At 42.2% G+C, this 143,756-nt stretch overlaps 7 protein-coding genes and 1 long non-coding RNA gene across 11 annotated transcripts in view; 5 read left to right on the top strand and 3 right to left on the bottom strand.

Moving 5' to 3' along the window:
- Positions 1-13,432, top strand: part of LOC125294626 (nascent polypeptide-associated complex subunit alpha, muscle-specific form-like) — an 85,105-nt gene extending 71,673 nt beyond the window's left edge. Inside the window, exons 35-44 of the mRNA XM_048243509.1 lie at positions 5,041-5,129; positions 5,612-5,758; positions 6,316-6,439; positions 6,883-6,927; positions 7,113-7,184; positions 7,427-7,574; positions 8,184-8,240; positions 8,443-8,532; positions 8,961-9,120; positions 12,596-13,432. Coding sequence (XP_048099466.1) covers positions 5,041-5,129; positions 5,612-5,758; positions 6,316-6,439; positions 6,883-6,927; positions 7,113-7,184; positions 7,427-7,574; positions 8,184-8,240; positions 8,443-8,532; positions 8,961-9,120; positions 12,596-12,881 — 1,218 coding nt within the window. The 3' untranslated portion in view covers positions 12,882-13,432. The remainder of the gene's footprint in view (positions 1-5,040; positions 5,130-5,611; positions 5,759-6,315; positions 6,440-6,882; positions 6,928-7,112; positions 7,185-7,426; positions 7,575-8,183; positions 8,241-8,442; positions 8,533-8,960; positions 9,121-12,595) is intronic.
- Positions 13,433-17,318: 3,886 nt separating this feature from the next.
- atp8b5a (ATPase phospholipid transporting 8B5a) lies at positions 17,319-42,705 on the top strand. 2 transcript variants are annotated; one of them, XM_048244163.1, is made up of 28 exons: positions 17,319-17,950; positions 24,640-24,714; positions 25,114-25,172; positions 26,369-26,482; positions 27,532-27,630; positions 29,007-29,068; positions 29,316-29,388; positions 29,581-29,651; positions 30,268-30,350; positions 30,655-30,813; positions 31,815-31,903; positions 32,039-32,232; positions 32,640-32,848; positions 33,120-33,163; positions 33,248-33,413; positions 33,589-33,777; positions 34,024-34,139; positions 34,427-34,591; positions 34,781-34,892; positions 35,801-35,906; positions 36,463-36,598; positions 37,415-37,598; positions 38,515-38,738; positions 38,961-39,044; positions 39,239-39,484; positions 39,764-39,902; positions 40,158-40,288; positions 40,696-42,705. In XM_048244163.1, exons 2-28 carry the CDS (start codon positions 24,672-24,674, stop codon positions 41,014-41,016), a joined length of 3,618 nt encoding a protein of 1,205 aa, XP_048100120.1. In that variant the 5' UTR covers positions 17,319-17,950; positions 24,640-24,671; the 3' UTR covers positions 41,017-42,705. The 2 variants fall into 2 exon arrangements, with proteins under 2 accessions (XP_048100120.1, XP_048100121.1); XM_048244164.1 differs by lacking the exon at positions 17,319-17,950 and adding an exon at positions 21,910-21,984.
- A 3,415-nt stretch (positions 42,706-46,120) lies between these two features.
- LOC125294625 (AP-4 complex accessory subunit RUSC2-like) lies at positions 46,121-74,978 on the top strand. The gene is given in 16 exon segments (XM_048243508.1): positions 46,121-46,261; positions 55,066-55,530; positions 55,572-56,123; positions 56,125-56,178; positions 56,180-57,055; positions 57,336-57,891; positions 59,493-60,023; positions 64,005-64,208; positions 64,633-64,782; positions 65,956-66,032; positions 67,053-67,227; positions 67,593-67,698; positions 69,307-69,353; positions 69,656-70,811; positions 70,990-71,166; positions 71,520-74,978. Coding segments are annotated over 15 exon segments (5,151 nt in total). The 5' UTR covers positions 46,121-46,261; positions 55,066-55,248; the 3' UTR covers positions 71,728-74,978.
- Positions 74,979-80,107: 5,129 nt separating this feature from the next.
- On the bottom strand, positions 80,108-82,809 carry LOC125294900 (C-C motif chemokine 19-like). The gene is made up of 4 exons (XM_048243953.1): positions 82,536-82,809; positions 81,238-81,361; positions 81,016-81,127; positions 80,108-80,617 (listed from the first exon to the last, which is right to left on the bottom strand). Exons 1-4 carry the CDS (start codon positions 82,600-82,602, stop codon positions 80,591-80,593), a joined length of 330 nt encoding a protein of 109 aa, XP_048099910.1. The 5' UTR covers positions 82,603-82,809; the 3' UTR covers positions 80,108-80,590.
- A 767-nt stretch (positions 82,810-83,576) lies between these two features.
- Positions 83,577-84,989, bottom strand: LOC125295336. The gene is made up of 4 exons (XR_007193652.1): positions 84,799-84,989; positions 84,296-84,407; positions 84,035-84,124; positions 83,577-83,825 (listed from the first exon to the last, which is right to left on the bottom strand). It is a non-coding gene; the product is annotated as an uncharacterized LOC125295336 (long non-coding RNA).
- A 14,164-nt stretch (positions 84,990-99,153) lies between these two features.
- Positions 99,154-102,933, top strand: ube2l3b (ubiquitin-conjugating enzyme E2L 3b). The gene is made up of 4 exons (XM_048244598.1): positions 99,154-99,260; positions 100,656-100,751; positions 100,930-101,116; positions 101,353-102,933. The coding sequence occupies exons 1-4, from the start codon at positions 99,234-99,236 to the stop codon at positions 101,505-101,507; spliced, it is 465 nt and encodes a 154-aa protein (XP_048100555.1). The 5' UTR covers positions 99,154-99,233; the 3' UTR covers positions 101,508-102,933.
- Positions 102,934-104,837: 1,904 nt separating this feature from the next.
- ydjc (YdjC chitooligosaccharide deacetylase homolog) lies at positions 104,838-116,353 on the bottom strand. 3 transcript variants are annotated; one of them, XM_048243943.1, is made up of 6 exons: positions 116,230-116,337; positions 115,326-115,504; positions 115,063-115,219; positions 106,071-106,170; positions 105,504-105,681; positions 104,838-105,403 (listed from the first exon to the last, which is right to left on the bottom strand). In XM_048243943.1, the coding sequence occupies exons 2-6, from the start codon at positions 115,487-115,489 to the stop codon at positions 105,043-105,045; spliced, it is 960 nt and encodes a 319-aa protein (XP_048099900.1). In that variant the 5' UTR covers positions 115,490-115,504; positions 116,230-116,337; the 3' UTR covers positions 104,838-105,042. The 3 variants fall into 3 exon arrangements, with proteins under 3 accessions (XP_048099900.1, XP_048099901.1, XP_048099902.1); XM_048243944.1 differs by having other exon boundaries at positions 115,326-115,519; positions 116,230-116,336; XM_048243945.1 differs by having other exon boundaries at positions 105,350-105,426; positions 116,230-116,353.
- Positions 116,354-117,815: 1,462 nt separating this feature from the next.
- Positions 117,816-120,229, top strand: sdf2l1 (stromal cell-derived factor 2-like 1). Its single transcript, XM_048243947.1, has 3 exons — positions 117,816-118,076; positions 118,765-118,961; positions 119,477-120,229. The coding sequence occupies exons 1-3, from the start codon at positions 117,899-117,901 to the stop codon at positions 119,753-119,755; spliced, it is 654 nt and encodes a 217-aa protein (XP_048099904.1). The 5' UTR covers positions 117,816-117,898; the 3' UTR covers positions 119,756-120,229.
- The last annotated feature ends 23,527 nt before the right edge of the window (positions 120,230-143,756 follow it).

The raw sequence follows: 143,756 nt of genomic DNA, 5'->3' as shown, positions 1-143,756 counted from the left end.
ACAACAAGGAGAAAGAGCAGAAGGTGTGTTCTTGTTAGGTGTGCTTAGAGAGACTCTGCCCCATGCTGGTGGCCCCATGTGCCTGATTCCCCTGTGTCTGCTGTTATGTGGTGTTATTCTGTGACTCACCTTTCCTCTTGTGTCGGTGTGTTGGTCGGTTTATGTAGAGAGAGTATATGGACATTAGTACTGGACTGTGTGATGTTGATCAGCTCGCACGCTGGAGCCTTGACCTGTACATGATTCAACCCTTCAGCTGTTTCCTCCCACATCTTCCTGTTCATGCAATTACTTTGTGATGATTCAAATTGCTTGCACATAGTGGGGAGTTGATTAGATTAAGATTTAAGGTCGAGGACGATTTTAGTCTAATCCTTTCTCCGTGCAGATGGGATTGAGGTGACCTTTGAACTTTCGTTCTCTCTGTTTCATTGTACTAGGAGGATGAGGAAGACAGTGAGGAGGAAGAGGTTTGGTTGCGTTTGAATCATTTCAAACTCCACCACCTCATGCAGTCATTAACATGTTGCCAAACACCTCCCCCACTCCTCATCATCCCTGTAAAATTGTGTGTGTGTGTGTGTGTGTCAATGTGTGGGATTGTTGTATTGACTAACCTTCCCTTTGTAGATCAAACTGGTTTGTTGAGGAATGTATCACATGCTAGTGTCTACACACAGAATGGCTAATTGATTGGATTTCGTTGTGTTTATTTCATTATTTCATCTTCTGTCTAGTGCCTAGTTGTAACTATGGTTACCAAATGTGGTGACTCAGTTATGTGTGTGTGTGTGTGTGTTTATATGTATATATAAGCAGCAGACAGGCTGCACCATCTTTCCAGCCTATTCATCTTTCCTCATAGTGTTTGTCCATGTTCCAGCTATTCTCTGTGTTAAGTGTTTCACATCACATCCCAGTCTTCTGTTTGATTCTCATGCCGTTTTCTCTCTTCCTTTACCCCTAAAAGCGAAAGGAAAAGGTGGGTGTGGTGTGCTTAGTCTGTCTTCTAGTTAGTAGCTTTGTCAGTGTCTATAGAGCACTTGTATAGAAGATGGTATGTTACATCGCTGCAGTTTCTTAAATACCATTCAACAACAACAACTATTTGGTCTAGCTGTCTACCTCTTACAACTAGACATCTAGTAGAGTAGACCTAGTATAGTAGGCCTTGAAAAGCAGATATATGTTGGTTAGTTTGATCTAATGTTGATTATTGTTGAATGTTGGTTAGTTTGATTAAATTTGTCTAATGTGGTTTACTGATGAATGGTGTGTTTCCTCCCATGTTCAGTCTGAAGCTAAGAAGGACAAGGTGTGTTTAAATCTATGTGTTAAATCTGTGTTTGTGTGTCTGTCCCTGTTTGTATGTCTGTCTGTGTGAATAGTCTCTCCATCAGTATCTGTGTACACAATACCATGTATTCTGTAGCAACTGCCATAGTTGTTTAGTAGAGACTTCTTTTGGGAAGAGAGCAAGAGACCTATCTCTAGATGAGCAGTGGTGCTCACCAATGATATGTTCCCCCTTCTCTGCTTCCTCATGCCGGCAGGCCGAAAAGAAAGACAAAGAGAAAGAGGTTGGTTTTTGTGGGCCCTCGGCGGCGTTGGGCAGCCCAAGCACTTTAGGGCAGACAGCCTCCCTTGGGTGTGGCGCCCCTGTAGAGTCCATCTGCATTCCTTTAGACTCACAGAGTCCCAGCGTGTACATCTCTCTCCTCTCTCCCCTCTTTTCCAGAGCCTGAACAGCTGTCTCTGTGTGTGTGTGTGTGTGTGTGTGTGTGTGTGTGTGTGTGTGAGTGAGTGAGTGAGTGAGTGTGTAAGTGAGTGAATGTGTAAGTGAGTGAGAGTGTGTACATGTCCTCAAGTGTGTGTACATGTCCTCAAGTGTTTCCTGATTGACTCGGTGCTCCTGTAGCGTAGCCTCCTTGTGCAGCATCCTGTTTACTTACCTACTCAACCCCTACACAATAAACCTGCAGATGAGGAACAGCTTGCTGCTCTGATTTCTGTGCTTGTGCATTGGCAAAAGAGGAGTGTGATTGAGTGTCTGTGTTTCTGTGTGTGTGTGTGTGTGTGTGTGTGTGTGTGTGTGTGTGTGTGTGTGTGTGTGTGTGTGTGTGTGTGTGTGTGTGTGTGTGTGTCTGATCCCCTCTGCGAGAGCCTGATGTGCTGAATAGCACAAGATGGAGTGTGCATGTAATGAGTATCTTGAGTATTTGAGAGTATCTGTCCCATGTGTTGATATCACTAAAAACTGTTTTGTGTGACTTTGTGTTTTGTGTGACTTTATAATTGCAAACATGTTTGTCCGCGTCTTCACACAAAAGGAGAAGGAAAAAACGGAGGTACGTAGGCGCGTGTGTGTGTGTGTGTGTGTGTGTATTTGCGCGTGTGTGTGTGTGTGTGTGTGTGTATTTGCGCGTGTGTGTGTGTGTGTGTGTGTGTGTGTATTTGCGCCGTGTGTGTGTGTGTGTGTGTGTATTTGCGCGTGTGTGTGTGTGTGTGTGTGTTTTTGCGCGCGCGTGTGTGTGTGTGTGTGTGTGTGTGTGTATTTGCGCGTGTGTGCGTGCGTGCGTGCTTATGTGTGTGTGCGTACTTATGTGTGTGTGTGTCTGCGAGGGTAAATAGGGGTATGTGTATTCGAGTGTATTTCTGTGTGTGCCAGTGTGTGTGTGTCAGTTTCTGGGTGTGTGTATTCAAAGAAATGTTGTCCACACTAATGAGCAGGAATACTATCTGACAAGCTTGACTGGACAGGGCAGAGAAATGACTGTCAAATTAGGCCACATTGTGTTTGCCAGTGTCTGCTGATGCTGTTATGCTTGGGCACCTCCATGCAGGAAGGCTTCTCTTTCATATGGCACTAAAGCCAACTCAGAAACATATATTACCATTAGGGCTGTCAAAATAACTGATTATTTTTCGATTAATTAATTTGAGAAAAAATAACTGATTAAAAAAAAATAACGCAGATTAATCGATTCTGTATGACCTTTGACCCCGAGCCATTGTAGTCAGTAACCATTAGACTGTAAAATGAAGGAGAGAGAAGAAAATGTGCTGCCTAGATCATTGATTGGAACATTTACTTTTCAAAAACGGCCTGATGGTGTTCATAAAAATAAAGTGTTGATTAAAATAAAGTCCTCTGCAATGTATGTGATAAAAAAAAAATTCTTCCCGAAGCACTTTTGAATTTATTTCCTCAGCATATTAGGTCATATCATAGATTATTATGGCCATTATTAAAATAATAATAAAAGAGTTTTTGAACTTTAATGTCACTAATGCTGATTATTCAATGATTCATTTGAATTTAAATATTTAAAATACTTTCACAGCAAAAATCATATATGCGATTCATTTAGATTAATTAATCACAGAGTATGTAATTAATTAGATACATTTTTTTAATCGATTGACAGCCCTAATTACCATACATTACACTGTCTAGCACTCCCAGCTTGACAGAGGTGCAACACTAAATATTAAATACTCCATTGACACTTTGGGGGATTTCTCTGCATGTTAGGCGTTTTTATTCCAGAACATTCTAATGTTATTTTCAACCCTGCGAAGGCAGTTATCATGTGTTTATTTTATTGCTTAGTGTAATACATGTTGTACCTTTTTTTGTCTTCATCCTCATCTGTTCATCCAAAGGATGACGAAAGCAAGGTGTGTTTCAGAATTCATTTGGTAGACAACACACAAGCAGTGCACCTGAGCAGCAGCTCACCAAGATGAAACCCAGTCTCCCATGTCTCAGTAGTGTCATTGTGTACACACTCCAAACACCATTAGCCCTTTCAGATCTAGTTTTAAATGTTGTATGTATACTCTTTATTATGTCTCATTTTTGTCCATCCCTTGTCTGTTTGCTTGTTTGTTTTTTCTTTCGGTGTGCATCCTCAGATGAAAGAGCCGGCGGCAGCAGCATCAGCGGTCACTAAGAAGGTGGGCTTGGCAATCCCAGGTCACATCGCTCACATCCATTCCCTACCCCTCAAGAGCTTGTCACTGTAACAATAGACTACGTGCACAAAACGTGCTCTTCCTGTATGCTTATTTATTTCCGGTGGAGCGTTAACTGTGTTGTAACGACATCTTCTTTTATATTCTGCTCCTTACATCTTCACTCCGACACTGAATATCATGTTTGCCCAATAATAAGAATTTTAACTCACGCATAAATCCTTCTTTATCGTAAAGTACTGACACCCAACAGGGTCCATGTAGACACTAATTACATTAACAATAGCGGCAGGTTCAAACACACCTGGCTCCACCGGAAACAAACCTATTACCAGCCTATTACCAGTGCTCTCTCCTCTCCTATCTGACTGGGTGGCAGGAGGCGTCACTGTGTAGAGATTTCCTGCATCCATGGAGTCCTGTGCTAGTCCCTCCTGCGTGTTGCTAGGCAGCTCTCTTCCCCTTTATTCTCTCATTGGCTTCTTTGAAGTCTTGTGAAAGACCAGGGAGGGTGTTCAAGAAAGTATGAATGTTTAAGCAAATGAACCCTTGTGTGCGTGAGCTTGTGTGTGTGTGTGTGTGTGTGTGTGTGTGTGTGTGTGTGTGTGTGTGTGTGTTGTGTGTGTGTGTGTGTGTGTTGTGTGTGTGTGTGTGTGTGTGTGTGTGTGTGTGTGTGTGTGTGTGTGTGTGTGTGTGTGTGTGTGTGTGTCCCAATGAAAGGCCTGCTCCTTGCTTTGAACATCCCTTTTGATTTACAGTCAAACGATTTGATATGGGTCTTCCCATATACAGTATAGAAGGAGCAAAGAGTGTGTATGTGTCCAATGTATCCAGACTGCAGCGTTTTCCTATACAGCAGTGACTGTAGTTCAGTATGACGTGGTTGAACTCTTCAGGAGAAAACTGTCTGACTATTTTCCTTCATTGTATTCAGTTGGTGCTCCAGTGAGCAATGGCAGGTGGATTTTTGTGAAAGATCCCTTGGTCACTGTTATGGATGAGCCTCTGACTCAGGTGTATCTCTGCCTGTGTTGTCTGTCTGTCTGACCTTGTCCACTGCAGATGGATCCTGAGGCAGCAGAAATCCTGAATGACCTGCAGGTGAAATTGAACACAGTGCTGGACAATTTGAGCGCCATGTTTGGAAAGAGGTGAGTGTGTGTGTGTGTGTGTGTGTGTGTGTGTGTGTGTGTGTGTTTGTTTGTTTGTTTGTTTGTTTGTTTGTTTGTCTGTGTGTGAGCCAGAGGCATGTTCTGCAGCGTTTTCGTGATCTTCACCCACCAGCTCTCCATCCTGTGTTAGTCATTCAGCCCATACAACATGGTAACAGTTGGCATGGTTACAATTAATCATCAAATCAGATTTGTGCAGATTATTTTGCTTAACAAACTTATTTATTTAGCTTTCGAATTTATTTTGGAAACATATGAGGCTATGACAGTATGTGCTGCTAATACCGAAAGGAGAATCCTGATGGAGAATTCGTATTCCGTTAGTACGTAACTGAGTGATTCACAGACAATAAATCTAAAGATTGAGTCACATGAGTGAACCCCTCAGTGTGCTTGCTCTCCTACTGTTCTCCTCCTCTCTACCCAATGATCATTCTCATCTTTCCTATCATGCACTGCAGCTTCCAGGCCAAGATAAGTGGCTGCATGCGGCAGGTGGGAGAGCTCCTGTACCAGATCAAAGGGCCTCTTAATGCCAACGCACGCAACAGCGCCGAGGCTGATGCCGACAACGTGCTGCGCCCACTCATGGAGTTCCTAGACGCCACGTACGCTCAGCGCATAACAGCACACTAGCACACTTTGCACTGCCATCACTTTTACTACAGCAATGACAATCATGACAACAACAGCTACTATGACTACTGCTACTGTTATGCTTCTCCAAACAATGCTATTGCTACCTCTGTCCTTACAGTTAACAATGCTACTAGTTCTGTATCAGAATTATTGCTGTATGACCACCACTGCTGTCATTACTGTAGTTTTGCTAACGATGTCCTACCATTGGCACTTGAATATGTATATCTTGGAACACTTTAGCATATGTTGGAGGATGTGTGCTCACTTAAATGGAATCCACTTTGTTTTGTTGAATGATGAGAAGCTAATTCAGGGTGTGGTGAAGGATGTGAGCTCACTTTACTGGAATCCATTTGGTTGAGTTATGAAAAGGTCATTTTTTGGGCTGTACATCCCATATTCATGCAATAATTGTGTGTGTGTGTGTGTGTGTGTGTGTGTGTGTTGTGTGTGTGTGTGTGTGTGTGTGTGCAATGTGTTGTGTGTGTGTGAATGTGTTTGTGTGTGTGTGTTTTCTCCTCAGCCTGAGTATGTTTGCGGACATGTGTGAGAAGACGGTCCTAAAGAGAGTGCTGAAGGACCTCTGGAAGATTGTGCTCACCAGCATGGAGAGGACCATTGTCCTGCCGCGGAGCAACGAAAGCCTGGTGCGTCCCCATTCTGTCTCCAGTTCCGAGGGTGTTTTGTCACTCACACTTTCACAATCTCCTCTCGGCTCCCTCGGTAAAATTTGTGAAACAGTAATGAATAAATAACCCATTGACTCATATCCATGTTGGAGAGCCCTCTAGTGGTCAGCCCTGATTGTCTGTCATGAGCCCAGTTAAATAACAGTAGACTTAATCAAGAGTCCATCTGGCACACTTTAAATCCAGCAGGTGGACAGATTTAGATTATTATAATTAAAATGATAATTTGACACTGGCTGTAGCTGCGTCAAGCTGTAACCTTTTACTGAATGACATTAATGCAGTCATTTCACTGTAAACGTGTGTAAGTAGAGCAGCCAGCCAGACACACAAACGACAAACATGACTAGGATGAGCAAGTGTATCTCTTTAATGTTGTCTATTCCCTTTTCTCTCCTCAGGGTGCACAGCTCCTTACTGCTGCCACAAAGCTGGGGAACCTCAAGGTATCCATTATTAAGACAGCCAGTCACTAAGTAACGCCAGTTATTAAGCAGCTTACCTGCCATTAGGCTACCTGTCTCTCCCCACCACGTGTGTGGGAGCGGAGCAGAGCGGCCCTTTGATGGAGGGTAATTGGTGCGGGCGTCTTGGCTCACGCTGGATGTTTACTTTTTTTTCTCTGCTGCAGGGAGGGGGAGAGGCTAAAAGCCTGTCTCCACGGCACTGTGCAATTATGGAGATGGCCCTGGACACCATAAAGGTAAGGACCGAGGGGGACCTTTTGGAGTTGGTCGCTTTCTTTTTCATCTCTTTTAATCTCTTTCGCTCTCACACACACACACACACACACAGACAAACACACACACACACACACACACACACACACACACACACAAGCTCTCTCGCCTACCATCTCTCTCTCTCTCTCTCTGTGTGTTATTGCCCACTGACACTTTCTAATGTTGTCGTCTCTCTCTCTCTCTCTCGCTCTCTGTCTGGCAGGCCTTCTTCCATGCAGGAGGAAACGGACTAAAGAAAGCCTACCTGGAGAAGAGCTCGGAGCTCTCTTCGCTCCGCTACGCCCTGTCACTCTACACACAGACCACCGACGCCCTCATCAAGACATTTGTATCGACTCAACATGCCCAGGGTAACAGACACTTATTACAAACAAACACACACACACACACACACACACACACACACACACACACACACACCATAAACACACGCACACACACATACAGTACAGCAGTGTTTCTTAACTGGTGGGTCGGGACCCAAAAGTGGGTAGCGGAACCATTCTGGGTGGGTCGTGGAGCTTGTGGGTAAAAAAAATAAATAAATAATCACCCATTTTAAGTGCTACTTTGTCAGATCTACAGTACTATCTTAATATCCTGAAGACTTCACAAATGTAATGCCAAACATCAGCATGTTCTAAACAAGTAGGCCTACTGGCACTTTGCGTGTCTTACCATGTAGCTCACCTTATCTGTTGGCTTGAACACTAAAAAAAAAATATGGGTCGCGACTAAATGAACATGGGAAATTGTGGGTCCCAAAGCCAGACCAGTTAAGAACCACTGCAGTACAGTACATACACATACACACCCACTCAAAAACACACACATATAGCCTATGATTATAGTGGTTTACTCAAAGAATCCATTCAAAATGTCAGTTGTCTGAGTTGAATGAGCAAAATGATGCCATAAAGCATAACCTCTTCTCTGTCGCTGTCTCTCTCCTCTGATAGTCCATAATGGTATGGGTATCAGGATCGTTCCCAACGAGAAGGTCCGACCTGACAGACGTAAGTTCCTGAAACACTCTGCACCGCTCAACCATGTTGACTTTTGTTTACCCTAAACAAATGGAAACACAAATTTACTGACATCAATGTGTTCTAAATGAAAATGTTCACTTCTCAGATTTAAAGAAAATATTGTAACAAGCAATACAGCCATGTACTGTAGATGAAGTGCCGGCTTTAACGTGATGTGGTGTTCCCACAGCCTCTGGGGTGGAGCGGCCGGTGGGAGAGGCCATCATCCAAGTGGATATGTCGCCCCCTGCTGGCGGAGAGCAGAAAATGAACGTGAGGGGTGAGTATCAAGCACAGACGACCACTTAAGATAAAATCTAATACATCAACATTCCAGTTGAGACCAGTCTCAAATATTCACTGGCCAATAAACTGTGACTGTGAGTGAGCTTTTTCAAATGATGTGATTATGTACATGTCCATGTAAAACTCACAGAAGGGATCTCCTACTGTACGCATAACTACAATAACATTTTATTGGTTCCAGTCTTAGCCCTTGGTCTTAACTGAGTCTTATATCAGGCTTAATTAGAAGTTAGTTTGGGATTTGCTACTCTACATGCAGTTGACTAAGGCCTGACCCACTGACCCACTGTGTCATAGACAATCATAATCATGTGCATTATGAATACACTCTCATCCATATGTAGGTGTCTTTACACATAGTTTCTCACTCTCCCTCATTCTGTATCGCTGTTCATCCCACAGTCATAGCCATAAATGACATGAAGTGGCAGACGTCTGGAATGTTCCGGCCCTTTGTGGAGGTCAACCTGGTGGGCCCTCTGCTCGCTGAAAAGAAGCGCAAGTTTCAGACCAAGTCCAAGAACAACAGCTGGTCTGCCAAATACAATGAGACTTTCCCATTGTGAGTAGGCATACCTTCTCACTATTTTTTTTGATCGAGCATTGAGCTGAATTTTGCCAAAAGTCAGGGATGTGTCATTGTGTCTTTAGCTGCTTTCAGACTTACGTGTAAGACCGGAGGTTCTGTGGATGTCCAACAGTTGGGCCGTATATCTGAACAACATAAACGGTCAACTTAGCCAGCTCTTACACTCCCCTCCTAGTATTTTCGACGGGCATTATGTAAATGAGCTACAAAAAATAAGTACTGTAACTACAATAAGACCATAAACACTTGAAAAAACGGTACAGAATCTCAGCCCTTCCACATGTGTCTTAGACACTCTGCCTACCAATTTCTTCAAAACTGTTTTTCACCTCATAGCGGATGTCCTTCAAATTGTAAATGTATCATTGCTGTCTGGCACTTTTCCTAAGTCACTGAAAACAGCTGTTGTAAAGCCACTTCTCAAGAAGAATAACCTGGATGCCTCCATGCTAAACAATTACAGGCCCATATCCATCTACCTTTTATTGGCAAAATTATTGAAAAAGTAGTCTTTAATCAATTAACCACCTTCCTAACATCAAATGGGTATTTTGATTACTTTCTGTCTGGTTTTCGGGCAAATCACAGCACTGAAACAGCTCTCATTAAAGTTTCCAATGACATAAGCCTCAACACAGATTCAGGTAAAACATCAGTCCTAGTGCTACTGGACCTTAGTGCAGCATTTGACACTGTTGATCACAATATTTTACTACACAGACTAGAACACTGGGTTGGATTTACAGGCATAGTTATCAGCTGGCTAAAATCATATCTACAAGAAAGGAGCTTCTTTGTTGCCATCGAAACTGTACCTCAACACCAACGTCCTTGACCTGTGTGTTCCCCAGGGTCGATCTTGGGGCCACTATTATTCAACCTCTATATGCTCCCCACTTGGACAAATCATTCAAAAATAATTTGATTTCATATCATAGCTATGCAGATGACACACAAATTTACTTAGCTCTATCACCAAACAACTATGGTCCTCTTGAATCTATGTGTCAGTGTATAGAACAAATCAACACCTGGATGTCTCAAAATTTTCTTCAGCTGAACAAAGAAAAACTGAAGTAATTATATTTGGTAAAAATGAGGAAAGACTTAGGGTTGCCACTCTCCTTGACACAAAAAGGTTGAAGGCAAAGGATACTGTTAAAAACCTTGGTGTATTAATTGACAGTGATCTAAATTTCAACAGCCACATGAAAGCGATAACTAAATCAGCTTTTTACCACCTCAAAATATTGTCAAACTCAGAGGGCTTTAGAAAAACTCATTCATGCATTTATCTCCAGCAGGGTTGATTACTGCAATGGACTGTTCACAGGCCTTCCTAAAAAAAAGACTATTAAACAGCTTCAGGTGATACAAAATGCAGCAGCTAGGACTCTAACAAAACTAAAAAGAACTGACCACATTACTCCAATTCTTAAGTCCTTGCACTGGCTTCCAGTAAGTCACAGAATTGACTTTAAAAGCACTATTGCTTGTTTATAAATCAGTAAATGGAGCAGGACCTAAATACTTGTCAGACATGCTTCAGCAGTACACACCTTCTCGTCCTCTCAGGTCCCAGGTGAAAAACCTGCTAGTAAAACCTACAGTTAGAACTAAACATGGTGAAGCAGCTTTTAGGCTGCTCAGCTGTGGAACCAACTTTCGGATGACATTAAAAAAAGGCCCCAACTGTAGCCAGTTTTAAATCTAGACTTAAGACCAAACTGTTCTCAGGCGGCTTTCTGCTAACTGTGCCGAGTTACAAATTCTGAATCTGCCTCGATAATTATTCTACTTTGTCTTTTTATTACTTTTTTTTACTACTTTGCCTTTGTTTTGCTTACTAATTATTCTTTATTTTTTAAATGATTTTACCTTGTGTTTTATGTTTTTCTTTTTATTATGATCTTTACCTTTTAACTATTCTTTGACTATATTGCCCTTCTATGCTTTTATTTGTTATTATCGTTTGGTTTTGTTTATGTAAAGCACATTGAATGACCTCTGTGTATGAAATGTGCTATATAAATAAACTTGACTTGACTTGACAATAAGACCATAAAAAAAAATGTGTAAACAGATTACGGTATAGTTACATTGTCGAAGATTACTTGATTACATTTTGTTTATGTGTTTCAATACATACAGGGATGGGCAAAAATACATCAGGGTGTAGCCTATTTTAAAATAAAATACCAAATACCCTCTTTTTAAATGTATCAAAATAAACTACAAAATACTGTAGCCATAATGTATCAAAACAAATACTGTATTTTTGTATTTTGAAAATACTCAAAATACTTTTTTCAAAGGGGCATAAAATCACTTTGTAAATTAGCTTTTGAATCTTTTGAAACTTGAATAAGGCTACATATGGAATATCACACACCAGAAATTCCAAAACGGTTCAATAGTTCTAAACAGGCAAACTTATGAGCAGGGATGGATTACTGAACATGCCTAACGGGCCCAGGGGCCCAAGTGTTTAGGGATCCCTGAAGCCCAAACCTCTGCATGAAGTCACTGCTATGTTCTCCTGATATCAGAATAGGGCCCCTCAGTCAAATAAGTTGAAATAACACAGGTCACGCTATACAGTATGTGATAATCATGCTTTATAATTGCCATCTTTTTCACAGCAAGATGCCTTAAATGTGTTAATGGTTATATTGTAAGTCTCAATCTGTCATTTATTTGCACAAAACATAATTTAAGGGGTTATTGCCTTTTAGCACAACCAACCATGACCCAGCTAGAGAATAAAATGGACGCCTATTTCTTCCACTTCATGTGGGTGGCTCTGTGCAGAAATACATGACCAGTTGATAGTCATAATTTGTGTTTAAAAGGGGAAGTAAAGGCTACATGTGTGCTATAATGTAGAATAACTAGGGTGACCACCAACCAGACTCTGAAAAGGAGGACAATTTGTCTATAAAGTTATATAGGTTATATCTGAAAGCAGCTATTGTGAAGTTTTGACTTTTTTCTGTAAGTGCACTCATGCTAGTGACCCTGAACATTTATGAATTCCTCTCTTTGCTTGGTATTTCCTTTTTTCATCGCACATTTCCTTTTCTCTCTCTTTATTTCCCTCTCTCTCTCTCTCTCTCTCTCTCACACACACACACACACACACACACACACACACACACACACACACACACACACACATACACACAAACACACAAACATACACACATCTTTCAATGTATCCTCTTTCTCTCTCATCTCTCTCTTTCTTTATCTCTCTGTACCTTGAATTATCTTTCCCTCCCTTCCTCCCTCCCTCTCCCTCTGCCTCTCTCCATCCCTCCCTCACTCTCTTTTCCTCTCTCCCTTCCTCTCTCTCTCCCTCCCTCCCTCCCTCCCTCCCTCCCTCCCTCTCCCTCCCTCCCTCCCTCCCTCCCTCCTTCTCCTCCCTCCCTCCCACTTCCTCCTCCAGCGTTCTGGGTAAGGGCACCAGTGCGGAGTTCTACGAGGTGCAGATCACGGTGAAGGACTACTGCTTCGGCCGTGCTGACCGCATGGTGGGCGTGGCCGTGCTGCAGCTGAGGGATGTGGCTGACCGCCGCAGCTGCGTGTGCTGGTGCCCGATGGGCCCACGCATCAGCACAGACGAGACGGGCATCACCGCCCTGCGCATCCTCTCCCAGCGGCCCAACGACGAGGTCGCCAAGGAGTTCGTCAAGCTCAAGTCCGAGATACGTCCGGCAGAGGAGGGCAGATGAGCTGCCCGTTTAGCTGGATGAGAACGAGGAGCCACGTGATTGGCTGGACTCGGACTGCCTGACTGAATAATTGATTTTTGATCGATTGGGTGTTTTGTTTGGTTGATTAGACAACTGATTGGTTATTGGTTTGAGAGTGCCATTCACCCAGTCACTGCATACATCTCTCTCTGTCTCACTGCATGATACTGCTACCCACCAGCAGTGCTACTGAGACCAGTCACTGGTATTCAGATTTGCAGTCGAGGCCTAAGAACTTCTTATCTATTGACTTTAAAACACATGGGACAGATGAATTGACCTCCTATCCCGTAGTGGACGGAGGAATGTCTGTCCTGTCTGGTGGTGTCTACACAAGCACCTTTCTCCATTTGCTCTGCAGTCCATCCATCCATCTCCCGTCACGAGAGTAGTGGGAGGCCGAGGCCTTGTGTCTTTGTGCTGCAGACAGTGATTGAGGCATTTGTGCCGTGCTGTCAGTTTCAGCATCTGTGTGTGTGTGTGTGTGTGTGTTTGTGTGTGTGTGTATGTGTGTGTGTGTGTTTTCAAGGTCATACGCCACATAACCTACCCTTTGGATTCTTGTAGGGGCTCGTCCAGACAGACAGTCCAGTCAGCCCTGTGATTGAAGCCTTAAGGTCAAAGCCACTGCCTCTGTTGTTAAAGTGTGTCGTTTACCTGCTGATCATCAGTTCCTGTTTTTACTCAAGTTACGCCACCTACAGACAACCCTTAGTTGTTAATAGATTTTTTTAAAACAAAAACTGTGGGTGTTATGTAATGTATGTGACTGTCCAGAGGCTTAGGAGATCTCCCTTTGCTCAGCGCTACCGGTAAACCACTTGGAAAAGAGCTTTTGTGAGTAGATGTTAGCCTTGTGATTTGTCTCAGACAGAAGCAGTGTTTGGTTCAGATGCTTTGAAGCTTTTGCTATATAAAGGGATGAGTGAGTGGAAGAGTTTCAACATTGTAGGTCCTCTGAACCTCAACCTCAGACTCTTCTCATGCCAGATGACTAGAGGGAGGGAAGGAGAAACCCCATTTGTCATTTCAGCCAGTTCTTACGTTGACCTCATATTTTTAAGTGTTGTAGCAGAGGAGGACTGATTATTGATGATGGCTACTCAATGATATTCAGTATGTGTGCACATATATAATTTTTCTGATCATCTCAAAGAACCAATTCATATTTCCAGGCCTCCTGAGCTTGGTCTGAGGGACTATGTTTCCATTTCTGATTAGTTCATGGGTATAACCCCAACTCCTTGATTGGTCCATGAGCCGGCATACCAGTTTCTGATAGGCTCATGAGCTGATCCTGGACTGTTTCACGGGCTGATCCCATCTTTGTAAGCTCTCCACTCCACCCTGTAGGGAGCAGGAAGAAACAGAGTCAGCCAGAAGTGCCACACAGAACAAAAATAAAATGATACTCTGTGTGTTCTGTGCCAAGTAGTAATAGCATTCACTTTTTTAAACTCCATGAAGTCATTCCTGTCAAATGTCTATCACATTTTTGTTTATGACACATTGAGCATTTATTTATTGACTGTCTGTAAAGAACCGTAACTACAGAATTAAGGATACAATTTTATTTATGTATTGTCAAATGCAAGAGAAATGTTAATTATCATGCAAATGTGAAATATACTTGTAACTATATTTGAATTTTGTATATAAAATATTTATGAATTATGTTTTTGACTCAGACTTTTTTAGTAGTAGATTAGTAGTAGCCTCATTCAGTTAGCCACAGAACCTGAAGTGACAGGACTGAACCTGCACTGTCTAGAAGATACTGAGGAAATCAATCCACAGATTGCTGCCAGGGTGAAAATGGTCTTCCTACAAAAAAAATGCATTGGCTGTTTAGCTGTCTGTGTGATGCTGCAAGTCTGCTAAACAATTAAACTATAGCAGTCAGTGATTTTGGTTGAAATCTAGCAAGCTAACTGCATAGCCTATAAACCTTTTGTCTTTACCTCAGAGGCAGGGATGTAGTGGAGGCTAAACACAGTTTATCCACCTCTGAAATTTCAGAAATAGAGTTTATCCACCTCTTATTAGAGTTGATCTACCTGTCAAAAGAGTTTACTCACCAATTGCAACTTTTAACATTCAAAAATCACACTGTATTATCCACATTCACAATATGTACAGTACACTCATCAACACTCTAGAAACCATTTAATACCACTGGTATTGTTATAAACATTGAACAATGACATCATCACAAAATTAACTCAGTCTTGTCCATTCCAGTCAGTGTCACAGTGAGGTAGACACTCGTCTGTTTGAACGACTGCCAGGAAACAGAATAATACTGTGAAAGGCCACATTAAAACTGTAAACCCGAATGACTGTTTTACGATGAACTTTAATAGTTCAACCATAAAGCTGTACTATGGTAGTTTATCGAAATTTGGTGGTTCTACTGTGAAAGTTCATAGTAGAAATGTCAACTTACTGTGAACGCCGCACAGTTCAACCATGAAGTATTTGAAATTCACTGTATAAGTTCATAGTAAAAACGTTTCACATTTAACAGGGGAATTTCACTGTTCTACTAAATTTAGTTCCCTGTGAAATTTTGTAGTAAAGATGTCAACTTGTCAACATTTCACAGTTCAACCATGAAGTATTACATAGTTCTACAGTGACATTTTCCCTGTGAAAGTTCATAGTCAACAATGTTAACTTATGAACATTTCACAGTTTTACAGTTTTACTGTTCATAGTAAAAATGTCAACTGTCAAATGTTTAATTCATTGTTCAAAGTTACAACTTTTTCTCTTCCTCTTACATAGATAGATAGATACTTTATTGATCCCCAGGGGAAATTCAAGTCTTGAAGCTTGAAGCTTGAAGACCCTTGGAAAGGGGCAACATTTCACAAACCTGTTGTAAATCTAAACACAAAAATAAACTCTTAAATAAAAGTCTTGTCTCCATTCCAGTCAGTGTCACAGTGAGCTGGACACTCTTGTCTGTTTGAACATCTCTCTGACTCCTGCCTTGGCTGACCTGGGCCTTGTCTCCCGTATGCTGTAGTAAAGAGCTCAGTGGTGTCGCTCTGCCTCCAGGGCATCTTAGGTGGATCTTGTCTAGTAAGTGGCAGAGTGGAGGTGTTCGTAACAGGAGACCTTACTGTACTCCCCTACTCCACAGACAGGGTTGGAGCTGGATCGCATTCCCCCTGTCCCGCTCCGCTCAGCTCACTGGCTCACTCGACACAGACATGTTTATACAGCGCGGCAATGAATGCAGTTTTAATGGTTGGCTGCCCGTGCGAGACACCAGCGGTGTGAGTGGGTAGACTTCCTAATTTGTCATTTTGTCTGGCCGTTTATCTTGCCCCACACAGGTTGTGATAAGCCCGGCTCACCCGTGATTCCCTTCCTGGGGTGCAGAGTGTGATTATTAACCAGCAAAACCCCCTGGCAGTTTAGCCATTCAACAACCTCTCTCTCTCTCTCTCTATCCCACATTACAGTCTCTCTCGGTAGGGACCTGATCAGCATTGCTAACAGGACTGGACACTACACTACAGGATCAGGTTGGGGTCACTGGAGCTTGATGAGAACCATTTAGGCCCAGACCCAGAGACAGGTATGCTATAGTTGGGTGGTGGAACCACACACAAAGGACCGCTGTATGTGTAGCAGATGTTCAGACCCACACAGCAGGATGTTTGTGGGTACACTGCTGTAGGTAATGGTTTACGGGCCAGTGTGCTGTGGTGAGTTAGTTGTGTTTTTTTTTTTTATTTCAGTACTATATTGGCGAACGTTAGAGGGCTGGGAGTTCAGAAAATCTAGTTTTCCTTAACTGTAAGAGCTTCAAACCTTTCTCTGTAAAAAAAGACAAGTTTAAAAGAATGTTACAAATAAACTTTTCTGCCCTGTGTATATGGGAAAATACGCCCACAGAACATATAAACAAAGTTTGCCAATTTTACTAACAGTGAGATCTTTTGGATTTAAGAGTAAAGATAACAGCTGTCACACTCTGGAACACTTCTCCTTGGATAAGATATAGAGAGTATGGCAACCTTTTGTAAACAGAGAAACATTCAACACATGTCTGCTCACAGAAGTCAACAGGGACCCGAGATTCAGATATCAGTGTGATATTTGTGAAGCTGACACACTATTTGAAGTGTCAGAATGCGCTTGTGTCTGAGTGAGTGTCTTCCGGGACAAAGGAATTTGTCTAAAATTCCTCTTGGGGCAGTGATTGTAGACCACTGTGATTTGTTGTTAATGACATAATACACATTGTGCATTGTGTGTGTGTGTGCGTGTATGTGTGTGTGTGCGTGTGTGTGTGTGTGTGCGTGTGCGTGTGCGTGTGTGTGTGTGTGCGTGTGCGTGTGCGCGTGTGTGTGCGTGTGTGTGTGTGTTTGTTGTTTTCAGTAATATAGGATAACGGACAGCAGGAGTGAGTGTGAGTTGTTTCAATTCAGACCCATGTTGGAGAAAAGCGTAGAGAGAAAAAAAAAGAAAAGAGCCTTGTTTCCTTTTTTGGTGAGCAGGAAATTGATACTTTAGAGCAGCGAGGGAGAGAGTGGGGGAGACGAGAGAGAGAGAATTTCTCCCTCCGACTGAACAAAGGACCAGTAAGTAGAAGCAGAAGAAAGGAGGAGAGTCCAACACCGTCCAGCGTAGAAAGAGTTTGAGTGGGTCAGAAAAGGAAGGAGAAAGAAAGAGAGGAGAGAGAGAAAGAGAGAGAGAAAAGAAAGAGAGTGTGTGAGTAGGGTCCCGCCCCATTCCGTTGTTTATCATGAGTGAGTGAGTGAGTGAGTTTGAGTGCATGCCAAGTCCACCTCTACAGCCCAGCATGAGAGAAGGACAGTAGTAGAGGGAGAGAGAAAGAGAGAGGGACATTGAAGAGAGTGTGTGAGAAGAGAAGAGAGAGAGAGAGAGAGAGAGAGAGAGAGAGGGAGAGAGAGAATGAGAGAGGAGGGCACGGAGCAGGAGAGGAGGAAGCGCTGGTGATTTGCCTCAGAGGACCGGCGGAAGATCAGCAGAGGGCACACCGTGCTGCCCAGGGGAGAGTGGACACGAGGGTAGGAGCCAATCATCAATCTCAGAGTGGATGGCAGAATGTTTATGTTGCGTGTGTGTGTGTGTGTGTGTGTGTGTGTGCATGTGCGTGTGTGTGTGTGTGCTTGTGCGCATGTGGGCACGCCCGTATATGTTACTGTACGTGTTTGTATGTGTATGTGTGTGTGTGTGTGTGTGTGTGTCAATCACCAATCTTAGATCTGATGGTAGAAAGGGGCCAAGGTCAAGTATGGGAGAGGGGCAGGGGAGACAGTTTGGACAGGGAGGAGTTTGGGGGTGGGCTACAAAAGTCAAGGGGAAGAGTAGTAGTGTAAAGTAGTAGTGTGTGTGTTTTTGTGTTGCATGTTTGAGTGTGTGTGTGTGTGTGTGTATACTGTGTATCTCTGTGTGTGTTTGTGTGTGTGTGTGTGTGTGTGTATATCTGTGTGTGTGTGTGTGTGTGTGTTCCGCGACCCCCACCCCCACCTCTTACCCCTCTCTTCTGGAGGCTGTTTAAAGGCCAGGGTGGAAAAAGTGAAAGTTTGGTCTGGAGGGTTTGCTGTAAGGGGATCATATTTCTAGGGGCATGCAAGCAAGATTTGGGGAAAAGTTAGAACCAACCCAATACATTACCAGACTTATTGACGGTGACAAACTCAAGAGTTACTGACTGTGTTCGCATTCTTCACTCTTTTCACTGCATTTTAGAGATGTTTTGTTAGTGTAGAATGTGCTTACGTTCACTTTTTAGCAATGAAAAACAGCATCCATTTACAGTACATTTAATGGAGTATTCAGTTGCTATGAAGCAATTGTGCGTCAAAGCTTGTGGAGAAGCATGGAATTTAAATAAAGTGTTACTTTCCAGTGTTTTGTCTTGACTTCTCTATAGCTAAGGTTTGAGCTCAGATGTTTATGTGTGATGAAGGATGACCTTCACATGTTCTGGTGTCTCTCAAATGACCCCAAACTCCATGACTGACTGCCACCCCACCACTAACATATAAATTATGTAACATCTGTACACAGGGTTGTGACCATGATGGATTCAGTTTTATAATTTACCAACCAACTATTGTTTATGAATGAATAATTCAGCGGCCAATCAAAACGACATGGGTTTCTGGGTAAAGTGAGAGGACTGCCATCCAGACTGGAGATATGCGGAGCTGACTTTCTAAAGATCACCTTAATTATTCAACAGTCAGTCCCTGGCGGGTACTTTCCGAGCATCTCTTTTCTGATTTCAGATGTTTTTTCTTTCGTGCCCCACTTTGAATACGGAAAAAGCTAAGTTTAAAAATAGACGGATAGGGTTGTCACGACTGGCCCTCAATTTCCTGCATTACTGTAGGTCCAGTCCAGGGATGTGCTTGTGTTAAACAGATTAACGTCAGTGGAGCCGAGTCCTCCGCTGCCTCTGCGCACTGCCTGCTGGGAGGGGTGGGCCATCACAGGGGGGACAGGCTGAGGGGGCCTGGACTGGACATGCTGCCCGTAAGCAGCGCTCGTAAAAAATCCAGATGCTGGGCACTGGGTGGCTGCCATCTTTCCCAACACTCAAACGGACTGCCACCACACCCTGTCTGATGAAACTGCGGAGCAAGCAGCAGCCGTGTGAGTGAGGCACTCGTTTTGGTTCTTCTTTAAGGTCAGTGAATGGAACAAGACCATGATGGAGACCAACGTGTGAGCTCCATTGAGAGGGATTACAGATGAACACATATTGAAAGACCTGTATCTGCATACAGACATGTGGAGATGTGTTGCACTTCACACTGACAGACCGCACCGTAAGGTCAGAGAGACTACTGACCGACTGAGGAGCCAGAATGGCAAGATTCATGATTTTATTAAAATCCCTATTAGCTGATAATGAACATCAACCTACTCTTCATGGGGTCCGTTAAGTGCTTCAGTTCCTCTTTTCCTCATGGGAATGCATGCTCTGTCCACTGAAGGCCTGCACAGAGGGTAGCCAGTTCCTCTTCCCCCTCACTCCCGTCTTTTCATTCGTCTGTTTGTCGTTTCGATGTTATTTACAAACAGACTTCTCAGGAAGAGCTATGGCACTAATGAACACCACATCCTGCTCATGGCCTCCCTCTCATGTTACAGTATGTCCACAATAACAATGGGCAGTATCGTCTCCACACCAGTCAGATTTAAGAATAGCCTAACTGTCTGACTAGGCAACTCATAATCTCGTCGATATTGAGTTGATCAGCCAAGTCATCTTCTGTCTGTGAAGGATGTGTTTGCGTGTCCAGGGGTAGTGTTTCTGGCCATGAGAACAATACTTTTGTCAATGAGCTGTCAACATGCATTCACTGATGGTTCAACAGCATTTCCCTTCGACATTTTTTTAAATTGAACCACCGCGATCAAGCGATGGAAGGTCCCAAATCCCTAAGTATTTGTGACTGACCAGATTATTTCCAAAATGAGGTATTCTTTTATGTTTCACCACTTCACGTGAATATTGAATATTGTTTTTAAATTTCTGTGCTTTTGCAGTTGGTCCCAACGTAATTGTTTTTCCTTTCCTCTGAATGGCAACCCCTCTCTCTCGACAACTTCCATGTATTGTTGCCAATCAGCAGTCCATCATCCTGTAATGGTCTTAGTCGTTTTCACAGAGTTTCTCCCCACTCTGGCTGTAGGGCGATAGCATCACATTTGTAAGGTTTAGCAAATGGCTGCATCAAAAGCATTTTAAAGCCTCGCGGATCACAAACCCATGATATGGCAGCTCCCACAACAATGAACTTTTGATCTTTCTTTGCCAGTTTGTAAGTTCAAATTCACGTCAGCTAAAAACCATATGCAGCGAAGCAACATTATGGGTACATGAACTATGGATTTTTTGCCTGCAGTCTTCTCTTTGGGAAAAATGTCCGAGGTAAATATTCCCTGTAAGTGTTGTATTTTGCTAAGCAACTCACTTCTGGGCTTTATGTGAGTCCTAATGACATTATGTTTTAAACAATGGGGAATTTTTCATTCATACATACCAATTGAGCCTGTATGTGGTCTTAATTGTGGTATTGTAATGTTGAAGCAATCACACACTAAGTGGGAAAAAATTACCATGTGTTCGTCTTGTGGCTTCAATATACTGTCTGTTTATGAAAAGCAGACTGTTTTGACCGGTCAGCCCTCATGACGCAGACATGCGTCTATGACAAACATTAAATCCTCCTCCACCTTATGTATGTGGTCTTCCTCCTCTGTGTGACAGTGGCCAGAGAGAGCATGGCTCTTGGCTCACAGAACTAATGTCATTACCTCCCCCAGGGTTGCTCAAGTGTGTGTGGCTACACACCATTGCTTAGGCCAGCCTCTGACAGACACCCTACATCAACCAGTCATTATGTCTCTGGCTTATGTCATTACCTAGCCTAGAAATCTAGACATTTGCTGCCAGGGCTAGTCATTACCCACAGCACTACTGAAAAACAGAAATCCCCAGTGGGCTTGCCAGAAATGTGGACTCACTCGTCCATGTAGTCCCCTTCCACACCAAACTCCACTTCACCATCGGTCTTAATTTTCCATCATTGCACAACATTTAGGTTAACACTTTTAGAAAAATAACGTTTATGTTTTTTATGGTTTTTAAAAATGCCGCAATAATCCCTTGGGCAGCATAGGCCTACACACCAGGCACCAAATAAACAGGCCATGCCAGTGGAGCCATGCAAAACACGGTGGGAAAAAACTACTGTGGATGTAAGACTGATTATTGCTGCAGATGTACTTCATGTTCCGAGTCATTGGAGGCACTCATAGTGAACTACTGCCAGACTAGTTCTCCTTGGAGCCCTCAACCCCTCAAACCACCCCTCCCCGCAGAGTCCCCACACTTAGATGCCAACACCAGGAAGACTTCAGCCTCCAGAGCCTTGCTCGTGTTTCAACATGTCAGGAAGGAGGTTTAAAGAAAAGGCAGGCTTTTCCCCCATGAAAACAACAGCTATGTATGAGTCATGTAGCTGCTAGCTAGGCACTATCTCTGAAGGAGAAGCAGCTGTTATTTTCCCAGGATTCACCCAAGGTATGTAAGTGTAGACAGTGGTGACTGGCTGTAAATACATGAATCTTTTGAAACGTGTTCAAGTGAGTTTTAGAGAGTCAGCCTGTTGTTGGTGAAGCAATGAGTTCTTTTTATGGTAGTAGTTATGGTGGTATGTGTGGGTTTAGTCTTATTTCCTCTATTTCTCCCCTAAGGGGTCAGAATCTGTGTGTGGGTGGGGGTAGGGTAAAGGGAGGTACAAAATAACACAACATCTTACTGCAGTAACACAAGTATACTTTACTTACTATAGGCTGACCTAGTGTTCTTACTAGAGTAACATTAGTAATGCAACAATGGGGTCTAAAACTTGAGATACACGAGTAAGCTTCACAACTCAGACCTGAGTGGACTCACGCAGTGCACTGTTTTTTGGAATGACATACATCGACGTTCCCTGGGCTTGTAACACTGATCAACACCATCTTCTTCTTTCTGTCCAAATCCACACCCTTCCTCCATATTTCTTTTCTTCCTCCTTATTTGTTTGCTTTTTTCCCCCCAAACCCTTTTATCACTTTCAAATCCTTTTTGTGCTGCCATCTCTTCTCAGAGAGTCACTGTCTCTGTGAATGACTCGCAGCCCTGTCACTCGGGCAGCTTACACCAAGGTTGTGGAGGCAGCAGCAGTCCTCACTGACACCCACTTTCCACAGCTATCACTGCATCATGCATTCTTGCACATTAACTCACTGCTTCACTCCTCAGTTATGCCGGTATATATACATATTACATACATGAAAATCCATATTGCTATGTATATGTTCCATTTTATCTTTGGTAAACTGGCTGTATGTTAGACCCCTTGTTTATTTCAGCTGATCACACATCACACCTCCAACAGTGCTCATCAAGTACCATCTAAAATGTGGAGTGAGGGATTTAGCTAGAGCTTTTAAAAAAAACGCTGAGAGCTTTTCCTGTTCATCAGACTCACGACTGTGTGGCTTGTGTGGGAGACCTCCATTCATGTGGCACACACAGATGTGGCTATGTCTCAGTCAACTAAAACAAACAGGCTGTTCTGAAGGCCGTCTCAGACATAGGTCACAGCCGTAAATTCCCCAGCATGCTGTTGGCTGACAGCTTAAAGCCCTCAGTGTGACTGGAGAGGGGGTTAGATAGTGACTTTTTCTCATGGAGAGGTGACCAAGAGAAGCTCTGTTTGAGGTGTGTGTGTGTGTGTGTGTGTGTGTGTGTGTGTGTTTTTTTTTTTTTTTACTGTTTGCTCCAACCCCCTGCACGTTCTCAAACACACACACACACACACACACACACACACACACAACACATGTCGCAGTTATAAATAGACACAGAGGTGAAGTCACTGTCGATTCCCTGCCAGATGGGTGTGCTGAAAACTGCTGTTTCCTGCCTTGCTATTATCAATAGCACCTCCCATAGCTCAGTGTATCACATCACCAATCTCTCCTTTACATTCTCCTCAGCAGGCCTCATGGATTTCACTTTCTGTGTTTGTGTGTGTGTGTGTGTGTGTGTGTGTGTGTGTGTGTGTGTGCCAGCAGCTAGCTAACTACAGTAATATGTGTGTGTGTGACAGAAAGAGAGTGAGAGAGAGTGATATGAGAGAGATATGTCTGTGTTTTTGCGTTTAAACAAGCCTGTTTAGGTACATCATGCTGTGTCTACTGGTACCATCAGACTTGTAAACATTTACAAATGGCAATTTACCACTGCAAGAGGCTGCAGTGCATTCATGCTGCATTGGGGAATTAGATAAACTGATTCATTCTCACCAGTGCTGATAATCTCCCTTGAGTGCTGTTAGAGTCGTGTGCTTGATGTCACACAGACTGGGCTTGAAGGTTTGCCCTTTAGGAAGTGTCTGCTTTCTAAGGGCGTCCCACGAATGACTTAACACTTTCCCAGATGCAGTGCACTTCAACCAGCCTCCACCCAGCCTTCACTGACATCTAATTCAGTCGGTCTTTGTTTTTGTGTTAATTGTTTGTGGGAAAAGACAGTGGCAGCTGTAATGTGTGATAAGTGTCATGGACCACTGATGTAGCTATAATGGAATGTTGATAATGTGATTAGTGTCGTGTTTTACTCTTTGTTTTTTTCTATTTGACAATTTTTTGTGAGTGTTATGCCATTTCAGTTTGCTGGTCGAAGCTAAACCCATTTACTGATAAAGATGGTGACCCTGTGCTACCGGCGTTTGACAGGCTTTGGATAAGATCGATGAAGGAAGTGAAATTGTTTTGAGTATTGTGAAACGTGTGGGCTCATTAAAAGATTTAAAACTCTGACATCAATTATGTTACATAGAAGATAAACTAAGGAAAATAGCTGGCTAACTGAATATAAATGTTTCTATAGAGGCTCAGAATGCATTATATGCCATTAATACAATTAAATCAAATATTGAAACACAATAGGTATTAATCCAATCTTATATTGATCTGCTGAAGTGATAAAAATGACGATACGTACATTATTTCCACCTCTGCTGAATGGTTATGAGCCTCGGTATGCTTACTGTACCCTGTGAATACCCTGGGGAATGTCAGAAGACTGATGGGGCTTTAGTAATGACTGTGTAAGTGGTTTCTATAATGGTCTGTTTCCAGCACAGCGGTGCACTTCTCATCTTTGATGTCTTTTCTTTTACAGATGCAGTGAGTAAATGAGTGCAAAGTGCAGCCATGTCGTTCTTTGGCCTGGATTGTGTGAGGAAGAGAGAAAGAGGTAAGGACAGAGGAGGTGTTTCTTTCTCCTCCCCTCTCCTCTCAGCTCTCTGTGTGTTTCTTTCTCCTCCTCTCTCCTCTCAGCTCTCTGTGTGTTTCTTTCTCCTCCTCTCTCCTCTCAGCTCTCTGTGTGTTTCTATCGTCCTCATTTGGACAGTATTTCACCATTTTCTATATTTCCTTTCAGTGTAACATAAGTATAGATGTGTTGGGCAATCCAATAGGTACATGTGTTCCTAAAGCAACTCTGAAATATAAGTCACTTAAGTCCAAACAATAATTAATATACTTTCATTTAGCTATTGATGTTTTAGAAAATATCATATGAAACTACATTTCTCCTTGTAATAGTTGACATGGATATGAAATGATTTTTAACTGAGCTTTTGATGTGTTTCAGAGGAGGAAAGAAGATTGAAAGCCAACGACAGAGATTACAACCTGTCCTTTAAGTATGCGGTGCGTTCAAAAGATCACAACCTGTCCTTTAAGTACGCAGTGATTTCTGTACTGCAAGGCTGTTTTTTCCTTGATGTAAACCAGACACATACACATACACTACTCTGCATTCCTGCATACACATACACACTGACAGTACACACACACACACACACACACACACACACACACACACACAAACACACACACACACACACACACACACACACACACACACACACACACACAAACACTGTGATATGAAGGTGTCCTTGCTGTAAGGCCATGTGTCTGCATATGTCTAATAAATGTGTCTGCATATGTCTAGAATAAAACATAGGTCATCTCTTAACTATACATAATTGAGTATATATTATATACCGGTAGTCAAAGGTTATGCAGTCAAAGAAGACCAGTCAAGAGAGTTTCTGAGCAATAGCATGCACTCATGTACTATATGTAGCCAAAGCACTCCTGAGCTGTAAATGTTTGACATTTTTCTTATACACTAAGGCTTAGACATATGGAGAGATGAGGCAGTTCCATTTTTTATCTGTTATATTCTTACCTCTGCCAAAGAGGTTATGGTTTTTATTTTGTTGTTTTTTGTAGGTTTAATTGTCTGTTGGCCCGATTACATAAACACTACTAGGCTGATTAGGACTGATTTTCATGACACTTGGTGAAGTGGTGTAGTAAGATGGGCCAAAGGACAAATCATTATATATTAGAAAGGATCCAGAACAAACAAGAGATCCAGGATTTTATTTAACTTTTTCTAGTTTTGTGAGAAATGACGTCTTCCATCTCCGAGTGCCTTCTAGTTCACTAATGTGATTAGATTGATTAAGTTCTCTATTTCTGTTTTAGTACAGCTCAATATTTTAAACTACTGTCTTTTTCTCTCTCTCTTTCTCTCTCTCTCTCACACACACACACACACACACACACACACACACACACACACACACACACACACACACACACACACACACACACACACAGAGACTCTCCTTATTCTCCACTTGTTGAGGTTTCTGATGAACTTCCTTGTTCTGTGTCGGGAAACAAGAGAAATATTGAAATATTGTACTTATTTGGTTAAATATTTATACCCGGTGGATATATTTTACAGACACGGATGCATTTTTTATTGCAATGATTAAATATTGTACACTAAACGTTGATTAATATTTAATTTCTCCTCCCTACCTCAGACCAATGCCATCAAGACCTCAAAGTATAACGCCATCACCTTTCTGCCTCTCAACCTCTTTGAGCAGTTCCAAAGGATAGCCAACGCCTACTTTCTGTTCTTACTCGTTCTACAGGTGAGTTACTGGTAACACCAACACAGTCTTTTCTCATTTATATAATGTGTCCTCTAACAAGACATCTTCTGGGAATTTCAATTTGCTTTTGCTTTTGCTTTGTCTCGCAGGGAACTAGTGGGGTAGGACGAGACAGATATACCATGGTCAGAGTCAATACAAATACAATATTTGTAGGGTATTAAGGGTTTTGATATGGGGGGAATCAGAGTTTATCCTCTCACCAATTCAGTTTGCAGTTGCAGTTTTTGGTGGAAGATTGTTGACATTTGAGCTCCACGGCGAATCAAATGAAACCCCTCCCTTACGTGATTGGCTGGAATTGTTTATGGCTCGGTCCAAGCCCCTGTGATTGTTTCCCATGTGCAGCGCCAGAACTGTGTACCAACACCACCAGTTTATTTGAGCAGAGAGCTAGAGTAGCCACAATTCACTTAATAGGACAAAGGGTACATTGAATTAGAATGGCGGGCTCGGTCTGCACCTCTAAGTCCGTTTCTCTGTGTCCTATTCTTACCTTGGGTTTGGTATGGTGCCCAACCGACCTTGGCGGTGTTACGTAGCTGCATTGTTGTGCTATGACCATTGTTACTGTGTGAGTTCCCACATGAGAGTTTAGCTGTGAGAGTTTAATGATACCTGTAGCACAACAGACCTTCGAGATTACAGGTTTCTTCCCCGATCTTTCACTTTTGAGTAGCAGTAAACACATTTCTGAAAGCTAAACTCATTTCAAGAAGCTCAGTGGTTACTAGGCACCATGTGAGAAGAGAGAAATGGAGTCAGGCTTGAAGGAAGTGAGAGTGTTACTTCAGGATGTTGCTTTATGGGTCCCTTATAAATTCACAGTCAGTGGTATTGATGTCATAGGGTAAATATGACCTCTTTCAACTGCCTTGTTTTGCACCATGTGAAACAGAAGTGAAATGTTTTATTTATTAACAGTGACAGTAACAGCAAAGATTCTATAGTTAACTTTATCAACCGTCTCTGGTAACAGTGCTTCTTTTTCACCTGTTGCTTCCCAAATGCATGCCTGTTTTCCTCAGGTGATTCCTGCCATCTCGTCACTATCATGGTTCACCACCGTGGTGCCCCTGATCCTAGTGCTGTTTGTGACAGCAGCCAAAGATGCTATAGATGACATTGTGAGTACCTGTGCAGTTGAATTGGGTGCATCTACTATAAGCTGCTGTGCTGTAGGTCGGGCTCATTTTTGAATGCTCACTGTTCAGCCAGAAGCCTGAGTGCTTGGGAACGATCCATGCCTCCTGCTAGCAGTTGAGTAATGATAAGTTATGATCTGGGTGACATTTAGTGAAGTGTTTTTTTTTTTGACTGACAAACTACGACGTTCCACAAGCACATCTCCATGAAGTGCAGTATGGCACTGTGGATGATGACATTTTTGTTTAGAAATAGGTGTTTTTGTCATTCCCATGCTACTGTTTAGGCTCTCAACAATGTCTTCTTCTTGTCTACTGTTGCTGTGTTCATGTTTTTGTGTCTTTTCCCCCAGCTCTCTCTCTCTCTCTCTCTCTCTCTCTCTCTCTGTATTATCTACTCCTGTTTTAGTTGTTTGCATAGAGATAGGATTGAGAGAGTTGTGGCAGAGGGGCACTAGAGAGCCTGTAATAAGACACAACAAACTATTCTCAGATATCTGTTTTATTATTCTCAGAGTTTTATTTGGCATCAGGTCTTTGTTGTCACCAAGGTCTTTGTGGCTATTTAAATTAGTATTAGATAATCTTATTTTAGTTCAGAAATTGAGTTTGGTTATCAGATTGTGGACAGTTTTAACCCCATTGTGCTAGTTTATTTTCTCCTTTTGCTTTTGCCATACAGTCAAAACAAAATAGTGCGGTAGTAATGGAGCATGCCACACACTCAAACTCACACTCAAAAAATATAATGCGCTAATAGTAATGTGAATACAGAATAATGTGAATAATGTGATTTTTTATAGCATAGTTATCGAAAATTTATGTTTATACTTTCACATTATAGCTTAAAATGCTAAATCCCTGTTTAATGTGGTTGTGGAACATTACATTTGACAAATGGTAAATCATTGCTAAAATCTACACCCATCTGACACAACACACATCTGTTTTTAAATGGCACATCTGTGCATTTGGGAAAGGTCAGTGCTGTGAGCATCATGGAAAGATTAGGGAGAGGTAGAGGGTTGTTCCCTGAGACAGAAGCAGTCTTCCCTGCGCAGCAGCACACAAGCACAAGGGTCTTATTGTGCCTGCGTCTGGGCCTGGGGTGTGGTCTCACGGTCCTGGAAGTGAACCAGTTCCAAACACACACTGTGTAGGGGTTTTCACCTTCTCTGGCACATGTTTGTGGAAACATGTCTGCCAGCATTGCATGGGAGTGCGGCTGTGTTTTCATTGAGAATACCTTTGACGTTTTTGGAGAAAACAACTGTTATTTCTTGAAGTGCTTGCAGAGTGTGTGAGTGTGGTGGTGTTTTGTGCCTGTGTGGTTAAAAACTGTATCTGATCTTCCTCAGAATCGCCACAGAAGTGACAAGAAAGTGAACAACCGTAAAGTCCAAGTTCTCATCAATGGAGAGTAAGTTTGCACTATGCTCTCCTGTGGCCTGTGTAATGGCTTTCCCCCCAATCCTTCATAGTTTAAATATAGCTTGCAACAATGTGTTTTTAGGCTGTTGTTTGTAGTATTTCAGTGTGTGGTTTGTGGCTGAGTTTGTCAACACATTGTTATTTACACATCTGTGTCATGTCCAGTGAACTGTTTAATTATCTGTCATCTAACTGTTATCTTCCCTAATCATCCTTCTCTTTCCTTCTCTCCAAAGACTCCGTAGTGAAAAATGGTTGGATGTGCAAGTGGGAGACATTATCAAACTAGAAAACAACCAGTTTGTGACGGTAAGATATACTAAGAGTTCCTCTGACAGGATGTATGATCTGATTAATCTCCGCATCATTTCCTGTTTTAAGCAGTGATCTCAAATCATAGTGTTGGCCCTCCTTTTTGACTCCATATATGGTCATGTGTGAGGTCCTGACTCTGGTTCCTAATGTTTTTAACATGTTTGTTTCTCTCTGTGAAATTTACAGGCAGACCTGCTCCTTCTGTCAAGTAGTGAGCCTCTCAACCTGGTCTACATAGAGACTGCAGAACTAGATGGGTGTGTGTGTGTGTGTGTCTGTGTGTTTGTGTTTGTGTGTGTGTCAGTCAGCCAACCAATATATGCGGCTGTTATTTAAGCAACACACTGCAGGGTTATTTGTGCCTTAAAACGGCTTCAACCGGCTAGTAACGGCTTTAAACTCATTTTGAGGATGCATTGATTTATAATAGGCAGAATGTCATCTCTCTCTGCTGATGTGCACCCAAAACCACTAGTACTCTTGTTCAATGCAGGAACATAACCCTTTCGTCACATGTTGACGCATTGGGTACATGCTTCTTGGTAAATGGTTGTTATTTGGGGTAGATCAGTATGTGGTCTGTGACTGAATTTGTCAAAACGTTGTTGCTGTCATCAACATAATGTATTTGCACATCTGTGTCATATCCCAGTATAATGCAAATTGACAACAAAGTGTATGAACTGCATATTCATATTTAAAAATATTAAGTGTGCCTGTGTGTGTGTGTGTGTGTGTGTGTGTGTGTGTGTGTGTGTGTGTGTGTGTGTCTGTCTGTATGTCTGGGTGTTTATATGTCTGTATTTATGTGCATTGTGGTATTTGTGGATGACTGTGTTGAGTGTAATAACCATTCCATGTGTGTTTTCCTAGCGAGACTAATCTTAAGGTGAAGCAAGCTCTCACAGTCACAGGGGACATGGGAGACAGCGTGACAGCCCTGGCTGCCTTCAATGGTGATTAGTGAATGAAAACCTCATGAAAACGGGAACGGGGACAGATATTCAAGGAAGTGATGAGATTGTATTGCATGACCTAGCAGGGACTGTTGAGGATTGAGCAAGCATGGTATCATGGTTGGATTGGGTAACCATGTGTTCAGTGTGCCGCCCACCCAGACTTTAATTCGCTTTTAAAGTAATCCATTGAAGTATTAGAATATGACAAATTCAAGACAACTGAGTCTTAAATTTGTCCCCCTCTGATTATGCCGATCCAAATGTTAGTTTGCATAACGCCCCTGCGTGTCACCCTGTTCAGGTGAAGTGCGCTGTGAGCCTCCCAACAACCGACTGGACCGCTTCACGGGGACTCTGAGCTTTGCAGGGCAGAAGTATCCTCTGGACAACGAGAAGGTCCTGCTGAGGGGATGCACTCTCAGGAACACTGAGTGGTGCTTTGGCCTGGTCATCTTCGGAGGTCAGCCCCATACTTACTGTTGTTTTTATTCTCCCTTTGGTCAATAGCTTTCGCCCTCTGCTGGTGGGAAGTGGTGCTACACACTGAAACCCGGCTGTTCACCGAGGCCTGTAATATGTTGCACAAAGGCTGTATTTTGTTGTAAGCCAAACATATTGTAGCTGTGACAACATCTGTGACAACAAAAAACAACTTTTTTGTTTTTTTCTCTTTCAACCGAGCAAAGTAAAAACAGAAAGTGATTAAACAAAGAAAGCTCTCAAAGTCTTCTGACTCATCTTGTGCATTTTATTCAAATACATGTGCAGTGACATGCCCCCAATGGTAAGTGCAATCTATGGGGTCAATATGTCCAAAACAGTGTAAGCAGTTAAGCATGCAAATACAGAGGTGGTGTTGAGCCGTGCAAAACTCATTTCATGGGTGGTTGCTCTAAAATGACTCGCCTGGAATTTAAAGTGTGACCTGCAATCTGATAATTTCTGCAAGACACACCACATTAAACAAGATTGTTAGAGTCAGTTTACAGCTTCAGCACCTTAGAGCTTTGGTGCCATCACCTACTGTACATAACATTTATTCATTTAGCTTTGGTGCCATCACCTACATAACATTTACTCATTTAGCTGATTCTTTTATCCAAAGTGACTTACACATGGAATGGACACCTTCCAAAGAATGAAGTTGAATACAGTACCCTTTGCATGCTTACTGGCAAATAGCAGTAAACTATGAAATGGATCTGTTGTGATGGTATCCTGCACCCTGCTGCAAACAGTGCCATGGCTGTCTGGAGCCAGATGTGCATTGTTTGCTGTATCCTGCGTTATGTTGTATGGTATTAATTTGGCTCGGTTGTGGAAGTCCCCAACCAATAGCACAAGGAATGTCATATCTTTCCTGTGTATACTCACTGTAGTTAAAAATACAGTTTACAAACATGATTGTTTCAGACTGTTCCAGGCTCTGCCTCGAAGTAGTGCTATTTCTGTCTGTTTCAGGCCAAGAGACCAAGCTGATGCAGAACTGTGGGAAAACCACGTTCAAGAGGACCAGTATTGACCGGCTCATGAACCAACTGGTGCTCTGTGTAAGTTAACTCAGTACTCACAGGCTGTCACCTTGCTGCTCTCACCTTACATACTCTTCTTTCTAATACATTTTGGATGAAAGGTTCAGTTAAATGAATGAAGTCTTGTTGAATTACCCAAAAATGCTGGTTTAGATCTTTGGCTTCCTAGCCATCATGTGCGCCATCCTTGCCATTGGTAACTACATCTGGGAGCTAGAGGAGGGGTCAAAGTTCACAGTGTTCCTGCCCAGAGAGGAGGGAGTGGACGCAGCCTTCTCATCCTTCCTCACATTCTGGTCCTACGTCATCATCCTCAACACGGTGGTGCCCATATCCCTCTACGTCAGGTGTGTTTGACATGACAAGCATGGGAATGTGCTGCTGCTCTAGACCAGTAGCATCCACTTAAGCAATGGTTGTGTGAATACCTAAACCCACAGAATATATTCTGGTGTTCCTCTTTACCAGTTCACTGACAAACAATTATTTGTGATGCTTATAACATCCCCAAATTATTGACACGAGTTATCCAATTGCTGTGAAAGTAGCCTAGATGGTCACAATACAACTGAATAAACCAAAGCAAACTAAAACATGCTACTCACTTTTACGCGCCATCATGGTGAGATAACACAATCTAGGTTGTCTAACAAAAAATATGTGTGTGTGTGTGTGTGTGTGTGTGTGTGTGTGTGTGTGTGTGTGTGTGTGTGTGTGTGTGTGTGTGTGTGTGTGTGTGTGTGGTGTACATTAGCGTTGAGATCATTCGCCTGGGCAACAGCTTCTTCATCGAGTGGGACCGTAAGATGTACTACGAGCGCAGTGACACTCCGGCAGAGGCGCGCACCACCACTCTGAACGAGGAGCTGGGCCAGATCAAATACATCTTCTCCGACAAGACCGGCACCCTCACCCAGAACATCATGACCTTCAACAAGTGCTCCATCAACGCCAAATCTTATGGTGAGACGACACAGACGCTGTCTCATTCACACATATACACAGTCACACACACACACACACACACACACACACACACAAACACACACACAAACTCTCTCACACACACACACACACACAAGCTCTCTCTCTCTTTCACACACACACACACACACACACACACACACACACACACACCAAAATGAACAGAAACATACCCACAAAAACATACAGCTTCTGTTAACTTTTCTTATTATATGATGAAGTACAAAGTTTTCTTTATCACATGTTCCAGGTGATGTTATAGACTACTCTGGACAGAGACTGGAAATCACTGAGGTAAGGCTGCTGGAAAAGATACAACACACACTGTTTGTAGTACGTAGCCTTCGGTACTTACTTCCCCTGGCTGCCCTATTACAGGATATGGAGTCGGTGGACTTCTCGTTTAACCCGCTGGCTGACCCAAAGTTCCAGTTCTATGACCACAGCCTGGTGGAGGCGGTGAAGCTGGAGAACACTGAAGTCCACGCCTTCTTCCGCCTGCTCGCTCTATGCCACACCGTCATGGCCGAGGAGAAGAATGAGGGTATGTACAATATATACATGTGTGTGTGCGTGTGTGTGTGTGTGTGTGTGTGTGTGTGTGTGTGTGTGTGTTGTGTGCATGTAAACTGTTCCCAGACCTGTTGTTTAATGAGTAAGTGGTTTGGCTCACAAGTCCTTAGCTTTCATGTGTTTATCATGTCCATGCCCCTCCTTAGGAGATCTGCACTATCAGGCTCAGTCACCAGATGAGGGCGCTCTCGTCACTGCTGCCCGAAACTTTGGCTTTGTGTTCCGTTCTCGAACACCGGAGTCTGTGACCATCGTAGAAATGGGCACACAGAGGGTCTACGAGCTGCTGGCCATTCTGGACTTCAACAATGTGCGCAAACGAATGTCTGTCATTGGTTAGTGTTTGGGCATCTTAGCATACTGGATCAGGTTTTTATTTTACATAAAATGTACATTACAATGTGCATGATTATATATGTGGAGTACATCAAGGACAACAGTGGTATGCATTGTATCACCATAGGTTTGCTTTTGCCTTGCTTTATGTCAAGCAAGAAAGAAAGGAGGCAATTAGTCAATCAACCAATCAACCAATCAGTCAATTGATCGATTACTCATGCTGATTGTGTTTATCTGACCAGTGAGAAGTCCTGAGGGGAAGCTGTGTCTCTACTGTAAGGGTGCTGACACCATCATCTATGAGAGGCTCCATCAGTCCTGCAGCAAGCTAATGGACGTCACCACAGAGCACCTGAACGTGAGTGGCCAACAGGGGGAGACAGTGGAGTCTAACTTATGGGCCTTCAGATGATGTGCTGTTGGGAGAATCATTCAAGGCTGCTATAGCCATCTGGCTGCGTGCGTGCGTGCGTGCGTGCGTGCTTGCGTGCGTGCGTGTGTGCATGCATGCATCGGTCCTTAATAAAGTTAAATGTGTTTGTAGGATTCCATCTTGTCCCTATCTATTCTATAATAAATCTATAGATTTATTCTAGGTCTATTCCCTATGATAAAATTACTTTTTTTCCATTTTCTGTTCTTTAGGAGTTTGCAGGGGATGGGTTGAGAACTCTAGCTTTGGCATACAAGGACTTGGATGAGGCTTATTTTAAAGAATGGAAACAGCGCCATCATGAGGCAAGCACTGCACTGGAGGACCGTGAGGAGAAACTGGACAAGCTGTCTGAGGAGATAGAGAAAGACCTGATGGTAAGTGAGAGCTCTTTTGGACAGAGTGGTGCTGCTCATTGACTCTGTTGGACTCTATTTCATTTGTTTTGCATCTACCTCTGAGCTTCACTAGTGTTGTTATGTCACAACTGAGACACAAATGTGTGTGTGTGTGTGTGTGTGTGTGTGTGTGTGTGTGTGTGTGTGTGTGTGTGTGTCCTTGTGTAGCTTTTAGGGGCAACTGCCATTGAGGATAAGCTGCAGGATGGAGTGGCCCACACAATAGAACAGCTGGCAAAAGCAGACATTAAGATCTGGGTCCTGACTGGCGACAAACAAGGTAACGCTGGCAGACTCTGAGCATTCTGTAAATAGAACTGAGAAATCTCTGTATAGTCTTAATTGAAACCCTCAATTCAATTACGCTTAACAATAAGAGCTCAACTCCGTGGCCCTTAGATTGGAAAATCTAGTTATTTGATACATGTGAGCTGAAATGAAGTAATTGGTTTTCAAGAAAGTCTCAAGGAACACGGGAATGTTCTTGACCCATAGTTTGTGAAAAAGATAGTCCAAAAAGCAGGCAATTACTAAACACATGAACAAAACGCTAAAGTTAAAGTTGAAATTAGATTTGCTTGTAAATTCATTATAACTGTGGCACTGTGTGGAACTCTTTGATATGTCAAATGTGCTGCTATGCTAGTATGAGAAATTGGTCGCTTATTTTTATGACCAAACATTCATTATGGTTGAATTTTCTGTGTAAACAAATCTAATGAAAACTCAATTATTGTCCCTTTATGGGTAACATGACCTTTCTCTCTCTCCCTTTCTCTCTCTCCCTTTCTCTCTCTCCCTTTCTTTTTCTCTCTCTCCCTTTCTCTCTCTCTCTCCCTTTCTCTCTCTCCCTTTCTTTTCTCTCTCTCCCTTTCTCTCTCTCCCTTTCTTTCTCTCTCTCTCTTTCTCTCTCTCCCTTTCTTTTTCTCTCTCTCCTTTTCTCTCTCTCCCTTTCTCTCTCTCTCTCTTTCTCTCTCTCTTTCTCTCTCTCCCTTTCTTTTTCTCTCTCTCTCTCTCCATCTGTCTCTCTCCCTTCTCACACACATTCTGTCTCCGTCTTCCTTATTTTATCATTTCTTTCTCATTCTCATTTCTCTCTCTCTTTCTTTCTGGCTATTTCTCTCTCTCTCTCTCTCTGCCTCTCCTACCCCCCCCCTTTCTCTCTCTCTCTCCCTCTCCATCTTCCAGAGACGGCGGAGAACATTGGCTACTCGTGTAACATGCTGCGGGAGGAGATGAATGAGGTCTTTATCGTGGCAGCGCACTCTCCAGAGGCCGTGCGAGAGGAGCTCAGGTCGGTGAGAAGAAGACTTAACACAAAAGCTGACTCAGCACTTTTTTAGTTTTTGGCTTTCGCTCACGTCTGTTTCAATTACGTGAAAAAGTACGATGAAAGCACTACCTGTCTGAGCTCAAGGGATAGTTCAAGCAGTGTTGGCTCTGTGTATTAGAACTGTAAGAATTGACAATGGGTTGTTTCATTGTTAGTCTTGCTTTGACTGCCTTTCCCAGAATGCCTTGCTTGGTTGTTTTTTTGGGGGAAGAGGAGAAATAAGATTACTTAAATATAATAAATGTTTGAGTAAATGCTAGGGAGGCAGTCTCCGTCTGAACTTGTTTATCTGTGAATTCGTCATCTAATATCAAGAACCCCTCCTGTAGATTTCAAGGTTTACACTTCACAAGTGATCCTCCCCATGGGGCATATCACAGCAGGTTTCACCAGATCAAACTGAATGCCCGATTCAGATTCAGGGAAGGTTTTCCCTTAGTAAACACTCACTTACAGTAGGTTGTTGTGTGTCTGTTTTCAATGCTGCATTGAATTCATAAATGTTTATTCACAACAGGAAAGCAAGAACCACCATGAAGCCCGGTGCAGAAGATACGTTTGTCTCAAAAACAATTCTGGGAAACACACCTAAGATCGTCGCCGACGAAACCGTCAGTGGAGAATATGGGCTTGTCATCAATGGGCATAGTCTGGTGAGAGACAATTCAATTCCATAAGTGCGCTAACTCTTCTGTGGGTCCCCAGTTCATCTCCTTCTCTGTGGTCTCCGTGGTCCGTGTCTGTGGACTTGCCCAAAGGTGGGACACATGGGGCAAGTAGAGCGGCCATAATCCACAGAAGTTATGACACTGCCGATAGATAGATAGATAGATAGATAGATAGATAGATAGATAGATAGATAGATAGATATACTTTATTGATCCCTAGGGGAAATTCAAGGTCACAGTAGCATACAGACAACACACACACACACATTCAATGACAGCAGAAAAAGTAATTAAAAGTATATTTTATATAATATAAAAAACACAACTAAACAATAAGGACTGTAGAAGATAAAGAATATACTAAATATACAAAATACAAATTATACTAAATAAAACTTAATCAAAATCAATTCTAAAAAACAGTATCCACATAGTGAGTGAATAATCAATCAGGTGCACTTGCAATGACTGATGCAGGGACTGAGCCTGTGGTTCTCAGTGCATAAGGTAAGGTAAGGTGCTCTGTGTGAATGAGTGTCATGGTGAATGCCGAGCCCTTCATCAGAAAAATATTTCTCAGTTTGTGAAAATAATCCCATGGCTTTCCCTCATCTGGCTGACTCTAACTGCTTACTGCATATCACTGTCTGTATCTACCCCAGAGTGTTATTGCAATAGAGAATGTGGGTCTCAACTAACAGGGGCCTTGCTGCTTGAAAAATAAAAAAAACAGTATCAGGTAGTAGATCTTCTAAAATGCTCTGTTGTATTGGGAGTGTTGACATTTCGTATCACCTGCAGGCGTATGCCCTTGAGCCCAGCATGGAGGTGGAGTTCCTGCGAACCGCATGCATGTGCAAGACCATCATCTGCTGTCGAGTCACCCCCCTGCAGAAGGCTCAGGTGGTGGAGCTGGTCAAGAGATACAAAAGGGCAGTGACCTTGGCTATTGGAGATGGGGCCAACGACGTCAGTATGATTAAGGGTAAGGGACATGTGTGGTCTACATCTGCAGGCCTGTGTGTGTGTGTGTGTGTGTGTGTGTGTGTGTGTGTGTGTGTGTGTGTGTGTGTGTGTGTGTGTGTGTGTGTGTGTGTGTGTGTCCTTCAGCAATTGAGAATTTGAAAACTATAAACGGTGACTGATAGCAGCACTGATGAGACCAAGCTGAAATATATGCTCCTGGGTTTGTCATTTGTAATTACTTACATTCTCACAGATCGAATTTAAAAAGGAAAAAAGAATTTGATACACTAGGTCTACATTTATTTATTCTTACGTCCTCATCTAGCCTGTTACCCATTTCTCACTTCTCTTCTGCTGTTTGCCTATTTTTGTGTGCTGTAATGACACAGACATTTATATTCACTATCTTGCATTAAAAAGTGCTCTCTGTAGTTGTGAGTCACCTGGAACACTCCATTAGGGTTGTGACGGCACTCTTCCATATTGGTATTTGATACAGTGTCACACGTGGGACAAAATAGTGATACAAGAGAGCCGGCCTGGCCTCTTCACATCCTGTTGTTATATATAGGGCATTTTTGTATAAGTATAGTATAAGTATATATACTCTTTTGATCCTGTGAGGGAAATTTGGTCTCTGTATTTATCCCAATCCGTGAAACAACTCAGCACACAGTGAAGTGAAGCACACACTAATCCTGGCGCAGTGAGCTGCCTGCAACAACAGCGGCGCTCGGGGAGCAGTGAGGGGTTAGGTGCCTTGCTCAAGGGCACTTCAGCCATGCCTACTGGTCGGGGTTCGAAACGGCAACCCTCCGGTTACAAGTCCGAAGCGCTAACCAGTAGGCCACGCCTGCCCCAATTTTGAATGTTTTACATAAAAAAAATTCCACACAGCTCCTTTAAGTTCTTTTCCCTCCTATGTCTTGTTGAAGCTGCCCACATTGGCGTGGGCATCAGTGGTCAGGAGGGCATGCAGGCGGTGCTGGCGTCAGACTACTCCTTCGCCCAATTCCGCTTCCTGCAGCGCCTCCTGCTGGTCCACGGCCGCTGGTCCTACCTGCGCATGTGCAAGTTCCTGCGCTACTTCTTCTACAAGAACTTCACCTTCACCCTCGTCCACTTCTGGTACGCCTTCTTCTGCGGGTTCTCTGCCCAGGTGAGACGCCTCAAACACCATGTGAAGTTAGACAGTGTACTGTTAGCTTTGTTAATTTTGAAATTTTTGAATTTCCTTGAATTTGCCCTTTGGGGATCAATAAAGTATCTATCTATCTATCTATCTATCTATCTAAATACAAAATGTAAGCAGTTTTCTCTTATCAGGGCGGTTCATTGAAATTGAGTTACTGATTATTTGCCTGATGTTCTCTATTTACAGACAGTCTATAATGAATGGTTCATCACTCTCTTTAACCTGGTGTACACTGCCCTGCCAGTCTTGGGTATGAGTCTGTTTGACCAGGTAAGAGGAAATATTGGCATGGAAGTGACATAACGCAGTGTATAACGCATCAGTGGTTCAATATCTTTAGAAAAAAAACTGTAGAAAGCACTACAATCCGAGCAAAAAGAAGCAAGTACAGAGGTAGTTGAAGATGTCACGTAAAATGAAACCATCTGACCACACCCCCTGCCTTGACTCCTCTTTGTGAGCAGGACGTGAGTGACAGCTGGAGCTTTGAGTACCCCCAGCTGTATGTGCCGGGCCAGCTGAACCTGTACTTCAGCAAGACGGCCTTCGCCAAGTGCGTGCTGCACAGCTGCTACTGCTCACTAGTGCTCTTCTTCATCCCCTACGGTGCCATGTACGACACCGTCAGGGATGACGGGAGGGACGTGGCCGACTACCAGTCCTTTGCTGTGCTGGCGCAGACGTGTCTGCTCATAGCAGTGTGCATACAGGTGTGTGTGTGTGTGTGTGTTTATTTATGGGTGTTTGTGTGTTTATTTACATGTGTGTGTGTGTGTGTGTGTGTGTGTGTGTGTGTGTGTGTGTGCTCATTAACAGACCAAAATAAACACAATAAATGAACATAGAGAAATGTCACTGTCCGTATAAATTAAAACAGATTACAAAAGCTTTGTTGAACTCATGTTAATGCTTCTGTAATTGGTTTTCATTTTGCTTGTCCTCCTGGTGTCCCGCTTCACTGTCTGACACTCGCTTCCTGCCTTTACCAGCTGGGATTGGACATGTCTTACTGGACAGTGGTGAACCATGTGTTTGTCTGGGGCAGTTTAACCATGTACTTTGTGGTCACCTTTACCATGTACAGCAATGGCATGTACCTCGTCTTCACAGCGTCCTTCCCTTTTATTGGTGAGTTTGAGTTGGTCTCGCAAACTATAAAATTACATTTATTACATCTGAACAGGGTTAGTTATGTCATATGATTATGTCCTGTATCTCTACCCTGATATTCGGATTTATTATCTCGGATTTATGTCTCCTAGTTTTGAAATGTACCCACAGCCATTATTAGATGAGCATCCACTCTGTTTATTTCAACCACATCCATGTGTGTGTGTGTGTGTGTGTGTGTGTGTGTGTGTGTGTGTGTGTCCTAATTTTCAGGTTCTGCCAGGAACTCGTTACAGCAGCTGAACGTGTGGCTGACTATCCTGCTGACGTCTATCCTGTGTGTTCTGCCTGTGCTGACCTATCGGTTCCTGCTCATCCAGCTACAGCCCACCATCAATGACCGGGTAGGACACTCTGAGGCCCAGCACACACACCAGGCATTCACTGTAAACAAATCTTGTTGCTTTCACTAGTTATGTCAATGTGTAGTGTCAAGATTACTACATATTCTGAACTCTACATATTATATCGCTTCACCCTGCCAAAGCAACAAGATGACTTGACTGGGTTATGTTGAGTGCAATCATTTTTTTACCTAAAATACCAGTAAGTCCATAAAATACCAATTCTAACAAAGGTGTTTCATATACACATAAAACATTTTTATTGCTATTACTTACTGTGGCAAGAATTGTGGACTGACACAAAGTACTGGGTTTGAATGTGAAAGTAGTGGGTTATGAACCTGAATATCCATCACATTTTCCGTATAAGTGCTGATGCTTTGGAAATGTTATTGTATGGTTCTCAGGTGCGGCTGAAAGTCCTACAGGCCAAAGCAGCTCCACCGCCTCCACGGAGGCGCACCCGCATACGGCGCACCAGCACCCGCCGCTCCGGCTACGCCTTCTCGCACGTGCAGGGTTATGGCGACCTGGTGACATCACGACGCTACCTGCACCGGCCCGCCAAGCCCCGTTCCAGCGGCTTCACCCCGACCGGTCGCTCGCTGGTCTTCAACCCCACGGGCCGTTCGGCCGGCTACAGCCCGACCGGACACAACCAGAGCCCCAAGCAGGAAGTGGAGGCCACCTCTCTCCAGATGTACCGCACCAGGGACATGTCCTTCTGACACTGAGAGCACTGTGCTTGCAACCAACAACTACAGACGCTGCTTAACAAGCAGATCCTTCTGCAGCCTCATGCATTCAGATATCTCTATGGCATTCAGAACACACTATGTATGGTGCACATGCGCTACAGTACAATCAGTACATCATTGTTGAGTGCATTGTTGAGTGCAAAAGTGTGGACAGTGAATGACATATGGAGACAATGGGAGAATCATATTGTACTGAATATACTACTATGCATTTTTAGAATGCCACGCATCACTAACAGGAACCAAACACTTCCTCTGTTGTGGGGAAGAATACCAGACACAGTGCCTAGTTGGGCTGAGAAATTAAACATCCCACGATGCTGTAAGACCAGTTAGCAGACAAGAGAAAAGCATGATCCCAGTCCGTAGCTGCACCAGACTCCTTACTTGAATGCGGCTCACCTGCGTTTCAGGTATCACCGGAACACTACTGTCAGTGAGGACGTAGACATGGAGGCATGATGACCACTGCCATTGTATTTAGCATTTGGCACATGTTTAAATTTCTCAGCAAAGTAGCTGTGGCCTGGAAATATTGACCTGCCTTCAGCTGAAAGTGAGGACAACAAACTATTGATATATATATATATATATATATATATATAGAGAGAGAGAGAGAGAGAGATAAATCTGATCAGGTCATACCTTTTTAATTCCACTTTTGTTGAGATGGCACACTCATACAAACCACTTACATAAGGGTGTAGGCCTACGCCTCAAATAAAAATGTTTAATGGGTGATCAGCTGGCTTTTTTAACAAACAAACTCCAAAGAACAGACCTCAGAATGTAATGTTTATTTTGAAGTGACCACACACTTCATTTTTTACCATAAGGGAGTTTGCTAGAACATATGATGCAGTGTGGTCACAGTATATGTTGTTTACCACAGTGTATTCTGATTATCTCTACGTTGTCTACTGGTGCTGTATGTGGCCTGACTGGGACTAGCTGGTAGCCAGTATGTAGGCCTAAGGTTTGGTTGGCATAATGAAATACTAAGTGTTTAAATGTCACAAACAGTAATTTTTATAAGACCAAATTTATAAGACCAAATTTAACATACTTCTTGGCAAAACAAGAATTTTATAATAACTAAAATCAGGCTGTAGTGGAGCCCTTTTATGTATCAAGCATCTTTTATGTATCTTTCATGCCAGCTTAGTACAATGGAAATACTGGTCAACTCAACTTCAGCATAGATATTTCATCAAGGTTTCACCAACATGTAGCATCTCAGCCACTATGATACGCAATCCTGTTAACTAATAAAAGGGTCAAACACACTTGCTTCTCCTCCAAACCCTAGGACAGTTTCCATACACTAAAAGAGACCACTCTCAGCACTACATTTCTGTCTGAGAATGATTCTTTCTAGTATTGTATAGCACCCCTAGTGTATTGCTAGCCTCGTAAACCATACCCTTGACTCTTCTTTGGCAAAGTGAAGCAAAGTGAAATTGAGTGGAAGTACGTAAACGGGCGGAGCCAGGCTAGTGTATCGCAGCCCTTGTAAGAATTGAGTAGAAAGAGGGATAAAAATCATCTCTTGGTGTCACAATGAAAACAATGAGGAAAGATCCAGCCATGATGTTGTTAAAAATATTGATTTCTTCATGATGTTTTATTTCTTTTCAGAATAAATGAACTTCCCTTGAAGGTTGGATTTTTAGGGGTCCAAGCAGTGAAGCTATTGGATCCTTATTGTTTTTCTTCTGATTCTTCCTCATTATTATTTTTCAGCAGCAAAACACATAAAACATGAAACATACAGACACCAATTTTTCATCGTAGGTCCCAAATCTGTGTATGATCTCACAAAACTCAAATTTACGTTTTTGCTCATATCTCAGGAATTTTTAAAACATTCTTCCTTGAGAGCTATCACATCTAACCCAATTGTCCCCAAAAAACTTGAAAGTGAAACTAATCAATCTCCTCCAAAGCTGTTCATCTGAATCTCTCGTAATTTGGTACAAATCACCTACAGACCATGTTGACAAAAATGATTTTTGATTGGAAACATACACACACATTAATCAAGTTTAAAGGCGTGGCCCATTATGGTTATATATATTGCCTAATGCCTATATAATCTCCTTGGTCCAATCTTATCCAAACTTGGTACAAACAATCATCCATAGGGGGCGTTAAAACTGCCACGTGTCAATATCTCAATATTAACACAAATATTAAAGGAATTATCCGGAGTAAAATTCACTTTAGATAAATTTACGGATGATTGGGAGTACATACGTTGAGTTGACATCAAAATCACGTAATTCGGATGTGTTTTGAGAAAGTTCGATTTTACCATTTTTAGTCAAAACTACAAAACGCTATTTTTATACCTCTTCTACAGTTCCAAACAACATTACACTTACGTGGTAGTGAGTAGAGGGTCCCTAAAGCCAAACCGAAGTATCCCGAGGTCTTTATGTGGTCAGATAGAGAGTCCAGAATGAATTTCATCAAGCCAGTACCTTTCCGGAAATGTTGCCATCTTTGTTGCCATCTTTGCTGCCATCTTTAGGGGAAAGTCCGTAGGAGTCGATTGCCGAAATTCACAATTTCATTGCCGTTTAAAAAAAAAAAAAAAAAACAAGTCCATACAACTTCATTTCAATTTCAAAAGAAATACTGGACTATGTTTTTTTTTTTTTTTTTTTAAACGGCGACGAAATTGTGCATTTCAAGAGCGTGTTACTCCACACTTGGCATTAGGGTCCCTCTGCTCACTACCACGTAAGTGTAATGTTGTTTGGAACTGTAGAAGAGGTATAAAAATAGCGTTTTGTAGCGGCGAAATAATATGCCCTTCTCACTTCCACGCTAACGAGTTTTGACTAAAAACGGTAAAATCGAACTTTCTCAAAACACATCCGATGACATGATTTTAATGTCAACTCAACGTGTGTACTCCCAGAGAAAGAGATGAGGATGCTAAGGTCTGTCAAAGGCTTCTGAGGCAGAGGTGTGCATCCATGCTCTGAATCCATGTTTTCAGTCATGACTATCACATTTATTGTATTCATTTATAGATTTACGACACTGCATTTTCAGACTAGACACTAGCCTTGAACAGGATATGTATTTCAGAGATACCAAGTTGTTTTAAATAGCTTAATTTGCCTTCTATGTGCCTTCTTATATGTAATAGAATTATCTTTCAAGTTTCATTACAAATTACTATTTTTTTCTTTCAATGAAAATATTTCAGAATAAATAATTGTGCTTGATACAATTTCACTGTTGGTCATTTATATTGTGTTGCATGTCTTTGTATGTGTAATGTGCAATATTACATCATACCATTATTAATCCCAAATCATTATTTACCTGCAACAAGGAAAGTCAGGACCATTAATTATGACTGCTGCCAGCACAGTGTGGTCATATAGGTTTTGTCGTTGTTTTTTTTTTTTTTTTTTTTCTGACACTGAAACACCGGGGGGCACATGAAACAGTAGGCATGTAGCCCAACTAGGCTAATACGGAATGTAAGCTTTTGGTCCCGGGGTCTTGGAATAACTCACCAACCACTACATCCAAGATTACATCATTCTTGCAGTATGCTGGTCTCAAGGAGGCACATCAACCCATCCCATAATGCCTCATTTTTGAAAGATGTAAACGCAAAATTTGATTTCAGTTTTTGAACAATTGTACATAGCGCAACAGTGCAGCCATGTACTTAAATATACAAATATACAGCACAATACACATACACAAATATCCTCTACCCACCCCCCACCCTCCCCAGTCCCCATGCATCCTCTTCCTCATAACCTATCCGTACAAGTATATATTTGGAGTAAAGTGAACCTACATCTTGCCGCCCTCAATCAAAAAGAAAGAATAGGGTATACCCCACATACATACAAAATATATATACATAAAAAGAGGCATAAATAAAATAAAATAAAAACATTTGGGCCCTTCTTGTGATGAGAAGTTGTGTAAACAGCTAGCCTGGCATTAGGCAGCATGGGAAAACCCAGGCTAGTGAACAGCATGAGATATACTGTATCATGTAGGATCACAACGACAACTTCTGGACACATGCCATTTTTTCTGAAGTTCTGAAAATTCTCTCAAGAGTAGCTTCTCTTCTAGTTTTGAAATTTGGTATGTCTACACTTGGCTACATTTGCTCACATCTCCTTGGCTCACTCAACAGAGCTGCCGCCAACAAACAATCATAGTTCAGCAGCTAAAACAATTTTGTGCCAATATCTTAAGATGAGCAGGTTCAAAGTTAACGAAATTTTACATGCTGCATTGCAATCACTTTTATAAGATGTATGATGAATGGATAATAAACATTAAATGGCAAGTAACAGATGGGGGCCCATTGAGACCCAAGACATACACATAGATAACAGTAGTAGTAAACTGATAAGATGATAAAAAGATAAGACATATTTATGGGGGTAACTGGGCAGAGAAAGAGAAAGCAGTCCATGATGTGAAGGGTCCCTGATGATGTTGTGTGCCTGCCACAGACACAGTGTATGTTGAAGGTCAGTGATGGCAGGGAGCAGGACTTCAATATGTGGTGAGCAGTTTCTATTTCTACCACTCGTTTTTGGGCTTTTCTGTTCTAGAATCTGAGTAGGCAGGCATGCTTTTGTCATTTTCCAGAGAAAAAAAGAGACAGATAAAAGAGTGCATTTTTCTCTAGACTGGAGATGTTGAGGGACCAAGAGAGATCCTTGGAGATTTGTTAAAAGTATAAGAGTGATTCATAAGAGTCATTCTACATTATTGTATTTTCTCTGTGGAACAAAGTATAAACAAAGCCAGAAGAACACATCTCACCTAAAACATTGCTCCTTGGTATCACTAAATGCGTGGGACAATACTTTCCGTAATTTAATTTATTTATATATTTTTTTGTTGTTGCACATGCAGCACATTTTGCGCATCGTCTGTATTTGCATAGTCTAGCCTACGTATATACTTAAAGATAACAGGCATTATTTTGGTTCCTTGAAGCCTGGTCCACAGTCGACTTCCAAAACATGCATTATCTGAGTGGGTGGGGGTGGGGGTGACTCCTGACGTAGCATTCATGGTCCAACCCAACATTGGCGACGATGTTATATCGAGGGGTGGAATGACTACCTCATCATGGGAAAAAGATAAATATCTACATCATTTTAAGTAAACAAAGATTCCAGTATGGATACAAACATTGTCCCAATCTGTTAAGGTAAGTCATTCTTCTGACAGTAAGCTTCGTGTTGATTCTGCGTTAAATAACAGCAATGTGTCGGCGAAGAGGCAAGCGTAGCTCGGTGACAAAGCGCACCGCGCATCAATGCAGACTGAAATTTGGTAATGCTGTTTTGAAGGCTACAGCTGACAAACGAACATATTCAACACAGCTGACATGTTTCAAATAACGATTGTTTAAGGATTATTTAATTGACTCGTCAGCCAACAACGGCAATTCTTCTTCGCCCGCAATATGCCGTATGTGAAAAGCAGGATACGACGGTGGTGCAGGCTACTGTAAGCAGGGATGGTCTGAGCGTAAACCCTTTTCAATTTAGACGTCCCCTTCTTCGGTATATCTCACGACATTGCTTCGGTGAGAGACAATAGGTAGCTTTATGTTAAAGGCTGGTATGTATTGGCATATGTCGCCCATTAGCTAGCAACACAATCTGAGACGATGAGACACTAACAGCGCTGATAGCCTATGTTCGCTTGATGGCTGGGGAGCCTACACATCCTCCGTTTCTACAGTAAATTTTAGCAGATGCCATGTAGGCCATACATATCTTACAGTTTGAACTAAAGCCATATGGCTCTGTGACTGCTCAGTTAGACGATAATCTCAAACATGTGTTTAGGCTGCACTGCGTGTAGAAAGCGATCATAGGAACAACATCTTGCTGGGACAAGAATAGGGCGCCTCTGCTGTCTTTAACAAAACCCGAATGCATGCCAGATCGATGTAGCCCACAACATAAACTATTCTAGATTGTGGTGAATGGAGTGGGGTCTATATCGATAGCCTAGTTTTAGTCTGTTTCCAGGTGTGTTTTTCCAGTTATTGGACTGCCTAGTTTGAGAGCCAGGCGTAGGACACATGGTTTGAGGGATTATTCAGCACCACTGAAACGACTTGGGCCTATTTTGTATTTTGCCTTGTGCTTTCGTATGGTAAAATAATTTGCTCTATGCTGTAAAATCAACAGTTAGCTGATTTCACCAGTTTCATCTCTGTCCGCGTTCCCTGCCCCACACGCCGGTACGTTTTTTGGTACCACCGTGCACTGCTGCCGCATCAGCCAGATCCGTTTGACCGACATACGGGAGAGCGAGGACAAGGAGCGGCTGCCAGGCCCGCTGCTCCACACAGACACATCTCTCAGTTAGAGAGGCGTTTATTTTTCTTCTCTTACGTAACGCAAATGGTTCTCGCCTTCTCAAGATTAGAACTTTCAGGTCACTTCCCCCACCTGATGTAAAACACGATTTTTGGAAATCGTTTGAAATGGAAGTCATGGGTTTTTGGCCAAGGCCCCACTGATGATATAACAAGTGGGATTGTTTTGACATTTGTTGTGTCTGCTTCTAGTCCAGACAATATTCAGATGTCCTATCATTTTAGTGTGTGTGTGTGTGTGTGTGTGTGTGTGTGTGTGTGTGTACAAAAACATTTAGTGAAAAAGCTTTATATTTTTACATGTTTACATTATGTTTTGACTACATTATATTAGTCGTTATAAGTCATGAGAACATACTGTATGTGCACACAACACTGTTTTCTGAGCATTGTAGCACACATAATAGGCTACTGAGTTCAGTTATGGCCATTTGCCTTGTAAGTATTGACATCCATTACTGAATGTCCTAGAAAGGGTGTGTCTAATATCAGCCAGAGCCAGAAGTAGCCAGTAAGTATGGAGGAAATGTATCTGGGAATAGTTTATACTGTATTCGTCCATGCATGTGAATTTCTTTAGTTTTCCTGTTTCTTTTCTCAGCTCATTTTGAAGGTCTTACTCATCCTTCTCATATCAATAGGATTTTACTTTTGGTATAAAGAATAATGTCAGATTTACTAAGCCTGGATTCTCACCTTAGGTGTCAGGAAGTTTTGGCTGTCTAGATTGAGCACCGAAGCCAAACCTGGTACTTATCAAACTTAGCCACCCTTGACCACAAGGCCACGGTTACATCAGCCCCCAACAGAGGCTTCCGGAGTTTGTCAACTTTATAGGCCTGGCCAACACAAAGACACATAATAGTGTGAGACATGGACCATTAACCCACATTAACCCACTCTAACTGAAATGGCAATGATACCATCTTTTGTTGAGTCATGTGTACTGGCCTTTCTGTATACAGCGCTTACAAGCACTGTGTTGTCTAGTCATAACAAATGCATTAAAACTTATGAAATGATCAGTGTTTCTCAGTCTAAGAGAACCCTAAGTCACGCTGTGACACTGAATGGGCTCTTTCAGTAAACCTCATGCGTGCATTGTGTGAGTGTGTAATGTGTGATGATTGGTATTACACTCTGCACATGCCTTCCCCTGAAGTCTCAGTCACAGCTGCTGCTGGTGCTTGGTTGGCAAGCCCTCAACACTAGGAATGCAGGTCACAACCTTACTGTTATGTAAGTCAAAGTAGAGACAGGATGTGTGTGTGTGTGTGGTGGGGTGACTTTTTTTTTCTTAACCTTCCGCTCTCAGATTCAATGTATTTTATCAAGCCAGTTGCAAGATGGCATAAACCTGCCTTGCTTTAGAAAAGAAAGTTTGGGAATTCTTTTATATTTAGCTGTCAGAATTGTGCAAAGTTGTGAGGTATCTGTTGCACTCCACTTAAATTCAGAATAGGCGAATTAGTTTGCCAAATAAGGAGTTTTTTAGATGTGATTTACAGTATAGCCAATCAGATGGATAGGTTGGCATCCAGATGGCATGATGGAAATGTGACCACTATTAGAGAACAGATGGTATGTTTCTTCCTATAGACCCTTTCATGAGAGTTCCATTATCAGCATCATAGTTGGCCCCATAACACTTCCTTTTTAACATTCCATATTTATCTTAATGCAGAGGAAGTAGATTGGGGCCCAAATAGAACGTTCAAGCATTGTTTTTGTTTACCTTGTTGAAAGGGTCCATAAGGATACAGTGTGGCTCAGGTGTGCCACCGGTGCTTTCTGTTTATGCTGTAAAGCATTTCATTTTCACAGTTGGTCAGTGATATGCTTACATTTGAGCTGGTACTGCCACAGCAGCGCTGGAGACCCATGCGTGCTCCAGTGCTCTGGTTTTGTTCCCCTCCTGCACATTGTGAATGCCTGCTTGAGCTCTGCTGTCAGTTCTATTCGCGGTAGAGTGATTTCAGCCTCAGATGACCAGGCCGGTGAAACAGCTGGCCAGTACCATGGCCTTGCCTCTGAGTGTGCGTGGAGGGCATGAATCATCCTGAGACGTCTGACTTATTATAGAGTGTCTGTGTTTTTATTTTTGTATTGTCTGTCTTAGTTTCCAAGACTCGCACTCTTGACTGTGTACGCATGTCTTCCAACTTCACAGAATGCAGCAACAGCAACAGAATGGGTGTGGGCTCTGCTAAGTTCCATTTTGTCTAAATCATAACAAGTCAGGAGGGGAGTTTAAAGAAATGTACAAATAAGGAGGCGTGACTCACAAGTCATCAGTGAGTATGTCAAGTATGACCTCACTTAGAATGATCTGATTGGGTATTGTCATCTGCAAACAATATATCAGTATAGATTTTAATGGTACATTTCTTGAATGTTATGTATCAGTAGAGCAAGTCCTTGAATGACTCAGCAAATCAATCAATATGTGCTAGCAGTCTTTCATATTCCAGATTTATCAGTTTCATGTCAGTCTTCTAGGACAGCTTGGACAGATAGACTCTTATGCAATAGAGATTAATTTTCTTTAGACAGGTATGAGAGAGATTGCATTTGATCAGCAGACAGGTGTTTTTTTAGAAGGGTGAGGGCTGTCTGGGGACAATATGAAGAGTTTGGTTCCAAAATGTTATATCCTCCATTTTAATGAATTTTCAAAAATCTTTTTTTTACATTTTGATTTCAAAGTGTTTTCAGGGAACAATATAGTATAACATGCTGGACAACTAATACCCATCGAAGATGTGCACAGATGCACTCACAACAGCTAGAGCTTTCACTAGAATGAAAAAGCAATTAGAAATGTGAGAGTGTTATGCAGAGAGCTAGGCACAGCGATGCCTTCATCTGCATGAACTTGCACTTCTCCCTCTTTTGTTCCATGGAGGCCAAGAAAGGGACTTGAACTTATTTGACTGTCACAGACAATGAAGAGCACTAAACTCATTGGGGCAGATTAAACCTCATTCATCCTCACTGTAAGATAGCGAGAGATCCAGCCCATCGGGTCATTTTGTCATGCATGGCACGTACCTACATGGGTTGTGACCATTCTATTTGTGCCCATTCTCACATTGCCAGCCTAAAGTGTGTGTGGGCTCAGAGTAGTCAGATGCGGATTCCTGGAATGACTCAGGAACTGCTCCGAGGCGTGGATCCTGTAAGCGTGAGGTCATTACAGAGCCCATGTGCATGCTGTGTGCTGGCTGGAAGTGGAGGCAGGTGGGGGGTATCCTGTATTGTGGCGTTCCCTTTCCTGAAACAGGAGAATGGAGCCATTGAATAGATCACCCCTTCCCCCTTCTCTAATGCCATTGGTTGGTCACATTCTTGCTTTGGCTCTGTCATTCTCTTGTTCTCTTCCTTTCTCTCTCTGGCACACAAGCTCAAAGACACTTTCCATTTTACTGTTGATAGTTTTCTTTGCTTGTTTGTTTTTTGTTGGCACTTGTTGTTTTTTGTTGGTGCATGTCACCATCTGAGGCAAACCATAATTCCTCACTTGCAGTGCAGTAACCATATTTACATTTCTTCTGCTGTCAGTTGATATCTGTGTCTCTCTGGCTCATGGTCTCCTCTCCTCCTCCCTTGCCACCCCTCTGATGAGGCATGATGGTATATTCTGATAGTGTGAGCACGCTCAGTTTGAGCAGTGATGCTGAAAACCTGCAGGATGTCAGGCTGGCTGAAATCTGAGGTGGGGGAGAATTTCTCTCACAGAGTGTGCATAGGCACCCTGATGGAAATGCAATCTGACTTAGTGTCTTGTGAAGTGTGGAAAGAAATAGAATCAGATTTTGCGTTAATGAGGACTGCGCCATTACATGTGTCTCTCACTCTGTGTGTGTGTGTCTCTCTCTCTCTCTCTCTGTGTCTGTGCATGATCTTTCTATTTCCCACGCTTTTATGTTGCTATGAAGATGCTTGTTGCTAACACTAATGTTCCAAGGTTATCTGTGTAATGGCTACTAACTGCACTTAGATGATTGTACATTATCACATTATTGATTATCAGTGTATGTTATGGCTATCAGTAATCTCCAACTACTTAAAATAAAAATATGCTATCTATGCTAGTACCATTACTTGTATATGTATGTGTGTAGGTCAGTGAGTTGCAAAGGTTCTCTTCACAGCATTTAAAAAGAGTGTGAAATCCCAAGCTCATAAACATTAGGACTCTTGGTGGACTGACCTCTACAGCTCCCAGCCACCCAGGTCATTTTGGTGCACTGTAAATCTGCGTGGTCATTCAAAGCAGCCAAGCAGCGGCCATCCACCGCTCTGTAGGCACAATCCTATAAGCTGCTCTAATGCATTTAATGCATGTCCCAGATCACATTGCATACAAACTGGCTGTAGCCCTCCCTCCCTAATGAGGAGGTGTCTGGCAGCCACGGCCGACGCGGCTTAGATAATCCTGTTTACCTGCAGCCCACACACTGTCTCATGGACATTAGACTGCACATCAGACCACAGCTACAAGACGTTCTCCTTAAAAAACAGTAAATAAAATAAGTATATTTTTTTTACTGAAAGAGTTCATGACAGCCAAACTTTATACTCTTAAACATCCTAAAGTGGTATCAGTAGGTGTATGTACAGTAGGAGGTTGTTTAGGTTAATACACAGCTGATGGTCTGATGGTTATATCACACATATCACACATATCTCATACTGACAGGTATGTGAAGAAGAAATAAACATTCCACTCTTGAGCCGGACGGGAACAAATATGCCAAATTTTGGACAGTGAAGATGGATGTGTAAGAATGTGTGAGGTTTTGTTGGATTGTTAATCCTGCACATTAGCCTAATATCAAGTGCAAACAGCATTTATCTGCAGATATTAGGTCTTAACTGCTTGGTTTTGTGCTAGCTGAGCTGAGCAAATGTCATTTAATTGGAAAGCTATTTAAGTAAGAGCTTAGTTCTGTTATTATCTAGAGCTCAGCTAATGCACTGCAAGGAAAAACCTTACAAGCGACAAGTGGAAGCAAAGATACTTAATTCAAAACATTCTTCAGAGGCAGAAAATGTTAATCAGCTTCTCGTGCCTAAGATAAGAAAACTAAAATATTCTTCATCAGGGTGGTTTGTTAAAGCAGGATTTACAGTGAAAGACAGGGGGGAGCTCCCATTAAAGATTAAAGATGTAGAGAGAAGATAGATTTAGCAGGAGAGGGGAGAGAGAGGAGAGGAGAGAGGAGGGTTACATAAGACAGCAGCATCCTCAACACCCATCTGACTCATCCAGTGAGGCACATGCAGAATGGGAGAGAGAGAGACACACATAGAGAGAGGGCCTCGGACATCTGCAGGGATTTTCACCCAGCCTGTCTCCCAGTTACCACACAAACAAGGCCAGAGGCAGGAAACAGACTCAACAGATGCACAGAGAGAGAGAGAGAGAGAGAGAGAGAGAGAGACATAGAGATACATGCAGCAATACTCTCCCTTCTCTGATGGCGAGAAGCATGTGCACATTAGACCCATTAGACACAAACCACATCAGACTCATGTCAGTGCTCATGTCAGTGCTCTAAAAAAGTATAACCATGCGCACAAGCTTTACTCCCAAAATGCTCCCACATCCTCCATATGGATGAATAACAGAAGAACAGGCAGCAAATACACACAACGAATTCACACTAGCCTGTACTGTCATGTCATGTCCTAGTGGTCAGAGGCATGTGTGGATGATGCGTCTGCGCACTGAGGTGCTCCCAATACAGACGCTTCATTTCTCTGTGTCTTACTCGTTTTTACATCTGCAATGATACAGCTGTCATCCTCACAGTATGACACCCTGTAGTGATACTCAAGGGATGTCTCAGATCTCACACTGGCTTTAGATCCCACACTCAGCATCACGTCCCTTCAACCTGGACCGATTTAGCCACACTATGCAGGCTTTTTATCGCTTTACTTACTTTTTTGTATATTCTTATTTTACTAAATGACTAACTTGTTTTGTTTTAATGGGCTTTTTATTTTGTTATTGTAATTTTTTTAACATCATCCAGCCTGCTTTGTGGGAATATGATCACGGAATAGATTGTGTTACTTTGTTCTCCACATCGGAAAACCCTGTCAAAACAGTAGAACAGCTGTTTGCAAGGCTTTGCTAAATATATCATTAAAATTAAGCTAACCAGCTTTTAGCAGTGCCAGCTGCACTGATGTGTTCAGTGCAAGCCACGTCAGTTGCTTGTTAGCATGCTAGTTCTCCACAGTGCCTCCTTAAATTATAGCCTGTGTGTGACAAGTGACAAGTCTGCTTATTATTGCCTTTGCATCTCTCATTGTTCCTGTGCAACTGAAGGTCAGCTATTTAAAGCGTCTCAGTGCCTACCCCACTGCCCATTTCTCAACGGTCTCACACCTCGGCCCTCGTGAAGCATAAATGTCACAGCTGATTTCCTCAGGAGCATGAGTGCAGGGCTGTAATCATGACAGAGATTAGAGTGGATTAGATATTGGTGGGGTCAGCAGCTACTGTGGGGATGTGTGTTTTTGGCCTGGCACCCCTCGCCTCGCTATCAGTGCCTGGCAGTGGCACTCATCAGGGAACGGTGATCCCCGAAGCAGAGAGGAAGAGAGAGGGAGAGAGAGAGAGGGAGAGAGATAGAGAGACTGCCTGTGATCGGATTTGCCATGGGAAGCCTGGGCCAAGCATCTGTGATTGGTGGCTATTCTGGAACACTCTGGAGTGGACGCCAAGGAGGAGACAATGGGACTGCACATTTGGGGCCGTCTTTTCCTGAAACGGATGGGTCATGAGGGTGGAGATGGACTGGGATTTACTGGGGTGGGGACTTCAACATTTGATACACAGCTCCTGGCTCCTCACAATTCAGTAAGAGGGCAATTCCATGGAAAATTAAATTTTTTGTAACATCCATAACACCAATAAAATGTGATGGTATGGCATGATGTGAATGATTACATGAAATTTGAGTATTTGCTAATTTTGGCTGAAGAATGTACATGAGAAAAAATGCACAACAAATGAATGTTATCATTCACATCATACAAATGCCAAGGCATTTCACTGGCGTTATGGATGTGACAAAAAGTCCATTTTCCGTGGAATTGCCCAAGAGTAAAACTCTTCTGTATGTGTCTATGGGATTTTTTGTCATTAATTGCATCCACAGGACACGACAATGAGCTACGATTAGCTTGGTTTTAATCCTGCATACAAATGTACAAAAATCTCCTTACAGGGTTTCATGGCTGAATTTTCATTTTTGTGTTTTTACACACAATATGGCATTGGAAATGTTGTGTATTTTTCTTTCAACGTTCATTAGCCTGTATGAAGCTTCTCTCCATGCTAATTATAGAAAGTGAAATTCATGAGAATACGAGCGAGCAATTTTAGGCACACATGTACATTTGCAGACAGGCTTCTGAATGTTCCCTTTGGAATGTGGAATGTGACACTGCTCACTCTCTCTCTCTCTGGCCACATAAAGGCTTGCAGTGTTCTCCAAATTCATAGTTACTCGTTCTCATCCATAATCAGGGAGAGTGTCTCAAAATTCAGATTGTGTGGACACCTCGTGCCTAAATGTTTTCCATTTTTTTCTTTGCAGATTTTCCTTTGTGGCCATGAAGGTGTTTGTTTGTGTACGGATCTGCCAAGACCTCAGCGTCCTGGAGCCACGTTTGGACAAGTGAACTAACCCTTCTGAACCGCCTGCATTCATTTGCCTTCGCTTGTTTCTACCACACACACACACAAACACACACCCATACACACCCATCCACCAGAGAAGATGAACAGCTCTCCGAAATTAGCCGGGGAGACCCTCATCGTCCACCACATCCCGCTGGTGCACTGCCAGGTGTCCGGTGGGCGGCAGTGCTGCGGCTCTCTGAAGCGGGGCAACCCCTTCAGCCCGCCCGAGAACCTGGGCCTAAGCCGCACCACCTCGCTGCCCGAGCGCGACGTCCTGCTGCACGAGCCGCTGGTCTACAGCAGCCTCATCCAGACGTCCAGCAGCAGCAGCAGCAACGGCAGCCAGAACTCTAACGACACAGGGCCCGGCGAGGGGGGGGTGGGGGTGGGTGGGGGAGGACGGGAGGCAGGAAGGAGGAGGGGGACAAGGAGGTGAACGAAGAGGAGGAGGAGGAGGAGGAGGGAGGACAGGGTAGCGGTGGGAGCGTGACCAGTGATGCCTCCTTCACGTCAAGCAACTCTGAAGAGCTTTCCCACCGGCATGAGGGTTCCGGGTTCAAGCAGAGGGACAGGAGCAGCCGTCTGCGCCACAACCCTTTCCTCCTGAACAGGGAGGAGGAAGAGGAGGAAGAGGAGGAGGAGGAGGAGGATGGGGACAACCTGAACGGCTACCTGGAGGATTCGTCCTTCCACCTGCACGGTAGCACCAATGACGCCCTCAACAACGATACGGGGATGGGGCCTCCCTTTCACCTCCATGACCTGGACTACCACCCCGAGCCTTTCCTCCTACACGGCAACCATGGGAAGCCCTGGTACTCTTCCTCAGGAGGAGGAGGAGGGTCCAGGAGGCTGACCCGGAGCAGTGATGGCAGCCGGGGAGGGAGCTTCGAGTTCCCCTCCTCGGCTCTGGACGGCCTTGGCCTCCTGGCACTGGGCAGTCAGCATCGCCACGGCAGCAGCGGCTCCACGCCTTTCCATGGACTGCGGCGAGCACGACTGGGGAGAGGAGGAGGAGGAGGAGGAGGGAGGACGATGAAGATCAGCCCATGCGGAGTGGGCGCAGCTCCAGTGGCTCCTGTGGCCTGGCCCAGCGCTGCTCCTGCTGCAGCCTCTCGCAGCCGCCCTACCCGGAGCCCTTCACCGACGCCTTCCCCGACTGCTACCCGCTGGGCTACGCCAGCGACTCCTCCTGCAACAGCTCTGATGGTGTACTGGTCAACTTCAGCACCATCTACAACAAGATGAACAACGTTGCTGTGGTGCCCCCCACCAGCACCACCACCACCACCACCAAACCCCACCTGAACCTCAACAGCTCCTCCGAGCCGTCCTGCACCTCCCTGGTGTCCGAGCTGGCCCCGGGGGGCAGTGTCGGGGTGGAGTGCACACGCGGCAGCGGGGCCTTCTACCTGGACCTGCACACCTCACCCACTGACCCCCCCGAGGCAGGCCATGTGGGAGGGGCCCCCGTCCTCCACGACCCGGCGGCCACGTCCGCCTCGTCTCACAGCTGCCTCGGCCTGTCCCAACAGCAGCAGCTGGACGCCATGGAGCTGGACGCCAACTGCAACTCCTACCACCACCACCTCCAGCAGCCAGGCGGCGAGCATGCCCTCTCCCTGGTGGAGGCCTCTGCTGAGGGCGACGCCACTGCCCAGCACCAGAGCCAGGCCAGGCTGGTGGTGGCCACACAGAACTACTACAAGCTGGTGACCTGTGACCTGTCCTCGCAGTCCTCCCCCAGTCCCGCAGGGTCCTCTGTCACAAGCTGCTCAGACGAGCACAGTAAAGGCAGCCCCACCCAGCCCGCTGAGTATTACCTCTTCAGACAGCACAAGGAGGAGGAGGAGGAAGAGGAGGAGGAAGAGGAGGAGCGGGAGGAGGAGTTCAGAATCTGCCAGGTAAGTGATGTGGGAAACTACTGACCTGGAAACCAAGGTCATATTCCAAGGTAGCTCTTAGGTTTAGATTAGAGCTTTCATATCAAGCATGACAACAGAAAATACTTAAAATTCAGCTCACCAATTCATTATATATATATATATATGAAAAATATATATAACTTCAAAAAGCATTCCAAATAGAATTGTATGAAAGATAGCATGATGCATGAATAAAGACTTACTCATGCATTTTAAAGACCTCTAGAATAAATACATGGTCTCCTTGTATTCTCACCAGGGGGAGGCCCAGTCAGACGAGAAGAGGCAACCAAAGATGGGTACATCGGCCTCCGACCAGAATATTATCGAGGGCCAGGTGTACGTCAACATCTCTCCACCTATCGGCCAACTGGCCAGTGGGGCGGTTGGTCGCCCTCGCTCCCGCAGCTATGACCGCAACCTAGACAAGTCGCCGTCATCCCGCATGGGGTCACTGGAGCGCATGCTCAGCTGCCCGATGCGTCTGAGCGAGGGCGCCGCGCCAAGCCCTGCCCCCCCACCCCGTGTCACCTCGTTCGCTGAGATTGCACGCAACAAGAGGAGGACCGTCGGGGGAGCGGGGGGAGCCGGAGGCTCTCCTTGCCTGAGAACGGGGGCCGAGGCCTCCACGGCGCATTCCACACACTCCCAGTCTTCGTGCGAATTCTCCCCCATCCTGGAGGGCCAGAGCCACAGCCTGCCCCCACTCACCCACTGCTACAGTCAGGGCAGTTGCGACACTTCCCCACCCGGCCACAGGGGCGGCGCACTAAGAGACTCACCTGGAGGACGAGAGGCTCGCACCAAAGCTGAAGGTACATGAATTTTAATATTGAATATTATGGAAATATTTTAGTAAAACTTTAAGTAAGTCTTTCAAAGTATTGTGTCATCCATCTGCATTTGCAGGTGACTAAACAAACAGAAATGTGCTTTTCTCTCAGAAATGCAGAGGCAGTATAGGCAAATAAAATTAATATAATGGAGGATATAATTAACCAACTCTTTTTGTTCTAGATTTCGTTCATTTTGCTCACATTCCTTTCAGAGTAATATTCTATGTGAATATATTAATCAGCAGCAGCAGCAGCAGCAGCAGCAGCAGCAGCAGCAGCAGCAGCAGCAGCAGCAGCAGCAGCAGCAGCAGCAGCAGCAGCAGCAGCAGCAGCAGCAGCAGCAGCAGCAGCAGCAGCAGCAGCAGCAGCAGCAGCAGCAGCAGCAGCAGCAGCAGCAGCAGCAGCAGCAGCAGCAGCAGCAGCAGCAGCAGCAGCAGCAGCAGCAGCAGCAGCAGCAGCAGCAGCAGCAGCAGCAGCAGCAGCAGCAGCAGCAGCAGCAGCAGCAGCAGCAGCAGCAGCAGCAGCAGCAGCAGCAGCAGCAGCAGCAGCAGCAGCAGCAGCAGCAGCAGCAGCAGCAGCAGCAGCAGCAGCAGCAGCAGCAGCAGCAGCAGCAGCAGCAGCAGCAGCAGCAGCAGCAGCAGCAGCAGCAGCAGCAGCAGCAGCAGCAGCAGCAGCAGCAGCAGCAGCAGCAGCAGCAGCAGCAGCAGCAGCAGCAGCAGCAGCAGCAGCAGCAGCAGCAGCAGCAGCAGCAGCAGCAGCAGCAGCAGCAGCAGCAGCAGCAGCAGCAGCAGCAGCAGCAGCAGCAGCAGCAGCAGCAGCAGCAGCAGCAGCAGCAGCAGCAGCAGCAGCAGCAGCAGCAGCAGCAGCAGCAGCAGCAGCAGCAGCAGCAGCAGCAGCAGCAGCAGCAGCAGCAGCAGCAGCAGCAGCAGCAGCAGCAGCAGCAGCAGCAGCAGCAGCAGCAGCAGCAGCAGCAGCAGCAGCAGCAGCAGCAGCAGCAGCAGCAGCAGCAGCAGCAGCAGCAGCAGCAGCAGCAGCAGCAGCAGCAGCAGCAGCAGCAGCAGCAGCAGCAGCAGCAGCAGCAGCAGCAGCAGCAGCAGCAGCAGCAGCAGCAGCAGCAGCAGCAGCAGCAGCAGCAGCAGCAGCAGCAGCAGCAGCAGCAGCAGCAGCAGCAGCAGCAGCAGCAGCAGCAGCAGCAGCAGCAGCAGCAGCAGCAGCAGCAGCAGCAGCAGCAGCAGCAGCAGCAGCAGCAGCAGCAGCAGCAGCAGCAGCAGCAGCAGCAGCAGCAGCAGCAGCAGCAGCAGCAGCAGCAGCAGCAGCAGCAGCAGCAGCAGCAGCAGCAGCAGCAGCAGCAGCAGCAGCAGCAGCAGCAGCAGCAGCAGCAGCAGCAGCAGCAGCAGCAGCAGCAGCAGCAGCAGCAGCAGCAGCAGCAGCAGCAGCAGCAGCAGCAGCAGCAGCAGCAGCAGCAGCAGCAGCAGCAGCAGCAGCAGCAGCAGCAGCAGCAGCAGCAGCAGCAGCAGCAGCAGCAGCAGCAGCAGCAGCAGCAGCAGCAGCAGCAGCAGCAGCAGCAGCAGCAGCAGCGCAGCAGCAGCAGCAGCAGGGGCACCCGCGGCACCAGCAGGCCCACCACGAGGCGCCCACCTCCGTCCGGCCCTCCCCGCTGGGGAGCTACTCGCCCGTGCGGCTGCAGGGAGCACCCAGCGTCAGCAGCTGCTCCACCTGCAGCCCCAGTCCCGAGTGCTGCAGCGTCACCTCTGCCGCTGGGCGGTGCAGGCCCCCGCGCAGTCTCTCCTGCCCCATCTCCACCGGCCTCCTGCCCGCCACCCTCAGCCACAGTCCACCTGGCACCGCCGTCGCCGCTGGCACCCAGGCCAAACATGCGGCCTTAGTGCCCACCCCTCCTACGGCACCTGCGGTGAAGAAGAGCCCGGTGTCCGCTGGCTCTCTGCATGGCAGAGCGGGCGGCTGCATCCATCGTGCCAGCCTGCCACCCCTGTCGTCCTTGCCCTCTCTGCCCAGCTCTGGCATGGGCACACTGGAGTCTCTGGAGAGGAATCAGCATGAGAGCATCAAGAACATCATGCCAACCTATGGAGCTGCCCGCCCAGCCAACGGTAGGTACCACGGTTCTGCCTGTGAACGTGTTCTCTAAGGAGCATTAGGTATCCTGGGTGTTGTTGACACATTTATTATCAACAAACAGCCTATTATTCTTTAACATCATTCTTACTCCAGGAATGGGTGATATCTATTACTTTTATGTCACCTGGATACGTTCCTGCACTTCAGTTCTCTCTCCTCAATCATATAGTCCAGGCAAAGTAAGGTCTGACCCAAAACTAATTGCAACAGAATTTATTTTCACATTTTTATATTTCAATTGGTGATCTAAACACCATAGTAAAAGTCCATGAAAATCCAGTTGGTGGAAATATGTTAAAATGAGGGTTGTTTTAGGCATTATCACCTTAGCAAATACTGACAAAACTGTAATTAGAATGTTGTAAAATAAGCTTTCTAAAGAATATCTGATCCCATCTAACTTAACATGGAATTTTAGAATATTGCATTGTTGAGGAACATTCTTTTATTTTCAAAGAGTTAGTACATTTCTCAGGCTTATTTCAGACTTGTTTGTTGCTAATTGGTGTCTATTTTTTTTATTTTGGCCCTTTGAATCAATGGAAATGGTTGTTCAGTCTTTAAATAGAGCCAGTGTGTTTTTGCATTTAAGTGTTCCACAATGTTAAAGTTGAACAAACATATAGTTAAGCATTATTCAGCCTAGGAAAGTGTTTTTGGTGGTCTGATTTAGAGGTCACTGAATCATATACAGTATATCACACGAAAGTATCAGTCCATCATTTTCCATGACTTACAGGCTTATAGTAATTGACCTCTTGCCGGGGGGTTGACTGATCTGTTGTCCAATCAGACTGTCTGTCCAATCAGAGGGGCCTGTATGATGCCTCTTTACTTTGCACAATTTTGGCTAAAACAGTAATCAGACAGCACAGTATGTTTATGTAAGTGTGAATGAATGAAGGAAAATTGTAAAGACAAAGTTGAAGATGGACATGATAATGTCCAAATTCGACAGACAGGTGCAGATAACTGCAACTAGCCTCCAAAGAGGTGACTATTGTTGTGACGTCTGGCAAAAGGCGCATGCTATACTAATAAATATAGTTTAAGATTAATAATTGAAGTGCATGCCTATGCATGGGTCATGGTTTTACCAAAATCATAGATCAGCCAAAATTATACATATTCTACAAGCATATGCCCTACATGAAATATAGCATTAATCAACTTATGTCCCATCTTCCTCCATACCATGCATAATACATTCTCCTCTATTCTGTATAGGTGAATCAAGTGAACAGCTGATACATTTTGGCCTGCACTATTAAGGGAAACAAATTAAACATCATAAACTATATATTTTCTAAAAGCATATAACCTCTAGAAGTGATTTGACACCAAATAGGACATGTCCCATCTTCCTCCATGCAATGCACAATACATTGGCCTCTATTCTGTAGAGGCGAATCTAGTGTAAAGCGGACACATTTTGACATATACTGTCTAGGGAAAGCAAATGAAACACCCTAAACTATATATTTTCTGAAAGCACAAAACCCTCTAGAGTATAGTCAACACAATTTAAGACATTTCCCATCTTCCTCCATGCCATGCACATACATTGCCCTATATTCTGTACAGGCGAATCTAGTGTAAAGCAGATACATTTTAGCCTATAATGTCTATGGAAAACAGACTAAATACCCTAAACTATATATTTCCTGAAAGCATATTACTTGTAGATGAGATATAACACCAGTTAAGACATGTCTCATCTTCCTCCATGCCATGCACAACACATTGCCCTCTATTCTGAATTAGGCGAATCTAGTGTACAGTGGATACATTTTGGCATGTATAGTCAAGGGAAAACAAATTAAACACCCTGAACTATACATTTTCTGAAAGCATATACCCTTTAGATGAGATATTACACAATTTAAGACATTTCCCATCTTCCTCCATGCCATGCACAATACATTGCCCTATATTCTATGTAGGTGAATCTTGTGTAAAGCGGATACATTTTAGCCTATACTGTCTATGGAAAACAAATTAAACACCCTAAACTATATCTTTTCTGAAAGCATATGCCCTCCAGATGAAATATGATACCAGTCCATATGTGCCTCTCGCCTATTCACTTTTAACTGTCATTAACAATTTGCAAATGAGTGTGAATGGTGAAACTACTCATTGTGAGACGTATTTCCTGATATCATGTAATTTGTAATGTTTTGCATGGATGTGCGCTGGTGCACGTTCCTGTGGATGAGAAAAGCAGGGTGTAGTTGTGCACCCGCCCATCACTGTTGATAATGCACTCTTAAAATAACACATAAACAATTCGCTATGGATTTCTGACCAGGTAATTTTTGGTCAGTGGCGTAATGCGTTTTAGGTAGTGTACGATAGTAATTTTTAGATAATGCACTAGACCCCTCCTTAATGGCTACACCCCTTGGTGCGTTGCTCAATAAAAGAGATGACGAAAAACTCGAGTGTACAATAGAAATATGTGTTGCATCATGATGATTATACACTTTGCGCCGCGCTGTTGACTGTTATGATAGGGCCCATAGCCATTATAACCTCTTGGCAGCCATTTTGGTGGCCATCATTTCTCAAGGTCAGATTTTACTAGATTTTTAGTATGTCGTTTAGCATTTCTAACAGTACCAGAATCCATAAAAAAAAACTTTTGTATCAATTTTTTTGATGTTGAACCCTATATTGACCCGCCTAAAGTTACTCAACTTGCACTGGATCATCTTCCTGAATCTCAATATTATCACAAATGTGGGCAAATTTCTAAGTCAGCCCAAGTCAGTTATGATGTCATCACATCACCAAAAGTATTGATTTTACCAAAAATATTTGTCAATATTTTAAACTACAAAAATACATACCTATAAAGTATTTTGATACAAAATACGAAGCCGTTTTTTTCAACCCAGTCAAATACAAATTACGAATATACAATATATTTTGTATTTGAAATATGGAATACATGTAATAAATACTGCTCATCCCTGTAGGCATCACTTGTTCTGAGATACAGTACCATGTTTAGTTCAGGAGATAATGAAGAATATAGGCGGAATTCAGTTATAGTGGAACATTTAATGGTTGCCACGGCGACCATTAGGGTTTTTTGATAATGGTTTTATATCTGAAAATGTTCAGGGCTCCAAACTGTACAAGTTCACTAAGTTTCATGCCTTTATGAAAGATTTTTACCTAATTTTCACATATCCCCTGTACTATGAAAGTTCAATAAAACTGCCAAAGGTGCAGCTTTTTGCATTTGACCTATGCACAAATCATTCCAATTTTGACAATGTTCCACCACTTGGATTTTCATGGACTTTTGGTATGTGATATGGGAAGGTTTCATGAACTGAATACAACAAAAATAATTTCTGTTGCAATTAGTTTTGGGTTGAGTGTTTTTTTCTCACAGATTGCCTGGACTAATAGGGATATACTGTAGCTGTTTATTGTGGGCTTTGCTTTCAGTGTCACGTGTCATCTCCGTGGTTTGGCTCAAAACCAAGTGTTCAGCTAATCACTTGTCATTTTCTAACAACAACTCTCTAACCCGCTGCTTCAGTTTGCATGTTGTTGCAGCTCCAAGTCAGATATTTCCAGAAATGTCTGTTTTCTTTGGTCTTTTTTGCATATGATTCTGCTCAGTAGCATATTGGCAGTGCTATTTCTGTTACTGTTGCCTAATGAATGAAGGCTAATAACTGTTGACCTTTCTCCGTGATGCTTTATTTTAGCTCCGTCTCTCTCTCTCTGACTAATGGGACTAACTTTATTTTCCTCTCTGTTTCACATCATCATTCTCTTCCCTCCTGTCATCTACCATTCTGACCTCTCCCTGCCTTCCTCCATTCTCTCCTTTCACCTCTCACCGCCCTCTTCTCCATTGACACTATTCTATCCATCTTTCTATTCCTCCGCCGCCCCTCCCCCGACTATTCACCCCATCCACCCGCCCACAGCGCACCACCTGTCCCCCCAGGCGCTCAAGTGGAGGGAGTACCGTCGTAAGAACCCTCTCGGGGTGGACAGGGGCCAGTCCGGCTCGCCCGCCTCCCTGGCCAGCAGCCTGGACACCAGGAGGGGGTGCGGCGGCGGCAGTCGGCTGACCCGCCGAAATGTCTTTGACTTCCCGCCGGCCGCTCAAGCCCTGAGCCGACTCAACGGTGCTCACCGTGTCCTCTTGAGTCTGGGGAGGGTGCAGGGAGTTTGGGGCAGGATGGGGAAAAAGGAGATTTGTGTGCAGTGTGCACATGTGTGGTGTGGTGTGGTGTGGTGTGGTGGAGTGCGAAGGTGTGTTTGAGTATTTGTGTCAGAGATTATTTCTTGCTGACCCAGTATCCAGAAAGAATTTATTTTACTGGACAACAATCTTGCATATTAATTAAGTTTTTATTTATAGTTTTTTTTCTAATTAAGTCAAATGAAACACACCCACACACACACACACTCACACACACACACACACACACCAGCACCAATAATTACCGAGTTGCAAAGACCCTGCTGTGTGTCCATGTGCGCATGTATGTGTGTGTGCTTGTTTGTAACTGTAGATATTTGTGTGTGTGTGTGTGTGTGTGTTTACAGCTCACTCGATGAGGCAGTTCCAGCAGTGCTACAGCGACTTCCTCCCTGATTACTTCTCCCAGACAGAACGCCCTCCTGAGGAGTTCTGTCTGTCTCCAGACGGATCCTCTGACGAGTCGTCCATCTCTGTGGACCTTCTTCAAAAGAGAGGTGTGTGTGTGTGTGTGTGTGTGTGTGTGTGTGTGTGTGTGTGTGTGTGCGTGTGTGTGTGTGCCTGTGTGTGTGTGTTTGTGCCTGTGTGTGTGTTCATAATGTGTCTACATATTGCATCTCTGTGTGCGTTTGTGTGAGTGTGTGCAGGTGCGCGCATACCCCAATATGTGTGTATCATTGTGTATCAGCAATCACACCCAATCATAGGGCTGACACTGATGTGTCTAGAGCTCCCCTGCTTGTTTAGTCCACATCATTGGCCCGTGGAGATTAGCATCAGCCTCTACTCTCATCTGCAGCACTATTTCCAGCTCTCATAATCGGAATGCAAATAAAGATTTGATTGAGTACCTGATTCCTTCGGGCCTTGAGAAAAAAAGAGTTTGACAAAAATGATTACAGTGCCTTGAGAAAAAAACAGTACAGTTTGACAAAAAACTGATTACAGGGCCTCAAAATAAATAAAGATTTGATTGAGTACAGTTTGACAAAAATGATTACAGTGCCTAAATATTCCAGTTGGCAGAGTACAGTACACTTTCCAGTACTACATAGAGGAAACACACACACAAACACACACACACATATTGTAGACCTACATGTGCACACATGCACAAGAACACACACATTTATCATTCACTTGAGGTTTGAATTGCTGGTTAGAATATTGAGTGTCTCCTCAAGTGGGCTGGACACACACACACAACACAAAGAGAGAGAGAGATTGAGACAGAGAGAGAGAGAGAGAGAGAGAGAGACAGATAGAGAGAGAGAGAGAGAGAGAGAGAGAGACAGATAGAGAGAGAGAGGGTACTGGTGCTTTGATGGCTCCAGGATGCCTCTTCCCCAACCCACCCTGACCCATTTTTTTAACTGTGAAGGGAGTGATTGACAAGCCTAATGAGAAATAGCTCCAGAGATGTGCTGTGGCATAGCTGCTGCACATAAGGAGCAACTGTTAATTACTTGTTGTCTCTATAAATAAACAGTAAATAAAATCAAAAATGCACAGGCTTACTAAATGCTGGTAGGGGAGTCATCAAGTTATGACAACCCAAATAGGCTTGGGTACTGCCAGTGTGCCAGTTATTTCATTTCAATTATGTTTTACCATAACTTCAATGTCTGACAGACTGTTGCACATTATTTCTAATGAACTCATTTTATCAGGTCTGGTGAAGGCTATTAACACTGCAGTGGATCTTATCGTGGCACATTTTGGAACCAGTCGAGACCCAGGAGTAAAGGTACCTATCACTGCTGAGTATATGCAACTCTTATTGATGGACCTACAGTATGTTACATGGCACTGGAGATTTTGTGTTCATTCGACCAGAGGTAGGACCCTTTCAACAAGGTAAACAATCTATTTGGGCCCCAATCTAATTAAGATAACCGGAAGTTTACTTATGAGTGGAAGAAAGGGTCCATAGATACACCATGTCAAATATTAATTCATTGGGTGTAATGGGTGGGAGTAAATACACACAGTTTGCTTGTTGTATTGGTGTATTTGTTTCCTGGGGACTCATGGGCTTTTTTGTATTTCAAGACCAGGCAAGACCACTCATCACAAAGCTTTAAGATAAGGACTTATCCAGTTAAAATGTGTCTTAGTGCTCACAGCATGACACAGTACATTTTTCCATATCTCTGAGACCAGTTGGGGCAGTTTCATGTCTCTGTTGCTGAGATAGTATCGTGCGTCAAGATGTCAGTCCCAAGTATCTTGTAGGGGCTGATTTTAATGAGTATTGCGTGCATGAAGTTTAAGGGTGTGCACAGACTAGGTTTATTTTTGACAAGAAAAGTTGCCCAGGGCACTTTTTTATTTGAAAAAATGCTTGCAGCAAGAAGCAGTTGACATAACAACGTGTGTTAACAACGTGTGGTAAGCACCCTAATATATGACATTTCAGTTGAAAGTTCCATGGCTCAAGCAAACAAAGAATAGTATATTGTGGTGTCTGTACATGTTCTGATAAGCTCTGATTTCGACTAAGAAGCTTTCCATTATCATGTAACTATTCTTTTGGCGCTGCTCCTTAAATGGCACCTCTACAGTTGAAAAAGTCAACTCCCCTTCAGCACTTAAGTATTTGTACTTTGTTACTTCCCATCTCTGCATTCAACCATGCTCCTTTGGCCTTGATTTGATTTGTCAGGCAATTTGTAAGCGTTTGCTGCAAACAATATGCCCCATAAGAACCCTGTGATGGATAAGAGTCCATTCTTTGCCTCTCTCACCTCCTCTCACACCTTGACAGGCCAAGTTGGGGAACAGCTCCGTCAGCCCCAACGTGGGACACCTGATTCTGAAGTACCTGTGTCCGGCCATCCGAGAAATACTCCAGGACGGCCTGAGGTCCTATGTGCTGGACCTGATCATCGGCCAGCGTCGGAACCAGCCCTGGAGTGTGGTGGAAGCCTCGACCCAGCTGGGTGAGTGACAATGATTACAATCACCATGGAAATACTCATACGATACTACTCAGGTACACAGGTGTTCTACAGTGCTAGCTTTATATTATATACAGCGCTGGGTTACAGGGTAGGACCCATGGGTGCCTTACACTCAATGCCCTGAACATTTCCCCAGAAGGATTCTCCCCCTTAGCTGCCATAGTTTTCATTGTTAATATATTGGTTTGAGTTTTTTTATAGGTGATATAGTGATTTTGATCACTCATACTGATTATGATTACAGTACTGTCCTGTTGGATGGATATTGTGCTTTAAAAAGCTCTACAGCCTGTTGACTGGACAGTCCATCTGATAGATGTTTTCTGTGTGTTTTGCGTTCTCAGGGCCGTCTACACGAGTGCTGCACAGCCTCGTCACCAAAGTCAGCCAGTACTCGGAGCTCACCAGTCACAGCATGAGGCTCAACGCATTCATCTTCGGCCTTCTGAAGTACGCTGTCATCTCTCTGTCTCAGTCCGTCAGGCTGTCAGTCAGTCAGTCTGTCTGTCTCTTTTTTCTTTCTCCTCTGTTTCACTATTCCTGTCTCAAATTCACACACTCGCAGACACACACACATAGCCTGACGAGCCAGACTCACATCAAGATGTAGGGTCTAGAAACTTACCATTGGCACTCCACCAGTGGAGCTAGTTGGCTAGTTGATCAAACGTTTGCCAATTTAAAAAAACTTGAGTCGCGACCGAAAGACCACTGTTCGCCAGTAGCAGCATCCATCTTCTTTGTTTTCAAGTAGCAGGAAATTCACGCGGAACCGTGATTGGCCTGATAGAAGTTTCATTTTTTTTTCAACAGAGAGTTGCTAGACTACCCTGGCTACAAATTACATTTGCTGCTGCTAGGGTGCGTCTAGATTTCTAGGCTAACACACACACACACACACACACACAATATCAAAGGTTTCAGATTTCAGATATTCTAAGAGATTCATAGCAGATGAACTGCAAACACGTTGTAGACATTTCTCAGCAAGAGGGATCCGATGAGAGGCACGTCCAGCACAGTAGCGGGTTAAATAACCTTCACTAGTCCCCTTTGAGAACTGCTCATGAATAATTGAGCACTTTGAAACCGTGATATTGCGGAGAGGCCTCTCTCAACTGCAGACACAGAAGCCGCTCATTCGCGATAGTTAGTTCTGCTGGACTGATCGAGGAACAGAGGCATGCATATCCGCATCATGCAGTATTAGCCAGCCTTTGGAAAGAGATGGGGGATGCAGTCCAGAGGGCCTTTTAGCATACTCTGTCTGTGTGTGTGTGTGTGTGTGTGTGTGTGTGTGTGTGTGGGCGTATGGGCATGTGTGAGTAGCATGAGAATTAACCTTGCACCAAATGTTTAAAAAATAACTTTTCTATCAACTCTACTCTTGCTGGCTATGTAATATTTAACAATGGTTACGATGGATGGAACACCTCATGCATTTGGGTGATATGTCATGCAAAAGGAATTCCTTACTAATCGTCAAATGATTGTGAGCTAAGGCTAACCCTCAAGAATGAGTGTTTTTCATGCTCTTCAAAATGTCTCAAGCTCAGAGAAGGTTCGGTCTCTCTCTCTCTCTCTCTCTATCTCTCTCGCTTCAATTCAATTCAATTCAAGGTAGCTTTATTGGCATGACAAATATTTCTTTGCATTGGCAAAGCAGGACATCAAACAATACAATACAGAACATACAATAGATAAGACATTTCTACATATAAACTGGTGTGTATGTGTGTGTGTGTGTTTGTGTGTGTGTCCCATGTGCTCTCTCTCTCTCTCTCTCTCTCTCTCTCTCTCTCTCTCTGTCTCTCTTGCTTTCTATCTCTCTCCTGTCTGATCTTGCCCACACCGCAGAAATATACTTGTCTTTGATCAGAAGTTTGAATGCTTTTAAAGCAGAGGAAAGATATCCCTCAGGACAAATAAAGTAACTTAACTGAACCTAAAGTGCTGAATGTGGAATCTTTGTGCTCGGTGATGTAGGTGCACCATATTCTTGAGCGACATTTCCATGTTATTACTGTACTTTAAATACATTTTTTATTTGAATTTCAGCTTGCGATCTCTGGAGTTCTGGTTCAATCATATCTATACACATGAAGGTATGTACACAGAAGAGAAACAGAGTTATGTTTTGAGATAAATTCCTATAGGAGAACCATGTGATTGTGTCCTATGATGATAGGTGATAGTGTGTTCAAGGTTAATGCTAAGGGGTGTGTCGATGGGTGTATGGATATGCAAAGTTTGGTCAGTGTGAGCTTATGAAGTAGTTGTATGTCACTATTGTTATTACCAGAGTAAACAAAACCAATAAATATATTAAATAAAGAGAGAAATTTATTCCTAGTATGTTTCCATATTTTTTCTCTAATTTCTAATCTTTCCTTTTGTTCTGTCATAGATGTTGTGGCAGCCCACTATCACCCGTGGGGTTTCCTGACCCTGTCGCAGGGGGCGTGCCAGTCCCTGTTTGAGGAGCTGCTGCTCCTCCTGCAGCCACTGTCGCTGCTGCCCTTTGACCTGGACCTCCTGTTTGAGCCGCACCTCCTGCAGAAGGGCCAGGAGCACCTCCGCCGCAAAGAGCAGCTGTGTTCCGCTGGACAGGGCCTCGACCAGTCGGCCCGCTCCACCTTCCAGCTAATGCGGGGCAGAAGTGTGCCAGGGGCTGAGCCAATCAGCGAGGAGGAGGCAGGGACGGGGACAGGCCACCTGAGGGAGAGCGCGTCACTCAGCCAGGAAGGGCTGTGGCCGAGAGTGAGGAGCGGAGCGGCCAAGAGGTGCTCGTCAGAGCCGCGGCGCCTGGGGTCAGGCAGCGAGGAACCAAGAGCAGCTAAGCCGGCGGCAGCGGCTAACGATGACATGGATCTGTGGAGGCGCGGAGAGGCTGGCCGGAGAGGGTCGTCGAGAGCCGGGGAGAGGATGAAGGGAGTCGGGGGAGAGTGGCCGGACGCGGAGCCCTCCTCGCAGGCGTCGGTGGCCGCAGGGGCCGGGGCAGTGGACGGGGCCAGGCAGAGGAGCAGGCAGGCCGGCTGGTGGTACCAGCTCATGCAGAGCTCGCAGGTCTACATCGACAACTCGGCCGAGGGCTCCAAGTTTGTCAAGTGGGAGAAGAGGAAGAAGTCGTCGGGCAGCGGGGACGGCCGCCGACAGAGCCACCCGCCGGCCCGCGAGGGGGTCGTGGAGGGGGCCGAGGCCAGCCAGCCAGCCCTGGAGGAAGAGGGGGAGCGGAGACAGAGCACCAGGACCAGCGGCAGCGGCAGCAATGCTAGCAGCCACAGCAGCCAGTCCACGGAGTCCAAGAGAGTCACCAAAGGCAGGTCCACGTGGATGGGCAGTCCGCCAGAGTCGGTGCTGACCGAGCTGAAGAAGAGCCAGGACGAGGAGCCAGAGGGACAGGAGGCCCCGGCTGTGGCAGCGGCCACTGCAAGAGGCTCCCCAGTGGGAGCTGCGGAGGAGAGTCCAGCCCAGGGGATGCGCTGGGGGAGGCTGTTTGGAGCCAGCACTAGCACCAAGGCTGAGAGGGCCGAGCAGAAATCTGCCAGGTGCCCCAAGAACAGGTGCGTACGGTCAGCGCAACAGCTCAACATTCTCCAGCATCCAATTACCAACCAACCAAATTACCAAACAACCAATGATTTAACCATTATTGTTAGTTACAAAATTTCATTGGTGTTTTAGCAATTATTCCATCACTAAAGTGTCTGTAATTCACAATTTATTCTTTTTTTCACCAAGACCCAGACCATCAGGTTGGCTCAGTTTAGACAGGTCAGTCCTGGGTCTGGTGGCCCAGACGGTTGGTGCAGCAAGACGGACAGATATTCCAGCAGATCTGACCTCTGCGTCTCACAGTGAAGGACGCTCTGCAGAGCAACAAGCACAAGCTCCATCTGTGGAACAGAAAGCTCCATGGTAACAAGCAAAAATCCAACCCACTCAGAGTTTCTCCTTAATATATCTGTGGCGCTTTTTCTCCGAGCGTCAACACTCCCTCTCAGCCTCTCCCCTTCTCTTGTACGCTTCTGTCTTTATTGTCTTGTTCTCTCTTCTTTTTTCTCTTTGCTTATTTCCTTCCCTTCCTTCCATTTCCTTTTCTTTCGCTCCCTTCTACCCTAATAACATTCTGTATTATATTAAATACTATGAAATGTGTGTTATTAATATTATTATTATAATATTATTATTATTATTATTACATTTGTTTTTTTTCTTTCATTCTCTTTTTTTTTTCTAATTCTCTCCTCCTCTCTCTCTTTTACTCTCAGTGAGGTGCGGGCTCTCTGCCATCATGTGGCGTCTGACCCTGGCCACCTGAGCTTCCACAAGGGGGACGTGCTGCAGGTGCTGAGCCGTGCTGACCAGGACTGGCTGCTGTGCTCCCTGGGGGACATCCGGGGCCTGGTGCCCATCATCTACGTCACCCTCAATGACCAGAGCCAGAGCCAGGGTCAGGGCCCACAGCTGTCTCACTGAGGGCCGGGCACCAGGGGCCCAAGGGTCATGGGTGTTTATGGCTGAGGGCTGATGCGGAGGTGGACCATGGAAGGGAAAGGATGGGATGTTCATATACACACACACACACACACACACACACACACACACACACACACACACACACACACACACATATACACACACACATATGAACACACTGGAGTGTAACAGAGCTGAAGAAGAATTGGAGTCCACTATGACTAAAGCACCATTGCTGTTATGGAAAAAATATTCGCATGTACTAGCACAGGCATATGCACAGGCATGTGCACAGTCAAACACACACACACACACACACACACACACTCAAACACCTCAAACACACAAATGCATACACATTAATACACACAGTATTGAATTGTGTGCAACATACCCTGACCGGAGCAGAAGTATTGTCCTGTGCAGAGAGCCTAAGGACATTTCACAGAGGTCATCTCCATCAGCATCATGCTTTGTCATGCTTTTGTTTAAAAAAAAAGAAGGTCCCTTGCTTTGCCACTTCCCTGGTGTGAAACCGTCTGAAACCTGACAACAATCAATTCATCAACTACCAGGACTTACTGAAGTCGTGCAGGACATCGAGGGTACAGTTCATAGCAAAGCATCCACCATCAGGTGTAAAATGGAGACTTTTGATTGACTGTGTGTATAGATTGACTGAAGCCCTGTTTGGGAAGAAAGAAAGCCTTTAATTTATTATGGACTGCATTATCGATCGAACATTATTCTAAAAAAAATGTAGATGCATAACATTTTGTGACTGTCAAAGTGTCCGTGCATTGATGTCTCTCAGAGGATTTAGCCACATCACTGGGGTTCCCTCCATGCATGCCAAAGCAATGAAGGGATTAACAGTTCAGTCAAGCTGGGATAAAAAGAAAACTACTATTGATGAATTATGTTGACACTAGTCAGTTGAGCTATTTGAAGGTACTAGGTTTGGTCTGGTGACTCGAGTAAATCAATTATGAGGAGCCAGACCATGGAGAAGGACACATCCACACACACAGACATTTCGCCCGCCATTTTATCGTACAACAAAACCAAGGTAGCAAACAGATCATACCTCCTCTGCCTTAAGACGACCGGACTCCCCTTCCTTACTCATCCGTGGTCCCCATGGCAACATTTCCTTTCGGCAGATTGGAGGAGAGCCCTCATTGGACAGATGGATACAAGCCCCTCCCCTCTGACCCACTGCCACCTCATCATTGGGTGCTTGCGTATCCAATTTTTTATGCATGTGATCCTACGCCAATATTGTTTCTCTGATGCTTGTACCTGTCTTGCACCCTTTGTGCACTCCTCAAACTCAATGGCACCACAGCTGGGAGAACGTAGAGATGGAAGTGATTCTGTCACTAATAACAGAACTACTAAAACAAAGCAGCTTTGCTAGTGTAGAAAGCAGTATTAGCTTGTTTCAGTGGATAGGACGGTTTTGTTGTTTTAGTATTTATTTGGCGAGTTGGTCAGTAGCAAGCTGTGCGTGGATGCCCAGTTTGAGGCAGTGGCCCTGTCCTCTATACCTCTCGGTTGTGATGGAAGCCAACAGCTCTTTGATCGTCAGCGTGCCCTTGCCAATGTCTAGCACACTTTCTATTGGCAACATATTTCATACAGAATAATGTTATTCCATTATTAGTTATGGTATGCATTATCATCACAGTGGTATACAGTATAGCCCATGTATCGAAATATCATGCTTGTGACAAAGGGTCTGAACCAATGACTGGATGTTTTACAGTCATTGTTCTGTAACAGAATCTGTACAGTATATGGACCCAGTTGGTGGCTAAAGATATGAATGAATGAATATTGAGAGATTATTAGATATTTATTTTTTTTGTAGTTTGTTTGTTTGTTTGTCCCCCCCCCCTTTTATGTTGTCGCCACACCCCAAGAATGAACAGATAGAGAAAGGTAAATAATATATGAATGGACAAGTGCCATATGAAGGATGTATGCCACATTTAAGTGGTGCTTTACTGGGCATTTATGATCCATGTTTAAATATGTACATTGACTTGATAGCATTGAGTGGCCTTAGATTTGGAATGTGTCTATTTCTCTATCACTAATCGTTTATTAATGGGGTGGAGCTTAGTTATTCTGTTGCTCTACCAGAGGCTAAGCTAATATAAGTACATATACTAATATATGTGACTATGTTTAACCACATTGAGTTGACAGTCATTTAATTTAATTGATTTTGTGTTGATGTACAGTTATATTATTTTTGTATCTTTTTAGTACGGACATAATTTAATTTGGATGTTTGTTGTGTTCCATGTATTTTATTTCTCCATGCGTTTTTAAAGTGAGAGCACCTCTATGAACATTGCTCATGTTATTGGTCATTTATAGCGAAATACTAACGACATCACCCAATGCGCGTGTGTATATCATGTGATTGTGCCCAAATCGGAAGTAGGAGTCTACCCGATGGTTGTCGCTGAATGGATATCTTCTCTGGTGCCGTCTCTCTCTCTCACTGGCTGAGTCGCACCTCGGCCTGCATCGGCTGAATCCTCACTGGAGCTGTATCCCTTTGTCTTCCAGGCACGCTTCGCTGTCCATCGTCATCTTGTAGGCTAACGTGTGTCACACACACACACACACACACACACACACACACACAGATAGTGTTGGTCAAATGTGGTAGTGGTCGTAGTAGAGAGGCAGAAGAGTGAAGAGAGAGAGAGAGGAAATGAGTGGGGGAGAGGCGGAGGGAGACGGAAGGACGGAGGAAGGGAATAAAAGAGTGACAGACTGGTTGAAGAAAGTGAATTCTTAGAGTGGAAGAGAGAAAGATGGAATTGAAAGATGCTTTGGCATCCTTTCGGATTGCCTTTTACAATGCAGATGTTCTACACTAATCATGATGCCAATGAAGCTTTTGAGATTTGATGTAAAAGAAAAGCACATTAGTGCCTTTTTTTCTTGAAACAAGAATAACATTGCATGTGGATTGGCCCACTTCACTGTAAAGTGAAGGATGTGTTTTTTAGGTCGAAGCTGGTAGCCCATAGAAAAGCTTAGAAGAAGAATGAGACAATTTCCTCCCTCTCTCCTGTTTTTTGCCTAATTAGTTTCTGTCACTCCTGCTTGTACATACCAGTACCTCCTGTTGCCCCTCTGTTCTGTCCCTGACCATGCTGTATGGTGTCTGATGGCATTGCCAACATAATATGGATATTAATAACAAAGTGCTCATGTGGACACAGTTACAGTGTGTGTTGTGTCTTTTTTTCTTCAAGCAGCTCACCTTCAGAATCATCATTAAGGATTTGTGTCATATCCAGTGTTTAGTATGCAATATCTGTGTGTGTAAAAACTATTTTATAGTGTGTAAACAGTTGTAAACAGGACCAAAGCATCAAATATCAAAAGAAGTTGTGATCAGTTAGTTGACTATTTAAAAAAAAAATAGAATCCAATGAAATTTAAAAATCCTGTACCAAAATGTTTCTTCCTCCAGATGGGGCTGTTGTTAAACCTAATCTGAAGTGTTGCCCCCTATGAGAGTGACTTCACTTTGCTGAAGAGATCATTCATTGTAGTTATTCAATCAATTCAAGTTCAATTATTAAGCTCTATTAGACCTCAAGCATTGGCAAAGTCAACTACTGTTTGCCAATCTGTTTTTAAAAAGGCCTACTCACTGTTTACATAAAGAGTGCATGTTTTCCTTCTCTCCTGTTCCTAGTCAATCAGGCTTTCTTCTATCTAATTTCAGGTATGCAATTTTTGTCAAACTAAACGGGGACAATGTGATCCCTTGTAATATAGCTGACATATGTAAGTCACTTTGGTCAAGAAGTGTCTGCTTAATGTAATGTAGCCTAATGTAAACAAAATTGTGTCCTGTGGCTGCAACAAACATCACGAGACAGCTAACTCGGCATTTTTAATTGTTTTATTTTATGGGATCGTATCACTCGTAGCAGAACAGGCTGTGATTGGGTCCAGAGCTATAAAGCCTTTTGAAAGGTGTTCACACACAACTTGATGAAAGCTGTAAAACAGAGCTGTGAACAAAAAAAAACAAAAAGAAGACTGTTCTAGGGACACCCTCTCTGGACTTTGTGTAGGGCCCCCATATAAAGCTCTCTCAGTCTTGCTGCTCCAGGCGAGGCCTTGGAAATTCATGTGCCGCTTTCCCACACCTCCAGAATGGATGAGACCCAAAGGGTCGGCCTTCCACTCACGCCTCTCTGCATGATCCAAGCAGCCCCTTGTGCTCCATTAAACTCAAGTTCAGGCCGTGACAGGCACATTCAGAGCAGTCAGAGACACTACAGGGAAATATAATAACTAGAAGCTATTACAATTAGAATTGCCTTTACCTTTGGCAAAATAGGTCACCATTTAGTGTCAAGGTGTTTTTCAGATAATTACACTCCCACTGTTGTTGATCCACCCTTTTTTTCTATGAACAAATTTTATTATGTGACAGCATTTTAAGGAAGAGGGAATCATTCCTTATAATCTGTGGAAAGGTACCACACATGGCAAATGTGGTAAGATATATGTGTTAAAATATGATTGTCTGCTATCCAAGTGGATTCCATTCATGTCCAGCATTAGGGTGATTTAGAGAAAACGTGAATAGGACCACATTCAGATGCATTACACCTTAATTGGTGCCTTTATAATGTGAGTGCTAAACAAAATCATGAGTGTTACCATAGCTTGTTGTGAGAAGCACTTTCTTTCAAAAAGGTGGTTGTGGGGTAAGATGTGCCAACCAGGGATCTAGTGGAGGCTAAACTCAAGTAAACACAGTTTATCCACCTAGGAAATTTTAGAAAGAGTTTATCCACATCTTACTGTTTATCCACCTCTCAAAAGAGTTATTTCACCAATTGCAACTTTTAACATTCAAAAATCACACTGTATTATCCACATTCACAATATGTACACTCTAGGAACCATTTAATACCACTGATATTGTTATAAACATTGGACTATAACCTCCACCATCAACAAACATGTTCTGAATGCCTTTTTTAAAATCCGATACCGCATGGCGCAGTCCACCTTACCATGATCACAGAAATCATAGTTTACCCACCTCTTATTTTACCACTACACCCCTGGTGCCAACGGGTCTGGGGTAAGTTGAGCTAGCAAACTGGACACAAAACAAGACAAACGATCGCTGGCAAAGTCCACAGAGTTGCTGACCTGCAGACTGTCCTGGGCTTCAGTGCTCTCCAGGCTGCCAGGCTAATCCTCCAGGTTGGTCTGTTATAAAGACACAGCTGTGTGCCATCATCATTGCCCTTGGATCAGATGCAACCAATTGAACTAAGTGAACATGGAATTTTCTTTTTTAAAATGTCTTTTAAATATTTAATTAATTATTTGTTAATCTTGTTAGTTGTCTATCTTGTAGGCCTACATGTTGGCACTGAGTTGCTCTTAATGTCCATTTACATGTGTATAGTGACAATAAAAGGCATTCTATTCTATTCTGTCATGGCTACGCTGGCGATTACACCGCTCCGTCCGGCATCTTTTATCTTGTGTGTCACTTGTTATTTTGTAAAAAAAATTGTCTTTGTCTTGGTGTCAAGGGTACGCTGGCAACTGCGCTGCTCTGTCCGCATCTTTTGTCTTATGTGTCAATGTCTTATGTGTGGAGCGCTTTGGGCTGCACTCTGTGCATGTTAAATGCGCTATACAAATAAAACTGACTTGATTTGACTACTTGTATTGCATCTGTTAGATTGTTAGAAGTTTGCCTTGATTCTATATGGTTCCTTAGTGATACTAAGAGCTAAAGAGACTAGGCAAATTAATTTGACTTATTTAAGTGAATTAAATGGGCGAATTTAAAGGTAAACAGGCGACAAAATTTTTATAGGCCTAAACCTGTCTTGGCAAATTTTCAGTTGAATATATTTGGGAAATTCTCAGTGAAAAGTGGGTGTTTGTTACTGTTTGTTGAAATTAAATTACTATACTAAAGAAAATAAAAATGTTTTACCTTAAATCTTACCCCACACTTAGGCTCATCTTACCCCACATATGGGGTAAGTTGTGCCACGAGACCAACTTTTTTGCAGAGAGCATATCTCTTTACCCTTATAAGTTATCAAAGAGTTGTTGGTGTGAAGATGGCAGAAAACCTGTTTGACACATTATAATAATGATGAATGTAAAAAATGGCTCATCTTACCCTGCTCTCCCCTACAAGTGATTTGAATAGTGAAACAAGGTAAGGAACATGCAACTTCCTCATTCAGATCCAGACTAAAGAGGGGGTTTTGGAAGTGGCCTTGTCACCAGTATTTTTATCTTTATTTACAGTACAAACATTGGCGAAACATTCCCCAGTTCCTCACTTGCTTTTGGTTTGTGTGTTCGGGCATTTGTATCTTGCCTCTCTTGCTCTCTCTCTCTCTCTCTCTCTCTCTTTCTCTCTCTCTCTCTGTGTGTGTGTGTGTATGTGTGTGTGTGTGTGTGTGTGTGTGTGTGTGTGTGTGTGTGTGTGTGTGTGTGTGTGTGTGTGTGTGTGTGTGTGTGTGTGGCTGTTTCTCTCTTCCTTCTTCAGTCTCTCACAGTACACAGTAAACACAGCCCATAGTGGCAGGTCATAGCCATGTTCACACCTTCGATTCTTATTGACAACATGGATTTGGCCTGTGTGTGTGTGTGTGTGTGTGTGTGTGTGTGTGTGTGTGTGTCCCTGGGGAGTGGCTTTACTTGTATTGAGTGAATATTTGTGTCTACGTCAAGGTTTGAGTACTATGATGTTTCCCCAAGTGGGTGTATAATGCCAGGTAAGAAAAGCCTAGTGCATTTCCCACACCTAGTCTGAAGATATAAGACTACTTGTAATTCAATGTTTTGCCAATGATATATTTGTTACTGAGCATAATTGGACATTATGCCTGGCCATTTTATTCAAATTTTCAAAAAGGAGATAACCCTGTGCATCTGTGTGCTCTCTGTCTCTGTGTGTGTATGTGTGTGTGTGTGTGTGTGTGTGTGTGTGTGTGTGTGTGTGTGTGTGTGTGTGTGTGTGTGTGTGTGTGTGTGTGTGTGTGTGTGTGTGTTTGTTTCTCTTCCTTCTTCAGTCTCTCACAGTACACAGTAAACACAGCCCATAGTGGCAGGTCATAGCCATGTTCACACCTTCGATTCTTATTGACAACATGGATTTGGCCTGTGTGTGTGTGTGTGTGTGTGTGTGTGTGTGTGTGTGTGTGTGTGTGTGTGTGTGTGTGTGTGTGTGTGTCCCTGGGGGTGGCTTTTACTTGTATTGAGTGAATATTTGTGTCTCGTCAAGGTTTGAGTACTATGATGTTTCCCCAAGTGGGTGTATAATGCCAGGTAAGAAAAGCCTAGTGCATTTCCCACACCTAGTCTGAAGATATAAGACTACTTGTAATTCAATGTTTTGCCAATGATATATTTGTTACTGAGCATAATTGGACATTATGCCTGGCCATTTTATTCAAATTTTCAAAAGGAGATAACCCCTGTGCATCTGTGTGCTCTCTCTCTCTCTCTCTCTCTCTCTGTATGTGTGTGTGTGTGTGTGTGTGTGTGTGTGTGTGTGTGTGTGTGTGTGTGTGTGTGTGTGTGTGTGTGTGTGTGTGTGTGTGTGTGTGTGTGTGTGTGTGTGTGGCTGTTTCTCTCTTCCTTCTTCAGTCTCTCACAGTACACAGTAAACACAGCCCATAGTGGCAGGTCATAGCCATGTGTGCATGTGTGGGGAGTTCCAAAAGATTTTCTTGTACATCTACCTTTTTGTGTGTGTGCCAACACCTGTGTCAGACTGGATTTACTGTCAGGAACGCATAGAAATGCATAATTGCAAGTCAGGGCCAGCTTGTCAGTCTGAAGATATAAGACTACTTGTAATTCAGAAATTTTCCCAGTATGTATATTTGTTACTGAAATTGGAAGTTCACACCTTCCATTTTATTCTTATTTTCAAAACATGGAGATAACCCTGTGCATTGTGTGTGTGTGTGTGTGTGTGTGTGTGTGTGTGTGTGTGTGTGTGTGTGTGTGTGTGTGTGTGTGTGTGTGTGTGTGTGTGTGGTCATGCGTGTCCGTGGGGAGTGGCTTTACTTGTATTGAGTGAATATTTGTGTCTACATCAAGGTTTGAGTACTATGATGTTTCCCCAAGTGGGTGTATAATGCCAGGTAAGAAAAGCCTAGTGCATTTCCCACACCTAGTCTGAAGATATAAGACTACTTGTAATTCAATGTTTTGCCAATGATATATTTGTTACTGAGCATAATTGGACATTATGCCTGGCCATTTTATTCAAATTTTCAAAAGGAGATAACCCCTGTGTATCTGTGTGCTGGTTTGTCCCTGAAGAAAGACAACATTTTTGCATTTGATAGTTCTGATTTATTTTTCACATAGCTTAGTAAATGAAAATAGTTTAGCTTTATCTATAGACAGGATTCTTCATTGTGTTACCTCAGTGACACTGATGTCCTGAAAACTTGACAAAATACATCACATAAAAAATACATTCATTTATCTTTATTGAATCTATCTTGAAGCACACAGTGAAAAGTTTCCTCCTCAATTTACCCAAACTACTGGCTTTAAAAACACAATTCATTTCTCCGGATGAAAATACTGCTGCAGAAAAAAACAACCCCTTTCAACAAATACAATATATCATCAGGTTAATCAGCACACTTCACTCTTGACAGTGTATGAAACCAGATAAAAAAAGAGACTCAAGACAGAAAGGCTTGGAAAGTGAGATAAACCCTCAGAAGATTACTTGTCATGATCACTATCAAATGTTTTTTTCCCAAGTGATGCAAGGAGATGGAGATCGAGCTGATTATCTCCTCTAATTCCTTCCTTTGCACTCGTCGCCCTGTGAAACCAAAGACATGAAACCAAAAAGAGTAAAAATATGTAACCCAACAGGAGCACATAGTTGAAGCATGACTTCACATCTCACGGCTCATCAACATTATCACTGAACCTTCTATGTCGACACTATGGGCCAGGTTCTTGTAAATGGATTGAGACAGTCCTATGCTAAAAAAAACCTTAATGAAAATGTCTATTGGAAAAAGTTTTTAACCAAGGACTAGCCTTAGTCCATATACAGGAAAGCAACCATAAAAATGCTAAATCAATATAGGTCTTATTCTGAGACTGCCCACCTCAAAATACTAATATTGCTATGAGACTTTTGTCATCTATTGGGTGCTTTATTTGTGTGGGCTATGCATTCCCCAGATGATTTTCTGGATGCACATCATTTACCATGAAATTGTTTTCTCGGCATTTCACCCTGGCATCCAATTTGGCCATCCTCCTTCTCACCCAGTGAGCATCAGGGGGGGCACAAAGCTGACGCCCCTTCTCAGTGATGAACCTGTGACATATCACAAGAAGAAGTTACACTTGTTACACCTGTCTGAGCCTAGAATAGAAAGTGTGTGTTTTCCACTGAATTCATTTAAAGATCTCAAAAAAGACACTCACACAACAGCGTTAATATTGCAGCCCTGGTCTTTGTTCTGGGTCCAGTAACTGGCCAGAATCGTTACAGGGATCTTGTTCTTGCTGACCCTCAGGCAGCAGTCCACAGCCTGGTCCCCTCCACGCACTGCATGGGGGGGAAGCACAGAGAGGCTGAACAAGATGAGCACAGGCACAGAAACACGGTGATGGTGGTGATCGCCATATAACCGAGGCTCTTTTCCAGAACTATCTACAGGGACAGTCCCCTGGTGTCACTTGGGGTTAGGTGCCTTGCTCGAGGGCACAATGGTGGCAGTGTGGGATCAAACGCCCAACATTTAGTTGTTATTTTGGATGCCCAGATCCCTAACCACCACCACCATGATGATAATAATGATGATGATGATGATGATAATGATGATGATGATGAGGAGGAGGAGGAGGAGGATGATGGTGGTGGTTGTGGTGAACTGCATTGTTATGAAATGTTTGTTATACCAAAAGTTGTTTTCTCATGAGGCTGTTCCGAATCATATGACAGAGAGCTCCAGTAACATTGATGCTCAATTGCAATCTATTCACCTGTATCTAATTAGTTCACCACACCTGTAAACGAGCTATGAAAGAAGGAATGGCCTTTTCTCTGACTCACCACCCTCTCTCTCTCTCTCTCTCTCTCTCTGTCTCTCTCTCTTTCTCTTTCTTTCTCTTTTATCTAACAGGGGAGAGGTGCCAAACTTGTTTTGTGTACAGCGTAGTCGTATCGCCTGTGAAATCCCGTTTGGGAATACCCTTTTGCAATGGGGACAAGGGTCATTTCTCATGAATCTCCATCTCTGTTTCCATAAACTAGCTCCCTCGGGAGTCTTCATAAGTTAACATACAGATTATATAACTGTTTCTGTGAGTTTGGAGATTTATGAAACTACTGTCCCATACACAGAAATTCCTGAGTTTACATTTTACTGTGTCCATGATGTAGATAAAGACTCTATCCCCTGATCTGAACTCTTTACTTTAATGGTAATGGTCCATGAACATGGTACATAATGGTAATGAACAAAGTTTGTATATGAAGTTCCTCCATTGTATTAGACGTAAGCTAAGTGAGAGTACTAATGTGTAATAAAAAGTATTCATACATCACACATATTAAATGTAGAACATAAGATTTGATACTCAATGATATTAGTTTACCTCTCTGTGTGTCGTAACACAATCTGATTGAACAGCATCACACATGCATTTCCATCACCTGTTTCACATCAGCTGAAGCAAGCTATAGCCTACATGATGACAATAGACTGTGCTTGACTTACCCATATAGCAGAGAGAGAGGAAAACAACGGTCCAGCAGAGGAGCCTGACGTCTCCACTTGCAGCCATGGCTCACTTGGGGAGAGCGCTTGCAGATGCTGTTTACTGAGGAGGGTGCCTCTGCTGCTGCTGTTGCTGCTGCTCTTCTCCTGGGTTGTTTGCCTGTATCAGCCTCAGCACTGACCCATTTGACTGCTGTCCTGTTGGTCCACTCTAGTTATAATGCCCAGTTAAGTTTCATTATCACTCAGAAACAGTCCCTCCCTCTGGCTAGTAGTCTGGTGCTTGCATTCTCATTCACAATTGCACTAGGGATGAAGGGGATGTGTGTCCGACCAGAGAAAGTCAGAGAGAAAGTGGTTGTGGGAAGATAGTCAAAGTTTCATGGCCCCTTGTGCAGGATGTTTGAGTGTGTGAGAAACCACTGGGGAATAAGCTATTAACTTTCTTTATGACCATGTCTCATGGGTTGGAGAGCTTGTAATAGTAATAATAATGATGATGATCATAACTTGCACTTATAGAGCTCCTTCCTCAATCTCAAGGTCGCTTTCAAAAGGTTTACCACATGTTAACAAACAAACAAACAAACAAAACAAAACAAAACACACAGAAAACAGAAAACATGTACCGGAATGGGGTGGTGGTAGGGTTAGGGTTAGGGTTTCCTGAACATGATAAATCTCGATATGTTTTACTGGGTATTGGACTGTGATGTGGGTTACGGTCAACCACAACATGGTTGGCAGACAGAACAAAGATAGTTCTCCATTTTGCTTTCATGTTCATTGTTTGGAGTGTTTAAGCTTGGATTTCATATGAGTGTGTCCTTTCATATAGAGAACACATGTGGAAGTGCATCTTTCAGGGTCACTACCGAAAAGTGTTTTCAAAGGCTCAGTTTAAAGGTTTGCTTATTTGTTTGTTTGCTCTCTGTATTTCCTAATTGGGATTAAGAAGAATATTCAAAAGACAACTAGCTCATAAAATTACCTTTATTATATAAAAAAAAAAATCACATCACATAGGCTTTTTGGGGGCATTTGACATGAGACCAGAAAATTACAAATTAAAGTATACATAATGAAAATAAAAGAACATTTGAGAACATTTTAAAGCACCAAGTAACAAATAAAACTGCACTGGCTTCACACAGCTTTCGACTCTCACAAGGTTCCATCGTGCAGAGCATTCCTTGACAGCCGAGTGAACTGTCGTCATCATCAAGGTTCTACTGGGCCTCGCTCACCCCTTTTCTCTCCCTCTCCTCCCCTGATGCACTCACTGGGCACCTGTTAACCATCAAAGAGAAGGAAATAAACCCACTGTGGTTATGAAAAAGACTTCCATAAAAATGACATACGGGGGTTAGAAACAAAATGAACAGAAAAAGTAAATTGAATCACAGTGAGCAGGCCTTTTAAAAAGTCTGCATACAGTAAGTAGGGAAACGTCCAACACAGAGCAGGGTGTTGACAGAATTGCGTAAGAATGAACATACCTCTCTTATTCAGATTAGATGAGAATCCTCACCCATTCACTCTTCTCTGGAGGAGGGGCACACACATGCTTTCCTCTCTTGGTGGTGAACCTGCAGGAGAGATGGGACACTTTATCTATCATCTTGCACATGGGCAAAATCATGGCTGTGTGAATAAGTCATAGAATATGCAGTTTCAATTGGTCAGGTTATTGTTTTGCCCACATTAGAGGAAAACGTGAACTATTTTCTTTTCTCAATGTGTCAGAAATTGAGACTTACACGGTGGCCTTGAGGCTGCATCCAGCATCGGTCAGTTTGTATGAGTGTGCATATGCGCGAGGAAGGGGCTTATCCGTGATGGACAGGCAGCAATCTAAGGCTATTGCTGAGCCTAAAGTTGTACAAAGCATGACACAAAATGAAAGGACACAATGAATGGATGAAAGAATGAAAATTAAAGGATGTCACACTGGCATGTTATTTAACATGTATTAAGAACTGGACTGATTTCTCGGAAAGCAGCTGCTTTGTCGAACGTGCAGTACAAATCTCCAGAATTTGAACTTGGCTCACAATGCAACTGACCTCTGAATGAAAACTTCATCATAAACGCCCACCCACTCCCCATTTAGGAAAAGGCCAACCAGCTATTACAGTGCATTGATATTAAACACTGCAGCCAAGCCAAAAAATTAAACAAAGCAATCTCTAATGCCAGTTCAGCTAAATATTTCTTAGACAGCTTGCAAGGGTTGCTATTGTAGTTCTTTGTATAACTTTACCTGTGGTGCAGCTCCAGTACAGGCATGCAGCAAGAAAGAGAAGTGCGATGCGAGTCATCATTCTGTCTGGTGCAAGCTGTGAGGTGCTGTGCTGTGCTGTCTCTCTCGCTGCTGATGGGAGGATGCTCGCTCAGGAGAGGTGGCAAAAGGGAGAGTGATCTTCCTGCATCGGTGTAACAGTATTTATATACAGTAGCAGTGCACCTGCCTTTCAGTTTCGTTATTACTCTCCGCCATGCCAAGCCCTTGGCCCAGACGCCAGCCTTTAAGCTTTTTATCTGCCCACACGTTTTCTCCCTCGCCCTCTGCACCTCACCTGCCCATCTACTCAGCCTGAAGGGAATATCTGACACACAAAAGAAAAAAGACAGTACAATGATAGCATCTGTTTAAAAACTAAAACAATCTTGGAGAGATGGTGTGTGCAATGATGGCACAGGATGTACATAGGTCACATGGAACCGAGTATTTACATGACATTGGCTAGTATGTAACATGTCAAATGTGTTTGTGTATGTGTGTGTGTGTGTGTGTGTGTGTGTGTGTGTGTGTGTGTGTGTGTGTGATCATCATTGTGTGCATAATTCTGTGTGTGATGTTGTGGTCGGCTCGTTCCCAGACTGCAACAAAAGGACATGGACTGATAGGCTCAGGTTGAAACCAAAATGATAATTTATGAGGATACAGCAAAAATAGTAATACTACCAAACATATGGTGTCTGTGGGAAAATGAGTGTTGCCGTGCATGTATGTGTGTAAATGACGTGGGCGGTGGTAGCGCAGTGGTTAAGCAACTCAGCTAGCATGCAGTAGACTGAAGTTGTGGCTTCAAATCCCAGCTTCCACCGTATTGCCCTTGAGCAAGACACTTAACGCTTGTAATATCCCTTGTAATAGAATTGACATGATAAGTCACTTTGGATGAAAAGTGTCTGCTAAATAAAGAAATGAAATGAAACGAAAACGCAATGAGAGCAACAGTGTATTAGATGGACAAATAGAAGACAATGCAAGGAAGAGATGAAGAGAAATAAGGGGAGAGAGAGAGAACAGCATGAGGGAGGGAAAGAGGGAGAGAGAGAGAGAGAGAGAGAGAGAGAGAGAGAGAGAGAGAGGGGGAAATCAAAGTGGGCGCCTGCAAGAGAGAAGAAAAGTGCCTAACGGGACTGAGAAGAGAGCCCCTTACTCCACGCCCTACTCAAGTTGCACTCATTCATCTATTTAGCCTAACCTGGCCCTACCTGCCCATGCACAGCCAGGAGGAGGCCTGAGGGGGGCACGTGGGGTTATAACAGTTTGTGTGTGTGTAGAGGGTTGGAACATATACTGCACATACAAAAAAACGAGATACTGAGATGTATTTACATTGATCTCATCATTGGAAAAGTCACATAATCACAAAACATGCTCTGTGACCCTCTGCAGATGTCCCTGCAGCGCAGTGGTAGGCTATACTGATGAACAAACAGTGGACCTGGAAGGAAAGGTGGTAAGTGGAAACCACTTGGAAAAGGAGGAAGTAGGAGCCACAGGAATGGGCCACAGGCCTATATGAGCCAACTTGTTTCAGTGCAGAACTAGCAGTTTGGTTTTCTTGAGAAGAACAACTTTCTTTCTCTTCCTAATATTCTCACTGCTGAGAAATTATGTGTGCACACACGCAAGTGCATGTGTGTTTGTGTGTTGTTTCTGGGCCTGTGTATATGCGAATGGAGAATGTGTGTATGTGCCTGCATGTGTGCATGTGTGTGTGTGTGCCTGTGTGTGTGTGTGTCAAAGATATTACCACTAACATGTCAGTTATCAGTTGCAGTGCCGTCTATGGATAAAATGTCACGGAATTTGGTGTATTGGCCATTTCAAAGTTGTAGCTTCAGCAGTTCCTGGGCTATTGAAATGCATCGGTTGTAGCACCCTCTATGGACGAAAAATTTGGCATGCCTCCAAAGAATGTTTTAAAGCTCCTATGTGTCACACCAGAGACTTTCTAATGAGGAGACACAGCACTCAAAAAATCCTCCATAGAAATGCATGGGGTTAGTTTGTAACGCCAATATGGCCGTTGTCTACACATATCCCACCCCTTCCTCGGCAAAGTGTCGACATGTAAATACATTGAGCCAATCATGTGGTGTGATGTAAATACATTGAGCCAATCATATGGTGTGTTGTGAAGACATCTTGCCAATCATGTGTTGTGAACTCACCGCTGGAACAAGATTGGTGTCGTGAAGCCTTGCTCACACGCATTTCTGCTGAAGAGGATGCCCGATGAGTGCCCAAAAAGCGTTGCTATATGGCCGCCGAGTGGAGGGACTTGCCTAAAAAGACTTTGGTCATACTTCATGAATTTTGAACATTCTCATCCAGACCATGTCATGAGCCCTCTCACTCCACCGGGTTACCACCTTAATTGGTTTCCACTATCTTCCACTCTGCTCACCACTCTCTCTACTCAGCCTAACTAGCTCCACCTGTCCCTGCTCTGCTCTGCTCTAATTACTCTGCCAGCTGCGCTGCATTACCCACTAACCTCTCCCAGTATTTAAAGCCCTGTCTTTCAGCTCTCCTTTGTCAGATCGTCTGCAAAGCTCACACCCGGAACCTGTTTGCTCGCGCTTCTGGCTCACTCTTGTTTTGTGACCCTGGACCTGCCTGAATCTTGGATACTCTTCTGCCCCAGAGAACCAGACCTGCTTTCTGCCGTAACGACTCCTGACTACTCTTCGATCCCGGTAACTCTGACCAGCCTTCTGCCTTGCTACTACGAATTTGGATCTCCCTTGAACTGTACTTCTGCCTTGTTTCATCCGCCCCGTTGTGTCTGTGTTCCCCCCCCAGGACTTCCGGACCACCCACCACCGTCGTCATAGGACGCATCGCTGCCACTGGGGGGCACACAGACCCAGCGCATTGGACGGAATCCCGGTTATTCCCAGTAACCCCTGGAGCCTTCACTCACTCCCTACTTCCCTTTTCCCTTAAGTTTAATAAACTTTCTGGTGTGACGCAATTGTGGTCCTCTGGTCGTCTGTCTGAACCGTGACAGACCAGTGACCAATTAAGCACTAGATTTTTGCATTGAAGTGATTCAGTAGATGGTACTACACCACAATTGAGTTACAAAGAGCAATAGTATAGTTTTGCATATAGTCAATTTTGGTGCAACAGTTGCCAAGAAAGTGGTGAGGACTTACTTGACTTCATTAGGGCTAGTGCAAAGGGACGTGTCCACGTGAGGATGGAAAATCTCGTATACTATATAAACCAAGCAGGACTACAAGCACGCAAAGTATAGGATATTGTTGACCACAATTTGCATTAAGACACTGCTAAGACACGGTGCACACTGTTCTCTCTGAAATCTCTTTGTAGATGAGGCCCATTCTTACATACCATAAAACCAATTTCCTGCGTCAACGCTTTTCAGGGAAACTAATAGATGACACAATCAGTCACAGAAAAAAAAAAAACACACACACACACACACCAGTAAACAATGTGTTGTTTGTTTGAGCCGTTGGAAATTCCCTACAAGATTCCAACTCAAGCCTCACTGATAACTATAAAGTCACATGACAGGAAATCTCTTGTGACATCTTCAAATCTCTTTCTCTTCTTCACTGTGTCCATGACATGAACTTCCTGATCCTTACAGCCATGTAGCCTTCTTGGCTTAGGCCTACGAACTGACAGGAAGGAAGCAAATTATTGTCCTGTGTGAGGTCCCAAAACAGAAAAGGGAAAGTAAATTCATAGTTTATCACAGCTGCAGATCAGCTCTGCAGTCACACATGAGGGTCTCAGATGCATCCTTTCCTGAAAACCGTGTCATGTAAAGTAAGCAAATGAATGGATAGATGGGAAAAGGCTGCAGGCCTTCCCAGACATATGGAGATTCTTGGGAAGTCTAGTCTCATGCTAGTTTATCATAAAACAGCAGGTCACTATATTGTCAATTTCCATAGCATAAGCCACAGGTGTCTCTCCCTTCTCATTATCACCTGGAAACTGGGGTCATTATAATTTCCCTCACAGGATCAAAAGTGTATACTATAATTATAATGGAGTCATCATCAGCTATTGAGAAACCTCTAAATTAAAGGGAGAGGAAAAGTTTTCCCCTGAGGCTCTCTCTTGGGCCTTATAAACAACATCCTCTGAGACATGACCTACTTAATTGGAGCCCAAATATTACATATAAATATGAACATATAAAATATTAACAAATACATTTCACAGAAACGTATGCTTGATGTGGAAGACAGGCAAGTATCAGATCTCCAAGTTTAAATGAGGATTTAAATCTAAATTTCTCTTTTTTTAGAAAAAAGAATATATGTGATCACATTCTTGCAGATAATTTGATGGTATCTTCATAAATCTGACTGCTGCAAATTAATATCATAATTAAATAACATTAGGCTACATTACATTACATTTGGCTGAAGCATTTTTAACCAAAGCGACTTACAACATGGTAAACAGTTTAAAGCTTTTTAAAACAATTCTCCCAACAATTCTAGAACAATTTAAAACAATCTAAAAGGTAGAGTACAATAAGAACAAGTGCATCAGTGAGTGCTGTTTGAGTGCATATGCCCTTTTGGGTTGGTTGTAGACCAGGCACGCCGCCGCGTTTTGGATCATTTGAAGGGGTTTCACTGTGCAGGCTGGGAGACCTGTCAAGAGGATGAGATGTCGTGAGATGACTATGACCTGTACCAGGAGTTGCGTAGCATTTAGATTCATGTAAGTCCTGATTTTCCGTATGTTGTAGAGTGCGAAATGGTACGGGCGTCCGAAGCAACATGTTCGGAGAAGGTTAGTTGGTTGTCGAGCATGACTCCTAAATTCCTTGCTGCCCTGGTAGGTGCAACAGACAGGGAGTCAATTTTGATGTTGATGTGATGATGTATGTTTAGCTGGGAGGACCAGCAATTCGGTTTAGCTGGAGGTGGTGTGCCTTCATCCATGTAGATATGCCTGAGAGGCAATCAAAGATCAGTGCCAAGACCAAGGGGTCTTCAGGTGGAAAGGACAGATATAGCTGTGTGGCGTCTGCAGTGGTAGCTGTGCGAACGGATAATCTGTCCCAGAGAGGTGGTGTAGATAGCAAAGAGAAGGGGGCCCAGCACTGAGATCTGGGGGACCCCTGTGGTGAGATAGTGAGCTGTCCAAGTGTTGAACGAGCGTCCTGATTCAAACCAGGAGAGAGCAGAGCCGGAGATGTCCATGTTTGAGAGTATAAAGAGAAGAATATGGTGATTAACCGTTTCAAAGGCAGCCGATAAGTCGAGCAGAATGAGTACTGATGACTGTGCGGTCGACCTGGCTTCCTTTAAGACTTCTGTTACAGACAGCAGAACTGTTTCGGCTGAGTGGCCACTCTTGAACCCAGATTGGTTTGGATCAAGAAGGTTGTTCTGTGAAAGGAATTCAGATACCCATAGCTGCCAACTCTCACGCATTGGCCGTGAGACACACACATTTGATTAATTTCACACACTCACACGCCACACCCACGATTTCTCACGCTGAAGTGTCAACCCGGTCGGTCAGATGCCTGAAAAATGAGTTTAGCCTATAGATCTACCTGTTGAGCCACGGTTATGCTTTCAGAGACGGTGAGAGGGTTCCCCCTGTCTGTGGAATTTTCTACATTTTCTCTCATTTGCGATGCTACTTCAAAAGCCATCCCAGGCGCATTCCCCCCGGCTTCAAGTAGGCCTATGCTTTGAGTATTTTTCACGCTGAAGTGTCAACGTGGTAGGTCAAATACCTGGCAGATGAGGTTCAACTAAACTAAACCTATACATGATATCACACATCATGTGAACGAGCGGAATCTAAGCTTTCCAATGATATTAGCGCAGAAGTTGCTGTGATAAATGGTTCGCGAAAATTATCAGTGAACCGACGTTGCAATTTAGGCTAATCATATTTGCATTTTGCACACAGTGCACACCCATTACTCTCGGTTTAATATCTCACTAACCCTTCACACAACATGTGGCAAACCTAATATCACAATAAACAGCAAACCGTATTGAAATACGAGGGATATAAAGCATGCCTCTGTTTTTTGAAATTGCAACACATTTCTACATAGCCTCATTGGGGCTTAAATTATAATGTATTCTAATGTAACCTATTTGTCAGTAGGCCTACATACATTTTTGTAAATTGCTCAGTAGATTATCCCACTATCATGGTTCTTATATTGTCAGGTTCCAGCCAATCCCACTTACACAGATAAATGAATATATTTATATTGCCATGCTTTCTAGTGACATTAATGCAAAAATATAAAGAAAATCAAATAAGGAGACACAAATATTGATATAAAGCCTGACATAAGCCATATGCAAACATTCACATCATGCAGATATGGGTACATCCTGAAAAAGGAATAGCCTGTAGGCTATGGCCATTACAATGACCAATATATTATCTTAAATGAACTAGCTGAAAAACACAGGTGACCACTTCTGCATAATTTCATGGAGTGCTGAACATTTCTGAACTGTGAAATGTACCATATGTTTTGTGGTTGTGAACTTATTGCAATATCACCATAACTATTCCACCTGTGTATGCATGGTTATAATTCTGAAGTGCAAAATAGCTTAGGCTACAGCACAAATATTTCCATAAAAAATAAGCAAGTCTGACCTCTGAATTTATTTTTAAAAGTGCACCAGATTGATAGCCTGGCGGGCCATCCTATATCATTTAAATGTATAGTCTGGAATCGAACCATTCACCTTGCTTAATCCAAGGGGCGGGCAGAGAATTGTCTTTCAAACTGCCTAGGCATGCAATAGGCCTACGACCATATCCATTATCCGGTCGGGCAAAACGGCAAATACATCCTTCTTCGAAGGAATGACTTAAGTGCATTGTGTTGCTCAACTTTCAAAGAAAAGCACAACTCCAACTCCTCCAAAGTTGACGCCAACGCCGATTCAAACAACCGCTCTTAGTTAAGCCATAGCCACCTTCCTTGTTGTTCACCGTCGCGAGGACTGTTGTTATCCTGTTAAGCCCGCCTTAAGACTCTCTAGCAAAATAGAGCTGTGATTGGATGGCGCCCACGGCGTCAGCCAATAGAAATCCCTATGGTTTGATACTAGGCGTACAGGCTGAGCAAATTAATTTGCTGCCGCTAGGGATGCGTCTAGATTTCTAGGCTACCAGATTGATGCATTTAAAAGTTAAAATATACAAACATTTCTTAAATTCTTACAAAACACCCACCCACTTTTTAAAATTGTTAGTTTGGACCCCCCACTATTGCCGTCTAAATACCAGTGCTGTTTGTACGCCAAATAAATAATAACCTATAGGTTTATGTAAAACTCCCCATTAACAGCATCCGCGTCACTAACCACAGCTAGACTGCACAATGGTAGGCCTTCAAAAGCATGACATTTTTAAGCTTTAGTTTGATATTTAATTTACTTTATCCGCTTTCATGCGTTCATTGAACGATCCGCAGTGCTGTAATGGAAACCTTATTATGTAGCCAAGTAGCCTATATATTGAGTTATTTTTAAATTATGCATGATTTACTTTTTATTAATTTCGTAGGCTGGCTTTATTTTGTTATATAGAAGTATCTAAATAACCTGGTAAAATGTACCAGAATTCAGGAAATTGCATCTAGTCCAAAAAAAAATTTCTGGGGGAGGACCCCCATAACCCCCACTGAAATGTCCCACCCACTTTCAGAATGCCTCCATCACCCATGGTCCTAGCATTAGGCTAGATCCCTTTGATACCAATGTTAATTTAACTCTGGGACCCTGGTCCCTACACCTGAGAACCAATGTACTTTTTTTTTACTGTACGGTATAATGCTGAACGAGCCAAACAAAAATTTCCGCAACAAAATTTTGGTTGGCCCCACCAAATCTCACTCCAAGGTTTTTTGAAAAGTTGGCAGCCCTGGATACCTGTTTGGTATTGGACCTCTCGTTCAATACCTTTGGATAGGAAAGGGAATGAGACAGGGTTGAGTAGGGTTGAGAGAAGTGTTCTTAAAATAAGAGGTGGGTAAACTATGAATTCTGTGATCACGGTAAGGTGGACTGCACCATGCGGTATTGGATTTTTTAAAAAGGCATTCAGAACATGTTTGATGATGGTGGAAGTTATTGTCCAATGTTAATAACAGTACCAGTGGTATTACATGGTTCCTAGAGTGTTGATGAGTGTACATATTGTGAATGTGGATAAAACAGTATGATTTTTAAATGTTAAAAGTTGCAGTTGGTGAATAAATTCTTTTGAGAGTTGGATAAACTGTAATAAGAGGTGGATAAACTCTATTTCTGAAATTTCAGAAGAGGTGGATAAACTGTGTTTACTTGCGTTTATAGCCTCCACTACATCCCTGTTCCTAAGTAACGGTGTTACCCGGGCCGTTTATAATATAGACCGATAAAAAAAAGTTTATCTCTATTCTACTGTTCAATATGAATGTATGCAATGCAAGTAGAGTCTACCACTGTATTCTTTGAAAAAAAACATACCAGCTTTGGGTTGAACATGTCTGTTCAGGTCATCTGGGCTAGACAGCTTACTGGAAACTGTAGCAGTTAACTTTCTTTTCTTACAGTTTCATTTCCATCACAACAGAGATCAAGAAGTCGAATCAAATCGACAGAGTCGACAAAAGCACAGTTCACAAAAAAAAACACTGCTCCTTTTTCAAGACAATTTCTTTCACACCCCCTGTCACCTGGAGATTTATATGTCAATCTAATTATGACCGCCAAGCAAAAGGTAAGGTATATAGGTTTAGTGAGATTTTTTTTTTTTTCCAAATTTCCGTCCAAATTCCGGGACACACTGAAAGACCGGAGTAGACGAAACTTGGTGGGCATGTAACCCCATATGGATAGCATGGAACCATCGTTTTTCGTTTTGATCTGTAGCCCCCCCGCTGGACTGCACCCCCCGAAAGGAGGGTAGGCAGACACAGTTTTACAGCGCCACCTAGTTAAACACAAAAAAGTAAAAATGAGGTGTTGTAATCGCAGGTATCTGTGACCTAACATAGTCAAAACTGCACGAAATTGGAAGTGTAGGATCATTATGACACCCCTCTGAATGCACGCCAAGTTTCGTGGAATTCCATTCATGGGGGCCACACAATAAATTAATTTATGTTACTATACACCAACTGGCCTGTAGGTGGCCGGAGACAGTTTTCTGTGAATATCTCGAGAACCGTGGGGCCTAGGAGGTCCACCTTTTTTTTTTGTATGTTGGTCTTTGTCAACCCATCGCATTTTTTTCATGTATAGCGCCACCCTAGTTAAAATTAAAAAGCAAAAAATTAGTTGTTTTCATCACAATATCTCTGGCTGACATGGTCAAAACTGCACGAAATTGAAAGTGTAGGATCATTATGACACCTTCCGAATGCATGCCAAGTTTTGTGAACTTTCGTTCATGGGGGCCTTACAATAAAATGATTTATGTGTACATTTAGTGACCAACACCAACAAGGATTCCCGGACACTGAAAGACCGGGGAAAACCGAAACTTGGTGGGCATGTAACCCCACATGGATAGCATGGAACCATCGTTTTTTGTTTTTGATCTGTAGCCCCCCCGCTGGACTGGACCCCCCGAAAGGAGGGTAGGGCAGACACAGTTTTCTGTGAATATCTTGAGAACCGTAGGGCCTAGGATGACCAATATTTTCTGTATGTTTGCCTCCAGGGGTCATGTTAACCCATTCCATGTGCACACATGTGCATAAGCAGATATACACGCACACACATACATTCACAGTAATCATACGTATGACACATATTCAAGAATTTCTCAGAATTATGAACAGGCAAGATGGGGGTGGGGTTGTATAAAATGAATTTTACATGTGAAATCTATGAACTAATCATGTTTTGGTACTTGTTGTGTAGCAGATACCAGTGAGAATTGAGTGTGGATAATGCAATTTAGTGAGACAGTTAGAATCATATAGGCCTTTCAGCGTGATTTATTTTTGTGGAAAAAATGTGCTGGACTGGGCGGCGGTCATATTTTGTACCGCTCTGCGGTACATCTAGTTATTCATTAAGCTTAACATTGTGAAAAGTGCTGGCAAACACTTAAGGCCTAATCCTTTTTTGCAACTGTAATAATACCAATTAGAATACATTTCCAAAGATGTTGGGACGCTGTGGAAAATTCTAATAAAAACAGAATGTGATCATCCGCAAATCACGCAAACCCATTTAGTTGCAAAAAGAACATAGAAAACACATACAATGTTGAAACTGACTAACTGTATTCATTTAATAAAGGTTTATGCTTATTGGGCTCATTTTACCAAGTCAAATTCCTTGTTTTTTTTTATGGAAAAAATAACCTTGGCAATAAATGATTCTGATTTTGATTCTGACATTTTTATTTAACACATCTCAAAAAGGTTGGGACGGGTTCAACAAAAGGTTGAAAACACAAGGAAAAATTCTGTTAACTTTGTCTATGAACACAGTTTGACACTCCATCCATGAACGCTGGTTAAAACTCTACCATGCAAAGAAGAGACCTTAGACATGATCCAGACATGCTTCCATCTTATCTGGGCTCAAAAATTGTAATTATTTTTGGAAATGGACTTCGCATTCTCCGAGCTAAAGAGGAGAGGTACCATCCAACTTTAATTATTATTTACGTTATTAATGCACAGTTCAAAAGCCAGCATGTATCTATGGTATGGAGGTACATATTTGTTTATTTACAGTGTATAACTCTACTTATGCAAGATTATGTTTAGATGTCTTATATGTATGGATTACCTGAGTTAATACAAATGGTGTAAATGTCATGCAAATAGGTTCACTTGAAGTATACTTACTAAAAAACAATTTGCGATTTGTGTTCCATACTTATTTCCCCTGCTGTATAGGCCTATGGCTTGCATCTGGAGAGGCACAATTAAATGCTAAATTATACATGGATTAGCAACAGCTGAGCCCATCCAGCCTATGTCTTTTTTTGCACTTGGTTTGAATATTTCAGGAAAACAATGCCAAATATTACAACAGCATGGCTACATAGTAGAAAAGTAGAAGAATCCAGGTGATGGTCTGCCTGCTGTCCAGATCTTCTTGCAAATAAAAAAAAACACATATGGCTCAAAAGTCAAAAGTCCAGCAATTGGTCTACTCAGGTCCCAAATTTTAACAAAGCAAAACAGTGGTACATGTTCTTTTTGTAGCTAAATATGGGTTTATGTGATTTGTATATGATCACATTCTGTTTTTACATTTACAGTGTCCCAACTGGTTTGGAAATCTTTTCAAAAAAGTTCAAATTCAAGTTCAATCTTGTCTGATGGCCATATATTTTTGTTAAATTTTGGTCTTAAAATCAGACCAAAGATATATACTTTTTTTCATTTGACCTTTGGTCTCCCATTTAACCCAATGGCTTTTAGTGAAACCAAACAGCACATAGTCAATTGAGTGGGGGAGTAAGGGGGGGAGTAATAGGGTGTGTGGGTATGGTGTGTGTGTTTGGGGGGGGGTGTACTGGTGTGCATGTGTGTTTGAGGGGGGTTATGGTGTAATGGTGTGTGTGAGTGAGGGGGTGTACCTGTATGTGATACACATAAAACATTTTTGTTGAGGAGATGTAACACTTAACAAATGTCAGTCATGATAAGGCATATAGGTAGGCATCTATACAAAATAGGCCCTTGCTGTGGCACTGTTCATTCTGTACATCACATGTAATCTGTGATCGCGCAACAAACTTCCTTTAATTATCTTAGTGTTGTGCTTTTATTAGCATTCTAAGCCACCAATCCCCATCTCTCTCTTTCTCTCCCTCTCCCTCTCTCTCTCTCTCTCTCTCAAAACACACACACATTTAAAAGTTGTGTGGCTCAACACTGTCCTCCTGTGGTTATGTATGGTGCTAAGGATGCAGGAGCTGAGCCCATGACTCTTATTCAACGGTTTGCACTTGGTCATGACATATTTCAGCCTTTTCCTGTCTTTCCAAATAAAATGCACATATGGCAGAAACAATTAATTGGCTTTAACAGCCAGCCATTGAAATAAATTGGGAAGCTTTTAAATTGAAGCCGTGTTGGGGAAGCTTTTCAAAAGTGATGAATCTTGTCTGATGGCCATATAGTTAAATTTTGGTCTTATCAGACCAAAGAACCTTCTTCAATTTGACCTTGGAGTCTCCCACATGGCTTTGAGTGAACTTATCAATATAGTCAATCTATACAAAATAGGCCCTTGCTGTGGCACTGTTCATTCTGTACATCACATCTAATCTGTGATCACAAGAACAAACTTCCTTTAATTATCTTAGTGTTGTGCTTTTATTAGCATTCTAAGCCACCAATCCCCATCTCTCTCTTTCTCTCCCTCTCCCTCTCTCTCTCTCTCTCTCTCAAAACACACACACATTTAAAAGTTGTGTGGCTCAACACTGTCCTCCTGTGGTTATGTATGGTGCTAAGGATGCAGGAGCTGAGCCCATGACTCTTATTCAACGGTTTGCACTTGGTCATGACATATTTCAGCCTTTTCCTGTCTTTCCAAATAAAATGCACATATGGCAGAAACAATTCATTGGCTTTAACAGCCAGCCATTGAAGCCAAATTGGGGAAGCTTTTAAATTGAAGCCGTGTTGGGGAAGCTTTTCAAAAAGCGATGAATCTTGTCTGATGGCCATATAGTTAAATTTTGGTCTTATCAGACCAAAGAACCTTCTTCAATTTGACCTTGGAGTCTCCCACATGGCTTTGGGTGAACTTATCAATATAGTCAATATTTAATAACACTCATAAAGCTTTGACTGGTGAAGAACTCCGGCAAAAGTTGTTGTATTCAGAGTTGTCATAGGTGCCTTGGTGGCCACTCAGTTTGTGGTGAGAGCCTGCTCTATAGGCAGATTTGCACATTTGCCATATTTCTTCCTTAATGATGGATTTCACTGAACTCCGCAGGGGATGTTCAGTGACTTGAATATTTTTTTGTTTCCATCACCTCACTTATGCTTTTCAATAACCTTTACTGAGTTGTTTGGAGTGTTCTTTTGTCTTCGTGGTGGAGTAAGCAGGAATACTGATTGACCAGCACTGTATCTTCCAGACATGGTGTCTTTATATTACTATACTACACACATTCACTGCATTCAGGCAATCTTCATTTCACTACTAGACTACTAGAGAGAGAGAGAGGAGGAGTAGTGCGCACACTGAAAAAAATGAATTAAACAAAGTCTTCCCAAAGGAGTTTATTCATTTAATTTTGGGAGCAAGAGCAGACGTTTCAGCCGTCCGACTATTCTCAATGCTCACAGTGAATCAACTTCTTCTTCTTCTTCAGGGTTTAACAGTGAATCAACTGCAGACATGCAATTAACAAGTACCCAGTTGGATTAAGGGCAATCAAGAGACAGGTGTGGTGGGAGGGCCTTTTGTTTTTGTTACAACACTTGTAGACATTCATTTAAAAGAGTTAGTGAGATAAAAGTTTTACAAAAAGCATGATAGATTGAAGTCCTCGTTCATCCCTTTTGGACAAAGGCTACCAAGTTCCGAAATCCAGAAACATTCTCTCTGAAGCAGTGTTTTATCTAAGTCCCCGCCTCTCCTTTTAGGCAGGATCCTTTCCACACCCAGAAATCTCAGGTCAGCAATGGAGTGCCCAGTAGACTGAAAATGTCGGGCAACAGATGACATTTCATCAGCTCTCCTAATTGCACTCATATGTTCAATTACCGGTACTCTTGTTCGTAAGGCCCTGGTGGTTTTCTGCACTACAAAGGCCCTTTTTGCACTACAAAGGTCACTTCCACGGGTGTGGTGGTGGCTACCTACCTGACCAATGCATTGTCAACAGGACATGCGCTCACAGTAGTTCGGATAGAGCAAAATAATGGGAGGGGGTGGGGGGCTGATCAAAGGGAGTTGTTCAATTTGCCTTCAATAGAGAAACACATGGTTCCTAGTTTCAGTTAACTTGGCTACATGAAAAAAGCAATTGAACTAGGCTAAGTGAATATAATTAAACTACCAGCAAGCTGCAAATTGTTGTTAAACTATTTCAATATGTAGGCTAGTTCTCTACTCCCCAACACTGAGCCTAGGCCATGCCTAGTCTACAGTTGCACCACATTTAGGTTGCTTATAGGCTTTAAACTCAAAAAGTTAAACAAAACCAAATGTTTTCAGAAAAGCTGTTAAGCTCAGTTTGTAGTGCACCACAAAAGAGTCAAACAAAGCTATTCTATACTGTTAATGGAACCGTTACAGGTCATGACTTCTGAATAGACTGTTCCTGAATCAGTTACATGGGGGAGGATCATGGAGAGGATGCATTCAGTCCCACTATGCAGTCTTGCATGCTCTCGCTGTGTACTCTGGGAAACAGTCTAGCGATCCAAGATGGCGGCGAGCAGGAGACTACATAAGGTAGAATTTACACCTCATTCTTTTCAGATTACTTTTTAAAACCCCGTTCCATGTCTAAGATCATTAGATGACCGTAAAGTCAAAGTAATGAGCGTTCGATCTTTCTTATAAGGTTTCTACACCTCGATTTAAGAATGGTTCCATCCAAAGGAAACGCCATAGCTAACTCGCAAGCTAAACACTTCTAATCAGAGGAAAAGGGAAGCACCGGTACAGAAGGCCAGGGTGCAGGAACCCGGTTTGGGCATTTTATAGGTCGATAGCTTGTTAGCTTGATGACGAGTCTCTGTGTTGTTTAGGAATGAATTACGGTGTCCTCTAAAACTCAACTTTAATTATTAAACTAGCTAGCTAACCATGTCGTAAGCAATGTCTAATTTAATTAATGTACAAAACATACATCGTTGACAATCCAGTGCCTTCTATCTTGTTAGCCATCTAACATTAGCTAGCTAGGACCAGAGCCGTAGACATACGGTACTGGCTAGGATATCTGGCTAACTTGGCGTTAGCAAAGCCTTAGCGAAGAAAGGACGCCGGGGGTTAGCATCTAACGTTACTTTGCCAAAATCGAAACCATTATATCAGGAAACATCACGACAGTATGTTGTGTTGTGTGTTATCATGTTCTATTATGCTAACATTATCCACCTGTTTACACTAATGCTGTTTAAAAGGGACACATTTCCTTTAACGTTACTTAGCTAGTTGACGTTAGCTATGACTATCTTACTTGGCGAGGTACCTAGATTTTAGAGTGCTGTCGATAAGTAGGTTGTAGCTAGCTTATTTGTGAGCATCGATAAACAGAAACAGAAACTGGTTACTTCATTCAATCCCTTGTGATGGCAGCAGAAACGTTGGGTGTGCCTCTGTCATTTCCAGTAACATTTCATATGTTATTGCAGAATAATTCAATTATTGGTCATACAGTCAGTAGTCTTTTAGTCTTTTACAAATCAGTAGACTAGTAGCAGCTATAACTTCGGCATATAGAAGCACAGTCAGCTAACGTTAGTGTAATTTGGGTTAATTTACGTTATCTTAACTTTTTATTAGTGTAACCTTTGATGTTATATGGACACTGTTACTTCCTCATTTTGAACAGTGGCTCGCCATCATAGAGCATATAAGTATTGAAAGCATGTTATTTGTTGCTTGATGAAGGCCATATCATACTTCATCGCACACACGCTCTACATTTCTATTAAATTACTTGAATAATGCTGCCGTTCACTTAGATAGACTACTTACTACCTGGACAATTGCATGCTCCGTCTGCTTTCATTGCTCTAGTGGCGAAGGTGGTGTTTCAGTGTTCCACTAACTGAAGGGGTGTCCTTGTACCCAAATACCTTAATGGTGCCTAAATCTTTCTAATTTTTTTCTCCCCAGGAACTTGAAGAAATCCGTAAATCTGGAATGAAAAATTTCCGTAACATTCAAGTCGATGAATCAAACATATTGACTTGGCAAGGACTTATTGTTCCTGTGAGTATGGTCTTACTAGTCCTTAAACTAGCTGTTGTCTTTGTCCAATCATGGAGCTTTAAATCAATTTGTTGGCATAAATTCAGTGTTTGGAAACCCACACAGTTTGGATGGTTTGCAGGAATATGTACCAATTTCATCCACAATGCTGTTATGCCGTCATGTCTTCCTTTCACAGGACAACCCCCCATACGACAAAGGAGCATTCAGGATCGAGATAATCTTTCCTGCCGAGTACCCTTTCAAACCCCCTAAGATCACGTTCAAAACAAAGATCTATCACCCAAATATTGACGAGAAAGGACAGGTTTGTCTGCCAGTTATCAGCGCAGAAAACTGGAAACCAGCTACCAAAACTGACCAAGGTAAATGACCGTACTCACTTTCTATCACCATTCTTTTGTCTTTCCTATCTGTATTTGTGAATGTTCACCAATACACCTTGTGTGTGTGTGTGTGGGGGGTACTGATTTTTGCATCCATTGCATGTTTAATTAGTGGTTGAACTGAGCTGCTCTTACATTCACACAGAAGAATAGACCATTTGTATCTCTACTTCCAATTTGCTAATTGTGATTTGCCTGTCTGTTTCCCTTTTCAGTTATCCAGTCGCTCATTGCTCTGGTGAACGACCCTCAGCCAGAACACCCTCTGCGTGCTGACCTAGCAGAAGAATACTCAAAGGACCGTAAAAAATTCTTTAAGAATGCAGAAGAGTTTACAAAGAAACATGGCGAGAAACGGCCAGTGGACTAATACCTGACAAGTGTGTAGTCCCTCCCTCCCACCAACTCCTCCTCCCAAACCAACCCTCTTCTACCTTCTTGTGTACCCTGGTTGTTCCTCTTCCTCTCCTCTTCCTCCTTCTGCGCTTTGTCTCCCCCGTCCTCTCCCTGCGCACTTGTCATTATAGTAGACCTGGAGAAGCGCCTCCCAGTTGCAAGCTCCATTGTGAAGCAGGACTCATGTGGACACGACAAAGATTCTCTGCCTGATATTAGTTTGAGGCCATTACTAACTTTCTACTATTTTCTTAAGTTTAAAAAAAAATAAAGAATAAAAAGGTGATTAGGTTGTTATGATAGGGAAATGCACCATGTTTTTCTTTTTTGAAGAAAGAGGGTAGGACCGCATTCTGTTTCCACACTGAAGTTTGGATATGAGATATCCGAGAGAAGGGGAGGAATATTGTTTATCATTATCCAGCTCTTTAAGGTGAATTATTTGCCCCTTCTAAGTGATGACAAATGTCTCTTCACAGAGCGAAGAGATGGTAGAGGTATACATCTGAACATGTGGTGTAAAAAAGTTAATATACTTTCTTTTTTCTCTTTTTTGCATTTGAGTTGCACTGTACTGTGTTGGTAAATACCCACCCCATCCCTCTCTCCACCCTCAGTTTGTAAGTCACTAATTAGTCAGTTATCAAATGCACCATAGGTACCAATTTTGTTATCACTAACATTTCAGAAAATGAAAGGAAGGATACAGAGATTTGTGTGTGAGTGTGTGTGTGTGTGTGTATGTACGTGTGTGTATAAGAGTGCGGCTGAACATAATTTTTATGGAAAATGCTAATTTTGAAGAAAAAAAAAAGTTAGACACTGATTTAACAGATATCATATGCAATTGTATTTTTTCTTTTGGCTCCCAGTATCCTGACATTGGTATGAATGAATATCAAGAAACTGTTAAATTAAGGAGTCAGCAAAGTGCATATATACATTTGGAGCCCCTTTTTCTTTGACCAAAATAAACTTAGTTTTAATCTATGGCACTTCAAAGAATATAAACATCTCCATGTACTTCTTTTATATGTGATAGTACCGTTAGATGTTAAAACAGTGTCCCTCAACCTCTCCCCAACTTAGGCACAATGTTTTAGCCACATTATCAGCATTGCTGCAAGGGAACCCTTTGAATACATGGTAATGAAATTTTGTCTGCCTACAAATGTAAGCATATACATTTATCTATCTCTTGAAAATGAATGGTTTTACATTGGTGTATCAAATGAGTTGATGTGTGTCTGCCCCTGCAAATCTCAGTATGCATGTCCCTCTTAACAGTCAGCACTGTTACTCTCAGTCAAGGGACATGCGTTGTGGGGAGTAGGACTCAGTGGAGTATGATGAGTCTGTGATGTTGGTTTGGCATTGCCTAATAAATTGCTGTAACCATTTTCATCCTTGTCAAGGATTAACCACTAGTTGCGCCAAGGCCTATGAGGAAAATTGTGAGTGAACATGTGCAGTAAAGTTTAAGTCATGACACCAGTCAATGAAAGATGGAGAGTTAAGTTTGCAACAAACAGCAACTTTTTATCTTTTTACAAGAAAAATTGTAAAAAAAAAAAAAAAAAAATTGGTTGAAAATCATAAGTGAAATGTCAGTGTGGTATTTTTTCAATTAAGCTTCTGGAGTAGCTAGATGTAATTTTGACAGCACCACAAGGGGACACTATACACAGGCTCTATTAAATAAGTCCCCCTATACTTTCATATTACTTCAGGGTGAGTAAATGACTAAAAGTTCATTAAACTAAACTAAAAACTAAAAATTCAGCCACCTAGAGTTATCACCTGCCTTTTCTGGATTACAAAAAACACTTAGGCTTCGCCCATGGCTATTTTTCATTATCGTGCAACATAGAAAAGCTGAGATAAAGTGCTTGTACTTCCCCATATATTAATCCTGGGTAAAGAGCCAATTTACTACATAAGTACTGTAAGGTAAAGTACCAGCTTTAGGCATAGCTCTCCAGTGATTTTTCCCCATTCTTAAGATCGGGTTGGTGGGGTGGTAATTCTGGACCATGTCTTTCAAACAGTGCCACATTCTGGTTTAGATCAGCATCCTGGTCATCCTAGAACACTCACTTGACTCGTTTCAGCCACTCTGGTGTTGTTTGAGCCTTGTGCTTTGGATAATATTTTTTTTCTGGATGGTCAACCACAAGCCTTAGCACTGCAGGTTCTAATACAACATTACATTCATTTCTACCCAGTTCTTCTAACAGGTTTTCTCTAGAGATGTCCCTTTACCATCTTAAGCTATCTCCATATATGTTTTGATGTGGGCTATGGGCTTCCTTTCGACGACTCCTATTGAGACCAGTTTTATGAATCAGCCTTGTAGAATTCCATACATAGTGGACATTTTCAAAGTTTTCACTGGACTACATGCTGCAACCACTACTAACAGGGTTGTGAATTCCCACTGTTATTTTCATTAGGGTTTCAATTCTTGTTTTAGAGAGCCCTCTCACAAAAGCATAAAATCACTGAGCTTGATTAGAGGCGCTCTCCTTCAACAACCTGTGAGCCTAGACGAGGCAGTGACCTCAGTGGGGGCTGCTCATTGTTCCAACACCCCGTTATTCTGACTCAGTCTGAAACACTTAGTTATACACTTATAATCGCACCAAACACACCCAACATTCTATATATAGTAGGAAACAAGCAGTCACAGTGTTTGACATGATACACCTCCTACTTACAGTATGTCCCTGGTATAACCAAATGAAATGTCATGACTTTTCTGAAACTTTCAATGAATTTACTGAATTCCATGATTTCTACAGGCCTAGAAATTGGGATTTTACAATTCCATGACTTTTCCATGACCGTGGGAATCCTGCTTTAGGTAGTTATTTTAATTATCCAGAATGGGATCTTTATTTAACCTGGCAATCATGATCAGTTATGGTTTAGTATGACCTAACATGTGTATAGGAAATGTGTGGCTTTATGGGAACTGTAAGAATGACAAAGGGTTCTCTTTAGAAGATACATTGAACAAAAACCGGTACACTCAAGCGTATGCCGATACCCCATATTTAATAAGACAAACTTAATTCAGATTCAGAGACATCAAACTTTCTTTATTCTTCATTATATCAATCAGACTTCACTCAGTTACCAACAATGACAGTTTAAAATTTCTGAAATAGCATAAATACTTTTTTTAGTCCCTACAAAACATATAAAATTACCAGATAAAAACATCTCATGGCCATAATCCACATTTGATTTGGACATTTCAGTCTCAGTCTCACTAAAAACAAAATGGCTACATGTGAAACATCCAGCTACTGTTAGGGGCACATGTCCCTTCATGGCTCAACTATCTGTTTCAGTATGAGGTTACAATATAAAATAAACGGTAGTGTCTGGTGCTTGACACCTCATGACTTCTCATTTAACCCTTATAATCAATCAAGATTTTGTTTTTAAAAACTGAGGTGATTTCTTCTCTCCTTTTTTTAAGTGTCTTCCAGTGAGCAGCAGGTTTAAAGATCCCTGAAGGCACAAAGCTGTATGCTCTCTTGCTTGTAATATGCCAACAGAGAGGGGTCAGTTAGAGTTTCCAGTTCATGTTGGCGATCCTCTGACTGGGAGAAGTCATCTGGACCTTGACCACACCCTCCCTCCAAAGGATCGCTAGGGTATCCAGGATGGACCATTAGCTCTACAGTAATGGGACGGTCAGTGTCTGGTGCAGCAATTTCATCAGTCTGTGTACCCGTCGAAGGTACAGTTAAACTGTTGGCGAGGCATCTGGCTCCAAGAGCATAACCTAAAGCCTGTTTAATGTTGGCTACCGACATATTCTCTCCCATGGTTGTCAAGCCCAGGTAAACATCTGGCCATCTATGACAAAACAAAAAGACAGACTATAAGACTACTTATGAAGAAATACTGGCATGCTAAATGCAGATGTTTACAAATCAAAATCTGTATAAACAGTAACCTGATCCTGTGACGACGGAAAACCTCCACAGACAGCAAAGCATCTTTCTGAACCTGGGTGTAAAAGTCATGCAGTTGGGGTGGGATGTTGGGGCATGCGTGAAGACCAGGCTCTACGGGAATCCGGGTGTAGCATATACCAAAGTCTGCAAGAACCTGCGCAAACACTTCTCGCACCTCTGCCTCGCCAAAAAATGTATGCAAAAATAAACAAAATGTATACATTTGTTAGTGTGTGACCTATATACTGCATAAATTACGTCCTGTATGGACTATTTTAATGTGATGGTTTTCAATGAATAGATTGAATAATGTTTAGAGATGTATGTTTAGCTGTAACCATTTCTGAACTGCACATAGAGACTATAGAAATATACAGATCCGGTTTTAACATCAGGAGGAAACTAAACACACACATGTGTGCGCACACTCACACACACACACACAAATGAGTTCCCTTGACCAATTTTTGAGGGTTTGACCAAACCACCATGTGTCTTTAAGAAACAAACAGCTACTACACAGGTGCTGTCCTGGGTAGGTGAGTTGGACTTTAACCCTGTGTTACCTGGCAGCACGTGCACGTGTTGATGGCCATCCATGTGATAGGGCAAGTGGCCGACGAGTTCACAGAAGCGCTTCACCTGAGCTCTCAGCTCCTGCTCAACCTGTCAGTCAGGGGAACACAACAAACATAATTAGAACAAAACAAACAGGTTCCTTATATCAAGTTACAGACCCTTGTGTTGACTGAACAGTAGCTCTACATCATGAGCACAGTGAAAATATCCATATCAGTTCATCTATTGGTGTTGGGTATGCTCTGCAACCACTAGACTCCACCAGGGGATATACAGTAAGTGGTTTGCTGGTCACTCTTATTTATCTAAACATACAGTGTATTTATAGACAACTATGTACCATTACCACATCATAAAATCATATCTCTTATACTATCCAAATCCCTGCCAAAAAAACATTTTTTTTTCCATGCCTTACTATACTATTTACTAACGTATAGCGTTCATATACCAGTTCTGCGTAGAAATATTTGTATTAATGTATTCTGGCAAATACATTTTAAACTTCTACAACAAAATTCCCTGATATTCCATGACTTTGACCCAAACATGATAAAATTCCCTGACTTTCCATGTCTGGATTAGACTTTCCAAATTTCCAGAAATTCCATGACCCATGGGAACCCTGAATATCTTACTAAGTTACACTGTGATAATATTTTTCTGCCATATCACTTCCCAAAGTTACTCAATGCTTGCCGTTAAAAGTGCTACATTTAAATACTCCGTTTACTGGAAAGTTTCCGGTTCAATCAGTCACATTCAGTGGGTGGGAGTGAAAGTAGTGTACATCATGGACATGAACATTTCACAACGACAGTACTCAGAAATGCAGACATCTGTCAGCGCAAATATTACAACAAGTTCTGAAAATTACCATCCCGAGGGGTATTTCACAAAGGCAGAATTAAGACATCCAAGATAAGTGATAAAGCGAGGTTTGACATAGCGTTGTCTGGTCATCCTAGCTCAACTCGTTTCACTAATGCCAATCCAGGATGAGTAGGAGCGACTATGTCAAGCCAGGTGTAAGTAATTCAGGATGTGTGCGCGTTCTCGTTTCTGCTCCAAAGTGCCCACGGTTGGAATAAAAAAGACGCGGAAAATAGCGTCATTCACACAAAGTGAACAACCGCTTTTGATATAGACTAACAACAGGGGTGAAAGTAAGCCGGTACTGGCCGGTACGGAGTACCACTAAAATATTTGGAGAGGGTACGCCGTACCGGAAAGAAAACTATACTGTCTCTGAAAAATATTGCACTTTCAGCATGACAACACAACTGCTAACGTCAAATTACCAGAAGCAACACGTTTCCCCCAAAATATATTTCATATACATCGTTCTGAACTGTATCTAAATTGTGTCTAAACCTCCCGTGCAACTGGACAGACAACGAGCAAGCTATAGCGCGCGTACAGTAGCCTAATTGCGCCAACGTGCACTGGTATCCAAAGTGTTTTAGCAGACGGACGTTTCTTGGAAAGTCTCCGAAATAAATAAAAAAAACATACACGCTAAAGAAAAATATGTTGATGTTTCAATAGCCTATTCTGGTTTTATGTGTGCAGTGTTTCGCTGGAGAGACAAGAGACAGACAGCGCGTGTACGGTTTAACGAGATCTTGCGCAGCAATAATGAAAGTGTTTTAGCGGACAGAAGTATTGTAGCGACCGGCTGTCAATCAGGGAGTGCCCGCGCTATGCATAACCCCGGGCATGCTCATGGTTGGCAGCCTGGCGAGAGGGGGGCGGGACCCCCGGAGAATATAGGCTACTGTTCGAGAAAGTTCTGCCTCTTTCGGTTCTGGGCCTGACACGGCCCGCTGTGTTATATGCTGCATTGTGTGCTTTGTGACAATAAACCAGTTCATGATAGTGAAACGCTACAGTATGTTGCAGTCTCCCAAATAAAAAGGCATGACTCAAAGAAACGTGTTTCATGATATACAGTAGCCTATATAAAAAAACGATTGGAAGTGGGAGCGAGCAGAGTAACTAGGCTAAATAAATAAATAAATGTTGAAATTAAGTGTTTGCAATTTATTCATAATCAAAAACAGATACAGGTGGGTTAAAGATATCTAGTGATACTAGAGTGATAAGAAGTCCTAGTGAATGCTTGATAAGTAGACTATAATACAGTAAATAAACAAACAAATAAATAATAAATAATTAGGCTAAGTGAAATTTTCGGCGCGCGCATTATAACTCTATATCATAGTACCACCAAGAAATAAAAACTACTTTCACCCCTGACTAACAATGAAGTAAAGTTATCCTTTTTGGAATGGGGAATCATGGCTATTTCTGTAAAACAGCAGAAGTAGGCGTGGTAGACCCACTGAATGCAAATTTACGTATGCACCCACGTGTGAGTGCTTCCTTGTCTCGGCACGCAACATCATTTAAGAAAGCGCTTGCCACTGCAAAGATGCATATATGATATACCTTAATATTATAGTTGAAAATACCTTCGAAAACTTGCCCCTCCACTTCCAATCAACTACAGTAGGCTATTCATCAAACATCTTAGCCTGGCTAGCGCCACCACTTCTCAATGAGACGTGGTCTGGGAACCAAACGTTCATTTTCTCGTATTTGAAAAAAATGCCCAGATCCGTTTGTTGGGTGCCACGGATGTCTATCAAATGCGTCTGTGCATAGCTCATCATCGCCTTGCTTTCCCCTGTTCTGTGATTGGTTCCCTATCTCAGGCTTAAAATTTGCTCCATGGTCTCCAGCCTGCCTTAGCAGCGTGAATCAAATCGCGCGCAAGGCAGCATGGGAACACCCAGGCTACAAACCAAAGATTGTTAAGGCGGAGCAAGATACTTCGTCGTAGTTCATGTCTATGGGCGCGAAATGGGGATCGAATCCTGTCTGCATAAAGAGGCGTGTCGATGACGTATTGACGAGCGTAAGTAGGGAGGGAAAGTAACAAAGATCCTTGATTACTCCGCTTGAACCCTCTCTGAAAGTAATCTCATCGCCATCTAGTGGTTGCGTTCCTAGAGTTTAGCAGAGTGAATGGGATTTTTTTTTTAGAAAAAATATATCTCGGTGCACATTGGGATCTTAATTTAATGCCTTTCATATGTTAGGCACTGGGGTCACCTCTATTGCTTCAAGTGGTCATACCTTATTTTTAGGATCAGTTGAATTGTTTTGAGTTTTTGTCGTAACATGGTGATAAGGAACTACAGCTGCATGTGACATGTGACGTCACATGTTTGGGCGCTTAATCTCTAACTGATCAATACGGCAATTTGCTTAACTGGTTTAACATGTTTTTGTAATAATGGAACGTGTGGTGATAACCTTTATGTCAGGATAACTGGTGTTGTGCTTCTACTCACATGAAGAGCTAGCTGTAAGTGTTAAGTGTCAATGCTAACCAGGCTAATAAACAAACCATGCTACCGTGGAGTAACGCTGAAGGGTAAAGTCAATGCGACTTCTTTTGTAGTTCGCTTATGAAACAAAAGGAGCCATTTCGATTTTCTTAAATAAGGCAAAATAGGGTCTGACATTTTCACAGTTAGAATATTATTACTGTATAGACACTGAAAAATATTTTTGGTGGATAACATCGCTGATTTGGCTTCACAATATTTTTTTAAAAATAGGTCTATGGGACTTAACATTGGAGCTGCTCTTCAATAGGAACGCAACCACTTGGGGCGCTGGTTTTCACTTTCCCTCCCTGTTGCAACCGGCCAACAGCAGCGGCAGAAATAACCGGCGCACACCTGATATAAGGTTGATTTTCTCCAGACTGGATTGCTCAAAAATGCTAAAAATGTACCTGAAATGTTCAGAAGGGTTTGAGGATCATGAAAATGTGCCCGAAATTCACATTCATAACTCTATAGAACCAAGACCTTAGCATAGGTGGTGAAATTCTGAGCTATGCCCATAGACTTCAATGGAGCAGTCGCTGCCTCTGCTCTGCATAAAGGGGGATTTTGATCCCCCCCCTCGGCGATCCGGGGTTCCCGGAAGTGGCTCCTGATGAAATATCTTGCTCCGCCTTAACAATCTTTGTACAAACGTCTATCAATAAAATAAGCAAACAATGAGTACCTAGGCCTAGGTTAATAATTATAAGGCTATCACAATTAAAATAATAACCATATGGTAGCAGGCAGACAATCTGTTTTGTTTTGTGAGCAAATACATTTAGCAAATAGTTTATAAATGGAATAAAGCTCCTTAAAATTAGCACGGAGGTCTGATGTGAATGACGGCTAGCTGAACCAATAAGACCACTTAATTACCATTAGAATTAACTTAGCTTGGCTGTTAGCCTGATCGGGACCAGGCTAGGTGCAGAGAATAAATCCCCATGGTAATTTATGTGCCATCTCTTTTGTGAAACCAAGTCAAGGCTAAATTCATCCAGGATAACCTAAAAATCCCAGCTTAATCCCTTATCTAGGTTTTGTGAAATACCCCTCTGGTCACAGACAAACAATACTTGCTTTACAACCAGAGGCGGTAGGCGGCTGCTTGGGGCCCCCTACCAGTAGTCTTAGTAGGGGGGCCCCCAACCAACCTAAAAATAAAAAAATAAAAACCCCTTATCATCATGAACGATTCTAAAGTATGGTAAATTGTAATAATATTCTTAAGAAATACTTAAAACATTGACGTAGTAGTTAAAATGTCCAGTTCATGGTTATGTCCCTACACATACACCCCTACTTCCACAATGAAATGGACTAGTCTGTAACGTATGCTATGCCGAAAAGATAAACACAAAGGACGACTGGGAAAGTGTTGACAATTTAGCAATTCTGTCGCTAGATTAAGTTTTGGCCATCCCTAGCGAGAGAAATGGCATCTAGCGACAAATTTGCTTATTTCTTGCAACGATGGCAAACTCTGTTTCGTTGTTGAAACGTCAGAAAATCTCCCCTCTCATGCCTGTTTCGTAGTGAATTAGGCCTACATCGCGACTTAAGCCCAAAGCGCTAGCCTACCCCACGATAATAAAAGTTACGACTGGCTTATGTGGTATCAGCCCATGTTATTACACGGAAGTAGATGTTCTATAAATCTAACAGCTCAGAAAACTTCACTGGAAGGTTCAGCAAAAACGACGAGAGCACTGACATGATGACAGGGAAACAGGGACATGCTTGCCAGCATCGTTCAACATGCACATTGAACAAAGGAAAGTAGGCTACAACTTCATTCACAAAGTAGATAGTTCAAAATCAAGCATACAAGTAAAAACAAGTAGAAAAACCTAGGCCTATAACATTTGTTTAGTCAATGTAGGACAGACTGTCGGCTGGAGTAGCCTAAAAAAACCAAACAATTCTGTCGGTCTGTCCGAGTGACATTTAAGCCTAGCCTAAATATATCCAAAATATAGCCATTGCCTACAATTGTGTAGGCTACCCTATGGTGAAATTATAATCAGATGTCATGCAGTGCAAAGCAGATGCAGCAGTTGGGAATAGGTTGGAAATGACTGCATTTCAGCCACCTGATGCTCGTTCTGGTGTATAAGATAGTACAGAAATGTAAAGTGTAGGCCTACCAATTAATATATAAGTATTAAAACAATTATCTCAATAAGTTGCCTATAATATGAGTAGGAGAAAAGCAAACAGGCGAAGGGGAATTAAAGGGCCATCACCGGGTTTTAGGTGGTGGTAGGGGGGTATGCAAATCACAAATGAGTGATTATGGGCCAGGTTGATGTGGGCCCTTGAGACCAACATACCATAAAAAGATTCTTCATCCTCAGTGCCACGGTTCAGGTAGTTATTTCAAAAACTGCTTTTTTGGGTTTGGGGGCCCAGCACGGGGAGGGCCCCCGGGATTGAAATTTTTCCGTAAAGTCTAGTGGGGCTACATACCCACCAAATTTCATGTGCACCGGTGTTTCGGTGTCCCGGGTATCGTTGACCAAAGATTCAGGAAGTAGATGACGGGAAAAAGAAAGAAAAAAAAAAAAACTTTGACAATCAAAGTTGGCTAGCGGTCATAATGAATGGAAAGACACAGTGATGATGAGATTTTGCACTCAACTGTAGCCTAGGCCTGCTAGTGGTGAGTCTGTTTATTTATGACTATAGTCTATTTACTTGTATTGTAGTCTATGCAACTATTCTATTAAACGCTATGTGCTAGTCTATTAAACACTATAGGCTATGACCGCTATGGTCTTGCACTATTTTCTCCCATGATCATATAGTTTCAGTTATCCAAAAAGGCTTGAAGGATGCTCTTTATTATATGGCAATTTTGGAAAAATAACTGATAAAAGTGGCGTGAGGTGACCCCCTGTCAGTGCTCATGCCCCCCCCCCACCCCCACCGGTTGCTCTCTGGCTCCAACCCTGGCAGGGGTTTATATTGGGATGTCTAACATGAGGGGTCAGCATACATATCTCATCTGTTGATTGATTATGGAAGGAGTCTCTTGCTTTCAGATGTTTTTCCAGGTAGTGTACAAGTGAAGAGATAGACGAAAAAGGCTTTTAGAAATAAGTATTTTGTAGTATTTTGAAAATACAAAAATACAGTATTTTATTTTGATACATTTTTAAATACCTTGGTGTCCACATTACTGAAGACTTAACATGGACTGTTAACACTCAATATGTTCTGAAGAAGTCCAGACAACGACTCTTCTTCCTTCGTCAGCTAAGGAAATTCAAAGTTTCTACATCCATCATGAAGGCCTTCTACACTTCAGCAGTTGAGAGTGTTCTAACTGGTAGCATCATCACCTGGTATGGGAACTCCACAGTTATAGATTATAGTACTCTGCAGAGAGTAGTGCGCTCAGCTGAACGTACTATAAGAACTCAACTCCCTGCTCTACAAGATATCTATTCCAGAAGAGTACTCCTAAGAGCCCAAAAGATTCTGAAGGACTCTTCTCATCCTAACAATGGATTAGTCACAAAGCCAGAACTGAGAGACTCAAGAGAAGTTTTTATCCCCAGGCCATCCGAACTCTGAACTCACACTATACTGACTTTGCACACATTCACTCCTCAGCACTCATGACCCCCCACACACACACACTACATGACTTTTAGCACTTTTACATCCCTCTCCCCTATGCTACAGACCCTTTATTTATTTTCTTATTTCATCACACGTCAAAACACACACACACACACACACACACACATACACATATCTGACTTTCTCCAACTTTTGCACATCTCCATAGAACTTTTTATTTATTATTTTTTATTTCTCCTCCATCTATCTACCCATGTCCTTGATTGTCTAGCCTTTCTGCCCCCCACCCCCATCCCCAACACACACACAAAAAAACACACACACTTACATCATCACTGTCATCACCTCACATACATCCAGCACACTGCTTGCTACAGTAACGGCTCCCACACACAGCGTGCATCGCGTTGCTTTAAATGGGCTCACGTGATCCGTTGCCGAACTGAATTGTGGGTCCGTCACAGCCGCTTTTCCCGCTGCTCGCTTGAGGAGTTCAGCTGTTGCTGCACCGACAGACGGCACCGCCAATCAAGCCAATCTACGGACGGCACCAACCAATCACATTATGGTTTTACTTCAAGTCATTTGCATAGCTACCGTCGGGAACACCCACTGGAATGCGTTGACGGAACGCAACTGTGTGTAGGAGCCTACGTACTTGCTGCACACTGCCCCCCTCCTCCCTACATACACAGCACATTGTCTTCAGGATCTTCTCCAACACACATCCTCTACATACTTACAGCACACTGCCCCACCTACCCACACACACACACTACACACACACACACACAGTCACTGCTCCACTCCCTCCCTCCACACACACACATCTTCACTGTCATCACTCACATACATCATACATACAGTACTCTGCTTGCAATAGTAAGTCCCTTCACCATACTTGCAGTACATTCCCCCCCCCCCTCTCCCCTACATACACAGCACACCATGAGGAAGCTTCTCCAACACACATATTGCACACTGCCCTCTCCCCACATACACAGCACACTATCCCATCTCCCCTGTCCTTGTTGGTGCCCCCCAAATCTCAATCCTCCCCAACCTTTCTATGCCCCTTTTTCTACTAAACCCCTCTTCTACTGCATTTTGCACCAAATAGGCTGACACCAGACATAATTTCACTGCATTTCTTACTTCCAGTAACTATATGCATGTGACAATAAACTTCCTTGTATCCTTGTATCCTTGTAACACTGGATTCCATACTTACAATTTTTTACCAGTATGTTGACTGCCCTACAAGAAAAAACAGGACAATAGACCTCATGTATGCAAACATCTATGCACAGAGAATCACAGGTTCAATCCCTGCCTCAGTCATTGCAAGCGCCTCTGATTGATTAATCACCACTATGTGGATACTGTTTTTAGAATTGATTTAGATTAAGTGTTAGTATAATTTGTATTTTTGTCATTTGTATTTTAGTATATTTTTATATATTGTATTAAGTCTTAGTTAGTATAATTTGTATTTTAGTATATTTAGCATATTCTTTATCTTCTACTGTCCTTACTGCTTAGTTGTGTTTTTATATTATGTACTTTAATTACTCTTTCTGCTGTTAAAGAATGTGTTTGTGTTGTATGTATGCTGCTGAGACCTTGAATTTCCCCTGGGGATCAATAAAGTATCTATCTATCTATCTATCTTGCCCATCCCTGACTATTAGTTTGTGTAGTGCTACACTTTGTGTGTTCTCTGCTTTCCATCTTCATTTTGGAGTAAAGAAGTGTATGCAGGGTTTAAAGGGGAAGGGTTTTTTCTCCTCTCCAACCTTTACTTTCCCGTAGATTAGCTTTACCTGCCTATCCACCATTCAGTCGGTAGGCTACATTTTTTTCGTTCGTTCTCTTTTAAAGATCGGATGGGGGGGGCATACAGACCTTCGCCTTGGGCCCCCAATTTGCTAAATCCGCCACTGTTTACAACACTAGATGTTTCAAAAACAATAAAACTAAATATTACCTCATACATGTTAAGTTGTCCGCTTTGTAAAACCTTTCGGAATTCTGTCTTTCCATGGAAGAATCCATCCTCATTCAGGAGCGTGGACCCTTTCAGATTATGAGACACTGGGGCACCTTCAGAAAGATTCGCATGTAGTCCAATGGGTATACGATGTCTTTGATAAACGAAACAGGGTTAAAGGAAATGGTACATTACGCAAAAGTTTGACGGTTGTATCAGCTGACACTTGTTGAGAGGTCCTCGGAAAAAGCTTGACTTACCTTTTCGCAAGATCTGCGGCATCCACTGCCGATGTGGCATTAACCAACAGCGACACATTTGACACACCACCGGACTGGAAACATTCCACTATTCCACGATTCCTTCTCGGACAATACCCAAAATCGTCCCCAGTCACTACCAGTTTGACTTTGGGCTGAGGCATGTTCGCTCAACTTGGCTGTAGGCGAAAGTGCTATCAATTAAAGAAAGAAAGACTGATATACTACCGGGCCGACAGCAGTTCAAGGTTAACTGCTAAATTACGCTGTGTCACAAAATTGATGTGAATACGTCCAGTGGGTAACCATATTAAGACTACTTCGACGTGAAAATGCACTGGCCAAGAATATCCATAATGATAGGGTATTCAAGTTATCTAGCTTATCCGCCTCCACCTATCGTAGTTTCTATTTATACTTGACCAATATTTGTCTTCAAAAATTCCGCTCACTGACAGCTCTGTGTGGCATGTTTACGTTGGACAAAGTGGCAACCTCAATGTCAATGCTAAATTGCTAGAGCAGATTAGCTAACCATCTGATTAGACATGTAAGAGCTGATTTATCTCCCTCTTTTCTAAGATAGCTAGTTCGCAAACTATGTTGGTTGCACTTGAACAGATTGAATGCATAGTGCCTCATATTTCTTGAAAAGGTTAGCCTACATCAATCCTTGCCGCGTGACAATTGCGCACGAGAGGTTGACTAACTTCCAACCTAACGCTAACCAATTTCCACACCAGTTGTTGGCATCGAGACCAAATCCAAACCTATTAATAGGACAGACGGACTGAATAAATGGACAGTTCCCAACTCTTTTAGCAGCACATTACATAAAACGATTAACTAATGCTTCACAAAACTATCACATATGTTATCGAAGCAAAATTATTACAAAACTCACCCATTTTAACACATATGTGCCATAAAAAACATGAACCTCAAATTCAGCTCAGGGCGCGTTTAATAGATTCTATAACTTCCTTTTCCGGGGTTTTACACCCTCTAGTGGACATGTACTGTACCAGAGTGTAGGCTCGCCGGTGTTTGGAACTGCCAACTTTATGGACATGTTATTTTACGTTTGGATAAATGTTGCTTTTGTGCCTTTTTGTGCCGTTCGAGGACGTCACAATTAACTGAACCTTCTGAAGATCCTTTGTCAACAACACAACATTCAATGAACAAAACTGTGGATGAGCTGAAGGGGGAATCATGCTGAAGTGAAAACTAGTCCTTGGCACTGACTTCCAAACCATTATTGGTTTGTCTGAGAGGTTACATTGGCTTGATATAACTTTGTAGAGATGGATTCCAAGGGTACCAGTGATTTTCATGTTACACCCAGCAGTCAGTGTAACTCATTCATGGTTGATGTATCTAACTCCGGTAGGCCTATCAGTTCTCTCAGACCACTGATTCTCATGGACGACAAGGAGTGGATTAATACTGAGGAGGATGATAATGTATCTAGTTCTGCTGCTATGCATGGGAATGCATCTTCTCCTCATAGCAGTGACCCACAGGCAGCTCAACTAGAAGATGAATTCAGGCAGTTTTTAGTGGAAAGGGGTACTTACAAAGAGCTAGAGAGGACAGTCTCCAGGGTCCTACTTAAACTCCTGCAAGCTAAAAGGGCAGATGGAAGTCCTCTCTTTGTTCTGAATACAGAAGAGGTTTCATCTACGGAAAACAACGGTCCTAGGCCTACTTCGGGTAAAAGCTCTTTATCACATAACTTCACCAATGAATCAGTTCCACCTTCACTTAAGAGGTCAGCAAAGAAGAGGATTCTGCGGTCTACTGGCACTACGTCAGATGGGTGCTAGTCAAAAAGTCAGAACAACTGTCAAACATTGGAGCATAAAGGGACAATGATTCCATCAATTCCAGTGGAGTGGCTTGACCAGGTCTCTCTTCAAGTTGTAATTTATCTGTCAGGTTCTTCAGTCTCTGTGTGCCAAGATTTGTTTCTGAGCCTAAATAGAGCAGTACTGATTGTTTGATCTTCATGTCCTTTAGACATCAAGTCAAGGATCTGCTGGGTGCAGTGGACACCTGTCAAGCAGACAACAAACAGACGCAAGCAGGACTTTGTCAGATATCCTGCAGTCAGCCATCATCAGTCTAACCCGCAAGACAAGAATAGAAAGGCATCTCTCCAACCAACTCGGCATAATAGTCAAACCTCCCATTGGATCCACTAAATGAGTTGCCCATAGCCTAATGCTGTGAGCAGTGCTGAAAATTACTATCTTTCTTGATGAAATAAATGACTCGCATGCATCTTCATTTTTTTTTTAACAGTTTATTCCTATTACATAATAGGCCTAGGCCTACAATGAAAAGTTTCTTGTCAATTTTGTGGCGTCATGAGTTAACTAAACAGTGACCAATGACTACGTTCCGTGTAAGTACTGAGTTTCCGGGTTGTGGGACTTGTCAAGCTATGATTGGTCTGAATTCTCCGGCGTTTGAATCAAGCTGCGTCCATTCACCATACCTCTAGTTGTGGTTGTGATGTGGCTAGCCAGCTAGCTAGCTGCCGAAACCAGTTGTACAGTATAGAGAGAATGGACCTCTCTCAAGTTATTCGCATTTTAATGAACTTACTTTGTCTGGTATTTATTTTTTCTAAAAGTGAAGGACGTGAACTAGACTCAAACTATGTTACATGTGGATCTCTCGTGAAACTACTGAACACCAGGCACAACGTCAGGCTACATTCTCATGATGTAAAATACGGATCAGGTAAGCTAACCAGCTGGCATAGCTAACGTTAACATTAGTTCCCTGTTGAGTTAGTTAAATAATTTCTGACTTGCTTGGTAAGTTAGTATTTATAGTGATGTCTATACCATCCTTCGTTGATTAAATGTCAGTTTTTCTACTGGGCTTGTCTTCATTGAAAGCAGTGGGTTGATATTTAATGAGCTATCTACATAGATGGGTCGTTACAGGCATTATGGCTAAACGTTATGACAGTGTATGTATTTTACTTGGATGTATAGCTGGCTAGCTACCCAAGATAACCATCAATAGAGCCATGTTTAGTGATCCACTAACGTCACGTGGTTTCAAATGGATTTTGCCATTTTATCTCCATGGTATTAGCAAAGTCCTGTAAGGACCATAGACATAGTTAATGGTAAGGACACGTTAATAAAGGCTCTGGTATTAGCATGAGCATGCTAGGATAGCGAGTTAAGCTAACTGCTGGAAGGTGAAAGTAATGCAAAGGTCTTTGTTATTGCTTATAGCAGTAATAGTAGCCGTTATCAGCTTCGTGTTAAACTGGCTTTCTGAATTGTCTCCGAGGTACCTGCCAAAGACAACGCCATGCAGCTTTTACCTTTTGCATGTTCCATGATAGGCTAAGTGTTGAAACCTAGCTAAAGCTCTGCATGTTAATTTGAGTTATCCATGACCATGACCACAGGTAGCGGTCAGCAGTCTGTGACGGGAGTTGACAGCGCAGATGATTCGAACAGCTACTGGAGAATCCGTGGGAAGCCCGATGTCCTCTGTCAGCGTGGATCTCCCATCCAGTGTGGGCAGCAAATCCGAATCACTCATATGACAACTGGCCGCAACCTTCACTCTCATCATTTCAGCTCTCCTCTGTCAAACAATCAGGTAAGGAGAAGGTGATGATGGATGGGCAGTGATGCTGGGCAACCACATAACTGGTTCCATGTGTAATGTTCAAAGATCAAAGGGAACGTGCCATAACAACAATACTCAAACATTGCCTGGCAACATTGTTCAAAAAGTTGCCTTGTGCATCGGTTTTACACACCTGTGTTCCTCCAGTCTTACAGAAACCAGTAGTCTCAAGTCTGTGTTCATTATAATATAGGCATGTATCATACATACTGGAGAAGGGAGATTGAGTTTCACAAGGACCACAGTGTCACATAGAACAAATAAAGTACAATAGTATTAGGCCCTAATAGTAAAAAATGTAATGAACAACATACAAAAACACTGTGCATACTTTGTGTTAATGTGCCTATAGAGGCTCCCCAGGTTACTATATCTAGAAATTAAATATAAATCTTTAACCTTTATTAATGCCCTACAGATTTCCCTTTGCACCCAGCTTTGTTGAAACATGTCAAGTGTTAATTTTTCTGTGGTTGTTGTTGAAGGAGGTGAGTGCCTTTGGTGAGAGTGGTGAAGGAGATGACCTAGATGTTTGGATGGTGCAGTGTGGAGGCACCTACTGGGATCGGGATGATTCGGTGCGCTTCAAACACGTGGGCACCGACGCTTTCCTGAGCGTGACTGGAGAGCAGTACGGTTCCCCCATACGTGGGCAGAGAGAGGTCCATGGGATGCACTCCCCCAATTATCACAACTACTGGAAGGTTATGGAGGGTGTATTTATTCAGCCAAGCAATGAACCGCTCCGACATGATGAGCTCTAATGACATCATAGACTGTACAGTTACATCAGGAACCAGAGATCTGAAGATTGTGTGTGTGTATATGTACTCATTTCTGTGTTTGTGAGTGTATAACTGTGTGTGTGTGAGCGCGTGGGCCTGTGCATGTAAGTATGCAGCTGCAAGAGACCACATGAAGTGTGAGTGTTTTGTGAATGGTTCCTTCATCCAAATTTATGTCGGGATTGTTGTGCCTACTTTTATATGTCTGAATGTATGGTTTTGGTAATGAGATATTTAAAATTTTCATTGGGTCAGATTTTGTTTTTTATGAAAAAAACTTGAACACAGTTCAAGGCAGACCCCAAGCTCTACAAACTGGTGAACATCAGGATGCACAAGGGAAGTTGCTTCAAATGGGTATTCTGGTGCCTTCATCCTTGGTTGGACTGTGAATCCATACCTTCCTTTGGTTTTTTTTCTTAGTTAAAAGGCACAATAAATATTTGGTTGAGATCAGTGTTTTGTTTCCTCCTTGCACAGTGGCATCCTAAAAGTTAAATTGTTTCTGGAAGTTGTTCAGTTTCTTACACATTCAGCATAAACATAATTTTTTTTAGAAAGGCATGGAGTTCAGAATGGGAGGAAAGGACTTTTATAAATTATGGTATTTTTCTCTGCGGATAATCATTGAAACGGCTATATGTTATGATTTAAAGAGGGTAAACAAAAAGAAAAATCATCTGACCTTAACTGGCATGTTATTTAAATAAATTCTGGTTTTGAGGGGTATCTGTCTTGTAGTTTACAATGACTTACATACAGTGGTTGATGAAGTACACAATTCCTTTACTTAAGTGAAAGTATAGATGAACTGTGTGAATTATTACTCCAATACAAGGGAAACTTGCCAAGTCCGATATTTACTTAATTGAAGTACAGAAGTACTTACTTAAAAAAAAAAAAAAAAAAAAAAACTTAACTATTCAAATGTACAAGTATTTTCCCTTTTTAATGTACTGTAATGTAATGTTTATTTGGTAATTAATAGGGTATACATCCTTTAGTCGGTCATAGGACTTGAACAGACCTTTAGTTCCTTACATCCAACAAAAACATTTGACCCTTTTTCATAACTTTGCAACTGTTCATCAAATGGATGCAATTAACACCAGACCACTTCTCAAATTTCAATTGCTAACAGATTCATCTGGGTTCTCCCAGGCTAAATGGAGGATGTTCTGATGAATAACCTGCCGTCAGCATCATTACCACAAACTGAACTATTGAAAAAATTACTTCAATATGGTCCATCACATTATTGCATTTAAAGAATCACTTCATATGTGCTTAAAAGTAACTTAATTACTCATAATGCTCATATTTCAATTGGAGTCAAAAGTACGTATTTGTCTTTCAAATGTATTAGAGTAAAAGTCAGATGTTTCCAAAAATATTAATACTCAAGTACAGATACTTAAATCATAGGCTACTTAGCCTACAGTCATCATGTAAATGTACTTAGTTACTGTCCACCCTGCTTACATGTATCCAAACCATGTAGGCCTAGCCACTTACCATCCTGTGTAATTTGCATTGATTCAGCCAATCAGAGAAAGTATACGTGATCACGGATTCTGAATATTACTAGCAAGGAATGTCATGGCCACATAGAGATAATATGAAAACTGCTTTTTCATGGTCATCCCTTCAGGAAATTACTCAAAACTGGTGTCACAAAACCATATGTAGGGCTAAGTCACAAGTAATGCTTCCGATACTGTATTTCCCAGAATGCATCAAAGCTAGGCTACTTAATTTTTCCTCACCAAGTTTCACCAAAGTTTGGTCAAAGCAGCTACGTCACCGCCCATGCACCATTTAGAACATGACATTGAATATTATGGTGCCTGAGTGAGTTTTGTTCCAGGAAAATGCATGGAACACGACCTCTACTGCCACCAAACACTTTAAAATATAAACTTTGATGAGTAGGCCTACTTGTTGGTGGTATGTGCTATGGCACCTACAAACTATTTCACTTGTGTAAGCTTAGCCAGCATTAAGGTCATTTAATGAGAAATCCGGCGATTTTTCATATCATTGTTTCTCGAGGTCACCGAGCCCTACTAGTACGGAAAAACGAAAACAATCGGTTTTACTTCGAGTTGAGCTTCCAGGTAGGCTACACTGGGGGGCATGTTCATGAGCCCCTATGTTCATCAGGCTTGTGCAAAATTCCAGAATTGAATTGAAACTGGCTCTTCAATTCCAATTCAATTCTTGAATTTCACTTATTGCATTTCAATTGAGGTAGCAATCAGGAAGCAGAATTGCAATTCGAATTGTGCACAACCCTGATGTTCATGTCCCCAGAGCTGACCGGCTACTGTTGGTTGCAGCAACTCCATCTAGGTAAAAAAAATCGGTTTTTTTTCTAGCAGCGACGTAGCCTACTGTAGGCCCATGTGAAAAATCGCCGGATTTGTCCTTTTAAGGTATAAAACAATGTTTGTAAAACATCCAGATAAGAAAAAAAAAAACAATGTGAGGATGGGGGTTTGATTGTACATCTTTATTTGCTCATTACAACCATGGACTTACATTGTAGGTAGGCTAACATACAACAAGCTTGCAAATCATTCTCTTAAACGTAACTCCTTATTCAGAATATTCTGCACATATTATGAAGATAGTCTAATTCCTTAAATGAAAAGAGACTTTCTGCACCTCCACGTTTTTTGAAAGGGGCTTGTTTTCTAAAGAAAAGTTTGTCACATAAAATCAAATAAAACCTACAAACAAACAGGATCAAACAGGATTTTCATAATCAGAGTAGGCTACAGAAATTAGGCCTACTGCATTTAGTTCATGCAAGTGCAAATGATTTTCTCCACTAGGCTACATCAAACAAAATGGTGGAGGTAATTGATGTGGGTTTATTTTGAGGTATGAATTAACCACATTGATCTCAATACTATAACGTTTTTGCCTGAAATTGCACTGTGCCTATTTACAAGGGCATTGTTCCCACCTCTCACCTCTTTTGCGGCCTACCATCAAATGTTGGACCTCTATAGAAAGCTGAGAACCTCTAGTTTTTGTAGGAAAGAGTCAAAATAACTGTGTGATGTACAGAGTTACATCACTCTGTACTTTCTGACTGATTACAAGCATCTCTGAACTGACCACATTTCAGCCCTCGGTCACTTGATATCACTTAGAAACACAACTGAGAAATTGGATCAAATTTAATTGAGACATAATAAGATTATTCTGAGAATGTAACGCACTATACAGATTGTACATGAAAAAAGTTGTCATTTTTGGATTCCCAAGAGTCAAAGCTTTGAAATGGTGTATAACAGTAGCCTACTATGCTACATAGCAATATGGTGCATACAATTGATTTAGAATGTTGGGGGGAGGTGGGGTAACCATCCCGCCGGCAGGACACTGAAGATAACTCTTAAAAAGATCTTTCAGTGTGGAAAGGAAACTCTCCAATAACTAAAATGTTTTTTTACACTCATTATTCTCCATGACACCTCTCCTGCAAATGGATGCAAGACCACATGTTGAATGTTGTTGTTAATCTGGCTCATTACAACACTGTTACTTCACAGCATTATTGGGGTAAGCCTGTGTCTGCAACCGTGAAAAAGTAGCCTGATACACAGGCCGCATCGTTGTTGCCTGTGTATCTTCGCGTTGTCCTGAATTGAAGTGACCACCAGGAGATGGCGATAAAAGCATAGGTATAGGCCTAGGCCTAGAAATAAAAAGCTTTGGATGTCCCCGACCTTGCTTGATACTTTCCATATCTGGGCTAGATCTAGTGCAACGACGCTGTGCTATAAGCCGTCTGATTGCTATAATGATGGGAATAAGCTACTGATAAAATCAACCAACTGGCCTAAATTGGATGTTCTCAATGTCGACCAAGGGAGTAGCACCATAGAATGTGCCGTAGGGACTTATTTCAGTGCATCAGGTAAAAGGTTTTGCAGATCAAATAATGGGATAGTTTGCGTGTAGTGAAATCAGGCTAAATCGCTACAATAATCAAAATTGTGGACTGTCTGCGAGAGATATCAGGCTAATTTAACGTCGTGCAAGTGGCGGACTCTGGTTCGACGTTCTGCATGTCGATCATCTGGCCCCTTCCGTTCAATGTAGGCGGTCCATGGGCAAGTTGTATGAATTATCTTATTTATGGGAAGAAATATTAAACTATAGGTTTGTTTACCCCATGTCCATAGGCTATCGGTCTAAGACTGTTGTGCCCTAAGTTAACACATTATCTTAGTAGCCTAATAATAATAATCACCACAATAATAACAATAATAATAGCCTTACAACATAATAGCCTATATTATATATGATCAGTATTCTAATTAAATCAAAATCACAGATCAAATCATTAGGCTAGCCTACACAGGGTGAGATTTAAAGATTGTGTTATTCATAGGCTATAGGCTATAGTCATCTGATGTTCATGATAGGCTACTGCCTAGGACCATGGGCCTAAATGTTGCCCTAAAAAGAATAGCCTATCTATAGTAGCCTAGCTTAATAGCCCAACTGCAGACTATATTGGAAGACAGATTTAAACGAAATAAACTGGCTATTATGAGCAAAAGCAATAGATGCACCCTGAGTGAGGCTCAAGCAAATGATGGGCATGCGCTAATCAGGCCAAATGCACCGTGGTGCTTTTTGTTGTTTTGTTGCTAAAGCTAGGCAATGTAGGCCTATTGATCTAATTAATACCTTCTCAGATAGATAGATAGATAGATAGCTAGATAGATAGATACTTTATTGATCCCCAGGGGAAATTCAAGGAAATTCTCCGTTGCCCATAAACACAATGCTTACCATGGAGAACTACCACTACTATAGGCTCATTTGTAAGGCTGAAGATCTTTTCGTCTTTTGTCTGAAGAAAAGCCTAAAGTGCATGAAGTTGTGATTACACCGGAAATTGAGGCTGACTAAAGCTGCGAAATTTCAAATGATGAAAAATGTAATCTCAGTATATTTTACTGTGAATGATAGCCTATTTACGCATTGGCAGTTCGTCAAACAACTTGGGGGTGGGAGTGGTTAATTCACTGAACACGAATACCTTACGCCTGACGCCATACCCGGAGGTCTTCCGCAAAAGCCTAACAGATGACTTGATTTATCAAAACCAACTGCAACCTCAAAGAGAAACTGTATGTCTCATATGGTAGCCTATAGTTACATGTAGCATTTGAGCAGAGGACTGAGCAAAGCTGCTCAAACTGTCTGGCATCCACCCTCTCTTACTATCCTGCTTATTTCAGGAGGCTAAGCTACTCCTTTTATCAGACACAGCTCAAAGAATTTACTAAATGTGACAATAAACAGGATAAACATGGACCCTGTAATAGTGTTAATATGCTCAAGTGTTATTCATGTAGGCCAGCTTGTGATTTAATCAATCATCAAATAAATGAAATGGCAGCTGAATTGAGCTGATTCACAAAGTTGTTTCCCCTTGCAGCCTATTCCATGGCAAGACCTATGCAACATGTTGCCCTCCAGAAGAAGTTACAACCTTCTATCAACCACTACTTGCTTACTACTACTTACTACCATTTTACGTGGAATAATAAATTCCGTTTCATTCCAAATTGTCCATGAGGACATAATACATGATATGGGAAATCCTTCAGTCATGGTTTAGTTTCTCAAAATGAAGATATTCTATTGTATGCTTCAATAGCATGTGTGGAAGACTGTAGTGTAGTTGAACCTGGTTGACTGATGCCCTTTCTTTATTGCACTGCTTGCTACTGCTCCCACAGTAGTGCAACAGGGAAAGAGTGTCAGGCAATAGGTTTTTTTAAATGGTTGTCTGTTTTATTTTTTGTTTGTTGGTTTGTTTGTTTTTTACAGAAATACAGTTTTACACCAAGCTAAACTTAACTTAACAACTGCGATGGAGAGCGGTCTTATCAATACAAATGTGAAACAATAACAGCCAGTTCTGGTATTACTTAACACTTCAGAGCAGTTGGTGTTGTAATTGCCATCAGCCCACTGAAGATGAATTAGGTCAGTAAGTATAGCTTATAAAACCTCAGCAAAACTATCTCATTAACTTATAATATTCTAAAATTGTGCTACCTGTTAAACGTTGAAAGTCAACTATAGTGAGAACATTATGTACAGCAGGATCAAGTGTTGGCATGTTTACTGGACCTTAACGAAGGAGCTACAGGCCACTGGTGACCCCTGACACCTTTATAAATCACACTTTGAACTTCGCCCGCTTTGTAATTCAGACGCCATGCACTAGAGAGTAGGCCTACTACAGTGACTAGTGACTTTGAAAGTGCAATGATAGTTAAAAGATGAGGAAAAAAGAAAAACATGCTCCTGGGTGTCATTCTCCACATGCTGTGCTGTTCAAGAAGATTTCAGGATAATCAACAATTTACAAACAACAAAAATCCACAGATTAAACTATTCTCTTCTCTCACAGAAATCTGAAAGGAGACAATATCTCTCAGAAAATCTAGATGAGATTATATAATCTGTCTCATGATTTTATTTTACCTCCACCTGTATGATTTAATTTAAAAAACAATAATCATTTGGTTACTAACAGAAAAGGCTAATATCTACCCAGATCATGACATGATATTTTGCAGTCATCCCTCAAAGACAAGACCCTATAAGCAATATTGCACTACTCCATTCACATTCAAAAAAGCAGAGGCAATATTGATAGGGTCTTGTCTACAAGGAGTTAGACAGCATCATAGGCTACTGTTCCATAAATTCAAACATGCTATCTCTTTTACTGAAGCACCCCCAACATACACCATAACATTAATTACATAAAACAGTCACATCATAATTCCTAAAAGAAAACGTTATATGTCAAAGAATGGAAACTCAGTGTCATATCACATATAATTCCTTGTTACAAATGTGTTTGCAGCTCACCTTGTGTCCAAATGCAATTGATCTGGGCGTTAGAAACGTACTGGGCAAACACGCCTAACACTGGAAACCCATTTCCTTCCATTCGGTGACAGTAACTTCCTCACACAAATGTATATCAGGCTACTGCTTGCGAATATCTGCAGATGCAGAAAAGTATTAACATAGTAGCCTAATGACCTGTCGAACCCTGTCTACTCATGTCATAGACAAACTATGAAATACTTTTGTTTGCTATTCTATATCCGGTATAGCTGAGAATGAAGCCTACAACGAAATTAAATCAGAACGCTTCATACATTTTTTGGAAAGACGTTTACTATTCCAGTTGGCTATGGTGCCTAAGATTGGTAATTTTTCCCTCCACACACTATGAAGGGTATACCCCCGCCTTGCCATTCCATGCATTCCAACTTCTGCCTTGAAGCATACGACAAGCTTCTACACGATGTCTTTTTTGTTTTGTTTTTTGGGGGATTCCGTAGCCTATTTAGGACCACTGCATGAATTTACTTGCCATCCCCCCTCCTTTAAGTGAAACCGGATCTGGAATTAGAGGAAGCTGGGGGAGGGCATGCGAAGCCACCCCAAAATAAAACCACAGTTTTCCTGTTAACGTGCTCCTTCAACATTAATTTACAATTCAGTTCACTGTGCTACCTATATGCTTCAAACCTATAAAGTTCTATATGTACTGCGTGTGTGTTTGGTGAAAGATAATATCCATTTAAATTATGTTAGGGTCGCAGCTATATTAGGCAACTCGTAATGATTTAACGAATAGGCCATGTCCTCCAGTAGGCTATATGTCCACCGTGCTAGGTAGCCGAATACTGGCCAAGCACAGTAAAATAGCCTACATAACAGATGTCTTTTTGATGGGTATATTTAAAAAGCTAGTTTTGACGCCTGTTCGCTTGTTGTGGTTTGACACGATAGGCTACAATTGTTTCGGAGATGACAGTTTAGAGGCCTAGGCATACATGCTGATGACTTGAAGAGCGAGTTAGTTGAAACATTGGCGGGCGCGAATGCATATTGTTCTCTCTCTTTCTTTTTCTCTTACGCTCTCTCTCTCACACACACAAAGCACAACCACGCATTCTCTTTCTCTCTAATGCAGATAATTTTCTTATAATGGGTCTTAAGTATAAGCTGTCAATTTAACACTCATATGCTTCGGTCATCAGACCATTGACACCAACAGCGGAATTTATCCAAGACGCTATTTTCCTTCCTTCCCAACCGAGAGAGGAACCTGCCCCCTGCATTCCACAAAGTACTCCCATCCCCCCACAGACCTCCACAAATAGGAAATTCACCTCTCCCCCCACCCATACCATGACTTCTTAAAATATTATTGACTAGTGGAGCTCAGAAAAAGGTATAATGATTCCTCCATAAAAAGTCACGAAATATTATTGAGATGTTCAGAATTAATGGCTTTTGACGTGCACTTATTTTGATAGATGTGTGGTCTCTAAAGCCTTGTAGTCGCTGGATTATGTTGGACGTGGTCCTCTATATATTGACATATTTTAATAGCTGTTTACTGCAGATATATCATGAGTTCTTTTTTTTTTACAAATAAACACAATGATTTTAAGTCCAATGCGTAAAAACGTTTTTGATACTTATCCAATATTAGGCCCTACTGTCCATATTATAACCACGAAATAATTAATTCTGATGACTGTTATATGTGCCAGTTTTTAAAATAACTATTATGCCATTGAAAATAGTGAATAGGCCTAGTAAGATGACTGGTATGGTCCAATGAGTCGCGGACATCTAATAAACAAATCAGGTATTATTCCTCACTCAGTTTCTTCTGAATTAACTCAATAATATAGCGTTACTGTTTCAGGCTGCCTGGAAAGTTTTTCTCAATAGCCTAAAACTATTGAAAACAAATATACTTTGCTATCACTGGTCACTGATGGCAAGCCATGCATTCTGCCACACAACCTTTCACTACACATGATAATCTGGGAAGCTCTCTAAACATATCTCCAGTGTTATTTAATCTCACACGTGTCTTTCGCAGTGAAAACGAAGATGACCTCTGAAGTTCAACTGAACAAAATGTTCCTTTGAAAGAGGCGTGGTCTGTCGTCCTTTTCTAGTTAAAAAAAAAAATACTGCCAGCATTGTGGACAAACTGTGCTCAGTAGTCAACGTTGATGTCGTTGGCCTGTGGGTTAAGGTGACATAGCATACCCAACTGAAACTGTTGAGCTGATTCTAAAGCAACATCGGGACCAAACACATAGGTTTATAGCTTACTTAGAAAATCTGAGAAATTCCACCCACGCCCCTGACGACAAACTTAAGTTGTAGATGTTTTATGGTTGAGGTGAGTTGCCTACTGGCGAAGGCCGAATGCCATGACAATACCATTGCACTGCTTGAGTGAATGGAACAGTAGTGCAACACCGTCAAAGCAACAGACCTCAGCTCTATAGAAGGGTAAATTGTTAAAGAGCTTAAAAGACATACATTTCTGCATTAAAGCCTTACAACATATCCAACAAAGATCTTTTACCTACACAACATGTTGTGAGTCTAGGCTACTGATATATTATTGTGAGAAGGACACCCATGTTTGTCAGAAATAGCCTACAAATGATAACAAAACATCCTCAGAATACTGCCTTATCATAACTGTCGCCATGTGCCGTGATAGGAATAGGCCACAAAATCACAAAATCTTGAACTGTATTCAAATGTTTGATGTTAGCAGTGGATGTGCTTCTCTAGCAGCATTGACCGTATCGGGCTATATTTACCTTCGGTTTAACACTGTTCTGTGCCATTTAAAATGCTATCTATTTCTGTGTTACAAAATGTCCAAGGAAATGCTATAACCTGAAACAACAGATGTTGAAATCCTGATCTGCAAGTGGGCCCAGGTGCTGCGAAGATAGAGTAGGCTATGCTACATACAACAATCAAACAAGATATGAAAAACAATACACAGTATGAAATTAGCGATGTCCATATATATTTAGATGGGAAGTGTACCTGTGTAGGAGTAGAGATTACTGTTAGCCAATGCCCTTTTAATATTGCACTGCTCAACTGATTTCACAGTAGTACAACAGAAAAAGGGCCATGGACAACATCACAAAGCAGGCCACTATAAGCCAACAGAAAAAAACAGCAACATAATTTTGGATCAGTGACTAAATTATAGGCAATGCGCCAGGAAGTCGTAAGTATATTGCAAAGTAGGCTACAGTAGGCCTACATGCCTAACCAAACAGTTCATCAATAACAATAGGCTAGGAAGAAAATGTTGGATAAAATAAAAACACTCTTTCGTCCGAATATTGTCCTGATCACTAAACTAGGATCAAACCAATGCTGAAATTTATTCATTTCCATTTTGCAATATAAAATATGCAAGGATGTCGTACTACTACGAAGTCTAAATGTTTAAATTACTCTTTTTAAAGATGGCCTATAAACCTGCTTGCAGAACTGTAAAATCAAATCAAAACTATACGCTATTTAAAAGGCAAGCATTATTTAATCCGACGAATCCTACAGCTGAAAATATAAAACACTTGGATTTGTTTTGAAAATAGTAATGGTGTATTAGTTTCGTAAGCAACGAGCCTTCTCCAAACGAGACGTCGGAGGAGAAAAAAATATATAGGGCAAAGAGCAAATTCCACCATAGTTGCCTATACCGAAACCCTCATCATTTAATACACACTATTCCTGTCCCTTCTACCAAAGTGGCAATTTGAAACCCCGCTCCTCGCTGGGAGACATACTGAGGGGGCGGAGGCTTGACAGGGATGTAATCTTCAATGTTTAACACATCTATGTCATTTAAAATTTGAGCCAGACACTATTTGAGTTTCTCTGTTCTTCAAAGAGAGAATAACAAACTAACAACAAACTTCGGCAGAGTGTCATTAAGTTACTGTATTTTGCCTGCTAGTATAATCTCGTGAACCTCACCAACATCTACAGAGGTACAGTGGCACGGATATCGCAGATTTAATTGCCCGTCTAATTCATTCCCCGACTTCTATTTAAACATAGATCACCCACAACTGTGATGATGGGCCTCAAGAATATATATTTGCTCTGAAACAATTCATTATGCAGTAGTATGGACCTCCTCCATACTATACAACAGGCTCGTTTCAAGTTGATTGAAAGATATGGTTTTATTCCAGAAATGCCGATTTGGTGAGATTTAGAAGTGTGCCAGTTTAAGGAAGATAGGATACTCTCTTGCACACTCACACACAATCTTTCTCTCTCTTACACACACACAGAGAGAGGGAGAGAGAGAGCACATACACACACGCACGCACGCGCGCGCACGCACACACACACACACACACACACACACACACGCACGAGAGTACGCACGCACGAAAGACTCAAGCATGTAAAACTGGACAATTAGACTAGTGATATGACGTCTTGCTATGATAACTACTCCCAAGGTTCACACCACAGTAATAAAATGATAGTCCATCTCCAGGGTTTTCAGTTCGATGTTCTGCGGGAACCACTGTCTGAGGGGCGAATGCAACGCCTCCCTCTGACCAGTCAGTCCCCAACACCGAAAACTGTACCTCAGACAATTACCTTTTCCACCATACCTCAGTCAATTGCCTTATTTAGCCTTCAGCTCCCGCCATTTTCACCCAATCACCCGGATGCTACTCACAAACGGAGAGAGGACCCCCAAATTTCATGAATGGTACCTGGCCAAGGGAGGGACAATCCTTGAAAGCAGAAAAAACGACAAAAAGAAAAGTTGGGCCGATTGCCTATAGCGCCGTGGACGTTTCTCGCTTGTCTCGCCGCATTTATCCAGCCTTTGTTTGTGTTGTCCAAGAGAAAACACATTCTGTCTTCGTAGCGATTTTACAATAAAAGTGTAGTTCAGCCTGGCGGCCTCCTAGTTCCAGACTCCATCTTTGACTAGTTGACATTCAGCTCTTGCAGAAGCAAATTCCTTATTTGCATGCATTTCTCCGATTGGTCCTTTTCTGCGCTAGTCTTTGCCGCTTGACGAATCATTGGTTGAACTTTGAGGTATTTAACTATCTTATCACGTTCATGATTGGTCACATACCAATGAGCGTCACAGTATACTTTTAGTTTAACAATGAGCACTCATATACAACCCTTCCATTCACAAATTTCTAGTAATGTATCTTTTGCGCGCAAAATGGAAACCACAGACTAATATTTGTAAACGACGTTCGACGGTGCGCAAATTGCAATATCTATCTGCTTAACCAAACGACGCACAGAGATTTCCAAAGATTGTTTACTTTAATATTTACAGTAAATTTCAAAGTGATGGGGGAAAAAAACTAAATACTTTAGCCCCTTATATGTGTTGCCCTCTTAAATCTTAAGAGCACATTTTTTAATCAGCCTATGGTAGGATTGGATGGAGACTGCTTTTTTCCTGATTATTTTCTATTGGTTGTCGGCGCAACAAATCAAAGTAGTCTAAATAATCTAACTCAAAGAACTCATGGGTTGTCTTCTAAAATCTTCTGGTCGCCCTATAATATGAGATAAAAATATGAGTATTATAAAGTATTATATATAAAGTATTTTGTAACTCCTCTCTGATACGACGGTATTTTTCCCATGAATATGTGTGAAAGGGGCGAACGCTTTTGCAATGGCATAGGTACATGTAGCCTATCTATGGACCGCATTTCTCAATAAGAAGCATGGTGGAAAGGGGGAGCCTGGAGAAGCTCTGGTTGACGCCTGGAGGAGGGCAGCGGCCTGTGAAATTCAGCATTCCTGGCCAATGGAGCTCAAATAATGGCATTGTCCAACGGAAAAGAACCCGCCTTTCGCCACCATCCTCTCCCCGTTTGCGGCTGGGACCTGATTGTGCAGCTAATCGGCAGAGTGTTTGATCCAGAGCAAAGCGTGAACTTAATATGCAAGGAAAGCATTGAGGATACCCTTTCGCGCTGATATATGTTCCCTTCTCGTCTCGTCTCTTCTAGTCTTGTCTCATGTCTTTTCTTTTATTCTCTTCTCTTCTGACATATAGATGTATGAGTTGAGCGAAAATGAAGGAGGGACCATGTTACTTGTTTGTTGAGACGAAGAGAGCTCTTCTCTCTCTCTCTCTCTCTCTCTCTCTCTCTCTCTCTTGTGTGTGTGTGTGTGTGTTTTTTTTTGGGGGGGGGGTACTACCACATGAGTGACATGAGATCTTACATGTGTTAGAATATAATATATAATATTAATGACGTAGTCTAATTAATTTGAGGACTGCGGGTTGGGTTCAAATAAATCTAGACCCTTTACAAAAATCATACAAATCCTGTGTGATTGATGGTACTATGGTAGTATTGTAATACTTGGTAATACGCGCGCAATTACGCATATAGAGCAAATAGACGCATATAGAAACAGTCGAATTGTGATCTGTAACCTGTATCGATATTGACAAACGTTTTTTTCTCATGCTGAAAGGCCCCATGCAAGATCAGTTGATAAGATTCGGTACTTATATCAGTTATGAGAAAGGGTGTGAATGGGCCATACACAAATTCCATTTCCACTTCCCTCTCTGGCTGCAGAGAACAGAACGCATTTTTAGTGAGTTCCCGTGTAGGCAATATAGAGCTCAGAAGTTCTGTGTCACTTTTGACACATCTCTTACACGAAATGCAAGCACGCGGATTCAGTAGCCATCATCTCCCAGTCTATCTATCTGTATCATGTCCAAAAGTGTTCATGAATGCAGTCACCTATTTTCTGTCAAAAACATTCCGGCTAGCTTTTGGCAGCAGGCGCTGAGATCACTGGAGTTTTTTTTCCCCTTTCAAAATCTCCACCCATCTGCAGTCACGTGACGTGGCCACTGGCACACCTTCAGTGTGTGGGGTCAACCCATGTGGCCCCCAGCCCTTACACACTACTCTTACCATTTGAGTTTTTAATTGCACAGTAAAGGGAAGCCTTTATCATTTCCTTTCCTAATCTGGAGAGTAGCCCTTCATAGTATACTTGGATTTGCCCCAAGTATAAGGTTTGTGGAAAGGTCTTAGCTTTAATGAATGATGTACTAATAACATTCTCTGCATAGCTCAATTACTTGTAATATTTATTGACATATTAATACAAATATAATGTAATTTATATACTATTTTCACATGCAGAGCTACCAGAAACTACAATGTATTTAAAGGTTAAAGAAGAATTCAATGGTTATTCTAGCTAAATATTACAGGGCAGTTATGGTTAGTCAGATTATACCAAAACAAACATGTCACCATATGTCCAACGTGTCTATTGTTTTACTTTTTTATTTTTATATCAAGATATGGTAATTCAAAATCAATCAAATTGAATGAAAACATTAATTCAACATGTAAGAATTTTATTGTTATTGTAACCCGATCTTAATAAAGCACGAGGGCAGATATATTCCAGGAAATATTTACACCAAAAACTGTAATTATCTTACACTGCAGTAATCTTACACATGTACATTTTTACCTTCTCTTACCAAATTTTGATACCTTTATTAGTCATATAATTGCTGAAAATGATATATATTTTTGTTGATGTTTTTTTATTTTTTGCTTGTAATTAAATTAAATTAAACTTATTTGGTATTTTTGTCATTTTCATACATTTTAAAACATGTTTAAAAACAAACACCCTGTTTCAGACAACCATTTCCTTTCCTTTCCCCTGGATTACCCTTGCTGGGTTTCACAGCACACAACCCCCCTCTCCTCATCCCAAAAGGAGGTCTGGAGGCCAGTTTTCATTGATGGGTATTGATGACTGTGAGGGAAGGAACCAAGAATTACTTGTTGGTGGGAGGTGTGGAACTGCCAGTCTGTTCTCGTTTTCTCCTTTTTGTTGAATCAGAGGAGCACCCCCTTTTACCACCCATATGCATCCACCTCTTAACCCCCCCCCCCCCCCCACACACACACACATACACACACACACAAATATACACTCACACACACCACCCTACCCCCACCCTTTTCAGTGCAGGACCCTCTCCCTTCTCCCTACTGACTCCGGAGGCACCTCCCAGGCCTCCATCCCAGTCCCCAACCCCCAGTTCCAACTTCTTCTCTGGCCCCCAGCCCCCAGCTCCGCCTGCAATCGCCACTAATTGCATGCACTGCATTCCAACTGGGTGGGTGGCATGGAGTCTCCCTTGCATGTGCTGTGAACAGTTATCACCAGACGAGGTGTTTGTGGAGAGTGCACCAGCGTCCAATCACATGCACGTGCATGAGGACACATCATTACATTACATTACATTACATTTGGCTGATGGATTTTTAACCAAAGCGACTAACAACATGGTAACAGTTAAGTTTTAAAGCAATTCTCTCAACAATTTTAGGACAATTTAAAAACGGAGTACAATAAGAATAAGTGCATCAGTGAGTGCTGTTTTTAAACAGTTGAGTGTCAGTTCAAGACAGCTGGTAAGTGCTAGTATCAGCAAGACTTGTTGTAAGTGGTGCTATGAGAGGAGATGTTCTTTAAAGAGCAGGGTCTTCAGGAGTTTTTTGAAAATGGAGAGGGATGTATCACATATATACCACTGACCATTGCACGCTCACACACACCACACACCCTCACTTATTTTTGGATGCTCTTTTAGTTTTTGTTTGGAGAGTCCTGACCTTAGGTCTAACTCAGAGCCATAATTTGTTTGTTGGAAACTGTTACAACACAAAATGATATAACTGGGTGGAAACGTCACCTTACAAGACTGTGCTTCAGAAAATGTGATCAAAGTGTAGCCTTTACCTGATTTCATAACTTGTCAGTAAATTGTAGCACTAAGTGAACAGGTAATGATATATCTGGTCATGTGAGTAGAGATGTACGTCAGTGAATTCGTTAGTATATCTTTATATTGTTTTGTTGTAATTCATCATTAAGGTGATCTCTGTTTTGTTATTTTCTGATTTTTTCTGATTTATCATCAATATTGTGACACATTAATTTAATTTGAAATGAAGATTTTTGTCTCTGTATTGAACTTTCACATGTTACGTATAGCAAGGAATGTTATTTTACCACTTACTTGAATTTATGAAATATATGGGTTTCATTTGTTTTGGCAAAATTTCAAATTTTCAACAAGCAGCACTCTGCCAAATTTTTCCATCATGGCTACTGCCACTAAAAGAGGAAACTGTTGGACCCCTGTGTAACCTTTGACCTATTCAGGTCAACTTCCACAGAATTCCCAGATGTCAGGCTTGACTCTGGCAGGCTCATGTTTCCCAAGGGTTCTGCGGCGCCATTGAGTTCTGCTCTTTGCAGTATTATATAGTGCTGTACAGAGCTAAAGCGCATACCTGAACTCCAGCAACATATATCTCTCCAAAGGGGACTTCATAACAACCAGAGAACTGCTATGACAATGCGCCCACTTACTTTGACAGAAATCAAGGTAAAACCTGAAACCACATTTGCAGAAATATATGCTAAACCACATGTTTGATGTAAGGACAAAATGACACACTTTCATCCATAGACCACACTGTGTGAAAAAGACATTTTCAAATAGAGGAAGAATGTAGTTCAAATAATACTGACTACAAGTTAATTTATAAGCAAAATGTATGATTTAATATCATGTCTGAGAATACACCTTACTAGATTATTGTGCTTTAAATTAAGTTTAATTTAAGTTTTTTTAGGTTTGGTTTAGGTTAGGTTTTTAAAAATAAACATCTGGTTAGACTTAAACAAACACATGTTAGAATACAATAATAATGCCATTGCAACATTAAAATGTATATTTGTGAATACGGTGAGTCTTTAGCTCTTAAAATGGATGAATTAACACATTTTACACCAGGAATAAACTAATCCAGACGCCCTGTTTGGCACGGTAGAGATTGAAAAGAGGCGTGGCTGTTTTTTTTTCCCGTTCTGGGATGAGACTCAAATAGTTGCCTGAAATATTGTTAGGCATTTGGTCATTGCTTTTTCGTTAATTTGTTGGACAAAAATCCATTTTACAATCGTTCACATGTTAGGAAGGAAATAGACGCGAGCCCGTGATGACGAATCATTGAACGATTTAAAGCGGAAGTTTACAAGGTAGCCTACACTTCATCACCCAGCTGATTCATCTTGTGTGGGAGACGTTGTGATCCTTTTTTTTTCAAACTCACCTAATAAATTACCTTGAAAAATATCAGCGGTTTAATGCAGAATCTCAATTCTATTCTTTCGAACGGTGATATTGAATGTTAAACTTCACAAGAATTGTTTAATGGCTGAACTCATTAAAATATTCCGATTTATTTTGAACGAATTTTTCTAAAAAAACTTTATGATTGTGTGTAGATCTGAGGGTAAAATTCGTTGGTACACTTAAAGTCCTTAAAGAAGCCAGGGTCTCTGTCTCTCTTTTCATAAAGGCATTTGTGGGATACCTTTTAACGTCTTAAAAAATAATGGAAATGTCAAATTATACTAGGTTAGTCATGATGAAGTGTTACTCTTAGGTTATGCCTTTTCCAAAATATTGACCCTCAGGTAGGACAAAATTTTTGTTTACATTTCTGACAAATATTTATTCTAGACTAATACCTTTAGGCTTTAACATTGTCTCCAAGGAGATACATTTTTCAAAACCAGATAGCTATATTTTATTCAAGTTCATCAGATCATTCAGATCATCTGAAACATTGGGAAGCTAGTTTGAAACACAAAAAATAATAAAAGTTTAAACTTTTGTCATAAAGAGTATAGTATAGCATCAGTGCTTCAGTGAGTTAACTTTAGGTGAAGTTTGAGACAGAAGTTACATCTCATTGACAATTAACCCAAAGTAGGGGGATAATAAAGATTTTAAGATGGAAATAATTTCCTATTTATGTTTTGATGCCTAGCTTTTTTTAAATGATTAATATGATTGTGCTTTGCCAGGGACAATTAAAACATCCAAATGGATATTGTGATGTTTGTTTCAGATAGTGTGCTTCCATGCTTCCAACATTGTTTTGGTTGATGTTTAGATTGTTATGAACATCTGACCATATGGTTATCAGGGATTGTTGTATTCAGGAATAAAACAAATCCTTGCCATTTCATAACATCTGATGTTTTGCATCAGTTAATCAATGTGGGTCCTTATGACTCTAACCAAGGATCCAATGTTGTAAAAAAATACATTACTCAGAAATGCTTCAACCAGTCACGATTGGAACAGTTCTCACAAAACATCTTTCACCCATTCACTAATCTAAAATATCCTGACCAAATAAAAACTATAATCCTCAAAACAATTCAAACACTGTATAACACAACTTATATAGTTATCTATATTCACACTAGTAGGATAGTGAATCAAACAGCTCTTAGAAGAAGAAGAAGAGAGCACATCATATCATATCAAATCATATCAAATCATCAATACATTTATTTATAAACTTCATCCAAGATTCCATATGTCCATATATCCTCCCTCTTTCTTCTCTCAATCCCTTTTCAATCCTTCTCTTCTTCTGCTCTTGTTTGTTGCGTTGGGCTTGCTGCTATGTGTCTCCTATATGTCAGAAAAGGGAAAGGTGCTAAGGGGTTAGTTAGGCTACTCTGTTGTAAATGTGCGGTTTTAAGTGTCCATCCCTGTGTGTCAGTATGAGAGAGATATGTTGTTTTCCAAGACCCTGCCGTTGGCCTCTTAGTGCTCCCCTGGTCTACAGTGTGTGTAAGTATACAGGTTTGACTTCAGAGGAATTCCAGCCCTTTGAGACTACAAATCGCATACCTAATGCACAGCGTGTCAAAGGGCAATTGCCCAGAGCGAAATGCATCTCCATGACGAGAGGGCCCTGTTCAAACAATCCTGGAATTCCAGGTTAGAACTTGGAAAACAAGGGAGAGAAGCAGATGCTCTTCAGGCGGGTGGAAGAGGTCCACTTGGGGATGGAATCCCCTCGCCTTGCTCAGAGCTGTGCTTTGTTTTAATGGAGAGACCACCTGAGAATCCTAGTGTTCAGAGAAGCTCCAAAAAGATCTCATCTCCTCACAAGCTATGACAGAAAGAGGGTAACAATGAGAAAGAGAGAGAGAGAGATACTACATGAAAAATAAGAGGGTGCTCTTAAGCCATCGTGCCACCAAAGAAAGCCATATAAATGGACATAAAGAATGAGTGCATCAGGGATATCCATCATATACTGTGTAATTCAAGGGCCACCACATATTGTCAAGCAAACAGGATTTGGAGAAGTCCCATTTCAAACCTGACAGGTATTCACAAAAACACTAGGACACCATGCAAAAGCCTGTAAGACAGGCATTGAAATGCTAAATGAATCTACGATTCACGTCATAGTGTGTCAAGTGTTCAACCATAAAACAAATCATAACATGTAGAATAATGCAACATTTGGAACCTTTTGAAGTTCTAACAACCAACTACATCTGTTTATGATGACTGCCAGAAATAATGTCCACCAATAGAGTTTTAAAACTGTCATAAAAAAGGGTTTAAATGTTGATCCAAATGAAGTGCACATTGATTTAGAAGGAGATTATTACAGTTAAACGAGTCTTTATATCTTAATGTCTTTTATGTGATGCACAAATGCCAGGATGTTGGAGTTTGACCATACCTGTGGTCTGGAATGAACTGAAACATGAGTCAACTTCACATGTGTCCTCCCTGTTCCCAACCCCGGAGAGATATTTCTCAGTGTTTTTTTTACAAGGAGACAACTTTCCCCTTTAACAGACTGCAGTCACCTTTGTTTGAAGCAGCGTCCAAATAACTATGTCTGGTTCCCCTCTTTTAGTCAATTCAATTCAATTCAATTCAATTCAATCATATTTATTAACAAAGAGAATAATCTCACAGAGCTATGAGCCTGCACCCCTAGTACTCATGGTTACCATTCATGACTTAACTGTCTCCCAACTGGTGGGTAAATGATTGAAGCCGTTAGGAACTTTCCTCTTGACGCTGCAATAATGCAGCTTTTGAATGCTCTTGAGGTCACCAAAAGTCACATTATACAGTATGAATACTGTACTCGATAGCACATAACCACTGGTGAGCAAATGGTAAAGTTCTGACAACATCTCTCTGAAAATCCTAGATGACTCCCTTTCCTTCGGTCACATGTTGTTTTTTCTCCCTCCCCAGCTGACACATATAAAGCCCTCTCTAACAGATATGTGTGACAATCCTTAGTACCGCAGAGCAGTGTGACCTGACTCTTAGGGCTGCCTGGAGAGGTGCAGCTCGGGGCCAACATACCTGACAGGTGAATGTGAAGCAGGGCACCATGCATGAGTGGTCAACAGTGTGAAATATTTACATGTAGTCACACAGTTATGGTCAATGAAGAGAAAAAAACAATATTTACAGAAGAATTTGTTAGTCAGTTATGACCAATACAGAAAATATTTACAAAGTAATTTGCAAGTTAGTTATAATTTGAGCAGAATATGTGTAGTCATTCAGGTGTATCTAGTTTGGATGCTCAAGGCAAAGCTGAAACACAGATTTATCTGATGTGTTGTCATGGTCACAGCTATCAATGGTTTGGGCTTTTACTGGGACTTTGAGGATTGTTGTTTGATTGTATGTGTGTGCCGATATTTTAGATCCTGTTATTCTCAGCGAACTTATAATAGTAGATTTCTATGCATACTTTGATAAATAATATTTTTTTAATCCCATAAAGTTTAGTTTAGTTCCATGAATCTCTCTCTCTCTCTCTCTCTTTCTTTCCCTCTAAAAGAAAAAGAGCTAAAAAATACTATATTGACATGTGACATATGTCAAGGTTGTTTTTATTCTATTAAGTGTTTGGGGACAATGTCATCCTCATCAATTAAGTCAATTGTTGTACCGTCATTCTTCTAAAGCAATCTCCAGGTAACATTTGAAATTCTTCAGGATTTAATTTGATTTATTTAATTTATTTTGGAAAAACTAACTTGTAAAAAACATAATCTTTATATTTGTGAATGGTGTCTCCACACTTAGGAAGTGTTTGTCATAGTCTTTTACATTCCTGCATGGGGAAATAACAGTCAAACTATTTGTACCAAAATATTCATCAAAACATTTATTCTATCATGTTGAAAGGGCTTTTCCTTTTGTTTCTTTTCTGTGTTGCTTTGTTAAGAGACATGTTAATGTTAAATGCAAACCACTTTTTCTCCATTTCTGTTGTTTCATTTGTTGTGTTTGGCAAACTGGATCCATGTTACACATCTTCTGAAAGTATCTTCTAAATGCAACAATGTCTCTGTTTCACTCAGAAGTTGCTTCCAGCAAAAGTGCTTGTGTCAAATATCTGAAACTTAATCTTAAGTACACTGTGCCATATGCTTTGATTAGCCTTAAATCGGAGGATGTTTCACAAGAAGGATTACAGACTTATGTGGATTAAATGTGAATAAAACTGTTGCCTCTGTTGATGCAAAGCTTCCATCAACAGTTATGGTTTGTTTTGAGGTTTTGATCTAAAGGCAGCTATGGCAAGATTTTGTGTAACAGAGACCGCATGTCTTCACTGCATCATTTTGAATAAAAAGGGTCTCCGCCAGTGACAAAAATGAATGAGCTATGTTGTGTTTCACCAAAACATTTACCTCTTTAATTTCTACTGACTTCCACTGACACCTTACGATTGCAATGATAATGTACACAATATGTAAAAAAAATAAATATACAATGAGAAAAAAGTAACCGAAAGGTAACCAAATATTGGATTTGCTTGCGTCTAAGGATATTCATGGAACAATGTTGACAATCAGTTATATCAATCATATAAAAATGTGTAAAAACATCCTTGAAGACACCAGTAGAAGACACTAATAGTTTTTGCTTTCCTGTCTTCCTGCAGTACAAAAATAGTTAACAGCAACATCAAGCTGAGTGTTGACCATCTTCATTGACCATCAGGACTATAAGAGTGTTAGTTCTAGTTTTAGTTTCGTTGACTGCTGATTGGCTGGGATCAGCCATATGCCATTTGTTCATGCGAACATATTCAGGGCAGAGAAGAGACGAGAGAGAAGAAAAGAGATTAGATGAGGAGAGCATCATTGTTTTCCCTGGTGCACTCAGTGCACTCTCTCTCTCTCTCTCTCTCTCTCTCTCTCTCTCCCTCTCTCTCCTCTCTCTCTCTGTCTCTCTCTCTCTGTTCCATGCTCTGCTTTGCCCAGCTCCAGAATCCCTCTGACCCAGCACCTTTTCCGCTACACAGAGCCCACCCCACCGCAGCCTGAAACACTCCAATGACTGGGCAAAGCTCTAAGCTGTGTGTGTGAGTGTGTGAACATGTGTGCGTGCGTGCGTGCGTGCGTGCGTGCGTGCGTGCGTGCGTGCGTGCGTGCGTGCGTGTGTGTGTGAGAGGGAACCGGGAGTGAGAGAGGGATTGGTGTGCACCTGCTTGTCCCTAAACATGCTTTTCAATAGATTTTTTAACGATTTTTTGATCAATTGATATTGCATTCTCTTTTTAAAAATAATTTCAATGATGGAACAATCAGTTACAGTGACTGTGTAACTATACACATGCGCATGACAAAGAAAGACCAACAAAAAACTGCTCTTCATATGAATCTTTATGAGCTTCTGTTTGCTCCGTGGGTTTTAGGAAATAAGTTGTAATGGTGACTTTGAAATCGAGAACATGTAAACCCCTAAGACATCTCAGAGGGATGTGTATATGTATATGATTGTGTGTGTGTGTGTGTGTGTGTGTGTGTGTGTGTGTGTGTGTGTGTGTGTGTGTGTGTGTGTGTGTCTGTGTGTGAGCTCACGCACATGTTCAAAGAGTGCCTGATGGATCAGCAGCAGTGGAGACATTGTTGAAAGGATGCATTCATTTATTATCCACCCCTTTGGAGGAGCTGAGGTATAGAAACCAGTCTCTGGCCTGCCTCCCCCACCCCTTGCCATCTGTGATGGGGTCATGTCAACCAGCACAAAAAAAAAGCCCCAGGTCCCCTAACCCCCATATTGCACTGCCCCCGTGGTCCAGCATCCCTTGTCCTCTCATGGATCAAACCCCCTTTACTCTGGGGGCTACAGAAAGAGGAGAGGGGGCGCTGAAGAAGGACAGCACACAACAATTTAGTGAACACACAGACATCCAAATGCTGACAAAAACTCATGCTGTCATTTTAACCACAACACTGAACAAGTAATCCATCCCCTTCACAGTCAGGAGCATGTGCAAGATCATCTTTTTTTCAGTTGACTTGATTTGATGGACTGTCTCAATTTCTAGTCTCTCAGTGCTTGCGCTTCCCCAGAGTTGATTTGGATTCAGCTTTGGACTCACCTGACATCTAGTGGTCAATACAAGTCATGACAATGTAAAATGCACAACAGCACTCTTGGAGAAACTGATCCACTGTTTTCCTTACTCTCAATTGTCACATCAGATAATTAGGATCCCAGTAGTGACAGGACACAATGATGTTTATGTCGTTTTTAGATGAAAAATAATTATCCACACTCAGAGTCGGCATGAATTACAGACCACTGACCAAAAGATGAGCCAATAAAATCTAGATGCACGGACTAACTAACAGGGCATACAGATGTCCACTTGCAAGTCTTCTGACTCCAAGGCTGGTGGCAGCAGCTGGATTTACACAACGGAATGAAGTTACCTTGGCTAGACATAGGATGTACTCAGGATATATGTCAGACTGAAAGTGTTGTATCAAACTGTGATATCCATTTTTCTGCCCCTCCCCCCCATCGGTACACAGAAAGCTCTGAGTCTGATTAATATGAGCTAAAGTCAATCTACATTATAACATGCTTATTACTATGTTACCAAAGATCCTTGATTACTACCGCTTTCATCCTTTCTGATGTTAGAGTTGCATACACTGAATTATTCTAAATATCATTACATAATGTTAATCACTGGAAAAATCAGTTCTCTTTCTGCATTAATTTGTACAAACTGCCATTTCAGTAAAATAAATTAATTAAGCGTCAGTTTTTAGCTTTTTGGACAAGAAAACACACAATACAACCCCCCTTCCCAGTTTGTGTGATATTCAACAT

Source organism: Alosa alosa, chromosome 5 (assembly GCF_017589495.1).
Source record: "Alosa alosa isolate M-15738 ecotype Scorff River chromosome 5, AALO_Geno_1.1, whole genome shotgun sequence".
NCBI classification, from domain to species: domain Eukaryota; kingdom Metazoa; phylum Chordata; class Actinopteri; order Clupeiformes; family Clupeidae; genus Alosa; species Alosa alosa.
The sequence above is the reverse complement of the archived record's forward strand: the minus strand, read 5'-3'. Positions and strand labels throughout refer to the sequence as shown.

What these genes read in the sequence shown, in the direction of transcription:
- ube2l3b (XM_048244598.1), top strand. Translation starts at nt 99,234, where the DNA reads ATGGCGGCGAGCAGGAGACTACATAAG. An exon ending in CGAGCAGGAGACTACATAAG is followed by an intron (nt 99,261 to 100,655) that starts GTAGAATTTACA and finishes TTTTCTCCCCAG; the next exon opens with GAACTTGAAGAAATCCGTAA. An exon ending in GGCAAGGACTTATTGTTCCT is followed by an intron (nt 100,752 to 100,929) that starts GTGAGTATGGTC and finishes TTCCTTTCACAG; the next exon opens with GACAACCCCCCATACGACAA.
- ydjc (XM_048243943.1), bottom strand. Translation starts at nt 115,489, where the DNA reads ATGCCTCAGCCCAAAGTCAAACTGGTAGTGACTGGGGACGATTTTGGG. An exon ending in GCCGCAGATCTTGCGAAAAG is followed by an intron (nt 115,220 to 115,325) that starts GTAAGTCAAGCT and finishes CGTTTATCAAAG; the next exon opens with ACATCGTATACCCATTGGAC. An exon ending in GACAACTTAACATGTATGAG is followed by an intron (nt 106,171 to 115,062) that starts GTAATATTTAGT and finishes CCTGACTGACAG; the next exon opens with GTTGAGCAGGAGCTGAGAGC.
- LOC125294900 (XM_048243953.1), bottom strand. Translation starts at nt 82,602, where the DNA reads ATGGCTGCAAGTGGAGACGTCAGGCTCCTCTGCTGGACCGTTGTTTTC. An exon ending in TGCAATATTAACGCTGTTGT is followed by an intron (nt 81,128 to 81,237) that starts GTGAGTGTCTTT and finishes GATATGTCACAG; the next exon opens with GTTCATCACTGAGAAGGGGC. An exon ending in GCCGAGAAAACAATTTCATG is followed by an intron (nt 80,618 to 81,015) that starts GTAAATGATGTG and finishes TTGGTTTCACAG; the next exon opens with GGCGACGAGTGCAAAGGAAG.
- atp8b5a (XM_048244163.1), top strand. Translation starts at nt 24,672, where the DNA reads ATGTCGTTCTTTGGCCTGGATTGTGTGAGGAAGAGAGAAAGAG. An exon ending in TGTTCTTACTCGTTCTACAG is followed by an intron (nt 26,483 to 27,531) that starts GTGAGTTACTGG and finishes TGTTTTCCTCAG; the next exon opens with GTGATTCCTGCCATCTCGTC. An exon ending in GAGACTGCAGAACTAGATGG is followed by an intron (nt 29,652 to 30,267) that starts GTGTGTGTGTGT and finishes GTGTTTTCCTAG; the next exon opens with CGAGACTAATCTTAAGGTGA.
- sdf2l1 (XM_048243947.1), top strand. Translation starts at nt 117,899, where the DNA reads ATGGACCTCTCTCAAGTTATTCGCATTTTAATGAACTTACTTTGTCTG. An exon ending in TGATGTAAAATACGGATCAG is followed by an intron (nt 118,077 to 118,764) that starts GTAAGCTAACCA and finishes CCATGACCACAG; the next exon opens with GTAGCGGTCAGCAGTCTGTG. An exon ending in CTCCTCTGTCAAACAATCAG is followed by an intron (nt 118,962 to 119,476) that starts GTAAGGAGAAGG and finishes TTGTTGTTGAAG; the next exon opens with GAGGTGAGTGCCTTTGGTGA.